This window comes from Podarcis vaucheri, assembly GCF_965113315.1.
Source record: "Podarcis vaucheri genome assembly, chromosome: W".
NCBI classification, from domain to species: domain Eukaryota; kingdom Metazoa; phylum Chordata; class Lepidosauria; order Squamata; family Lacertidae; genus Podarcis; species Podarcis vaucheri.
This window is the reverse complement of record NC_138757.1, coordinates 36117496-36261028: the sequence shown is the minus strand read 5'-3', so window position 1 is coordinate 36261028 and position 143533 is coordinate 36117496. Positions and strand designations below refer to the sequence as shown.

The window sequence follows — 143533 nt, the reverse complement described above, 5'->3', positions numbered from 1 at the left end:
AGAGATCATCAGGAGGTTTGGGCTGGGTGTTCATCAGTATGCGGATGATACCCAGCTCTACCTCTCTTTTAAATCAGAACCAGTGAAGGCGGTGAAGGTCCTGTGTGAGTGTCTGGAGGCGGTTGGAGGATGGATGGCGGCTAACAGATTGAGGTTGAATCCTGACAAGACAGAAGTACTGTTTTTGGGGGACAGGAGGCGGGCAGGTGTGGAGGATTCCCTGGTCCTGAATGGGGTAACTGTGCCCCTGAAGGACCAGGTGCACAGCCTGGGAGTCATTTTGGACTCACAGCTGTCCATGGAGGCACAGGTCAAATCTGTGTCCAGGGCAGCTGTTTACCAGCTCCATCTGGTATTCAGGATGAGACCCTCCCTGCCCACGGACCGTCTCGCCAGAGTGGTGCATGCTCTGGTTATCTCCCGCTTGGACTACTGCAATGCACTCTACGTGGGGCTACCTTTGAAGGTGACTCGGAAACTACAACTAATCCAGAATGCGGCAGCTAGACTGGTGACTGGGAGCGGCCGCCGAGACCATATAACACCGGTCTTGAAAGACCTGCATTGGCTCCCAGTACGTTTCCGAGCACAATTCAAAGTGTTGGTGCTGACCTTTAAAGCCCTAAACGGCCTCGGCCCAGTATACCTGAAGGAGCGTCTCCACCCCCATCATTCTGCCCGGACGCTGAGGTCCAGCGCCGAGGGCCTTCTGGCGGTTCCCTCATTGCGAGAAGCAAAGCTACAGGGAACCAGGCAGAGGGCCTTCTCGGTAGTGGTGCCCGCCCTGTGGAATGCCCTTCCAGCAGATGTCAAAGTGATAAACAACTACCTGACATTCAGAAGACATCTGAAGGCAGCCCTGTTCAGGGAAGTTTTTAACCTGTGATATTTTATTGTATTTTTGGTTTTTATGGAAGCCGCCCAGAGTGGCTGGGGAGGCCCAGCCAGATGGGCGGGGTATAAATAATAAATTATTATTATTATTATTATTATTATTATTATTATTATTATTATTATTATTATTATTGATTCCTGCGGGGCTCACACAATCCCTCCAAATCCTCCTCTCGAGCAGCGAGGACCACAAGATGGTAATATTTGGGTAAACCGCCTTCAAATGCGCCAAATCATCGAAAATGTTCCATCTCAAATCGATAGCTTTGCGGTATGCCAAGTCATTTTCCCCTAATTGAATTATCAAAGCGTCGGGAGGCCCTTCGGCAGCAGCCCTCGCAAACACCACCGGTTTGAATTCACTCCAGCGCATCCCTCTACGCGCAATCCAAGTCAGCTCAACGTTCGAAGGCAGGCTCAAATTATGCCCCATTCCAGAACTCACAGCATGGTTCTTGGCCCAGTAAACTATACTATGGCCCACCAACCAGATGCACACTTTCTTGGCTTCTGAAAGGAAAATAAACGGAAAAGCCAAGGTCAGGACTACCACCGGAAGTCATAGGTTCTTTCTAACATAAGTTCTGTATGCGTTAGATTTCCACCTCCCCAAGTCCTTAATCCTCTCCGTGGAGAGCCCTAAGTGCACTGCGGTGGTGGCGGCCCCGATGAGAAAGGAGTGGGCGAAAAATTCCTCCGCTGGAAATCCGCAAGCTGCAAGCGCAGCACGCAGCACGCGCGTGAACTGGTGTCTAGACAAGAGTGACCTGTCTGCATGTACAAGAAATGGGCCAGGGCCACTGGGTCTCAAATAAAGAAAGCGCCGTGTGTCTCTTACGGGACAGGGGCCACTACCCTGCACGGCCGATAACTGTAAGAGAGCGCCCTTACCGAGCTGGTCTGTCTTAGAACTCCGCACCTGGACAATCAGCTCGGACTCGGACAGGGACAGATCACTTAATAGTATGCCTCTCTGAGAATGAGCCGACCCGCGCTCGCAGACTAGCTCCCCAATGCGCAGGGCGCCAAAGAATGCTATGGAATAGGCGGCCGAGAAAAGCCGCGCTTCGTATTTTGACCAGCATATAGAGCGTAACTTCTTGTGAATCTGGGCCAAAGCGTCAAACGTTATGGGCCTCCTCCTGTCTACACTGGGAGGGTGCTGCCGACGCCAGCCCTCCAGAGTCTTACGGACGATAAAAGCTGAACATGGGTCTGTGGCAAAAAAGGCCTTACAAAAATATGAAATTCCCACGGACTGAATATTAAGAGTTTTAGGGGCCCTTCCCAATTCCCTCAGGTGAGCCAAATAGCGGAGCACCTCCCTCGTTGAGGGAATGGACAAAGGCCCCGTGCTGGGCCTGCTGCTGCGAAATTTTAAGAAGTCGGCCCAGGCCTTCTTGTATGATCTCATTGTGGAAGGGGCCACGGCACCGATTAAACCTTTCATCACTTCTTGCTCCCAATGCTCCAGAGATGCTCCGGGAAAGGCATCGATGATTGCTCGGCATCCGGCGCTAACAAGCGGAAGCGCTCCATCTGAAAGCGAGATAAAGCATCCGCGATGTCATTGTTAATGCCGGGTACGAATTTGGCCGAAAAGTATATGTTGTGCTCTAAACAAAGAAGGACAAAAGACCGCAGGAGATTCCCAACCCTGGTGGAACGCGCAGACTGCTTAGAGAGAACCGCTACTACCGCTTGATTATCCGTATTGAAGCAAACCCTGTGATTGCGGAACTGTTCTACCCAAAGATGTACTGCTACTACGATGGGGAAGAATTCCAAGAATGTGAGATCCCGTGTGATGGGCTGGCCCTGCCACTCTGTGGGCCACCTTTTGGCGCACCATTGACCCCAGAAATACACCCCAAAGCCCAGCGATCCAGCGGCGTCTGACTGTACTTGAAAGTCGGCCGTTAGGGACATGGAATCTTGCCATAATGATATGCCGTTGTACTTGTCGAGGAATTGCAACCACATGCCCATATCCACCTTAACTTCCTCGGATAGCCGGACTCTATGTTGGGGAGCCCTGAGTCCTGCGGACAATCTAGCTAAACGGCTGCAAAAGGGGCGACCTGGCGCCACCACTCTACAAGCAAAGTTTAGGTGACCTAGCAAGGACTGGATTTGTCTCAGAGTGATCTTCTTAAGGGGCAGAAGCTGCTGAATCAGCGCTTTAAGGGCGGACAGCTTCTCGACAGGCAGCCGAGACGTCTGCGCCACTGTATCCAATTCGATGCCTAAATAAACCAAGGAAGTGGTTGGACCCTCCGTTTTTTCGGCAGCGAGGGGAACCCCTAGTTCCTCTGACAGGGCTGTGAAGGCCCCCAGGAGGGCGGAGCAGCCCTGTATACTGTCAGACACCAGGATAAAGTCATCGAGGTAATGGGACACGCCCACGGACCTTGATCTGAAGCGGAGGGCCCATTCTAGAAAAGTACTAAATGACTCGAATGCTGCACAGGCTATGGAGCAGCCCATAGGCATCGCTTTGTCGACGAAATACTCCCCTTGAAATTTAAAGCCCAACCAGCGAAAGTCAGCTGGGTGGACTGGGAGGAGTCGAAATGCTGACTCGATATCACATTTTGCTAGCAGCGCACCCCTCCCAAATTGCCGAATCATCTTAACTGCTTGGTCAAAAGAGGTATACTTGACCGTGCAGAATTCCTGGGGAATAGCATCGTTGACAGAGCCCCCTTTCGGGTAAGATAGGTTATGGATCATACGAAATTCCCCCGGGGTCTTTTTAGGGACGATGCCCAGCGGGGACAAGTGAAGCCCTTTGAACGGAGGCGCGGAGAAGGGGCCAGCCACCCTACCAGATTTGATTTCTTTCTCTATCTTTTTCCTGGCTATATCAGGCCTTTCCCTAACAGATTTTTGATTTTCCGGTTCCCTGGGGGTAGGGGGAACTGTCACAGGGATTCTGAAGCCCTTAGAGAAACCCTCCCAGAGGTATTGCGCAGCTTTTCGGTCTGGATATAGGTCTAGCAGGGTCTTAAGGGGCTGAAGACGGATAGGGGTATAGGCCAACGGAAGCTCGTGATTACTGGCGGTTACTTGGTCCTTGATGAGAGGGACCGGGGGCACCTCTAGCGTTGCCGTGTAAGTACCCCCTGCCCCCCGAAAGGGCTGCTGTTTATTCTTAAAGCACGCGGTAGCGGGGTGGTTTCCCCAGCAGCGTTCGCATTCATGGGAATACTTACAATAGGGGCGTGAACAGACACCCCGATTGAACTCCCAGCACTGGCGGCGCCTTTTTGCTTCAGTCTTACCATTTTTAGCCGGGTCCTGATTTTTCTTTTCTATGTAGGGATTGACGTCCATGCCCCAGTAATTAGGATTGGTCAGGTCCCAACGGGTGGACGGCAGGAGAGAAGCATTCCTGCGAAAATTCTCATCGTACGTTAAGGCTGCGTTTTCTCCTGCGAGAGAGTACGCTGTTCTCACGTGCGCCAGGTAGGCCACTAAATCCATAGATCTCCGGGGATAAGCGGCGGAGACAACTCCCATAAAAACTTGATACCCGTCTAACCCCTAGGCGTTCTATACCTCCTTTTTCCGTAGGAGCGCCTCTTTTCGCCCTTTCCCGTTAACTTGGCCGGGGGGAGAAGGGTAAAGATATCTACGTAGTCCCCATTGAGGATCTTATTCCTCTTCCTCTGGGACAGATGGTTCCCCAATATGAAATCAGTTGGCTGATTGGTGGAGACTTTAACGTCTTCGACCAACGCCCCATCCCTCCATTCAAGCACTCCATTGAAAGTTTTGCGGTGGGAGTTGGCCCTCCTTTCATGTGCCCAGAGCGGGATCCCATGATTGCTCTCTCCAAGACCCCAGTACCCCGCCATTTGATCCTCAGAATCCGACTTGGTAGAGGACGTACCTGTGTCATCCTCTGTCTCTGACTGCTTGCTCCGCTTCCTCTTGTCCGAAGTATGTTTCTTCTTAGCTTTCCTCTTACCCCCTTGCGCCTCAACGGTTGGAGTGCTCACGCCGGCTACCGACTGAGCGTTTGAAGGGTCAGGCTGCTCCCCCTCCGAGCCGGAACACGCACTGTCCTCCGTTGAGCTGTGCTGAGGTTGTTGTTCCTGAAAGACACTAGGTATATCTATGGCCCGCGAGAGTGTGCTACTGCTGTTGTTTCCCTTGGTGGGCGCCTTCCCCTTACTAGGACCCTTCGCCGGGGCCTTTCCTTTTCCTGTACTATGGCTTGCCTTCCCAGCAGTGGCTGATTGGGCTCGAGTGATAGGGCGTCTTGTAACTGCAGGCCTGGGGTGCGAACTGCCCCCCAAGTCTGCCTCGGGATCCTGTTGTCCTTGGTTATATGGGGGAGTGTCAGGTATCATATCTTGTGATGGCTCGGGAGCAGAGGGCGCCGGCGCTCCTCTAGATTTGCATTTTTTGTAAAAGGTTTCAAAAGCCATAAAAAATTGGGCAAAAGCCTGTGGGTCGCATGGCATGGCCGGTAACTGTGTGCCCCCGGTGCTAGTGGCTGCCGGCTGGGTGCCCGAGGTGGACGGTTGCTGGTCACTCCCTGAAGCCATGCCCGAATTTAAGGGCCGGCCATTTTAAATTCGCTGAAAAGGACAGTTCAGTATGGGCTACTCTGACCGTGTATGTCCTCCTCAAAACCTTTCAATTCAAATTGTCTTTATTTATTTATTTATTTATTTATTTATTTACCCTAATTTTTTGTTTTGTTTTTTAAAATTTATTTATTTATTTATTTATTCTTTTATTAATTTATTTTTTATTTTATTTTTTAAAATTTATTTAATATTTTATTAATTTATTAATTTTTAGAATTTTTTTTTAAATTAAATTTATTTATTTATTAATTAATAACTTTTATTTATTTATCTACTGTTCAATCTGTTAACTATTTATTCGAAATATACCAATTATTTCTTAGCTGTCAGTATATTCAAATACCTAAAATCTAATAACCTCAAATGGTCACAATGCAACAACTGAAGGTGGTTTTTATTTTTTATTTTTTTAAGGGTGACTAAACGCCTCAAATAAATTCAAGCGCGACAAAATGGTGCAGTTATCTTTCGTGTCACAAGATGGTGGGGCCCCCCAGCAGCTCGATCGGCCCCGCAGCAGACACGCGAGCCCTGCAGGCCTAAGCAAGCAAATGCGGTGCCGCTGTTCACCGGCCGGAACTGTTGCCAAAAACGCCGTTAAAGAACCCCCCGCCAAGCGGATACTGAAGCTGGTAACTTAAAGATTAAAATTCACTTGCAACTTCTTCCCTTAAATAAAATGGCCGCCGCCTGCTTCAACACGCGGTGCCGGCAAAATGGCGGCGTGGGGGGGAAGATGGGTGCCGCCCTGCCCTTAGTCAAAATGGCGTCCCGGCCCTCACCCACGTGGTGCTGCGACCCTGACGCCCGGTAGCCTCTATGGTAACCAGCAAAGGGTAGCACGCGCTGCTGTTCAGAGTCTGTTACTCGCGCTCGAAACCGAAATAAAATCCCGTATAAGATCCCCAAATAAAATCCCCGAAGGCGAGGGTATGCGTAAGGTAAAACGGTGTAAAGTAAAACGGTAAAACGCTGCTCAGAAGGATTGGCGGGTTCCCAACACCACTGACAAAAGAAGGAGACAGTAGACTCGGCCGAGGAGCAGTACGAGGAGGTGATAGTAGAAGGAAGAAATTCAAAGTAAACGGAGCGGGGGGGGCGAATAAAAGGTAATCAGCGGAAAAGGTGCGGGAAGTATGCAAAGTGGCAAGCAGGAGGCAGCCGGTGCGAGGGCTAGCAAGCCGCGTGCGTGTTACCCTTTCCTTTTTTCTGCAGGCGCCGATTCAGAACCTCTGCTGATATGCTCGATGGCCGGAGCTTCCGCGGGGCTCCGCTGCCAGGAACGGTTCCAGGCGGCTCCTCGTACTTCCCAAGCACGGTGGCAGCAACGCGAAGAAAAGAAGAGAAAAAGACCACAAGGCTCCGAACGCAAAAAAAAGCACGGCGAAGCAATCCACTCAGCTGGTCAAAACCGCTCGTCAGCTGGGCAAGGGGAAAAGAGGGCGGTCCCCGGGCGTGCCTGGCCCTAAATAGCCAGGGCCACGCCTGCCCCGCCCACCCATTGGCAGGCTGGGTTGAAGGCACGCCCAGGGATTCCCCCAAGTCTCGCGGGGGCGAGGGAAGCCCCCGCGAGTGTGGGAGGGTCCTGCCCGCAACACCCTCTCCGCTGCAGGAGCGGAAAGGGCTTTCCTTACACTTCCAACATATATTTGAACTAGTTTTGTACATTTTCCCTAACTGCACTGGTGTTGTATACCATCTGTACATCATCTTCGTGTAGTTCTTCATGTACTGTTCCCAGGATAGGTAAAGATCTTTCAACAGTTTTCAAATCGAAAAACGGTGTTTCCTTTTGAGATCCTTTGTAACACCATCCAGTTCATTTAACCACAACCTACGACCCTTGAGGTTTTGACTGAAGCAAAAGGATTGATTCCATCCCTGTATCAAACAGCTGTGATTTGAGGATCGTCTGTTTCATAGCAGCTCCTGTGGCCCTTCCCTCTGCTGCATTTGGCATGAAGTTGCCGGTGATTTCCCCAGGAGTCAAAAGGCCTACCTACTCTGGGCTTATTCTTGGGAATTACTTTGCAACAAAGAAGGAAGCTTTTCGTCTTCTGTTTCTTTTCATTTTTATGTTTTCAAAATGCTTGATATCTGACACTGATTTCTGTATATTGTGTTTTCTTTGTTTTTCAAGCTTTCATAAAAAATAGCCTTTGAAACCAACTGGTACAGTGGTCAGAAGACTTGCCTTCGTGTCCACAGAATGGAGAAGAAAAGTTCGCCCAACGAATCCCTGGGTGCGACCCCAGAGACCTCCGGCTGCCACCTGGCTGAGTCTTCTCATTGCCAGCTCACTTCGATGCCCTCTGTTCCCAGAGATACCACTGGAAGAGCTGCTTCCCTTAGCCAGGAAGAGTCGGCGTCCCAGCAGCCTTCCCAGCAGGCCTCCCACATTTCCTCCTCCTTGGGCAGTGCTCCATTGCAGGTCCCCGAGCAGCTTTCCGAAGAAAGGCCCCATGGCACTGGCCAAAGTGCTTCCCTCCCATCTCTGGATGAGGTTTCTTCTTCCCAGTGCACCACCCAGGGAATGGGTCACCAGCTTGCAGCGACATTCTCTAGCCTGCAGTCTGGGAGTAGGAAAAGTGTGATCACCTTTGCGGGGACCCAGGCTGTTTCCTCTACCTCTAAGTCTCCAGAGGGGTCTGTCCCAGCTCCGAGCACAGCTGATCTGGCTAAAGGCGGCCAGGGGCAAGGCCAGGTAAGTCCAGATTGAGAGGTAGGGAAAGGGCTTTGAGGCTGTAATGCCCTCCTTGAGTCTCTCCAGCTGGTTTGGACAACTGCCCCCATCCCTGACCCCTGGCCATACCGCCTGGGCCTGGTGAGAGATGGAGCCCCAGAACACCTGGAGTGCACCAGGCTGGGGAAGGATGTCGTGGGGTGGAAGGCAACAGGAAGGCAGACAGCCCATCCCGGGGTCGGTCCTTTTCCTCCTTCTAGCTTAATAGCTCACCTGAGCCGCCATCCTTTAAACTGGGGAAGCAGCAGCGGCTCATCAGAACTCACAAGTTAGGAAGTCCTATGTTATAGTCCCCATCTTCTTGTTATGTCCTGTTGGTGGGGAGAATCGTGCCGTTTTCCTGTGGGCTGGCAGGTGGGCCCAGGGAAATGGCTTTGTTGGGGGAGCCTCCGAACTCGTCCTCTGCATGTTTGTTCCCTGTTGCCCCAAAGTGGGAACTGTCTTGCAATTCAGGCTTGTGGCACACAGGTAGAGAAGGGGAGCCGTTTGTCTCTTCAGATGCCTGGGAGAAGAGAGCAGTGGGTGGGGGCAGCCTCTGCTCCCCCTTCTAGAAAGGAGGCCTTTGCCAACATGGGTGCAATTCTGCTCCATGTGGGGGAAGTCTTTATCCATCACGGACTTGGGGGGATGCTGCTGCCAGCCAATATGGGCTTTGAGGGATTTTTTTTTACTGTAGGCCTGTTTATTCTGCTGCATTTCAATGTTTGCCTATTTTCGGACCTAGTTGTAAAGTACCTTGAGATTCCCACATAAGAGGTTGCAGGTAAATACTCTAAAAATAAGAACTCCCCCCCCATCATGTCACAAAGTCAATTGACACAGAGCCTAGAATAATGCCAACGAGCTCTTCTACCTGGAAGTGCAACATCAGCCCTTCAACACATCAGCATGATGTGCAGTTGTCACACGGCTACGTCTCATAAGCCATGAATGCAGGTCTGAATAGTGCCCCTTTGGAAACCCCCACCCTCCATGCAGAAAAAAAGCATCTGCCCTTGAAATCCTTTCAGTATAAAGTGTATGAATGACAGGCAGCTAAAAAACTGTCTCCTCGGCTATTTGGCTCATGTGTCTCATAGAAGAAACTCCGTGGACGGAAACAGCCTTGCCAGGAATGTGAGCCGACTTTAATCCAGCCTGCCCTGAAATATCTCAGAAGTGAAGCAGGAGAAAGAGGCCCAGTTTATGGCGGTGAGCTGACTTGGTTTTGAGTAGGAGGGTGTGCGCTGCAGGGGACTGGTCTGCTTATGTGAATAGGCTGGACTACAAAATCTCTGGCTGCTCTTATATTCTTTTCCTGCAAGGCTGCAGTTAGGTTAGTGAGTGGCAGGCTATTGCCTATCTTGTGTATCAGCAGCACTGTAGAGTCAGGCCAGATGGCAAATCCTGATAGTTGGGGTCGGGATGCATATGGAATGGGTTGGGGAAAGAGGGGTGGCCACTTCCAATCTACCAGGAAGCATTTTTCTGCTGGAAAAACAGCTTGCACCTGCAGAAGGAGGCAGCACTCCACAGAAACCCTCTCTGTCATACAAGCAGTCCTCTACAAGGAGATCCTTGGGCTGGGAGGGAGCTGGAAGTGACCATATTCCAGATGAGGGGGAGCATGAAGCCAGGCTCTGGGCTTTCGTTTCGTGTTGGAATGGAGATGTGAAATCACTTCTTTTGTATTCAGGTCAGGACAAGAGATCCACACCTGGGAGCTTGACGGCAACTGAAGGGATCCATGGTGATCCAGGGCAAGCTGCACTTGCTGCTCAGGTAAGGCCAGAAGGAGGCTTACCAGGCGTCCCCGGTTGCCAGGAACAGTTCCCGGATTCAGCAATCTGTCCCCGGCAGAAATTTGTCCCTGGAATGTCCCCAGATATAATTAATGTCCCCGGATTTACACTGGGGACTTCCTGCGCTGCAACATGGCTGACGCCATGGCAGCAAGCAGCATCGGAGGTCCCGACTACATCCGGGGACATTGATTAAATTCGGGGACATTTCAGCCAGCCAATCCACTGGCTGGGGGGGGGGGTGCCCCGACTTTGCTGCAGCCGCCGCCGCTGAGGAGAGGGAGAGCCCGACCCGAGAGAGAAGAGACCCAGAGGAAGGTATGTCTGCTTTAACGCCTCATTGCGTTCTTGGCCGTTCCTGTGGCGTACACCCCTCCCCCCTTTTCTCCAGCTGGACGGCTTGTCTTTGGGGCTGTGAGGCAAAGCACAGCAGTGGGGATCCCCTGTCCCCCCCCCACTTTGTGGGAGAGCTTGCTTGCAGATAGGGATAGCGCACGGTTGGAGAGCCTTTTATTTGTAATTGCTCTGGTTGCTTAGAAGGGTAGTTGGCGGATGAAGTGAATCAAGTCAACTTTAATCGTTTAACCTGCCAGAAAAAGGGCCAGTTTAAAACAGCGGCTGTCTAGTTCACAGAGTTCCTGAACAAGCCTGCATGGAAACACCGGTTTCTATCATAACTGAAATGTGCTTCATTTGCAACTAAGTAGAGCCTCTCTGCTAATGCAGAGGACAATCCACAGCTTCAGGCAAGGCCATTTATATAGCCAGAATCCAGAGCAGCCTTTTCTCCTACTCCTCTGAAGTACCACCACTGCAACACCAGCGCTTGGCCTTCTGGCACCTGCAGGCTAGGGAAAGAGCTCTTTAGCACCCTGGGGTGGAGCTCCTTCTCAGCAATAGCACTGTCTGCTCATTCCCAACTTCTTCAACCAGTGCCTCTGTGCCTTCTGTAAATGTCTGGAGTAAATGTCTAGCAGGAAGTGTCTGTCCTCTCCAGGATGTTGAAATACTGAAGAAGGCGCCCAATAGCCCGAAGACGGGGGGGGGGGGGCGGAAACAGTACTTAAGGATGATCAAGCATGAAGGTCCAGGAGCTTGAAGAAAAACTCCAGCTGTTGCCAGCAATACTCCAGGATCCTCAAGGAAGAGGTATTTTTGAGAATCCCGTCTTCACAAATTCCAGGGACATGGCCCTCCCAGTGTTAAGGTGGGGAGGTGGGGTTGGGAGTTTGCAGATAAGAGTCGAAAGTTAAAAATGTAAAGGCTAATGGAATTCTATTTAAAAATCAAAAGTCGCTGTGGTGGTTCAAGTTATAGTGTCAGACAAAAGACAAGATGGAAAAGAAAAGATAAGGGAGAGAGAAAAGAGATAGAGAGAAAAAGAAGAAAGAAAGAAAAATAAAACACAAAAAATCCTACTGAAAATAGTTTGTTTGTTCAGAAAAGAGAAGGAAAAGAAAAAAAACCAATGTAATAAGTAAATAGAAAAAGGGGGGAGTGGGGATGGAAAAGTAGATATATATATAGAATCCTTTAATGAGAAATGAGAAATTTTAAAAAAACTTTTTTTAAAAAAGAGAAAGTAGTAATAATGAAAATGAGTAAATGAGTAAGAAGTGAATAGAAATGGATGAATAATGAGTAATAATGTATTCATAAAAAGGGAGGGTTGTGTGTATAACTAAAGAAGAAGGAGGAGAGAGAGAGGGAGAGAGAGAGAGAGAGAGAGAGAGAGAGAGAGAGAGAGAGAGAGAGAAGGGAACAAGAAAAAGGGGCAGTTTGAATTCTCCCGTGGGACCCCCAGGGCTTGGTGTCGGGTCCCTAGATCAGGGCTGAGGCGGCGGTTCCAGGAAATGGGCTCCAATGGTTCAGGCCGCCTACCTGGGTTCATAGGGCTTTAAAATACGGATAAGAAATGGACTGAAAATAAACTCAATAACATAAAGCATGGTTTTTGCTGTGCCCCCCTGCACTGGCAGGGGAGGGTCCACGCCGCGTTCTTCTAGCCCCCAGCCGGTCCCCGGTGCGCGGTTGCTCTGCTCTTTTGCTCCAGCCGCTGGTGATATAGGCTTGGGGTCGGAGCTGGGCTGGGTGGGGGGTTCCCTCCGGGCTTCCCTTTCTCTCCCGATCCCCTCCTATCATTCTCCTCCCCCCCCCCGCATGTTACCTGTGGGGGCGCCTTACCAATACAGTTGTACCTTGGATCCCAAACGCCTTGTGACTCGAATGTTTTGGCTCCCGAACGCCACAAACCCGGAAGTGAGTGTTCCGGTTTGTGAATGTTCTTTGGAGCCCAAATGTCCGACGGGGCTTCCGCGGATTCGGATTGAGTGCAGGAAGCTCCTGCAGCCAATCGGAAGCCGCGCCTTGGTTTCTGAATGTTTTGGAAGTCAAATGGACTTCTGGAATGGATTCCGTTTGACTTCCGAGGTACCACTGTATATCTTCTCGGAGCAGGGGCAATCCCATTGCCGCCTTCAGTTCTGGTAAAGCTAAGAATTGCTTGTGCCGATCTTGATGCCTTCAAGGCCGAGGCTGTCATCTGATGTGACCCAGTACTCCTATCAGAGAAGCAAATCCTCAAATACAGTCATACCTCTTCTTCCGCTCAGTTCAGGTTACGTCTTTTCAGGTTGCGCCCTGCGGCGACCCGGAAGTAACGGAACGGGTTACTTCCAGGTTTCGCTGCTCGCGCATGTGCAGACACTCAGAATGACGTCATGCGCATGCGCAGAAACAGCAAATTGCGACCCGCACACGTGCAGACGCGGGTTGCGTTCTGCTCATGATGCGAATGGGGCTCCGGAACGGATCCCGTTTGCAACCAGAGGTACCACTGTAGTTTAAATGCCTGGCTTGTTCAATGGCTTGTCCATTTAGGAGCCATTTCTGCTTCCTGGGCTCTGCCCCCAATACTACGGCTTTTGTCTTGGAATAATTTGTATTCAAATCTTTGTTACGACACAGTCTCCCAAAGTTCTTTAGTAATCGCCTCATAATAATAATAATAATAAATTTTATTTATATCCCGCCCTCCCCAGCCGAAGCCGGGCTCAGGGCGGCTAACAACACTAAAATAGTGCAACATTATAAAAACATCATAAGAATTAATTAAAATCAGAATTGATGGCAACCATAAACTAAAGTATTGTAAGGATTGCCAAAGGAGGGAGTCAGGCTGTGCCCTAACCAAAGGCCTGGTGGAACAGCTCTGTCTTGCAGGCCCTGCGGAAAGATGTCAAGTCCTGCAGGGCCCTTGTCTCTTGTGACAGAGCGTTCCACCAGGTTGGAGCCGCAGCCGAAAAAGCCCTGGCTCTAGTTGAGGCCAGCCTAACCTCTCTGAGGCCTGGGACCTTCAAGATGTTTTTATTTGAGGACCGTAAGTTCCTCTGTGGGGCATACCAGGAGAGGCGGTCCCGTAGATACGAGGGTCCTAGGCCGTATAGGGCTTTGAAGGTTAAAACCAGCACCTTAAACCTGATCCTGTACTCCACCGGGAGCCAGTGCAGCTGGTATAGCACCGGATGAATGTGATCTCGCAGCGAGGACCCCGTAAGGAGTCTCGCTGCGGCATTCTGCACCCGCTGGAGTTTCTGGGTCAGTCTCAAGGGCAGCCCCACGTAGAGCGAGTTACAATAATCCAGGCTGGAGGTGACCGTCGCATGGATCACAGTGGCTAGGTCAGGGCGAGAGAGGTAAGGGGCCAACTGCTTAGCTTGGCGGAGATGAAAAAATGCTGCCTTTGTTATAGCTGTAATCTGCGCCTCCATAGAGAGGGAGGTATTGAAGATTACACCCAAACTCTTGACGGACGGTGCTGGCACTAATTGCACCCCCGCAAGAGATGGGAGTTGCCCCCTCAATCCCATATCGTCCGGTCCCAGCCAGAGGACCTCTGTCTTCGAAGGATTTAACTTCAACCGGCTCCCACGTAACCATCCAGCCACAGCTTCCAAGCATCTGATCAGTGTGTCTGGGGCCGAGTCAGGATGGCCATCCATCAACAGATAGAGTTGGGTGTCATCAGCATACTGATGGCAGCCCAGCCCAAAACTCCGGACAAGCTGGGCGAGGGGGTGCATAAAGATGTTAAAAAGCATCGGGGAGAGAATCGCACCCTGAGGCACTCCACACACCAAGGAGTGGCGGGATGACAGTTCCCCCCCAAGCGCCACCCTCTGTCCCCGACCAGAGAGAAACGAGCGCAGCCATTGAAGGACTGTGCCCTGGATCCCCACGTCGGCGAGGCGGTGGTCCAGAAGTTCGTGATCGACCATGTCGAAAGCTGCTGACAGATCTAGAAGAATCAGCAGCCCCGACCCGCCTCGATCCAGCTGTCTACGAAGATCATCTGTTAGGGCGACCACAGCCGTCTCGGTCCCATGACCAGCGCGGAAGCCGGACTGGAATGGATCCAGAGCCGATGTTTCATCCAGAAACCTACCAAGCTGTTCAGCAACCGCTCTCTCAATCACCTTACCCAGGAATGGAAGATTCGAAACTGGGCGGTAATTGGATAGATCTAAGGGATCTAATGATGTTTTCTTTAAGAGCGGACGCACCACTGCCTCCTTCAGTTCCCCTGGGAATGTCCCGGTGCCAAGGGACAAATTGATGATATCCCCCAGGGGGGCCCGCACCTCGTCTGGACATGCTCTAATCAGCCAAGACGGGCACGGGTCGAGAGGACAAGTGGTGGGCTTTCCAGCTCGGAGGAGTCTGTCCACATCGGCTGGGGATATCTGGTCAAAGTGGTCCAGTACTGGACCCGAGGACAGTCGAGGGGCCTCCAGTTCCTTTATTGTATCCAAATTGGCAGGGAGGTCATGGCGGAGCGACAGGACCTTCTCCGCAAAAAAGCTCGCAAATGCCTCACAGCTGTGTGTCAGATTGTTATTTAAATTTGGCTGTCCTTCAAGGGACGTTAAAGACCGAATTATACTAAATAATTGTGCCGGGCGAGAGCTAGCGGATGCAATGGAGGCCGAGAAGTAAGACTTCTTAGCGGCCTTCACTGCCATCTCGTAGGTTTTCATAAAAACCCTATAAGATGTTCTTGAGGCTCCGTCACGGGCACCCCGCCATACTCGCTCTAGCCGTCTGAGGTCCCGCTTCATTTTCCGGAGCTCCTCAGTAAACCAGGGAGCCCGGTTTCTGCGGGGTCGCAGAGGGCGCTTAGGTGCGATCTCATCGATGGCTGCCAGGAGCTGGGTATTCCAGCCCTCAACAAGCTCAGTCAATGAGTCGCCAGGGGGAGAAAGGTCCCGCAAGGCTTGGCGGAATCTATCAGGGTCCATCAGCCTCCGCGGGCGAGCCCAAATCGGCTCACCACCTAAGCAGGGTGGGGGTGGAACATCAATCCTGGCTTTCATAGCATAGTGATCAGACCATGGCACCTTCATCGAAGGAAACATGATCACATCTATACCAGCGCCAAAGATCAGATCCAGCGTGTGGCCTGCTTGATGTGTGGGGCCCGAAACAAACTGGGAGAGCCCTAGTGTCGCCATGGAAGACACCAGGTCCAGAGCCTGTGAGGAGGGAGTGGCATCAGCATGGATGTTGAAGTCCCCCAATACCAATAGGTTAGGGAACTCCAAGGCCCAGCCGGCCACCGCCTCCAGCAGGCCTGACAGGGTGGCTGCTGGTGCGCTAGGTGGCCGGTACACCAGCCAGACAGCCAAGCTCACCTCGGAGCCCCACACTAGGCCAACACATTCAATGCCGGAGATCGATGGCGGTGGTAGAGCCCTGAAAGAACAATCTTCCCGGATTAATAATGCCACCCCTCCCCCCCGGCCCACAGTCCGTGACTGGTGGAGGACGGAGAAACCCGGGGGCGCCATCTCTCGTAAGGTAACAGTTACCCCTTCGCGCACCCAGGTCTCCGTCACACAAGCCAGGTCGACCCCCTGCGAGATGATGAAATCTCGCAGGGTGGCGGTTTTGTTGCCTATAGACCTGGCATTGCACAACACCAGTGACGGAGGTGAGTAATCCTTTCTCACCCTACCCTTGCAGGGGGAGCGGTCCTCCCCAAGACTCACTGGCAATAAAACAATACAAACAAGAAACATTAAAAATTACAAAAACATCAAAATAAAAAATAATAATTCCCCAAGCCCAACCAAACATCAATCCCACCCCACCCCCCACATACAAAAAAATCCAGATTTTTTTTTTTTAAAAAAAAAAATATTGAAAACACTCTGTGCCTCTCCGGCAGTAACAACTGTCCTAGTGAGGCCTGTCAGGCCCCGCCCTGGGCAGGTGGTAAGTTGCAGGGAGGAGCAGGGCCCTCAGGCACTCACTCAGGGGAGTCCTCCTGGGCAGCAGGCCGCAAGCAGCACGCAGTCCTTGTGAGGCCCCAGGCCCCGCCCCAAGCCAGATGGTAAGTGGCAGGAAGGAGCAGGGCCCTCAAGCACTCACTCAGGGAGTCCTCCTGGGCAGCAGGCAGCAAGCAGCACACAGTCCTTGTGAGGCCCCAGGCCCCGCCCCAAGCCAGATGGTAAGTGGCAGGAAGGAGCAGGGCCCTCAAGCACTCACTCAGGGGAGTCCTCCTGGGCAGCAGGCAGCAAGCAGCACACAGTCCTTGTGAGGCCCCAGGCCCCGCCCCAAGCCAGATGGTAAGTGGCAAGAGCAGGGCCCTCAGGCACTCACTCAGGGGACTCCTCCTGGGCAGCAGGCAGCAAGCAGCAGGCAGTCCTTGTGAGGCCCCAGGCCCTGCCCCAAGCCAGATGGTAAGTGGCAAGAGCAGGGCCCTCAAGCACTCACTCAGGGAGTCCTCCTGGGCAGCAGAACGCAGCAGTCCTTGTGAGGCTTCAGGCCCCGCCCCGGGCCAGATGGTAAGCGGCAAGAGCAGGGCCCTCAAGCACTCACTCAGGGGAGTCCTCCTGGGCAGCAGGCAGCAAGCTGCACACAGTCCTTGTGAGGCCCCAGGCCCCGCCCCAAGCCAGATGGTAAGTGGCAAGAGCAGGGCCCTCAGGCACTCACTCAGGGGACTCCTCCTGGGCAGCACTTGCGTTTGTGCTAACAACACCGTATCGTTGGCATGTAGCAAAATGGATACATTCTGGGATAAAACTGAAACAGGGAAATATCTGGCCATTTGGGTTCCTTTATTACATCATTTACATAAATGTTAAACAGCAGAATTTTAGAAAGTATTTCAAAGTGTTTAAAATGATTTAGGAATTACAAGGTTAACTTTTTAAAAAATATATTAAATAAGTTTTAAAAGCCTGTATGTGTAACTGCTGATGATGTTCGGGGTGGCGGCAGCTGTGCTTCTAAGACTCCCTTAAAACTGATTTACAGTGCCGGCTCTTGGGGATTGAAAGGGCACATAAAAAGGCCTTGCCCCAAATTAAAGAAAAACCAACAAACAACCCCAGTCAAACAATGAGAAAAACCAGCCTGTGGAGCTCAGATGAACAAGTCCCACTTTGGTGCAACTTGACCGGAATGACATGCACAGATGCTTCCTTCTTTTTCTGAGTTAAAGCAGCTCTTTTGGCTGAGGTGTGGCATGGAGCTGAAACAGTATTTAAGGAAGCTCAAGTATTCCGTGTGAAGCTCCGGGAGCTGGAAGAGAAACTGCAGGCGTTGCCAGCAACACTCCAGGAGCCGCAAGCCAGAGGTATTTTTGAGAATCCTGTCTTCACATGGCCCTCCCTCCCAATGGGTTTCAAGTCCCATCATCCCTGATGAGCGCTGGCCATGTTGGCTGGGGCTTAGGGGAGTCCCACCACAGTCTGGAGCCCAGTTCAGTGCCCCTTTGTGGGCAGCTGGTAGCCATGCCAGGGTCGCCTTCGCTGCGTGGAAGGGGTGGCCTCCCCCCCACCCCCACCCCATGCGCAGGAGACCAGAGGCCAGTAGCAGACTGCGCATGTGCCTCTGAAGGGCACAAAGGTTTGCTGCCTCCTTGTGTGCCCATTTTCTTGCCAAAAAGAATAAAAATACAGCATATGGTTGCACATACCAGGCACCAATGTTAATGGTGGTTCTTTGGCTTTTCCTTCAGGTGAGGAACACGAGGAGGAGGAGGAGCAGCAGGAGGAGGAGGAGAAGGAAAAATAAAGAAAACGGGGGGGGGGGAGTACATATTTTCCTATATATTTCTATTATTAGTTCTATGTATTGCTTCTTTATTTAATAAAATTTATTTTAAAATGCCTGCAAAGTGGTTTACCAAAACCAAAAACCAAAAACCACCACAGCAGTAAAATCAAGAAAAATCAACAATCCTACTTTAAAACATACAAAAGCTAAAATATTAAGAGATGAAGATTACTTCAACTTCCTAAGCTTCTAGGTATGCTTGCCTCAAGAAGAATGCTTTTAGCAGGTGCCTGAAAAGCGTCTAGCAAAGGCACGTGCTTTGTTGCAAGAGGCGGGGAGTTCCAAAAGGCAGGTGCTGCCACAGTAAACCATGCAGTACAGATATTCTGCGGAACCTGTGGTAGCGCTTGAAACTGTTAGAATTCCAGCTCCATGATTGCAGTCATGGGATTGTTGTCTATGTTTTGACTCCACAGAGTGGGAAGTGACGGCGACAGGATGTTTGTGTTCCTGTGTTCCGTGAAGTGGGACTATTGTCCTTTGTTCTTTTTCTCTTTGCTGTCTGATGCTAGAGAGAGAGGGAGCCATGTTGCAGTGCTCCGTGTGTGTGTTTACATGTAAATAAAGTCGATTAGCCAAAATGCTGAGGTCTGTCACGCATGATCCACAAACTCTGCGGATCCCTAAGTGTGCCGGTGTCGCTTGGCATCGGTCGCTGTGATGTTCGGGCTGAAGCAAGCTTATGAAGCTCCCAAACGATCGACCAGGAGGGAGGGAACATGCCAGTTGGGCACGTGTCTCTGCCAGGGTCCTACTCGAGTGTAGGCTGAACTCCTGACAGAAACTACGGAAGGGGAGGTTTTAGTCATGGGGATTTCACCATGCTCTGAAAAGAAAAACATTGATTTCAACAGCAGGCCTGTACAGCAGCAATCTACTCGCCTGCGAGTCTCATCAGGATCAGTGGGACTTCTTCCCGAGCCGGCGGTGCATAAGATGGGCTGCACCCCTTGCACCCAACTTGTACTCTGCACAAGCCTGCACCAGAGAAGAGTGGAGCTGGAAGGGACCCCTGAGGGTCATCAAGCCAACCGCCTGGGGCAATGCAGGAATCTCAAGTAGACTATCCCTGACCGATGGCCCCCCGTCTTCTGTTTTTCCTCTCAGCCAGGACCCACAACAACGGAGACTGGAGGTGGGGGGAAAGATACATTTTGACGAGGGAAAGGCAATGGGGCCGATTTGTCAGGCGCACACAGGCACAGCTTGAAGACTTTACGCAGAGAGGAACCCCACACGGGAGACACAGATACACAAGCCCACAGAAGTCAATAACCCAAGAGTGGCTTCTAAGTGGGGGGTTGGCTGAGGACAGGGTGGGGCGGAAACATGTGGAGCTTTGCAGAGGGGAGGCAGAAAGCGTTTGTCAGAGGGAAACTCACTCTCCCTTTTTGGAAACCGGCCAAGATCCCTTCTGCATTTGCAGCGCTGCCCCCAAAGTGACCCTTTCAATCCACTTGATAGTCCAGCTGTAGGCGCTGGTCTTCCAGGCAGAATGAAAGGCGCACCCACCGATCCCGCTTCCTTCCTCTCCCCTTCCTGTCCCCCTCCGTTCTTTGCTCACCTGCCTCCTTCCCGTCCTCTCCCCTGCCTGCCTCCTCCAGCCGGGAGCGCCCACCCACGACCCCCAGCTTCCCAAGCCTACAGTGAATGTTCCTCCCCCCCCCCCGCAGGATGACACCCAGTGCGGACCGCCCCCACCCTGCTCCGCCACTGCTCTGGAAGAAGCTGCTCTGCTGAGAGCAGGACATCTCTGAAGACTCGGCTGGGGTTCTGTAATCTCTGGTGATACATCCCACTGGCTGAGGTGTGGTGAGCTGCAGACTGACTCCCACAAGTCACCAGCTGAGAGGTCCATGGTCCAGATGCCACCACACCCCTAGGTGCTGAAAAGTACCAACTTGAATGGCTCTGAAAGGAAATCAGACAAATTCAACGTTGAGATTTCTCTGCTGCCCATCGGACTGGGTTGCCCCAGCCATTCTGGGCGCTGCCAGCAAATTGAAACATCCAAAACAGTAAAACACCCCAAAATCTTTCCTGTACCGAAGCCAATTGGATTGACTGTTGAATCTTCTTCCAAGTACTTTGGAAAGGACAGGAGCTTTCCCTGCACTTGAGAGCAGTCAGCTAACGTAGGGGTACCGGCCAGGCCACAGGCCACTCCCAGCTCAATCCCCTCACCTCAGCATCGGCCGCCTGAGGCAGCTGCCTCACTCTGGCTCATCAGAGGTCCGGCCCTGCTTGGGAATATGAGTGGGAGAGGGCCATTGCACTCAGGTCCTGCTTATGGGCTTGTTGTGAGCCTCTGCTGGGCAACTATGGGGAACAAGGTGCTGGACTAGATCATCCATTGGTCTAATCCAGAAGGACTGTTCTGACATCCGGGCTGGACTGGAGGCAACTCCAACTTGCAAAAAGCCCCGGAACACCAAGAATTGCAGACTCCCACACTCACAAGCAAATGAGCTATTGCTTCGCTTCTTAAACCAAAAGAAAAAAACAAACCCCTTTTGCCAAGCTTGGCGACCACGTCCAGTAGCAAACAGACCAATGAAAGTTGCATTTTTGCGTGGGTAGGAAGGGTGTCATTTTCCTTTGGCTGATTTAGGTCCTCGGCTTTTAGACTCCAGAACTGGCACAAACAGGGATGGAACTCTGCTTCAGTTCAAAGGGAGGTATGATTGGCAGGCAAGGTGACACAGCCAGTTATGTGGAAGGGAGGAGGAGGAGGGTGGGGAGGTCACAAGGGAGGAAAGAGCTCTGCACCTCAGCTCGGAATTCTTTTGGAAGAGTGGAGGGGAACAGAGGAAACCTTTCTTCCCTTTCAGTCTTTTCTCTCCCCCTCCTCCCCCCCTTTTTTTAAGAATACGGAATTTCCGAGGGGGAAATTCGCTAGGGATCTCGCCTTCCCCAGAAACCCCTCCACATAGCTAGGGCGCGAGACAATGAGCTCGAGAAAGCCCTTTCCTTCCCCTGTCGCACCAAGCACCACATCTTTTTTTTATTAATGAAAGACCCTGCTTCCCTCTTTCTGGTATGAAAGCATTTCAATATGAACGGGGACTTGGGAATGAACTCTGTATTTACATACTGCTGTGTATAGACCAATCAAAAGCATCGGATTTGGACAGCTAGCCAATAGGGCTTAGCTGATAGCGGCCTCTAGTGGACAGAATCTTTCTTGTGCCACTGCCTGTTTCCGTTCTGCGGAGCAGCGGAGCTTCGCCAGCTTGACTGAGCTCCTGAGTGGCCGCCTGCTGAGAGAACAATGGACTCAGTCCATCAAAAGCCCATTAACTGGTTTCTATTGCCAAAAGTCCCCTTCATGGATCACTGCCTTGCCGTGGCGAAGGGGCTTGAAGAACTCAGAGAAGCTATGAACTACGCCGAGCAGGGCACCCAAGATGAACAGGTCATAGTGGAGAGTTTTGACCAAACGTGATCCACCTGGAGTAGGAATCGGCAAGCCACTCCAGTATCCCTGCCAAGAAAACTCCATGGACAAAGACAACAGGCATATAAAAGTTATGACACTGGAAGATGAGCCCCTCAGGTCGGAAGGTGTCCAACATGCTACTGGGGAAGAGCGGAGGACAAGTACAAGTAGATCCAGAGCTGATGAAGCGGCTGGGCCAAAGCCGAAAGGACGCTCAGTTGTGGATATGCATGGAAGCGAAAGGAAAGTCCAATGCTGTAAAGAAAAATATTGCATAGGAACCTGGAATGTAAGAACCATGAACCTGGGTAAGTTGGATGTGGTCAAAAATGAGATGGCAAGAATAAATATTGACATCCTGGGCATCAGTGAGCTAAAATGGACGGGAATGGGCGAATTCAGTTCGGATGACTACCATATCTACTACTGTGGGCAAGAAACCCGTAAGAGAAATGGAGTGGCCCTCATAGTCAACAAAAGAGTGGCGAAAGCTGTACTGGGATGCAGTCTCAAAAATGATAGAATGATCTCGATACGAATCCAAGGCAGACCTTTTAACATCACAGTAATCCAAGTTTATGCACCAACTTCAGAGTTTGTAGGGCAGCAGTTGAAGAAGGAGCAAAAAGGGTTTTCTTGTGTGTGTGTGTTTCTTTCTGGCTGATTAGCTGTTTTCCCTGTGTAAAGGTCAGAGGGGGCAGGGTTTCTGTTGAGGCAGGGGATTAGCTGTGGGAGGAGCTTATCAGAGTTTGTAGGGCAGCAGTTGAAGAAGGAGCAAAAAGGGTTTTCTTGTGTGTGTGTGTGTGTGTTTCTTTCTGGCTGATTAGCTGTTTTCCCTGTGTAAAGGTCAGAGGGGGCAGGGTTTCTGTTGAGGCAGGGGATTAGCTGTGGGAGGAGCTTATCAGAGTTTGTAGGGCAGCAGTTGAAGAAGGAGCAAAAAGGGTTTTCTTGTGTGTGTGTGTGTTTCTTTCTGGCTGATTAGCTGTTTTCCCTGTGTAAAGGTCAGAGGGGGCAGGGTTTCTGTTGAGGCAGGGGATTAGCTGTGGGAGGAGCTTATCAGAGTTTGTAGGGCAGCAGTTGAAGAAGGAGCAAAAAGGGTTTTCTTGTGTGTGTGTGTGTTTCTTTCTGGCTGATTAGCTGTTTTCCCTGTGTAAAGGTCAGAGGGGGCAGGGTTTCTGTTGAGGCAGGGGATTAGCTGTGGGAGGAGCTTATCAGAGTTTGTAGGGCAGCAGTTGAAGAAGGAGCAAAAAGGGTTTTCTTGTGTGTGTGTGTGTTTCTTTCTGGCTGATTAGCTGTTTTCCCTGTGTAAAGGTCAGAGGGGGCAGGGTTTCTGTTGAGGCAGGGGATTAGCTGTGGGAGGAGCTTATCAGAGTTTGTAGGGCAGCAGTTGAAGAAGGAGCAAAAAGGGTTTTCTTGTGTGTGTGTGTGTTTCTTTCTGGCTGATTAGCTGTTTTCCCTGTGTAAAGGTCAGAGGGGGCAGGGTTTCTGTTGAGGCAGGGGATTAGCTGTGGGAGGAGCTTATCAGAGTTTGTAGGGCAGCAGTTGAAGAAGGAGCAAAAAGGGTTTTCTTGTGTGTGTGTGTTTCTTTCTGGCTGATTAGCTGTTTTCCCTGTGTAAAGGTCAGAGGGGGCAGGGTTTCTGTTGAGGCAGGGGATTAGCTGTGGGAGGAGCTTATCAGAGTTTGTAGGGCAGCAGTTGAAGGAGCAAAAAGGGTTTTCTTGTGTGTGTGTGTTTCTATCTGGCTGATTAGCTGTTTTCCCTGTGTAAAGGTCAGAGGGGGCAGGGTTTCTGTTGAGGCAGGGGATTAGCTGTGGGAGGAGCTTATCAGAGTTTGTAGGGCAGCAGTTGAAGGAGCAAAAAGGGTTTTCTTGTGTATGTGTGTTTCTTTCTGGCTGATTAGCTGTTTTCCCTGTGTAAAGGTCAGAGGGGGCAGGGTTTCTGTTGAGGCAGGGGATTAGCTGTGGGAGGAGCTTATCAGAGTTTGTAGGGCAGCAGTTGAAGGAGCAAAAAGGGTTTTCTTGTGTGTGTGTGTTTCTTTCTGGCTGATTAGCTGTTTTCCCTGTGTAAAGGTCAGAGGGGGCAGGGTTTCTGTTGAGGCAGGGGATTAGCTGTGGGAGGAGCTTATCAGAGTTTGTAGGGCAGCAGTTGAAGAAGGAGCAAAAAGGGTTTTCTTGTGTGTGTGTGTTTCTTTCTGGCTGATTAGCTGTTTTCCCTGTGTAAAGGTCAGAGGGGGCAGGGTTTCTGTTGAGGCAGGGGATTAGCTGTGGGAGGAGCTTATCAGAGTTTGTAGGGCAGCGGCGCGCGCCGCTAGGCGCGCGCAGTTATACCCATCTTTTAGATTTAGGGGAGCTAATCTCAAACGTTTGTTGGGGGAGACCTAGGTTTTTTTTGTGTGGGGGAAGTTATTTGTCCTGTCTTCAAGCTTTTTATGATGGAGGACCTCTGTAGCCACCCCCAACAACACGATCTCATGATGGAAGGGGAGGGAACAGCTGCAGTCGCCTGCGATTCCTGCGCAATGTTTGCCATCTTGCCAAAGGTTGCAGGCAGCTTTACCTGCAGCAATTGCATGTTGATTGCCCTTTTAAAAGACAAAGTCCAGCAACTGGAGGAACGTGTAGCTATGCTCCAAAGAATTAGAGAGCTGGAGCTCTTCTTGGAAGCAACAGAGCACACCGTCCCCACCAAGGAGGAGACAGGGGACTCCCCTGAGAAGGAGGCTTGTTCACCAACACAGGAGCCAGATATATGGAGAAACGTGACTCAAAGAAGTAGGAGGCCCAGGGTTCACTCTGATTGTTTAGAAATACACAATCGCTTTGAGGTCCTCTCCCCTAGCATGGAAGACAAAGAGCAGACTCCATTTGAGGATCTCTCCCTCATTACAGTCGATCAGGTATATGAAGACGAGCAGCAAAGTCAGTCCTCAGGGAATGTGCAGGTGACCTTGGAACGGACAGCTCACGGAAGAACCCCGACCAAACCCAAGAGGAGGCGTGTAGTGGTGATAGGGGATTCCCTACTGAGGGGAACAGAAGCAGTGATCTGTGGGCCTGACAAGATGTCTCGGGAAGTGTGCTGTCTCCCCGGGGCTAAGATCCAAGATGTAACTGAACGACTGCAAGGGATCATAAAACCCACTGACGAATACCCCTTCCTCTTGGTTCATGTGGGAACCAATGACACTGCAAGCAATAGCCTCCAGAAGATCAAAAGAGACTACGAGGCTCTCGGCAGGAAATTGAAGCAACTAAATGCACAAATTGTCATCTCGTCTGTCCTCCCAGTTGAACGACGTGGCCCAGGGAGAGAGGGGAAAATAGTGGAAGTGAACAGCTGGCTTCGCAAATGGTGTAAACAGGAACGGTTTGGATTCTTAGATCACGGACGGCAGTTTCTTGAAGATGGACTTCTGGCAAGTGATGGGCTGCACCTCACAACGGTTGGGAGAAATGTTTTTGCCAAAAATCTCAGAAACCTCATCAGGAGGGCTTTAAACTGACTAATGTGGGGGAGGGAGACAGTGCTCCTGAAGGTAGGAGTCTATCAATTAATGAAGATGATCATCCAAATGTCATAGACCAAATGGAGCAAACAGCACGCGGACCTAGTGGTGGGAGGAAAAAATCCTTAAATAAGAGACACGGGGGAATGATTAATGGACTTCAATGTCTCTACACTAATGCGCAAAGCATGGGAAATAAACAAGATGAGCTTGAGCTCTTGGTACAGCAAACTAAATATGACATAATAGGCATCACTGAAACCTGGTGGGATAAGTCCCACGATTGGAATGTAATAATGGGGGGATACAATCTATTTCAGAGAAACAGACCAGACAAGAAAGGAGGAGGAGTGGCGTTATATGTCAGGGATGTGTATACCTGTGAAGAGATCCAAGATTTAGATCCTCAAAGCCAAAGTGAGAGCATTTGGGTCAAAATTAAGGGAGAGAAGAATAACAGAGACCTCATTGTGGGAGTTTACTATAGATCCCCAAGCCAAACGGAGGACATAGATGATGCCTTCCTGGAACAGATGGCCAAGCATGCAAAAGGAAGGGAGATAGTAGTAATGGGGGACTTCAATTACCCGGATATTTGTTGGACGTCAAACTCAGCCAAGAGCATAAGGTCAAACAGATTCCTCACTGGCCTTGCAGACAACTTCATTGTCCAGAAAGTGGGAGAAGCAACAAGAGGAACAGCCATTTTAGATCTGGTCCTAACCAATGTTGATGACCTGGTTAGTGGGGTAGATGTGGAAGGATCATTAGGCGCGAGTGATCATGCTCTTCTGAAGTTTACTATACAGCGGAAAGGAGCAGCCAAGCATACTAGGACTCAATTTCTTGACTTTAAGAAAGCCGACTTCATAAAACTTAGGGAAGTGCTGGGTGAGATCCCATGGACAGCAATACTAAAAGGAAAGGGAGTTCATGATGGCTGGGAGTTTCTTAAGAGGGAGATAGTAAAAGCACAACGTCAGGCAATACCAATGAGACGGAAACGTGGAAGGTGCCTAAAGAAGCCAGGGTGGCTATCTAAAGAACTTTTAACTGAATTAAGACTAAAAAAGGATGTGTACAAAAAATGGAAAAGGGGGGAAACCACCAAAGAGGAATTCAAACAAATAGCCAGCACGTGTAGACACAAAGTCAGAAAAGCTAAAGCACAGAATGAACTCAGGCTTGCTAGAGAGGTTAAAAGCAACAAAAAAGGCTTTTATGGGTATGTTCGTAGCAAAAGAAAGAACAAAGAAACAGTGGGGTCACTCAGAGGAGAAGATGGTGAAATGCAAACAGGGGACACAGAAAGGGCTGAACTCCTCAATGCCTTCTTTGCCTCAGTCTTCTCCGATAAAGAAAACAATGCCCGACCTGAAGAATTTGGAGCAAATGATTCAGCAAAGGAAACACAGCCCAGAATAACTAAGGAGATAGTACAAGAATATTTGGCTAGTTTAGATGTATTCAAGTCTCCAGGGCCAGATGAACTGCATCCAAGAGTATTAAAAGAACTGGCAGATGTGATCTCAGAACCACTGGCAGTCATCTTTGAGAATTCCTGGAGAACAGGCGAAGTCCCGGCAGACTGGAGGAGGGCAAATGTTGTCCCTATTTTCAAAAAGGGGAAAAGAGATGACCCAAATAATTACCGCCCAGTCAGTCTGACATCAATACCAAGGAAGATTCTGGAACAGATCATTAAGCAAACAGTCTGTGAGCACCTAGAAAGGAATGCTGTGATCACCAATAGTCAGCATGGATTTCTGAAAAATAAGTCATGTCAGACTAACCTGATCTCGTTTTTTGACAGAATTACAAGCCTGGTAGATGAAGGGAACGCAGTGGATGTAGCCTACCTTGATTTCAGCAAGGCATTTGACAAGGTGCCCCATGATATTCTTGTAAAGAAGCTGGTAAAATGCGGTCTTGACTATGCTACCACTCAGTGGATTTGTAACTGGCTGACTGCCCGAACCCAAAGGGTGCTCATCAATGGTTCCTCTTCATCCTGGAGAAGAGTGACTAGTGGGGTGCCACAGGGTTCTGTCTTGGGCCCGGTCTTATTCAACATCTTTATCAACGACTTGGATGATGGACTCAAGGGTATCCTGATCAAATTTGCAGATGACACCAAACTGGGAGGGGTGGCTAACACCCCAGAGGACAGGATCACACTTCAAAACGACCTTGACAGATTAGAGAACTGGGCAAAAATAAACAAGATGAATTTTAACAGGGAGAAATGTAAAGTATTGCACTTGGGCAAAAAAAATGAGAGGCACAAATACAAGATGGGTGACACCTGGCTTGAGAGCAGTACATGTGAAAAGGATCTAGGAGTCTTGGTTGACCACAAACTTGACATGAGCCAACAGTGTGACGCGGCAGCTAAAAAAGCCAATGCAATTCTGGGCTGCATCAATAGGAGTATAGCATCTAGATCAAGGGAAGTAATAGTGCCACTGTATTCTGCTCTGGTCAGACCACACCTGGAGTACTGTGTCCAGTTCTGGGCACCACAATTCAAGAAGGACACTGACAAACTGGAACGTGTCCAGAGGAGGGCAACCAAAATGGTCAAAGGCCTGGAAACGATGCCTTATGAGGAACAGCTAAGGGAGCTGGGCATGTTTAGCCTGGAGAAGAGGAGGTTAAGGGGTGATATGATAGCCATGTTCAAATATATAAAAGGATGTCACATAGAGGAGGGAGAAAGGTTGTTTTCTGCTGCTCCAGAGAAGCGGACACGGAGCAATGGATCCAAACTACAAGAAAGAAGATTCCACCTAAACATGAGGAAGAACTTCCTGACAGTAAGAGCTGTTCGACAGTGGAATTTGCTGCCAAGGAGTGTGGTGGAGTCTCCTACTTTGGAGGTCTTTAAGCAGAGGCTTGACAACCATATGTCAGGAGTGCTCTGATGGTGTTTCCTGCTTGGCAGGGGGTTGGACTCGATGGCCCTTGTGGTCTCTTCCAACTCTATGATTCTATGATTCTATGATTCTATACTGGTGCTGAAGAAACTGAAATTGACCAGTTCTATGAAGACTTACAAAACCTTATCGAAGTGACACCAAAGAAGGATGTTCTGCTCATTATAGGGGATTGGAATGCTAAAGTAGGGAATCAAGAGATAAAAGGAACAACTGGCAAGTTTGGCCTTGGAGATCAAAACGAAGCAGGGCAAAGGCTAATAGAGTTCTGTCAAGAGAACAAGCTGGTCATCACAAACACGCTTTTCCAACAACACAAGAGACGACTCTACACATGGACATCCCCAGATGGGCAACATCGAAATCAGATTGATTATATTCTCTGCAGCCAAAGATGGAGAAGCTCTATACAGTCAGCAAAAACAAGACCTGGAGCTGACTGTGGCTCAGATCATCAGCTCCTTATAGCAAAATTCAAGCTTAAACTGAAGAAAGTAGGAAAAACCACTGGACAGGTAAGATACAATCTAAACCAAATCCCTTATGAATACACAGTGGAAGTGAGGAACAGGTTTAAGGATTTAGATTTGCTGGACAGAGTGCCTGAAGAACTATGGATGGAGGCTCGCAACATTATACAGGAGGCAGCAACTAAAACCATCCCAATGAAAAAGAAATGCAAGAAAGCAAAGTGGCTGTCCAACGAGGCCTTACAAATAGCGGAGGAGAGAAGGCAAGCAAAATGCGAGGGAGATAGTGAAAGATACAGGAAATTGAATGCAGATTTCCAAAGAACAGCAAGGAGAGACAAGAGGGCCTTCTTAAACGAGCAATGCAAAGAAATAGAGGAAAACAACAGAATGGGAAGAACCAGAGATCTGTTCAAGAAAACTGGAGCTATGAAAGGAACATTTCATTCAAAGAGTACCATAATAAAGGACAAAAGTGGTAAAGATCTAACTGAAGCAGAAGACATCAAGAAGAGGTGGCAAGAATACACAGAGGAATTATACCAGAAAGATATGGATGTCTCGTACACCCCAGGTAGTGTGGTTGCTGACCTTGAGCCAGACATCCTGGAGAGTGAAGTCAAATGGGCCTTAGAAAGCACTGCAAATAACAAGGCCAGTGGAAGTGATGGTATTCCAGCTGAACTGTTTAAAATTTTAAAAGATGATTCTGTTAAGGTGCTACACTCAATATGCCAGCAAGTTTGGAAAACTCAGCAGTGGCCAGAGGATTGGAGAAGATCAGTCTACATCCCAATCCCAAAGAAAGGCAGTGCCAAAGAATGCTCCAACTACCTCACAATTTCACTCATTTCACATGCTAGCAAGGTTATGCTTAAAATTCTACAAGGAAGGCTCAAGCAGTATGTGGACCGAGAACTCCCAGAAGTGCAAGCTGGATTTAGAAGAGGCAGAGGAACCAGAGACCAAATTGCAAACATGCGCTGGATTATGGAGAAAGCTAGAGAGTTCCAGAAAGACATCTACTTCTGCTTCATTGACTATGCAAAAGCCTTTGACTGTGTTGACCACAGCAAACTATGGCAAGTTCTTAAAGAAATGGGAGTGCCTGATCACCTCATCTGTCTCCTGCGAAATCTCTATGTGGGACAAGAAGCTACAGTTAGAACTGGATATGGAACAACTGATTGGTTCCAAATTGGGAAAGGAGTACGGCAAGGCTGTATATTGTCTCCCTGCTTATTTAACTTATATGCGGAATTCATCATGCGAAAGGCTGGGCTGGATGAATCCCAAACCGGAATTAAGATTGCCGGAAGAAATATCAACAACCTCAGATATGCAGATGACACAACCTTGATGGCAGAAAGTGAAGAGGAATTAAAGAACCTTTTAATGAGGGTGAAAGAGGAGAGCGCAAAATATGGTCTGAAGCTCAACATCAAAAAAACGAAGATCATGGCCACTGGGCCCATCACCTCCTGGCAAATAGATGGGGAAGAAATGGAGGCAGTGAGAGATTTTACTTTCTTGGGCTCCATGATCAGTGCAGATGGTGACAGCAGTCACGAAATTAAAAGACGCCTGCTCCTTGGGAGAAAGGCGATGGCAAGCCTAGACAACATCTTAAAAAGCAGAGACATCACCTTGCCAACAAAGGTCCGTATAGTAAAAGCCATGGTTTTCCCAGTAGCGATGTATGGAAGTGAGAGCTGGACCATAAAGAAGGCTGATCGCCGAAGAATTGATGCTTTTGAATTATGGTGCTGGAGGAGACTCTTGAGAGTCCCATGGACTGCAAGAAGATCAAACCTCTCCATTCTGAAGGAAATCAGCCCTGAGTGCTCACTGGAAGGACAGATCGTGAAGCTGAGGCTCCAATACTTTGGCCACCTCATGAGAAGAGAGGACTCCCTGGAAAAGACCCTGATGTTGGGAAAGATGGAGGGCACAAGGAGAAGGGGACGACAGAGAATGAGATGGTTGGATGGTGTTCTTGAAGCTACTAGCATGAGTTTGATCAAACTGCGGGAGGCAGTGGAGGACAGAAGTGCCTGGCGTGCTCTGGTCCATGGGGTCACGAAGAGTCGGACACGACTAAACGACTAAACAACAACAACAACATTGCCAAAAGTGATCCTTTGTTGCCCCTCACTTCAGAAAATCCTCGAAACTCAACCCGCTGCATCAATTTCCTCCATTCCAACGCCATTCTTGCCCTTAAGGAAAGGACTCTTTCCCCCTCTATCTCCCGCCATAATGCCTCAAGCGTGAGGACACGTGTACACCCCGGCCCCCCCACCCCACCCAGGGAAGTGCTCAAAGGTGACAATTACTGAGCAGTTAAGTTGGCCAAAGAAACCAAGAGCCCATCCCCAGATTTGCCCCAGGGTATGGATGTGCAGGAGGGACGCGGGTGGCGCTGCGGTCTAAACCACAGAGCCTAGGGCTTGCCGATCAGAAGGTCGGCAGTTCGAATCCCCGCGACGGGCTGAGCTGCCGTTGCTTGGTCCCTGCTCCTGCCAACCTAGCAGTTCGAAAGCACGTCCAAGCATCTTTGGCTAAGCAGATGTTGTTTCTTCGATGCATGTGGTGAAAGAGAGAGAGATGGCTGCTCTGCCCTGTGCTTTTGTCGTTACCTGCACAGGTGAGGCCACACCCACCTTTAGTCACATGTAAAGGAAGTTTGTCCCAGCCCAGATTCCTATGCCCCACAAATAACCCAGAGATACATAGAATCATAGAATCATAGAGTTGGAAGAGACCACAAGGGCCATCGAGTCCAACCCCCTGCCAAGCAGGAAACACCATCAGAGCACTCCTGACATATGGCTGTCAAGCCTCTGCTTAAAGACCTCCAAAGTAGGAGACTCCACCACACTCCTTGGCAGCAAATTCCACTGTCGAACAGCTCTTACTGTCAGGAAGTTCTTCCTCATGTTTAGGTGGAATCTTCTTTCTTGTAGTTTGGATCCATTGCTCCGTGTCCGCTTCTCTGGAGCAGCAGAAAACAACCTTTCTCCCTCCTCTATGTGACATGCTTTTATATATTTGAACATGGCTATCATATCACCCCTTAACCTCCTCTTCTCCAGGCTAAACATGCCCAGCTCCCTTAGCCGTTCCTCATAAGGCATCGTTTCCAGGCCTTTGACCATTTTGGTTGCCCTCCTCTGGACACGTTCCAGTTTGTCAGTGTCCTTCTTGAATTGTGGTGCCCAGAACTGGACACAGTACTCCAGGTGAGGTCTGACCAGAGCAGAATACAGTGGCACTATTACTTCCCTTGATCTAGATGCTATACTCCTATTGATGCAGCCCAGAATTGCATTGGCTTTTTTAGCTGCCGCGTCACACTGTTGGCTCATGTCAAGTTTGTGGTCAACCAAGACTCCTAGATCCTTTTCACATGTACTGCTCTCAAGCCAGGTGTCACCCATCTTGTATTTGTGCCTCTCATTTTTTTTGCCCAAGTGCAATACTTTACATTTCTCCCTGTTAAAATTCATCTTGTTTGTTTTTGCCCAGTTCTCTAATCTGCCAAGGTCGTTTTGAAGTGTGATCCTGTCCTCTGGGGTGTTAGCCACCCCTCCCAGTTTGGTGTCATCTGCAAATTTGATCAGGATACCCTTGAGTCCATCATCCAAGTCGTTGATAAAGATGTTGAATAAGACCGGGCCCAAGACAGAACCCTGTGGCACCCCACTAGTCACTCTTCTCCAGGATGAAGAGGAACCATTGATGAGCACCCTTTGGGTTCGGGCAGTCAGCCAGTTACAAATCCACTGAGTGGTAGCATAGTCAAGACCACATTTTACCAGCTTCTTTACAAGAATATCATGGGGCACCTTGTCAAATGCCTTGCTGAAATCAAGGTAGGCTACATCCACTGCGTTCCCTTCATCTACCAGGCTTGTAATTCTGTCAAAAAAATTCATTTTGAGCAAGAGTTCTTTCAGGGCTCTACCATCGCCATCGATCCCCGGCATTGAATGTGTTGGCCTAGTGTGGGGCTCCGAGGATAGCTTGGCTGTCTGGCTGGTGTACCGGCCACCTAGCGCACCAGCAGCCACCCTGTCAGGCCTGCTGGAGGCGGTGGCCGGCTGGGCCTTGGAGTTCCCCAACCTATTGGTACTGGGGGACTTCAACATCCATGCTGATGCCACTCCCTCCTCACAGGCTCTGGACCTGGTGTCTTCCATGGCGACACTAGGGCTCTCCCAGTTTGTTTCGGGCCCCACACATCAAGCAGGCCACACGCTGGATTTGATCTTTGGCGCCGGTATAGATGTGATCATGTCTCCCTCGATGAAGGTGCCATGGTCTGATCACTACGCATTGAAAGCCAGGATTGATTTTCCACCCCCACCCTGCTTAGGTGGCGAGCCAATTTGGGCTCGCCCGCGGAGGCTGATGGACCCTGATAGATTCCGTCAGGCCTTGCGGGCCCTTGCTCCCCCTGGCGACTCATTGACTGAGCTTGTTGAGGGCTGGAATATCCAGCTCCTGGCAGCCATCGATGAGATCGCACCTAGGCGCCCTCTGCGACCCCGCAGAAACCGGGCTCCCTGGTTTACCGAGGAGCTTTGGAAAATGAAGCGGGACCTCAGACGGCTAGAGCGAGTATGGCGGGGTGCCCGTGACGGAGCTTCAAGAACATCTTATAGGGTTTTTATGAAAACCTACGAGATGACAGTGAAGGCCGCTAAGAAGTTCTACTTCCCGGCCTCCATTGCCTCCGCTAGCTCTCGCCCGGCGCAATTATTTAGTATAATTAGGTCTTTAACGTCCCTCGAAGGACAGCCAAATTTAAATAACAATTCAACACACAGCTGCGAGGCATTTGCGAGCTTTTTTGCGGAAAAGGTCCTGTTGCTCCGCCATGACCTCCCTGCCAATTTGGATACAATGAAGGAACTGGAGGCCCCTCGACTGTCCTCGGGTCCAGTATTGGACCACTTTGACCGGATATCCCCAGCCGATGTGGACAGACTCCTCCAAGCTGGAAAGCCCACCACCTGTCCTCTCGACCCGTGCCCGTCCTGGCTGATTAGAGCGTGTCCAGACGAGGTGCGCCCCCCCCCGGGTGATATCATCAATTTGTCCCTTGGCACTGGGATATTCCCAGGGGAACTGAAGGAGGCAGTGGTGCGTCCGCTCTTAAAGAAAACATCATTAGATCCTTTAGATCTATCCAATTACCGCCCGGTTTCGAATCTTCCATTCCTGGGTAAGGTGATTGAGAGAGTGGTTGCTGAACAGCTTGGTAGGTTTCTGGATGAAACATCTGCTCTCGATCCATTCCAGTCCGGCTTCCGCGCTGGTCATGGGACCGAGACGGCTCTGGTCGCCCTAACAGATGATCTTCGTAGACAGCTGGATCGAGGCGGGTCGGGGCTGCTGATTCTTCTAGATCTGTCAGCAGCCTTCGACATGGTCGATCACGAACTCCTGGACCACCGCCTTGCCGACGTGGGGATCCAGGGCACAGTACTTCAATGGCTGCGCTCGTTTCTCTCCGGTCGGGGACAGAGGGTGGCGCTTGGGGGGGAATTGTCATCGCGCCACTCCTTGGTGTGTGGAGTGCCTCAGGGTGTGATTCTCTCCCCGATGCTTTTTAACATCTTTATGCGCCCCCTCGCCCAGCTTGTCCGGAGTTTTGGGATGGGTTGCCATCAGTATGCCGATGACACCCAACTCTATCTGTTGATGGATGGCCATCCTGACTCGGCCCCAGATACACTGACCAGATGTCTGGAAGCTGTGGCTGGATGGTTACGTGGGAGCCGGTTGAAGTTAAATCCTTCGAAGACAGAGGTCCTCTGGCTGGGACGGAGCGATATGGGATTGAGGGGGCAACTCCCGTCTCTTGCGGGGGTGCAATTAGTGCCAGCATCATCCGTGAAGAGTTTGGGTGTAATCTTCGATACCTCCCTCTCTATGGAGGCGCAGATTACAGCTATAACAAAGGCAGCATTTTTTCATCTCCGCCAAGCTAAGCAGTTGGCTCCTTATCTCTCTCGCCCTAACCTAGCCACTGTGATCCATGCGACAGTCACCTCCAGACTGGATTATTGTAACTCGCTCTATGTGGGGCTGCCCTTGAGACTGACCCAGAAACTCCAGTGGGTGCAGAATGCCGCGGCGAGACTCCTTACGGGGTCTTCGCTGCGAGATCATATCCATCCGGTGCTGTACCAGCTGCACTGGCTCCCAGTGGAGTACAGGGTCAGGTTTAAGGTGCTGGTTTTAACCTTTAAAGCCCTATACGGCCTAGGACCCTCGTACCTACGGGACCGCCTCTCCTGGTATGTCCCACAGAGAAATTTACGGTCTGCAAATAAAAACACCCTAAAGATCCCAGGCCTCAGAGAGGTTAGGCTGGCCTCAACTAGAGCCAGGGCTTTCTCGGCCGCGGCTCCAATCTGGTGGAACGCTCTGTCACAAGAGACTAGGGCCCTGCAGGACCTGACATCCTTCCGCAGGGCCTGCAAGACAGAGCTGTTCCACCAGGCCTTTTGTCAGGGCGCAGCCTGACCCCCTCCTCTGGCAATCTGCACAAAATTTTGCTTGATGGTTGCCATTAATTTGATTTTAATTTGATTTAATTAATTTTATAATGAATGTTTTAGAATGTTGAACTATTTTGATTGTTGTTAGCCGCCCTGAGCCCAGCTTCGGCTGGGGAGGGCGGGATATAAATAAAATTTATTATTATTTTTTTTAATTATTCTACTCATGTTAAAACACGCTGATTCCTGGACCATCCGTGGGCTGGATTGAGAAGGCGATTGGGTCTGTACGCAATGTGGGAAGTTTTAAAAGTCAATGTCACCCCATGTTCGGGGTTCTTACTCCTGTGGGAACCTGTTGCGCAACAAAAAAAGATCTTGGTCTCCTGACCGCTGTTTTGCTCCAATTTGTGGCTGGGATCTCCTTCATTTCTGACCGCAAGTACCCGCGGGCTCTGCCCGACAAGCTGGGCTGTTGAGTAGCCTCACACCCCGGAATTTTCCTCATCAATGCCAACTCACCCATAGAGGCAGAAGAGGAAGCCAGCCCTCCAGGACTTGCTCCTCTGCTGTAAACATAGTTAAAGTTGAGCTGCAGCTAGTAAGACCAAGCACTGGGTGCCTCTCACAGAATCAAACACTAAAATTGGGTTGAGTGCTTCTCTCCAGAATCTCTTTCCAGGATTATGGCTTCACATGCCTCCTTCTAATAGCAAATTCATCTGGGGAGACCCGATCGACAGCGGCCAAACACATGGGAAGCACATTTGGTGGTGGGGAATAAGAGGGTGCTGCTCCACAAACCTTAAAAAGCACCCTCTCCAATGGCATGGCACTTGGATGACCCTGTGGTTCTACCCCTGGGGCTGAGGGTGATGAAACAATTCCTGAGACAGCTAAAGTGCTGCTGGTGAAAACCCCACTTCAAATGGGACCAAACACGGGTTAGAGCTCAACGTCGAGCCTACCAAGTGGCGATAGCGACGGTGAGGAGGACCATTGTTGCTGGATCTGTTGGTGAAACCAGTACCAGGAGACTCTTTCAGGTGGCTCATAGTCTAACAGAACCACCTTTGCCATCAGGGTCTGATACAGAGTCCAAGATCTCCTGTAATGACTCCTGTCATGAGTTTTTCTGCAGATAAAGAGAGGTAGACTCCGCCAAGGTAGGAGGGTGCCAGAGCTCTGCCTAGTCAGAGACATAGGATGGCTTGCCAGTTCCCGGGGCCACGTGGAGGAGGGGGTAGGAGGGAGGGAAGCAGACGGAGTATGCATGCGCATCCGACTGCCTAATGGCGTCCACATCACCCAGGGGATCACAGCCCCAGAGATAAGAAAAGAAGAGCCATCCCATTGTCTGGAGAGGTCACTTACCTGAGCGCATGGACAAGCCGTTGTCATCGGACCCCAGTGATGGAAGCGTGCAGCTGTATTGAGGCAGCACCAGGTGCTGAAATTGTGCACCTCTAACAATTTTGTGCCTGGGGGAAACTGCCCCTGTGCCCCCGCAGCCCACTATGCCACTGGGTCTAGTCAAGTAAAGTGAAGTTGATCCTCCACTGTGGGTTACTTTTGTTCAAAGCAAGATTCCTCTGGAGGGAGAGGATGTTGCAAAGTAAGTCAGAGGCAAAGCAGCCCAAAGCCAGGTTCTGTGGTTGCACACATGATTTGCAGTGAGCCAAGGGCTGAATTGCTGCTGTTGTTTCATAGCCCAGAACAGCAGGTGTAGGCGAAAGGTCTAAAGTTGGACAACCAGGTCTTGGTCAAGGCATCCGCTGACCAGCAGGCCATAGAGAAGAGGAACGTCAGCATTTCAACTCTGAGCCAAAAGTTTGGCTTTTGCTATTTTTGGACACCCTTGGTCATGAGCCAAGTGTGATTCTCGAACTCTGAATGCTGACTTTGCCAAATCCATACAGGCCCTTTTCATCTCTCATGCTCAGGAAGTAGCAGCCACAGCTCAGGAGAGGATTTTTCATTTGCTCCTTTTCCATGGGGTGGGGAAAACTCAACACTTTTAATCTTGTCTTATTGTTATGCCAATTGGGTGGTCCAAAACAAGGAGACTTATATCTGTACCCTCTCTTTAGCACAGATGGCCTGCAGGAGAATTTCCTGTCCTTAAAAGTAAAACTGAACTTTTTTGGCAGTGCAACTGCAGGGAAGGCATTGTTTGCCACGTTTGCAGCTTGGGGGGGGGCAGGAATGTTCAGCAGAGGGCAACCAAAATTATCAAGGGGCTGGAGCAACTCCCAGATGAGAAGCTAAAACATTTGGGGCTTTCTAGTTTAGGGGGGAAATGAGTAAGGGAGGACACGGTCAGGGGTACACGCATAGTGTAGAGAAAGTGGAATGCTCACAAGGCTGAGGGACTAGGCAAGACCAAGGCTATTTCAAAACCAGTTTTTAGGTGCATGTAGCTTTATGTCCTGAGGGACGCGGGTGGCGCTGTGGGCTAAAGCCTCAGCGCCTAGGGCTTGCCGATCGAAAGGTCGGCGGTTCGAATCCCCGCGGCGGGGTGCGCTCCCGCTGCTTGGTCCCAGCGCCTGCCCACCTAGCAGTTCGAAAGCACCCCCGGGGGCAAGTAGATAAATAGGTACCGCTTACCAGCGGGAAGGTAAACGGCGTTCCGTGTGCGGCTCTGGCTCGCCAGAGCAGCGTTGTCACGCTGGCCACGTGACCCGGAAGTGTCCTCGGACAGCGCTGGCCCCCGGCCAATAGATGTGAGATGGGCGCACAAACCCCAGAGTCTGTCAAGACTGGCCCGTTCGGGCAGGGGTACCTTTACCTTTACCTAGCTTTATGTCCTATAGCTTTTAGCCCAATATTGATTGATGGGGAATGTGTGGGGATGTTCTGGGGTGCAGGAGAGGATATATTGTGAGATTATATCCTAATCCAACTTGTGCTAACAAGTTCCCAAAATATCAGCAGAGTTTATAGCATTCCCCCTTTTAAGTTCGCAACAGTAACGTCTGCACAGGTTCGCTAGAACCTCTATAATAATTACTCTGGCAATTTCCCCCTTTTGATCCCTCTTAAAATACAAGACACGACACAGTCTTTATAAAAGTATAAAAGAGTTTACTCACGTTCTGTTCACAATATGATCCCAGAAGGCAGACACGCTTAAAAAGGTAACATACATTCAGAATCTATCTTATAGGAAGATAGTCCTTTCCTCCTCTCTTGGCTGAGAGCCAAGAGGGCATCCTGCTTCTTCGAAAGATGAAGATGAGAGAGGCAAGAGAGAGAGATGGCTGCCTGCCCTGTGCTTTTATCATTTACCTGCACAGGTGAGGCCACACCCACCTCTGGTCACATGCGGAGGAAGTCCATCCCAGGAAGTTTACCTGCTTGCTGGACAGACATCCCTCCCCATGTTCTAACATGTACACTCTAGGAATGTTGTCATTGACTGCTCCTTTGTTTTACATCCCACAGAATGGAGGCTTATTTGGGGATGGTTTGTGGTGCACAGCCCTGTCTTGCCTTGTCCTCGTGTGTGTGAGTGTGTGTTTTCCCAAGGGCTTTTTGCTTGTTTACCGGGATCCTTCAGAAGGAAGAGACAAAAGAGGAGTAGTGACATTTTCCTGCAGGTACCATCTTATCGGGGGTCCCTTCTCTGCTATCTTTTCATTGCCTACTTCCTCTTCCTCTTTCAAGAAGCCTTCTACGGAGAGATTTTTCTTAGTCTGCTTCTGTGTAGGAACTGTTTTTGGATGTTTTGGTTGTTTAACTGTTGTGTGTTTGCTGCCCTGGACTCCTTTGGGAGGAAGGGTGGGATATAAGGATGCCGAGTAGTGCCTCCTGCCCATACCTGAAGGTTTTGTGGAGGCGCCATAGCCTCAGTGTGTCAGCACCTGCATTGCATGCAGAAGGTCCCAGGTGCAGTCCCTAGCACCTGCAGTTAGAAGCTCAATGTAGGTAGGAGCCTCTCTCTGCCCAAGACCTTGGAGAGCTTCTGCCACTCAGGCTGGAAGTGGGCAATACTGGGCTAAATGGATCAAGAAGGTTTAGGATCAGGGACTTCCTTCTCTTAAATGAGCTACCTTCCCAGGTGGATGAGCCCCACTGTTCGTCACTTCCCTCTACAGCACGGGCAGAAACCACCTTCTTGACTGTTGGACCCCCTAGTGGTCTCATCTGCTCAATTGTCCGGAGCCTGGCTGTCAGGGCTGATTCAGCTGCAGTTCAGCATCAAAACTCAGAGATGAGCAGTAAGGTGGACTCTTTCTTCAGAGAGACAAAAACCGAGAGAGAAACTCCACAGGCAGGACTAGCCCCAGTTGCCAGAACGGAGGATCTTAGCCTCCTCCTAAGGTAGGGCTATCAGACATCAACAGCTTCTGGGTCTTCCTTTAAGAAGCTCAACAATTTGGGGGTCTTCCTAAAAATAGCTCCACAGCTTTCGGGGTGTCTTGGTTTCTACTTTTAGAATATGAGAAATTGGTAAGATAAAAAGGAATGTGTTATTTTGAAGGAACTCGCTTTTATTCTGACATCAACCCAAATCAAACAATAAAGAGTACTTTCCGACCACACAACAGGACACCATGTGAAAAGTGGGGCCTTAAAAATACCTCTCCCATTTCCTTCCTTTTCCTGTCTTGTTCCTGCCCAATGGGCGCCGGTCGCAGCGCCCCCCAGGTGCACGGCATGTTCAGGCAGGCAGGCAGGCAGGCAGCTATCGGATGTCGATCCCGCCCTTTCCTCCCTCCACCCCCCTCAAAGACAGCCGTGCAGGCAGCTATCTGATGGAGGGGGGGGGAATCCTGTTCTGCATAGCTATCAATTCGGGTGTGATAGTCTTATGTTTGCATACTTATGGGAAAATAAAACTAATTTATTTTAGAGCTTGTATTTGTGTGTATTCATGGTATTATTTGTAGACCCAGTAGATGGCAGTGTGGTGTGGAGAGTGTTTTTGGCAGCTCCTGAAAGGATAGAGGGTGGAAGTCTGACCGTTCAAAGGCACTATAAGCAATATATATATCTCCACATTTTCCTAGCTACGTTTTCCCATAAAAGTATACACTCGAATATATTTGAATCAAATACATTTGGAACAAGTGATTGTTACATTTATGGAACATTCTCTAGGTGATGAGATTGGGGGGAAATACAAAAACCCATTCGGATACATTTGGATACATTTAGAAAAGTACAGCATTTTGAGGGAAAATACATTTGAGTTGAAAACTACATTCAGATCCATTCTTAAAGTCAATGAGAAAGATACAGCAAAAAAGATACAAGTCGATACAGTGAAAAAGGATCAATTCCCCAAGGCACCGTTGACCTTCTTGTAGGGTGTGAAGGCAGAATACGATCTATTTGATATTGGTAGGGTCCTTCTCCTTTATTCCCCTCTCTGACCCTGACTCTCTTACGACACAGGGACCATCCCAGAGTGTGGGCACAACTTCTGCCGGTCCGGCCTGATCCAGTGCAGCGGGGCAAAAAGGAGGCTGGCTTCCTGTCCTCAAGGCCAAGTTGGAGTCCAGAGAAGGAGCCTTGTCCGCAATCGGCAATCGGCTACCTTTGTCGAAGTAGCCAAGACTCTCAGTCTTCCAGAGGGAAAGGAGGAGTCTGTGAGAAGCACCAGGAGCCCCTGAAACTCTTTTGCAAGGAGGATGAAGCCTCCATCTGTGTGGTTTGGGGCAGATCCAAGAAGCACCAACACCACGAGGTAAGAGCTGTTCGACAGTGGAATTTGCTGCCAAGGAGTGTGGTGGAGTCTCCTTCTTTGGAGGTCTTTAAGCAGAGGCTTGACAACCATATGTCAGGAGTGCTCTGATGGTGTTTCCTGCTTGGCAGGGGGTTGGACTCGATGGCCCTTGTGGTCTCTTCCAACTCTATGATTCTATGATTCTATGATTCTATGATTCTATGATTCCTCTGGAAGAGGCTGTCGAGGAATACAAGGTACCTTGAGGGGGAGAAATAGCTGTGTATTCTTCTTGGCAGGTGATCTTTTTAATTCTCAGATCCAAAGTAGGCATGGTATTAATTGGTGGTTGTTTATTACGTTAGAAGAAGCCAAGGGGAATCCTGAGGGCTGCTGGGATGGTTGGGAGGAGGGAGTCGAAGTCTTTCTCTCTGCCAGGGGGGGCCAAGGGATCCTCCCTTGAAATACAGCAGCTTCATGGGACCATGGCAGGGAGAGAAAGGGTTAACCTCATCCACATCCCCCAGCAAGGTTGCTTTGTACATATTTAGAACACTACAAATGTGAATTGCACATGTCTCCTTGGGCTAGCAGGATGCCTCCTCAATACCCTGCCAAGCAGAGAGCAGCAAGGGGTCAGCTGCAAGGGGGTGGGGACTGGGGGCCAGTGTTCTAAGGAAAAATCAGCTCCTTTTCCCTTCTGGGGTACCTCAGAGCCCATATAGAGTCCTTTGGTAGCTTCTCTATCGGTAGGAGAAAATAACAGAGGCCAACCAGAGAACATTGAGAAGCAAAGCAGCTAGTAAGCCAGATCTTTATTAACTGGTGCTCACCCCCCCACCCCCACGCAGAAGGGAGGAGGAGACCCCGAACCAAGTCCTTATATAGACATTTGAAATTGCCCACCCTGGAGCCCAAGACCACCCCTCCATACATCATACATACATCACAGAAGGGGCGGCCTACAACAGACTCCTGTCTGCCAGGAAACCTCTTGATGGGTTTACCTGGCTGTTCATGGGTTTACCTGCATATTCTTTTGTGATGAGAACTACTTACGGTATTTATGTATGTGTTTATATCTTAGACCTTCTAATTCTCCTAGCACCAGGAATTGACCAGATGGTGCAGGATGCCCCCCCCCAAGTATCTGTTGCAAGCAGATTTAGGAGTGGGGGGTGGAAGCACCTACTGGTGGGGAGCACACTTCTTCTGGGGATGCTTCCTCCTCCTCCTCCTCCTCCTCCCACTTCTCCCTGGGGCCTCAAGATGAGAAGTCAGGCTGGAAGTCTCCTCGGAGAAGACAAAGGAGCAAGCATGGCTGCCTTTCCTCTTCTCCAGACCAGTTGGTTGGACGAGAAACCTTTCCCATCCCAGTTCTGCAGTGGTTTTCAAGCAGTGTGCTGTGGCAGCTGGGGTGCCTTGAATGATGGTCAGGGGTGCCGCGGGAGACACTGGCCTCTGTCCCTCTTTCCTTCCCTCCCTCCTCGGATGCCATCTCTGCCTCCCCAAGGCTTGTCCAGCTGTTCTCCCCCAGAGAATGGTGCCTCTGGGGCTGGCCAGGGGGTGTGGGCTGCCAGGAGCTGAGGCGGCCTCAGAGGAAGCAAGCCAACTGGCGAGGGGCCCTTGCTGTTGGGAATGGACAGGCAAGTCCCAGGCCCCTGGGGGGCAGCGGGGGCAGCTCAGAGACCAAGAGGAGGGCTCCTAAGGAGAGGAGGCTGAGAGAGCACTCCTCAAGGGAGGCTGTTCGAGAAAGGGGGAGGGGAGGCAAGCTGGGCAAGCAAGGGGGGACCTAACTGGTCTCCTGAGCCCCACAGGGGTGCCACAGAAAGAAGGGAGTTGGTCCAGGGAGCCGTGGACCCCAAAAGGTTGAAAACCTCTGTACTTTTCTTTCCTCCAGTCAATTACTTTGCTATTATAGCAAGGCCACTGGACCCAAGAAGCCAGTAGAATATTCTCCTCTCTTTGTTGCCACCTGGAGATTCGGAGGAGAGAGAGAGGGGAAATTCTGGCCTATCAAGCAGACCTGGACAAGGAAAGCAAAGACCTCCTTGGAAGTGTCCCTATTGTTACTAGTGAGGGAACAAGCACTTCAAGAAGCAAGTCCGGACTGAGGAGGGATGGGGAAATCTGCCCATTTCAACTTCTCTCTCCTTTTCCCATATCGGTTTGCTATTTATTTATTATTCTGAAAATGAATCAAATGCTAGGGTGGCTACCTTCTCGTATAATTAGTTGGATACGTGCTTTACCCTCATGAATACATTTTTTGTGAACACTACCTGACTGGGTCAACCTTGAGAAATTCAGATGTGTGAATTTCAAAAGATTGCTGTTTTGGTCTCCATATTTTCCCAAGAATTGCGAATTAGGTAAGTTCGCCTTTGAATGCAGCTAAATGGAGTTTATTTCCCATTGTTGTTTATTATGTGAAAAGCAGTCAAGGAGAAGCTTGAGGACTTGTGAGCTGAGAGGGTGGAAGCAGTTCAATTCAAATCCAGTTCTCTTGCTGATGTTTTGAAGGCTGACCATCTTCCTCACTCCGACCTCCTCAGAGCCGGAGAGGCTGAAGACTGTGGAGAAGTTGAGACAACTGCGCCAGTTCCTGGAAGAAGAAGAAGAAAAGCGTCTGCTGAATCATGTGGAAGAGGTGGGGAAGGAGATTGCAGGGAGAAGGGATGAGCAGCTGGTCAGACTCTGCAGGAAACTCTCCTCTCTTGAGAGGATCATCCAGGTGATGGAGGAAAAGGGTCAGCAGCCAGCGAGTGAACTGCTGCAGGTAAGACGGCTCCAGGAAAAGGCTGCCTCCCATCCTTTCTGTGGCCCTTTCATGTACGCAAGGAGTGTAGGGGCTCAGTTGACGGAGCCTCGAGTCAGCTTTGTAATGGACAGGAACACCCCAGAGACCTGGGATGCTGAACTCACCTGAAGGCCGACTAGAGATTCTTCAGTCTTCTTGAGGGAAGGGGAGGGGATTTTCTTTTTTTATATATAAGATATTTATTAAAGTTTCACAAATTATATAATCAAACACAACAATACAAACAAACACAAACAAGAAAAAACAAGTATAATTTCAAATCCTTATTTTCTTAAAACTTACTTCACCGACCTCCTCATACCTCCCCTTTCTGCATTCCAATTTCAAATATTTAGTTCAGCAAATCCTCACCCTTAATTTTGTCTAATTGTTAACCTTTCTTTTCTTTTAACTTAATCTTTACAGCTGTAATCCACTTACTTACTAAAGCCGCATCATTTTAACACTCATTAATTTTACAATGTTTCTTAAGATAGTTCTTAAATTTCTTCCAATCTTCTTCCGCCGTCTCTTTTCCCTGGTCTCGGATTCTGCCAGTCATTTCTGCCAATCCCATATAGTCTATCACCTTCATCTGCCATTCTTCCAAGGTGGGTAGATCTTGTGTCTTCCAATACTTTGTGATAAGTATTCTTGCTGCTGTTGTAGCATACATAAATAATGTTCTGTCTTTCTTTGGCACCAATTGGCCGACAAAGCCCAGGAGAAAGGCCTCTGGTTTCTTAAGGAAGGTATATTTAAATACCTTTTTCATTTCATTATATATCATTTCCCAGAAAGCCTTAATCTTTGGGCATGTCCACCAAAGGTGAAAAAAGTACCTTCAGTTTCTTTACATTTCCAAAATTAATTATCAGACAAGTGGTAAATTTTTGCAAGCTTGACTGGAGTCATGTACCACCTATAAATCATTTTCATAATATTTTCCTTTAAGGCATTACATGCCGTTAATTTCATACCGGTGGTCCACAACTGTTCCCAGTCAGCAAACATAATGTTATGACCAATATCTTGTGCCCACTTTATCATGGCTGATTTCACTGTTTCATCTTGTGTATTCCATTTCAACAGCAAGTTATACATTCTTGACAAGTTCTTAGTATTGGGTTCTAACAGTTCTGTTTCTAATTTTGATTTTTCCACCTGGAAGCCAATTTTCCTGTCCAACTTGTAAACCTCCATTATTTGATAATAATGAAGCCAATCTCGCACTTTAGCTTTTAATTTCTCAAAACTCTGCAATTTCAGTTTATCCCCTTCCTGTTCCAAAATTTCCCAATATTTCGGCCATTTGGCCTCCATATTGAGTTTTTTCACCGCCTTTGCCTCCATAGGGGAGGGGATTTTCTGCTGCTTGCTGATGATTTGCCTCCGAATGCCTTCCTGCTGGGCAATGCTGTCTTCCTGCCCTGCCCTGGGCTTCGCCAAGGATGCAGTCAGGCCTCCTTCTGACATGAGCCAGTCTCTTGACCAGGCTTCTCTTCCCGTTCCCTCCACAACGTCTGGGTGGATCCCCTTCCCCATAGATCCTGATCGGCCCAAAATGGTGCTCGGTCACAGTGATCAAAGAGCAAGACAGAGGGACTCATCCAGACTGCGCCACCTTCTCCACTCACAATCCCATATGGCCAGACTTACAAGTGCTTCTGAATGCCCTCTTTAAGGAGGCTGAGAAGGCTGACATACTGGCAAAGGCAGGAGAAGCCCTATTACGGGATGATTACCAGATGTCCCCGTCTCCCGGGGACAGTCCCCGGATTTACAAATCTGTCCCCAACAAAATCCGTCCCCGGAATGTCCCCGGATTTCATATAAGGCCCCCAGATTTATATTTTAAGTGTTGTAGATTTATTAGTAGGGAAGGAATGTTGCGTGATTGGTTCAACAGCACAAGACACATCATATGGGGACTTCCGGCGAGGCAAAATGGCGGGTGCCAGGGCAATGAGCAGCTCCTGAAGCCAGCCAGAGCCAAGTGCACTACCAGGCTGGCTCCGGGCTACTGAGACTGCCGCTACCGCTGCCACTGCCGAGGGGGAACCAGGGATGCCCGGCGCGTCAACTGGGGGAACCGCTGACACACACACCCAGGACCCAAATCAAGGCGGGAGCGAGAGCGCCCGGCCACGTGGCCGACTGCCCAGCAGCGTGCCAGGGCCAGTAAAAACCCCGGAGCCAACACAGGGAGAAGGAGAAGGAAGAGAGAGAAAGAGGAAGGAGAAAAAAGAGGGGAGCCCCGACCTTGCGGCCGCTGAGGAAGAGAGGTAGGAGAGCACCAGGAGGGCAAGGACACGAGGCCGAGCCCAGGCCCGACCCGAGCCTACTCCAGGGCAGATAGCACTCCAAGAGATCAGGCGGGGGCCCAGAGGAAGGCCACGCGACAGAGGAGACCCAGAAGACAAGATATTACTTCTTATTTTTTAAAAAAGTTATTTTTAAAAAATAACATTTGTTTCTCTTTTGAAAAAGTGTCCACGGATTATTTGAAAAAAATCTGGTAACCTTACCTTAAATCCTAACCTTCTAATTCCAAGTCTCTTCTTTCTCAATATCCCCCTGTAATGGTCCTAGGGGTTGCTCGTGCGTAAATCGGCGCCACACCTGGCTGTGTTGCCTGAGTGAACCCTTTCTGTCTGGACAGCCACTCACCCGTGGCTGTCTCAATCACTGGCAGAATCCGTCAGTGGGCGTTTCTTGAACTTCTTCCAGCAAAGAAGCTCTTTGACGCCTAGTCTCCGCCTACTTTCCCTGCGTGGAAGCCTTCTGCGCAGGGAGGGTGTGGGCATCGGAGGACCCGTGTTCTCCCCGCTGGTCCCATGCGAGGAGTCTTGGAGCCACCTCGCCGATTCCCCCATCTGCCCCCCTTCTCCACTGGTACTACGCTGATTTCCTTCCCCAAAAGATGTGCTGCTTCTCTCCCTCCCGGGACGCTCTCCGGAATCCCTCTGGAGCCCTCCCTCTCCCCCTGGCTCTGATGGCAGTTCCCTGACATCCACCTCCTCCCCAGGACCCCCTCCACCCCCGGTGCGATTTTCTGATACAACCTCGTCTCTTTCCTCGGCCGACGATGCGGGGAATCCCCTGAAGGAGCTGTCACCATCCTCTGAGGATTCAAAACCAGCCTCCCACCCACTCCGATCTCTCCCCGCAGGGTGGACCTCCCAGTCTGATTCTTCTCCCTCTGACACCTCTCCTCCCTCCTCTTCGGAGGCAGGAAAACCCACAAAGTCCCCTTCGTCGTCTGTGGTTCCAAACTCTTCCTCCCAGAATCTCGCTAGTGGTTTTGGCTTATCCAGGAACAAACCGTCAAATTCTTCCACCAGATACCCGTCATTGATTGACTCAGCGGGGACCCACGTGTTTTCTGACCTGGGTTCTCCCTCCCAAGCTACCAAGTACTCCACCAGGCGACCTCATAACCTTGAATTGAGGATTTCCATGGCTTGGTTGCGGTGTTCCCTCTCCTCTACCCGCGGGTGGGTGGTGACTCCTCCCTCCTGCCCCGGAAACTCTCGCCCCTCCCTATACGGTGTGAGTAGGGACCTATGGAACGGTTGCGGTGTTCCCTCTCCTCTACCCGCGGGTGGGTGGTGCCTCTCCCTCCCGCCCCGGAAACTCTCGCCCCTCCCTATACGGTGTGAGTAGGGACCTAAGGAACACCGGATGTATCTTCATGCTGTCCGGCAACTTGAGTTTGAACGCCACTGGGTTCACCTGCTGTGTTACCTCAAAAGGCCCCAGCCGCCTTGGCTGCAACTTCTTGCACCCTCCCTTTAGGGGCAACCCTTGGGTTGACAACCACACCCGGTCTCCTACCCGTATGGCCTCCCCCTCCTGACGGTGCTTGTCCGCCTGTCTCTTGTAAACTTCCTTGGCCCACTCCAAGTTCATCTTGAGTTGTTGGTGTAAGGCCTCCATTTCTTATATAAACTGCTCGGCCGCGGGTACACTCCATGCTTCCCCCCCCTCCCCGGGAAGGCCCTGGGGTGACACCCATAATTGGCCATGAACGGGCTCATTCCCGTGGACACGTGTTCAGCGTTATTGTATGCAAATTCAGCCAAAGCTAATTTCTCTACCCAATCGTTCTGTCTCTCGCTGACGTAGCAGCGTAGGTATTGCTGGAGTATACTGTTCGCTCTCTCTGCTTGTCCCTTGATTTCTGGGTGTCTCGCCGTCGAGAAGCTCACCTCGACCTGTATCAGGCTCATGAGCTTCCTCCAGAACCGGGAAGTAAATTGTTTCCCACGATCCGAGATTACCCTCGAGGGAGTCCCATGCAGTCTGAAAATGTGATCCACAAACAACCTGGCTGTCTCCTCTGCTGTCACCGCGTGTGAGCAGGCTATGAAATGGCACATTTTTGTCAGTAGATCGACTACTACCATGACTGCTGTCTTCCCCCTTGACTTGGGCAAATCTGTCATAAAATCAATAGACACCACCTCCCAGGGCCTTCCCGGTGTAGGTAAGGGTTCCAGTAACCCTGTGGGGGCAGCCCTCTCTCCCTTTGCCCTCTGGCATCGGTCGCAGCCCCATACATATTCCCGTACATCTTCCCTCACCTTTGGCCACCAGAACTGCCTGGTAGCGAGCAGCATGGTCTTGTGCTGTCCAAAGTGCCCCGCTGTTGGGTTGTCATGGAGCTGTTTAAGTACCTTCCCCCTCAAGGTCTCCCCCGGTACGTACAGTGCCCCCTTATAGTACAGTACCCCTTCCTTTTCCTCAAACCCTCCATGGTCTTCCCTTCCGTCCCGGAGTTCTCTGATTTTTGCTTGAGCGAACGTGTCGTCTCTTGTAAGCCCTGCCAGTTCTCGTTTCCCAACCAACGTTCCCCCACACACCCACCGGTCCTCGGGAAACACGTGTCGGGTCTTTGGTGCTCCCTCTCCCTCCAGGTATTCCGGTTTCCGGGAGAGAGCATCTGCTCTTACGTTTTCCTCTCCCGGCACGTATCTGATCTCAAAGGAAAACCTGGTGAACTCCTGGGCCCATCGAATCTGTCTCTGGTTGAGCACTCACGCGGTCCGCCAGTATTCCAAGTTCTTGTGATCAGTACAAACCTGGATCTTGTGCCGCGCCCCTATCAACAGATGTCTCCATTGCCGAAACGCCGCGTAGATCGCAAGCAGTTTGCGGTCGTACACTGTGTAGTTTTGCTCTGACTTGCTCAGCTTCCTTGAGAAAAAGGCACACGGCCTCCAGTCCTGCTTGGCCCCGGGCTGCAAAAGGACCGCTCCAACAGCTCAGTCGGATGCGTCCGTCTCCAGTCTCATGGGCTTCTCCAGATCGACGTGCAGGAGCTGCTCTTCCGAAGCAAACGCCTTCTTCAGCCTTTCAAAGGATTGCTGGGCACTTTCTGTCCACGCAAACTTCTTTTTGCTACTGAGACAATCTGTTATGGGTGCTGTCAAGTGAGCGAAGTTCTTTATGAACTTCCTGTAGAAGTTGCTGAACCCTAAGAACCTCTGCACATCTTTCCGGGTTTTGGGGGCTTTCCATTCCAGCACTGCCTTCACCTTGCCTGGGTCCATAGCTAGGCCCTTGTCTGACAACTTGTACCCCAGAAACTCGACCTCCCTGGCGTGAAATTGGCATTTTTCCAGCTTGACCCACAACTGGTGCTTCTGCAGTCTCTGTAGCACTTCCCTGACGTCTCTGACGTGTTGCTTCTCATTGTCCGAATAGATTAAGACGTCATCCAAAAAGGCTACGCAATTCTTGTACAGCAGGGGCCCTAACACGTGGTGCATGAATGCTTGAAAACAGCCGAAGCCCGATTGTAATCCAAATGGCATGACTAAGTACTCGAAGGCCCCCAGGGGGGTGAACATGGTAGTTCTCCATTCGTCCCCCTCCCTTATCCTAATTAAATTGTATGCCCCCCTGAGGTCCAGCTTGGTAAAAATCTTCCCCTGCCTCACCCGGGTTAAAATGTCGTCAATCCTTGTCATTGGGAAGGTCACGGGTTCTGACACCAGGTTCAAGACCCTATAATCTACGACCAACCTGGGCTGATTAGTCTCCTTTTTGTCCACAAAGAACACCGGACTGCCCCCCACCGCCTTTGATTCCCTTATGAACCCCCTCTTCAGGTTCTTGTCAATAAACTGCCGCAACTCCTGCATCTCCCGGTCGGACATGGCATACAGCTTGCCCACCGGCAACTGAGCCCCTGGGAGCAGGTTGATTTGGCAGTCAAAGGGCCTGTGGGGAGGTAGTCTATCTGCCTCCCTCTCGCTGAAGACCTCCTTCAGGTCAGCATATTGCGGTGGCATCTCCCCTTTTTGTTCCACGGCCAGCCCAGCCACCCTGGCCACCGTCATTCTTGGGTTCTCCCCTCCCAGACAGTGTCCTAAGCAGTAAGCTGACCCAAAGGTGACTGACCGCTGATGCCATGACACTACTGGATCATGCAGTGCCAGCCAGCTCATACCCAGTATTATTGGGGGTCCTGCCAGTGTGGCCACGTGGAAGGCAATGGTCTCCGTGTGCCTGGAAACCCTCATTCGCATTGGCGGGGTCTGGTGTGTCACTTCCCCTCCCAGAAGTTCCCTGCCATCGATGGTTGTCACCTGCAAGGGAAAATCCAGAGGCAACAGGTGGAGTTGGTGCTCCAGAGCGAAGTCCCTGCTGAAGAAATTACACGAGCTGCCCGAATCCAGTAGTCCCTTAACTTTGACAGGGTGCCCATTCGGGAGTTCTAGCACCACTTCTATGGCTATAGCTGCCTTGGGGGGGGGGTCAGGCTGGGGGACTTCTATTGGTTGCTGGCCTGGCTGCTGCCCCTGCTGGCTGGCAGCCAGGCGTTGTCATTTCCCTGCGCCTGCCCTTCCTCCCCCCCCCCTCGTCGTGGTCTGCAGCCCCTACCATCCCTTGCCAGGCTTTTCGTTGAGGGCAGACCTTAGCAAAATGTCCCGGTTGATTACAGAGGAAACACTTCTTGGTAGTTTTCCACTCCTTTCCCTCCCTTTTACGACCTTCACCATCAATTTCCATTGGCTCTGCCGCCTGGGGAGGCTCCCTCGGTATCTCAGGAATGCGGTAGTCATGGAAATGTTCCCCTCTCATTTCCCACTTCTCCTGAGCCCGCGCTTCTTGGCGTACGCCTTGTTGGATAAAAGCAGCAATGCAAAAGCCAGCTCCAGATGGCTGGAATGCAAAACAGGATGTTGTGGTTTGCAACTGTACTGTTGGCAAAAAGGAGGAGTCTATTCTCTGTACTGAGCACCGGATGTTAGCTCAGAGTGTCATGTGACCTGTACTGGAAGTGCAGGGGTGGAGCTGTGACTCTTCTGTTGGAGTCTGAAGGGTGCAGTCACGTTTTCTATGTACTGCTGAATGACAGGAATAAAACATGTAAATAGGACTCCTGTCTGTCTCATTTCCCCTCCCTGGGGGGAAAGCAAGGAGAGAGAAGCAGAGGGTGTGTTCTCTTCACATCTAATGAGGAGAATCGCCGATTTACGACCTTGCCTGCCGGGAGTAGCAGACGGAAGGTAAACAAGTATCCAGCTCAATTGCCCGGGGGAGGCCAGTTTACCTCTGACTGTGAGCTGAGATACTGACACGCCTATCGCGAGCACAGCCTTTGTGAGCTCGTCCATCGACCGTGGCCGGGGCGCTCGGGACAACTCGTCTTTCACTTCAGGGGACAGACCCGCCTCGAACAACATTTGTATCAGTTCAGAGTCCAGATCCCACCCGAGCCGGTGTACTAACATCACAAAACGCGACCAGTAGCTTCTTACGGACTGGCTTCCCTGTTTGCACCCCATCAGTTCCCGCCGTGTCACGCTTTGCTCTGTTGGAAATCAAGCCTTTTTCAGGAGAAACTGGCCACTCTCTTTTTTTTTTTTTTTTTAAAAAAGATATTTATTAAAGTTTCCAATTTTTTACAAACAAAAGAAAAAAACAAACATAAAAATATTAAAAACACTTAATTTTCACAACTTATTTTCTTGTGACTTATTTCCCCGACCTCCTCATACCTCCCCTTCTTGTATACCCAGTTTGAATTGTTTATACAGCAAATCCTTATCTCAACATCTTAAATTATTGTAGTTTTAAATTCTTGCTTACAAAAAGAAAGTCGTTTTATCATAGTTACAGCTTGAAACCACTTAATTTCAATCCAGCATCATTCAACATTCCTTAATTTTACAATATTTTTGTAAATAGTCCTTAAATTTTTTCCAATCTTCTTCTTCCGACTCTTCTCCCTGGTCCCGGATTCTGCCAGTCATTTCTGCAAGTCCCATACAGTCAATCAGCTTCATCTGCCATTCTTCCAAAGTGGGTAGGTCTTGTGTCTTCCAATACTTTGCGATAAGTATTCTTGCTGCTGTTGTGGCGTACATAAAAAAAGTTCTATCCTTCTTTAGCACCAATTGGCCGACCATGCCCAGGAGAAAGGCCTCTGGTTTCTTGAGGAAGGTATATTTAAATACCTTTTTCAGTTCATTTTATATCATCTCCCAGAAAGCCTTAATCCTTGGGCACGTCCACCAAAGGTGAAAGAATGTACCTTCAGTTTCTTTACATTTCCAACATTTATTATCGGGCAAATGAAAGATTTTTGCAAGCTTGACTGGGGTCATGTTGCAGTGATTTTTAGGAAGTCATTAGTTTGCACCAGGCGTCCTATTGGGAAGACCCAGTTTTCTGAGTGCATGTTCTGGAAGTTGGGCAATAGGGGCAGTACAGGATTCCTTTTGGTGTACCGACCTCCCCGCTGCACCAAGGATTCCCTGCCCAAGCTGCTTCAGGTCGTGGCGGATGTTCTCCTGGAGACACCTAGCCTGGTCGTCCTAGGGGATTTTAACATCCATGCCGACACGACCTTACAAGGGGCCGCTCGGGACTTCGTGGAAAGCATGGCCTCCATGGGGCTGTCCCTGAATAAGTCTGGCCCAACTCATAGCCACGGACATGCCTTGGACCTGGTGTTTACCTCTATGGATGTTGGTGATCTGACACTAAGTAAAAGCGAAACTTTCAGCTGATTCCCTGGTGGCCCGCTGGAATGTGGAGTTAACCAGGGCTATTGACTGTTTGGCTCCGAAGCGCCCTCTCCGATTGCATGGAGCCCGGACAGCCCCGTGGTTTCCCACGGATCTGAGGGCAATGAAACAATCATTGAGACGGCTAGAGCGCCGGTGGCGGATAACTCGTTCCGAATCTGACCGGACACAGGTTAGAGCTCAACGTCGAGCCTACCAAGTGGCGATAGCGACGGCGAAGAAGAATTTCTTCACCGCCTCTATTGCATCTGCAGAAAACAGCAGCAGGAGACTTTTTCAGGTGGTTCACAATTTAGCGGAACCACCTACAACATCGGGGCCCAGTACGGGCCACATGTTCTCCTGCAATGATTTTGCAAAGTTTTTTGCAGATAAAATCGCCCAGATTCGGGAAGAAGTAGACTCCACCGTGGGAGCAGGGCCGGGGCGGGAGAGTGCTAGAGCTCTGTCTAGTCAAGTTGAGTGGGATCAATTTCAATCTGTTACCTCCGAGGATGTGGACAGGCTGCTTGGACGAGTGAAACCAACCACCCGTCTCCTGGATCCTTGCCCATCCTGGCTTATAAAAGCTAGCCGGGAAGGACTGGGCGATGGGCTTCGTGGGGTGGTGAATGCTTCCCTCCGTGAAGGGAGCCTTCCCAGACCCGCTGAAAGAGGCGGTTATTAAACCGCTTCTTAAAAAACCATCTTTAGATGCGGCCACGATGGCCAACTATCGCCCAGTCTCAAATCTTCCATTCCTGGGCAAGGTGATTGAGCGAGCGGTTGCCGAACAACTCCAGGCACGCCTGGAAGAAGCGGACCATTTGGATCCCTTCCAGTCGGGATTCAGGCCTCATCATGGGACTGAAACTGCCTTGGTCGCACTGGTTGATGATCTCCGGCGGGCTAGGGACAAAGGTGAGAGCTGTTTCCTAGTTCTGCTGGATCTCTCAGCGGCGTTTGATACCATCGACCATAGCATCCTTCTGGACCATCTTGAGGGGCTGGGAGCTGGGGGCACTGTTATACAGTGGTTCCGCTCCTTCCTCCTGGGCCGTGTTCAGAAAGTGGTGGTGGGGGATGAGTGTTCAGACCCCTGGGCTTTCACTTGTGGGGTGCCTCAGGGTTCTGTCCTCTCCCCCATGCTTTTCAACATCTACATGCGGCCGCTGGGAGAGATCATCAGGAGGTTTGGGCTGGGTGTTCATCAGTATGCGGATGACACCCAGCTCTACCTCTCTTTTAAATCAGAACCAGTGAAGGCGGTGAAGGTCCTGTGTGAGTGTCTGGAGGCGGTTGGAGGATGGATGGCGGCTAACAGATTGAGGTTGAATCCTGACAAGACAGAAGTACTGTTTTTGGGGGACAGGAGGCGGGCAGGTGTGGAGGATTCCCTGGTCCTGAATGGGGTAACTGTGCCCCTGAAGGACCAGGTGCGCAGCCTGGGAGTCATTTTGGACTCACAGCTGTCCATGGAGGCACAGGTCAAATCTGTGTCCAGGGCAGCTGTTTACCAGCTCCATCTGGTACGTAGGCTGAGACCCTATCTGCCTGCGGACTGTCTCGCCAGAGTGGTGCATGCTCTGGTTATCTCCCGCTTGGACTACTGCAATGCACTCTACGTGGGGCTACCTTTGAAGGTGACTCGGAAACTACAACTAATCCAGAATGCGGCAGCTAGACTGGTGACTGGGAGCGGCCGCCGAGACCATATAACACCGGTCTTGAAAGACCTGCATTGGCTCCCAGTACGTTTCCGAGCACAATTCAAAGTGTTGGTGCTGACCTTTAAAGCCCTAAACGGCCTCGGTCCAGTATACCTGAAGGAGCGTCTCCACCCCCATCAGTCTGCCCGGACGCTGAGGTCCAGCGCTGAGGGCCTTCTGGCGGTTCCCTCATTGCGAGAAGCAAAGCTACAGGGAAGCAGGCAGAGGGCCTTCTCGGTAGTGGCGCCCGCCCTGTGGAACGCCCTTCCAGCAGATGTCAAAGCGATAAACAACTACCTGACATTCAGGAGACATCTTAAGGCAGCCCTGTTCAGGGAAGTTTTTAACGTGTGATATTTTACTGTATTTTTGGTTGTTATGGAAGCCGCCCAGAGTGGCTGGGGAGGCCCAGCCAGATGGGCGGGGTATAAATAATAAATTATTATTATTATTATTATTATTATTATTATTATTATTATTATTATTATTATTATTATTATTATTATTATGTACCACCTATATATCATTTTCATAATATTTTCTCTCAAGGCATTACATGCCGTAAATTTCATTCCGGTGGTCCACAACTGTTCCCAGTCAGCAAACATAATATTATAACCAACATCTTGTGCCCATTTAATCATGACCGATTTAACCGTTTCATCCTGAGTTTTCCATTTCAACAGCAAGTTATACATTTTTGACAAAATCTTAGCTTTAGGTTCTAACAGTTCTGTTTCCAATTTAGATTTTTCCACCTGGAATCCAATTCTTTTATCCTGGTTGTAAGCCTCCATTATCTGGTAATAATGGAGCCAATCTCTCACTTTGTTTTTTAGTTTCTCAAAACTCTGCAGTTTCAATTTATCTCCTTCTTGTTCCACGATTTCCCAATATTTTGGCCATTTGACCTCCATATTGAGCTTTTTCTGGGCTTTTGCTTCCATCGGTGACAGCCACCTTGGGGTTTTATTTTCCAATAAATCCTTATATCTTATCCAGACATTAAACAATGCTCTTCTAACAATATGTGGTTTAAATGCTTTATGAGCTTTAACCTTGTCGTACCATAAATATGCATGCCACCCAAAAACGTTATTAAAACCTTCTAAATCCAAAATATCTGTGTTCTCAAGAAGCAGCCATTCTTTCAGCCAGCAAAATGCCACTGATTCATAATAGAGTTTAAGGTCTGGCAGGGCAAATCCACCTCTGTCCTTTCATAGAATCATAGAATCATAGAATCATAGAGTTGGAAGAGACCACAAGGGCCAACGAGTCCAACCCTCTGCCAAGCAGGAAACACCATCAGAGCACTCCTGACATATGGTTGTCAAGCCTCTGCTTAAAGACCTCCAAAGTAGGAGACTCCACCACACTCCTTGGCAGCAAATTCCACTGTCGAACAGCTCTTACTGTCAGGAAGTTCTTCCTAATGTTTAGGTGGAATCTTCTTTCTTGTAGTTTGGATCCATTGCTCCGTGTCCGCTTCTCTGGAGCAGCAGAAAACAACCTTTCTCCCTCCTCTATGTGACATCCTTTTATATATTTGAACATGGCTATCATATCACCCCTTAACCTCCTCTTCTCCAGGCTAAACATGCCCAGCTCCCTTAGCCGTTCCTCATAAGGCATCGTTTCCAGGCCTTTGACCATTTTGGTTGCCCTCCTCTGGACACGTTCCAGTTTGTCAGTGTCCTTCTTGAATTGTGGTGCCCAGAACTGGACACAGTACTCCAGGTGTGGTCTGACCAGAGCAGAATACAGTGGCACTATTACTTCCCTTGATCTAGATGCTATACTCCTATTGATGCAGCCCAGAATTGCATTGGCTTTTTTAGCTGCCGCATCACACTGTTGGCTCATGTCAAGTTTGTGGTCAACCAAGACTCCTAGATCCTTTTCACATGTACTGCTCTCAAGCCAGGTGTCCCCCATCTTGTATTTGTGCCTCTCATTTTTTTTTTGCCCAAGTGCAATACTTTACATTTCTCCCTGTTAAAATTCATCTTGTTTGTTTTTGCCCAGTTCTCTAATCTGTCAAGGTCGTTTTGAAGTGTGATCCTGTCCTCTGGGGTGTTAGCCACCCCTCCCAGTTTGGTGTTGTCAGAGCTGCTTCCAGATCCTAGCTCACAGAGGATCACGCTAGCCAGCGGTCATTTAGTAAAAGTCTTTATTGAGTTACAGTTTCCATTCTCAAGCTGCTGCGTGCAACTCTACGTCTTATGGGTTAGACCGGCGAAGCTCCGTCTGAGTCTCCGCCCCTTGTACACCAACTTAATATCCTAGCCTTACTCCACCTTTTCCGCCTGACTGTTCTTCTCTGGGTCCCTCTGCCCCCCGGGGTCTCTTCCTTCCTGGATTCTTCTGACGCCGACCCCCCGGACCCTCCTGTCTCCTTGCGCCGGGCTTTAGGACCTGGCTCCCTTTCCGGGCTGCTTACTGCGCCACCTTCCTGTGCATTTGAACTTGGCGCGCGCGCCCAACCTTCCACTTTCCGTCTGACCGTTTCTTCGCTCCCTGATGGAGGTGTGGCCACTCCTGACTCGTGCCCTCCCTCCTGTTGTGAGCTGCCAGCGCTTGATACCTGACGCCCTTCCTCTCCCCTGCTCTCTGTTGGTGACGCTGGTCCCGATTTCCAACTGCTCCCCTCTGAGCCCCCTCTGGCCCTTTCCTCCTGGGGTGTCCCCCTAGGCTCCCCCCTTGCCCTGGCCACTGGTGCTCCTTTCTGTGAATCTTCTGATTCACTGGAAAGACTCGGAGATCTCGGGTCGTCGTCATCACTCATCCTTTCTTCAGCCTCCTCCCCCTCGCTCTCTGTTTCCTCCCTTGCCCTTGCCTCTGCTCCTGAACCCCTGACATCCATCCCCCCCTCGAAGCCCCCTCTTCCCCCCTCCCCTCCTTCCGGTGCGGGAGCTGGGTGCTGCCGTGTCAGGGGGACGAATGTCGGATACAGTTCGCTTCCCGTGGCGGGCCTCCATCTGAAGTCTTCCGGTTCTTCCTCCCTGCTCTCGTCGACGACGGTCACCTCCGCTTCCATCTCTGTGCCGCCGTGCTCGAAACCCGGGTCGTCCCCGAATACGTCCATGTCCGTCTCTCCCTCGCTTCCTTCTGGGGACGTTGCTCGTCCTGGACCCTCCAGCCACTTTCTGCGCCACTGCTCCTCTGGTCTATCGTCCCACCAATACGAGGGTTCTGAGGCAGATCCCGAGGGTGACCCCTCCGGGGAACGTGCGTCTCGTGTCGGTTCCTCGTCCGAGTCGAACCCCCGGAACGTGCTGGCTGAAAGCGTGGGCGTGAAAAGCCAGTCGTCGAAAAAATCTGCTGGCATGGGCCTATGTGGGAAGAGGGCATGAAACTCTTCTTTGAGCAGAGGTTCGTCTAAAGCGTAGCCCGGCACCCAGCTGTTGGCACTGGCCGGGGTGCCCTCCTTGGCGAGAAGGTATTCTACCCCCTCTTCCCCCCATCTGGAGTCCAAAATCTCCGTGACTTCGTTGATGTGCTCCTCCTGTGCCACTCCCCCTTGCTCGGTTCTCTCTCGGAGCGGACTCGGTGCCGTTCCTGGTTCCTGAAACCTGTGAGGTGCCTTGTAGGGAGTGAGCACCGATCTGTGGAACACCGGATGCATCCTGGAGCCCTCCGGAAGCGCCAGCCTGAAAGCCACCGGGTTGACCTGCTCTTCGACTTGGTAGGGCCCCAGTTGTTTATGCCCTAGTTTCTTCTTCGCCAACGACCTGGCCGGCACTGCGTGGGCTGCTAACCAGACCCAGTCTCCCACATGGATCTCTTCGCCAACCCTCCTGTGTTTGTCCGCTTGTACCTTGTATGCGTGCTTAGCCAGCTCCAGGTGCCGCCGAAGCTGATCGTGGACTTCCTGCAATTCCGACGCGAACGCATCTGCTGTCTGCGGCTCCTCCTCCCCCATTCTTTCCAGTCCCGGGAAGGTTCTGGGGTGCCTCCCATTGTTGGCGAAGAACGGCGTGACCCCCGTGGACACGTGCTTCGTGTTGTTGTAGGCGAACTCGGCGAGAGGCAGGTAATCCACCCACGTCGCAGGCTGTTGATTCGCATAACATCTCAGGTACTGCTGCATGATGGCATTGACCCGCTCCGCTTGCCCGTTGGTCTGCGGGTGTCTAGCCGAAGCCAGGTTGATCTTGACGTTCAGGAAGCTCATCAGCTTCTGCCAGAAGTTCGAGATGAACTGCCGCCCCCGGTCGGACAGTATAGACCGCGGCAGACCGTGAACCCTGAACACGTGATCTATGAACAGTTTGGCAGTTTGTTCCGCCGTGGCCACCTTCGCACACGGGATGAAATGTGCCATCTTGGAGAACAAGTCCACCACCACTAGCACTGCCGTCTTGCCCCTCGAGCTGGGCAGATCCGTGACAAAGTCCAGGGCCACTTTCTCCCACGGTTCGAACGGGGTTTGCAGCGGTTCCAGCAGTCCCGCCGGCGGTCTGTGTACTGGTTTGGCCCTCTGGCAGGTGTCGCACCTCGCCACGTAGTCCGCGACCTCCCCTCTCATTCTGGGCCACCAGAAGTCCCTGGCAACTAATTCTATCGTCTTCTCCTTGCCAAAGTGCCCGGCAGTGGCCAACACGGCACGAACCTTGGCGCTGTCCATGGCGAGCCCCTTGTCTGACAACCTGTAGCCCAGGAAATCCACCTCCGTCACGTCGAACTGGCACTTTTCCAGCTTGGCGTAAAGCCTATGCTGCTGTAGTCTGCTCAGCACTTCCTTGACGTGTCTGTCGTGATCCTGCTGCGATTCAGAAAATATCAGGATGTCATCCAAGAAGCAGACGCACGTCTTGTAGAGGAGCCCCGCCAGCACGTGATGCATGAAAGCTTGAAAACAGTGAGAGCCATTTTGCAATCCAAAAGGCATAACCCTGTATTCGTAGGTGCCCAGGGGCGTGAACATGGCTGTCTTCCACTCATCACCCTCCCGCATGCGAATGAGGTTGTACGCCCCACGCAGGTCCAACTTGGTGAACACGCGGCCCTTGCGTACCGTCGCGAGGAGGTCGTCGATCCTGGGCATGGGGAAGTCCGATGGCTTGGTCACACTGTTCAAGATCTGGTAGTCCACTACAAGTCTTTTTTGGGGCGTGTCCTTCTTCTTAACAAAGAATACAGGACTGCCTCCCACCGCCTTGGACTCCCGGATGAAGCCGCGCTCCAAATTATGATGTATGAACTCCTTGAGTTCCTGTAGTTCGTCCTCAGACATGGAATACAGCTTCCCTTTGGGCAGCGCCGCCCCTGGCAGTAAGTCAATCTTGCAGTCATATGATCTGTGGGGGGGTAGCTTATCCGCTTCCTTCTCGCAGAAGACCTCCAAAAATCCCGCGTATTTGTGGGGGATTGCTTGCAGCGTCCCCAGCTGCAGCTGCGCCTCCTCCTCCTCTCCCTCCTGCCGGGGCAGGATGCAGTGTTCAGCGCAGTATGAGGAGCCAAAGACTAGCTGCCACTGGTACCAAGCCAACGTCGGACTGTGTCTGTCCAGCCAACTCATGCCCAAGACAATAGGCGTGTCCGACAGTCTGGTGACATTAAAACTGATGATTTCCCTGTGATTTCCAAGTCGCATCACCATTGGTGGCGTTTGCTTCACCACCTGCCCCCCTAGCAGCTCCCTGCCATCCACTGTGACGACCTGCAGGGGCAGCGTGGCAGGCAGCAGCTGTATAGCGTGTTTATCGACAAAGTCCTGCCCTATAAAGTCCGCATTGCTTCCTGAGTCAATGGTGATTGGCACGTCCATTGGGTAGCTGGAGCGATGCGGTGAGCCTCACCACTGGTTTCGGTGGGAGGGGGTCTGTGGGCTGCAAAATCTCTGGGGACTGCTTCACTGACACGTCTGGCTGGGCCCCAGTGCCTCTCTCTCCAGCCAGACTCCGTCGTTTCCCTGCTGTGGTTCCCCTTGCTGAGTTGCTGCAGTTACCATTGCTGAGGCTGCAGTGTGCTTGTGGAGCCTCTGGGGACACTCTTTCGCCAGGTGCTGCGGACTTTCGCAGATGTAACACTTCCTGTTCCCTCTAGGAGGCTTCGCTTTGACTGCTCCCGGTGCTGTGGCTCTGGTTGCTGACTGAGCCCTGGCGCCGCCAACCTCCATCGGTTCCGCTCCCCCTCCTGGCGGAGGCGTGGATTGCGCACGCACAGCTTCCCTGGGAACGAAGGAGAACCCTCTCGCTGATTCGCGCCCTCCACGTCCTTCGTCCCTGCTCCATGGACGTTCCTCCAGCCGCACTCCCACCGCCAGCGCCCTCTGAACGACCTCCTGCGTGGTCCGGGGTCTCTCCCCCCTTGCAATTTCGTCTTTAACCGCACTGTTCAAGCCTTCCCAAAACAGATCTCTGACTGGAGCTGAATCTCTGTCCCATTCCAAGGCACTGACTAATGCAAAAAAGCGGGCATGGTACTGTCTTACGCTGACCCTCGCTTGATTCAGCCCATGCACCTCCTTCCGGGCAAGATCCACGTCTATGCTAGATAAAAAGCAGCCATCCATCGCTTTAATAAAGGCATCCGCGGTTTGGAGCACTGGATCCTTATCCCTCCACAAATTGCGCAGCCATGCTTTAGCATCTCCATGCAAATGGGACATGATAAATCCCACCTTCTCTTGCTCATCTCTAAAGTCTTTGTTCAGCAGTTGCAGTGCACACTGTACATCTGCTTTAAAGTTGGGGTACATTTGTAAATTCCCATCAAAGTGAGAGACTAGACCGCCTGTTCTTCTCCCCAATCCAGTCCCCTCCGGTTTGGGTGTCAGTTGCCCTTGCTTCGTAAGCACTTCCAACCTGACCTGGAGATCCCTGTAGGCGGCAGCTGCGTCCTCCTCTCTCTTCCTGGATGCAAGTATCTCGGCATTCAGACGTGTCACTGCTTCTCTGAGTTCTCCTATCTGCTGTTCGACCGTCATATTGTCTGCCGTTCGTGAGCTGAGTCGCAGGCACCCTCCTTCTCTCCTCTCCGCGAGGCCTTAGATGCCCACAATTGGAGACGGAGCTTACTGTCAGAGCTGCTTCCAGATCCTAGCTCACAGAGGATCACGCTAGCCAGCGGTCATTTAGTAAAAGTCTTTATTGAGTTACAGTTTCCATTCTCAAGCTGCTGTGTGCAACTCTACGTCTTATGGGTTAGACCGGCGAAGCTCCGTCTGAGTCTCCGCCCCTTGTACACCAACTTAATATCCTAGCCTTACTCCACCTTTCCCGCCTGACTGTTCTTCTCTGGGTCCCTCTGCCCCCCGGGGTCTCTTCCTTCCTGGATTCTTCTGACGCCGACCCCCCGGACCCTCCTGTCTCCTTGCACCGGGCTTTAGGACCTGGCTCCCTTTCCGGGCTGCTTACTGCGCCACCTTCCTGTGCATTTGAACTTGGCGCGCGCGCCCAACCTTCCACTTTCCGTCTGACCGTTTCTTCGCTCCCCGATGGAGGTGTGGCCACTCCTGACTCGTGCCCTCCCTCCTGTTGTGAGCTGCCAGCGCTTGATACCTGACGCCCTTCCTCTCCCCTGCTCTCTGTTGGTGACGCTGGTCCCGATTTCCAACTGCTCCCCTCTGAGCCCCCTCTGGCCCTTTCCTCCTGGGGTGTCCCCCTAGGCTCCCCCCTTGCCCTGGCCACTGGTGCTCCTTTCTGTGAATCTTCTGATTCACTGGAAAGACTCGGAGATCTCGGGTCGTCGTCATCACTCATCCTTTCTTCTGCCTCCTCCCCCTCGCTCTCTGTTTCCTCCCTTGCCCTTGCCTCTGCTCCTGAACCCCTGACAGGTGTCATCTGCAAATTTGATCAGGATGCCCTTGAGTCCATCATCCAAGTCGTTGATAAAGATGTTGAATAAGACCGGGCCCAAGACAGAACCCTGTGGCACCCCACTAGTCACTCTTCTCCAGGATGAAGAGGAACAATTGATGAGCACCCTTTGGGTTTGGTCAGTCAGCCAGTTACAAATCCACTGAGTGGTAGCATAGTCAAGACCGCATTTTACCAGCTTCTTTACAAGAATATCATGGGGCACCTTGTCAAATGCCTTGCTGAAATCAAAGTAGGCTACATCCACTGCGTTCCCTTCATCTACCAGGCTTGTAATTCTGTCAAAAAACGAGATCAGGTTAGTCTGACATGACTTATTTTTCAGAAATCCATGCTGACTATTGGTGATCACAGCATTCCTTTCTAGGTGCTCACAGACTGTTTGCTTAATGATCTGCTCCAGAATCTTCCCTGCTATTGATGTCAGACTGACTGGGCGGTAATTATTTGGGTCCTCTCTTTTCCCCTTTTTGAAAATAGGGACATCATTTGCCCTCCTCCAGTCTGCCGGGACTTCGCCTGTTCTCCAGGAATTCTCAAAGATGACTGCCAGTGGTTCTGAGATCACATCTGCCAGTTCTTTTAATACTCCTGGATGCAGTTCATCTGGCCCTGGAGACTTGAATACATCTAAACTAGCCAAATATTCTGGTACTATCTCCTTAGTTATTCTGGGCTGTGTTTCCTTTGTTGAATCATTTGCTCCAAATTCTTCAGGTCGGGCATTGTTTTCTTTATCGGAGAAGACTGAGGTAAAGAAGGCATTGAGGAGTTCAGCCCTTTCTGTGTCCCCTGTTTGCATTTCACCATCTTCTCCTCTGAGTGACCCTAATGTTTCTTTGTTCTTCCTTTTGCTACGAACATACCCATAAAAGCCTTTTTTGTTGCTTTTAACCTCTCTAGCAAGCCTGAGTTCATTCTGTGCTTTAGCTTTTCTGACTTTGTGTCTACACGTGCTGGCTATTTGTTTGAATTCCTCTTTGGTGGTTTCCCCCCTTTTCCATTTTTTGTACACATCCTTTTTTAATCTTAATTCAGTTAAAAGTTCTTTAGATAGCCACCCTGGCTTCTTTAGGCACCTTCCATGTTTCCGTCTCATTGGTATTGCCTGACGTTGTGCTTTTACTATCTCCCTCTTAAGAAACTCCCAGCCATCATGAACTCCCTTTCCTTTTAGTATTGCTGTCCATGGGATCTCACCCAGCACTTCCCTAAGTTTTATGAAGTCGGCTTTCTTAAAGTCAAGAAATTGAGTCCTAGTGTGCTTGGCTGCTCCTTTCCGCTGTATAGTAAACTTCAGAAGAGCATGATCACTCACACCTAATGATCCATCCACATCTACCCCACTAACCAGGTCATCAACATTGGTTAGGACCAGATCTAAAATGGCTGTTCCTCTTGTTGCTTCTCCCACTTTCTGGACAATGAAGTTGTCTGCAAGGCCAGTGAGGAATCTGTTTGACCTTATGCTCTTGGCTGAGTTTGACGTCCAACAAATATCCGGGTAATTGAAGTCCCCCATTACTACTATCTCCCTTCCTTTTGCATGCTTGGCCATCTGTTCCAGGAAGGCATCATCTATGTCCTCTGTTTGGCTTGGGGATCTATAGTAAACTCCCACAATGAGGTCTCTGTTATTCTTCTCTCCCTTAATTTTGACCCAAATGCTCTCACTTTGGCTTTGAGGTTCTAAATCTTGGATCTCTTCACAGGTATACACATCCCTGACATATAACGCCACTCCTCCTCCTTTCTTGTCTGGTCTGTTTCTCTGAAATAGATTGTATCCCCCCATTATTACATTCCAATCGTGGGACTTATCCCACCAGGTTTCAGTGATGCCTATTATGTCATATTTAGTTTGCTGTACCAAGAGCTCAAGCTCATCTTGTTTATTTCCCATGCTTTGCGCATTAGTGTACAGACATTGAAGTCCATTAATCATTCCCCCGTGTCTCTTATTTAAGGATTTTTTCCTCCCACCACTAGGTCCGCGTGCTGTTTGCTCCATTTGGTCTATGGCATTTGGATGATCATCTTCATTAATTGATAGACTCCTACCTTCAGGAGCACTGTCTCCCTCCCCCACATTAGTCAGTTTAAAGCCCTCCTGATGAGGTTTCTGAGATTTTTGGCAAAAACATTTCTCCCAACCGTTGTGAGGTGCAGCCCATCACTTGCCAGAAGTCCATCTTCAAGAAACTGCCGTCCGTGATCTAAGAATCCAAACCGTTCCTGTTTACACCATTTGCGAAGCCAGCTGTTCACTTCCACTATTTTCCCCTCTCTCCCTGGGCCACGTCGTTCAACTGGGAGGACAGACGAGATGACAATTTGTGCATTTAGTTGCTTCAATTTCCTGCCGAGAGCCTCGTAGTCTCTTTTGATCTTCTGGAGGCTATTGCTTGCAGTGTCATTGGTTCCCACATGAACCAAGAGGAAGGGGTATTTGTCAGTGGGTTTTATGATTCCTTGCAGTCGTTCAGTTACATCTTGGATCTTAGCCCCGGGGAGACAGCACACTTCCCGAGACATCTTGTCAGGCCCACAGATCACTGCTTCTGTTCCCCTCAGTAGGGAATCCCCTATCACCACTACACGCCTCCTCTTGGGTTTGGTCGGGGTTCTTCCGTGAGCTGTCCGTTCCAAGGTCACCTGCACATTCCCTGAGGACTGACTTTGCTGCTCGTCTTCATATACCTGATCGACTGTAATGAGGGAGAGATCCTCAAATGGAGTCTGCCCTTCGTCTTTCATGCTAGGGGAGAGGACCTCAAAGCGATTGTGTATTTCTAAACAATCAGAGTGAACCCTGGGCCTCCTACTTCTTTGAGTCACGTTTCTCCATATATCTGGCTCCTGTGTTGCTGAACTAGCCTCCTTCTCAGGGGAGTCCCCTGTCTCCTCCTTGGTGGGGACGGTGTGCTCTGTTGCTTCCAAGAAGAGCTCCAGCTCTCTAATTCTTTGGAGCGTAGCTACACGTTCCTCCAGTTGCTGGACTTTGTCTTTTAAAAGGGCAATCAACATGCAATTGCTGCAGGTAAAGCTGCCTGCAACCTTTGGCAAGATGGCAAACATTGCGCAGGAATCGCAGGCGACTGCAGCTGTTCCCTCCCCTTCCATCTTGAGATCGTGTCGTTGGAGGTGGCTACAGAGGTCCTCCATCATAAAAAGCTTGAAGACAGGACAAATAACTTCCCCCACAAAAAAACCCTAGGTCTCCCCCAGCAAACGTTTGAGACTAGCTCCCCTAAATCTAAAAGATGGGTATAACTGCGCGCGCCTAGCGGCGCGCGCCACTTCCCTGCAAACTCTGATAAGCTCCTCCCACAGCTAATCCCCTGCCTCAACAGAAACCCTGCCCCCTCTGACCTTTACACAGGGAAAACAGCTAATCAGCCACAAAGAAACACACACACACAAGAAAAACCCTTTTTGCTCCTTCTTCAACTGCTGCCCTGCAGACTCTGATAAGCTCCTCCCACAGCTAATCCCCTGCCTCAACAGAAACCCTGCCCCCTCTGACCTTTACACAGGGAAAACAGCTAATCAGCCACAAAGAAACACACACACACAAGAAAAACCCTTTTTGCTCCTTCTTCAACTGCTGCGCTGCAGACTTTGCATCAGTTAATATTTTAAATTTTATTCTGGGCTTCTTGCCCTGCCAGACAAATCTAGAAATGTCTCTCTGCCACTTCTTGAAACAGTCTATTTTGTCCAAAATTTGCAATGATTGAAACAAAAATAACATTCTTAGCAATACATTCATCTTTATAACAGCAATTCGGCCTAACAAGGAAAGCTTCAAATTTGATCAAATTTCTAAATCTTTTTTAACTTCCGTCCAACATTTTTCATAGTTATCCTTAAACAAATTTCCATTTTTAGCTGTCATGTTAATCCCCAAGTATTTCACTTTCTTAACCACAGTCAAACCTGTTTCATTCTGAAACTTCTCTCTTTCTATCGATGTTAAATTTTTCTCCAAAACCTTAGTTTTTAGTTTGTTCAAGAAACTGGCCACTCTCCAGGCACCCGGCTTGATCTCCGGTTGACCTCCCTGTCTGCATTCCCCGGCAGGATACAGGCTGAGGTCGCGATAGGCGATCCTTCTCAGCGTGAGAAGAATACACCCCCTCTTTCCTGCCCCCCCCCCCGGGCAGGGGAAAGAGATAGATAGAAATGTATTTACATGCCTTTATTTCTGTCTTTGCAGCGTTACAAAAATCATGACTGCTCTCTTCAAACTCCAACAGCCGAGAGAGACTGACTCCTCCGGTGCTTCGCACTGTGAATAGACTGTCCCTCTGTTTCCCACGGAACAGTCCCAACATTCCCATTATGTTTTGCTTTCAAGCTACCAGCTCGCGGCCGCATTGCTTCTATATCGTAACATGGTCCATATGAATCAATGTGAGCTGCGAGCAACGCGTGATCCAGAGAAGAAAACAAACAGTTGTTATACATATAACACTCCCCTGTTGTTTCAGTTCCACCCTTGGAACTACCCGCCACTGGTTTCCCCAGTGTACCTCTCTGGTTGTCTGACTTCCAAGGAATGAGTGCATCCGCATTACCTTGGCTAGGGAATGTAGTGTTACACTTAGCAACTCCCTGTTGTGTCTTTGTCTCTGACTTAGACACAGCTTCAACCTGTCTTGCGTTGTCAACAATAGTAACACATGCTACAGCTGAGTTAGCAAACTCTTTTGAATACCTCTTGGGTGGTACACCCTTTGTAACTCTCTCAGACCTGCGTATGAGGTGCTGATCCTCTCTGCTCACTGGTTCAGTCTCACGACTCTTTTGAGAACCAGTTCCAATAGTAAACAGTGGTTCATCCTTCACCTGTGAAGGTCTTTCCATTGTGTGAGATTTCCTCTCAATGACTGTGTCAACTGAGCTCTTTGAGCTATCACTGTCACTCTGAGTACCACTGTAATCAGTAAAATCATCATCATCTGAATTGTCCTCAGTGGGAAATGTGTGAACAATTACGCTCTCCTGTTCAGGAGCACTCTCTAGAAATTTCGTGAGAATCACCTGACCAGATTCAGACAGAATCACTCTGTAGAGACCCTTTTCATAACCCACAAAAATGCCTCTAGCATTTTTTACTCTACCTGGAGCATCAGATTTCACATGAGACCCAAAAACCTTAAAATGGGCAACAGAAGGCTTTCTATGGAACAGCTTCTCAAAAGGAGAACTTCCTAAACCTTTTGAAACCTTTCTCAACCAAGAGTAACAATAACACATTAATGACTCCGCCCAATACTCATGTAGCAAATGTGAACTCAGCAATTGTGCCTTCATGCCATTTTGCAATTCTTTGTTCACTTGCACACAGACACTTCTGTTCCATGCTTCTGCAGAAACAGCAGTCTTGTGCCTTATCCCTTTCTTATCCAGGAACTCCTGAAAATCCTATAAAAGAAAAACTGGCTTTTCATCTGTGAAAAGACAATCAATGTTAGCATTATGAACATTCTTAACCTTGTCACAAAACTCTTTAAACCTGTCTAAGGCTTCTTGTGGTTTCTGCAATATACCGTATTTTTTGCACCATAACACTCACTTTTTTCCTCCTAGAAAGTAAGGGGAAATGTCTGTGCGTGTTATGGAGTGAATGCCTGCGGGTGGCAGGGGGGATCTGCTGCAGTCATGAGCAGAGGATCCATGGTTCCCCTTCCTTCCCTCCTCCGTGGTTACAAAGCATGGATCCACATGGATCCTCAGGATTTTTGCATTGGGCTACTCCAAACTCACTGTCAGATCACATGTCTGTGGCCACAGCATGAACCACAAAAATCATATATCCACTATTTCGTTTAGAATATTTTTTCCCTTGTTTTCCTCCTCTAAAAACTACGTGCGTGTTTTGGTCTGGTGCGTGTTATAGAGCGAAAAATACGGGTATATACCCACACATAATGAAAGAAATAATCCACACACACAAGATAATATCTTGCATTGCCTCTAGATGGTGCTAGAGGACCAATCACATCAGCATACACTCGCTGAAAAGCTTTGGTTATTTGCGTTGTCTTCTGGACGTTTTTCGACACACCTGCGAGAGAAATCATGTTAGAATCAGATGCATTACAATTCATGCAAATCACTTTGATCAAAAGTCAACAAATACAGTCCATCTTTCTCTCTGGCAGAAAGATACAGCTCTCCATCTTTGAAGATTTTGCAGCTTTCTCTATCATAGGACAAACCAGGAGGACTCCCTGAGTGAGTGCTTGAGGGCCCTGCTCTTGCCACTTACCATCTGGCTTGGGGCGGGGCCTGGGGCCTCATAAGGACTGCGTGCGGCTTGCTGCCTGCTGCCCAGGAAGACTCCCTGAGTGAGTGCTTGAGGGCCCTGCTCTTGCCACTTACCATCTGGCCTGGGGCGGGGCCTGGGGCCTCATAAGGACTGTGTGCTGCTTGCTGCCTGCTGCCCAGGAGGACTCCCTGAGTGAGTGCTTGAGGGCCCTGCTCTTGCCACTTACCATCTGGCTTGGGGCGGGGCCTGGGGCCTCATAAGGACTGCGTGCTGCTTGCTGCCTGCTGCCCAGGAAGACTCCCTGAGTGAGTGCTTGAGGGCCCTGCTCTTGCCACTTACCATCTGGCTTGGGGCGGGGCCTGGGGCCTCATAAGGACTGCGTGCTGCTTGCTGCCTGCTGCCCAGGAAGACTCCCTGAGTGAGTGCTTGAGGGCCCTGCTCTTGCCACTTACCATCTGGCCTGGGGCGGGGTCTGGGGCCTCATAAGGACTGTGTGCTGCTTGCTGCCTGCTGCCCAGGAGGACTCCCTGAGTGAGTGCTTGAGGGCCCTGCTCTTGCCACTTACCATCTGGCCTGGGGCGGGGCCTGGGGCCTCACAAGGACTGTGTGCTGCTTGCTGCCTGCTGCCCAGGAGGACTCCCTGAGTGAGTGCTTGAGGGCCCTGCTCTTGCCACTTACCATCTGGCCTGGGGCGGGGCCTGGGGCCTCATAAGGACTGCGTGCTGCTTGCTGCCTGCTGCCCAGGAAGACTCCCTGAGTGAGTGCTTGAGGGCCCTGCTCTTGCCACTTACCATCTGGCTTGGGGCGGGGCCTGGGGCCTCATAAGGACTGTGTGCTGCTTGCGGCCTGCTGCCCAGGAGGACTCCCCTGAGTGAGTGCTTGAGGGCCCTGCTCCTTCCTGCCACTTACCATCTGGCTTGGGGCGGGGCCTGGGGCCTCATAAGGACTGCGTGCTGCTTGCGGCCTGCTGCCCAGGAGGACTCCCCTGAGTGAGTGCCTGAGGGCCCTGCTCCTCCCTGCCACTTACCACCTGGCCCAGGGCGGGGCCTGACAGGCCTCACTAGGACAGTTGTTACTGCCGGAGAGGCACAGAGTGTTTTTAAAATGTTTTTTTAAAAAAAAAAAAAATCTGGATTTTTTTGTATGTGGGGGTGGGATTGATGTTTGGTTGGGCTTGGGGAATTATTATTTTTTATTTTGATGTTTTTGTAATTTTTAATGTTTCTTGTTTGTATTGTTTTATTGCCAGTGAGTCTTGGGGAGGACCGCTCCCCCTGCAAGCCCATTCTCCACCTTGGGCCTGGGGGCGGCCCCCATACTCACCACCGCCACAACTCTAAGGACACTGCTGCTGTGGCAGCAAATGTTTAAGCGTGTTATATATTTTAAAATGTTTTAAAGGTGTTTTTACTTTTTATTTTGCTGTACCACCAGAAACGGTGGTTTTTTATTCATGTATTTTTATTTTGTTTTGTTTTATTTTGGGTTGGGGTGGGATGGTTTGTTGAGTGGGGTGGGGATTGGTTTTGTTCCGGTGTATTTTTTGTTTGCTTTTATATTCTGTAAATGGAGGCGAGTATGAGGCTTGGGATTCCTACTGTGGAGGGGCGAGGGAGGTATGGCGGTGGGGGCAGATGGCATAGGCGAAGGGGATCGAGATACGGATATGCTCGTACCCCTTCCAATCTGCGCCCCATCCCGAGAGACGAGGGTAGGGTGAGAAAGGATTACTCACCTCCGTCACTGGTGTTGTGCAATGCCAGGTCTATAGGCAACAAAACCGCCACCCTGCGAGATTTCATCATCTCGCAGGGGGTCGACCTGGCTTGTGTGACGGAGACCTGGGTGCGCGAAGGGGTAACTGTTACCTTACGAGAGATGGCGCCCCCGGGTTTCTCCGTCCTCCACCAGTCACGGACTGTGGGCCGGGGGGGAGGGGTGGCATTATTAATCCGGGAAGATTGTTCTTTCAGGGCTCTACCACCGCCATCGATCCCCGGCATTGAATGTGTTGGCCTAGTGTGGGGCTCCGAGGTGAGCTTGGCTGTCTGGCTGGTGTACCGGCCACCTAGCGCACCAGCAGCCACCCTGTCAGGCCTGCTGGAGGCGGTGGCCGGCTGGGCCTTGGAGTTCCCTAACCTATTGGTATTGGGGGACTTCAACATCCATGCTGATGCCACTCCCTCCTCACAGGCTCTGGACCTGGTGTCTACCATGGCGACACTAGGGCTCTCCCAGTTTGTTTCGGGCCCCACACATCAAGCAGGCCACACGCTGGATCTGATCTTTGGCGCTGGTATAGATGTGATCATGTTTCCTTCGATGAAGGTGCCATGGTCTGATCACTATGCTATGAAAGCCAGGATTGATGTTCCACCCCCACCCTGCTTAGGTGGTGAGCCGATTTGGGCTCGCCCGCGGAGGCTGATGGACCCTGATAGATTCCGCCAAGCCTTGCGGGACCTTTCTCCCCCTGGCGACTCATTGACTGAGCTTGTTGAGGGCTGGAATACCCAGCTCCTGGCAGCCATCAATGAGATTGCACCTAAGCGCCCTCTGCGACCCCGCAGAAACCGGGCTCCCTGGTTTACTGAGGAGCTCCGGAAAATGAAGCGGGACCTCAGACGGCTAGAGCGAGTATGGCGGGGTGCCCGTGACGGAGCCTCAAGAACATCTTATAGGGTTTTTATGAAAACCTACGAGATGGCAGTGAAGGCCGCTAAGAAGTCTTACTTCTCGGCCTCCATTGCATCCGCTAGCTCTCGCCCGGCGCAATTATTTAGTATAATTCGGTCTTTAACGTCCCTCGAAGGACAGCCAAATTTAAATAACAATTCGACACACAGCTGTGAGGCATTTGCGAGCTTTTTTGCGGAGAAGGTCCTGTCGCTCCGCCATGACCTCCCTGCCAATTTGGATACAATAAAGGAACTGGAGGCCCCTCGACTGTCCTCGGGTCCAGTACTGGACCACTTTGACCGGATATCCCCAGCCGATGTGGACAGACTCCTCCGAGCTGGAAAGCCCACCACTTGTCCTCTCGACCCGTGCCCGTCTTGGCTGATTAGAGCATGTCCAGACGAGGTGCGGGCCCCCCTGGGGGATATCATCAATTTGTCCCTTGGCACCGGGACATTCCCAGGGGAACTGAAGGAGGCAGTGGTGCGTCCGCTCTTAAAGAAAACATCATTAGATCCCTTAGATCTATCCAATTACCGCCCAGTTTCGAATCTTCCATTCCTGGGTAAGGTGATTGAGAGAGCGGTTGCTGAACAGCTTGGTAGGTTTCTGGATGAAACATCGGCTCTGGATCCATTCCAGTCCGGCTTCCGCGCTGGTCATGGGACCGAGACGGCTCTGGTCGCCCTAAGAGATGATCTTCGTAGACAGCTGGATCGAGGCGGGTCGGGGCTGCTGATTCTTCTAGATCTGTCAGCAGCTTTCAACATGGTCGATCACGAACTTCTGGACCACCGCCTCGCCGACGTGGGGATCCAGGGCACAGTCCTTCAATGGCTGCGCTCGTTTCTCTCTGGTCGGGGACAGAGGGTGGCGCTTGGGGGGGAACTGTCATCCCGCCACTCCTTGGTGTGTGGAGTGCCTCAGGGTGCGATTCTCTCCCCGATGCTTTTTAACATCTTTATGCGCCCCCTCGCCCAGCTTGTCCGGAGTTTTGGGCTGGGCTGCCATCAGTATGCTGATGACACCCAACTCTATCTGTTGATGGATGGCCATCCTGACTCGGCCCCAGACACACTGATCAGATGCTTGGAAGCTGTGGCTGGATGGTTACGTGGGAGCCGGTTGAAGTTAAATCCTTCGAAGACAGAGGTCCTCTGGCTGGGACGGGACGATATGGGATTGAGGGGGCAACTCCCATCTCTTGCGGGGGTGCAATTAGTGCCAGCACCGTCCGTCAAGAGTTTGGGTGTAATCTTCGATACCTCCCTCTCTATGGAGGCGCAGATTACAGCTATAACAAAGGCGGCATTTTTTCATCTCCGCCAAGCTAAGCAGTTGGCCCCTTACCTCTCTCGCCCTGACCTAGCCACTGTGATCCATGCGACGGTCACCTCCAGACTGGATTATTGTAACTCGCTCTACGTGGGGCTGCCCTTGAGACTGACCCAGAAACTCCAGCGGGTGCAGAATGCCGCAGCGAGACTCCTTACGGGGTCCTCGCTGCGAGATCACATTCATCCGGTGCTATACCAGCTGCACTGGCTCCCGGTGGAGTACAGGATCAGGTTTAAGGTGCTGGTTTTAACCTTCAAAGCCCTATACGGCCTAGGACCCTCGTATCTACGGGACCGCCTCTCCTGGTATGCCCCACAGAGGAACTTACGCTCCTCAAATAAAAACATCTTGAAGGTCCCAGGCCTCAGAGAGGTTAGGCTGGCCTCAACTAGAGCCAGGGCTTTTTCGGCTGCGGCTCCAACCTGGTGGAACGCTCTGTCACAAGAGACTAGGGCCCTGCAGGACTTGACATCTTTCCGCAGGGCCTGCAAGACAGAGCTGTTCCACCAGGCCTTTGGTTAGGGCACAGCCTGACTCCCTCCTTTGGCAATCCTTACAATACTTTAGTTTATGGTTGCCATCAATTCTGATTTTAATTAATTCTTATGATGTTTTTATAATGTTGCACTATTTTAGTGTTGTTAGCCGCCCTGAGCCCGGCTTCGGCTGGGGAGGGCGGGATATAAATAAAATTTATTATTATTATTATTATTATTATTATTAAAGTCAGTCCTTTCTTTGTGATCTGCGAAACACTCAGCAGATTGAACTTTAAATCAGTAACCAAATACACATTGTTAATAGTCAAGTTTAGACTCTCAAGATACACAGTTCCAAACCCGGTCGCTTCCAGCTCCTGACCGTTGGCTTGTTTCACAGTGAAGCTTTGCTTCTTAAACGTTGAAAACAGTCCTTTGCACGACGTCATGTGTTGCGTCGCTCCAGTGTCCAAAATAAAAGCGTTTTCCACTTCTGGTGTGGCTTTTAGTGACATCAAAGCCATAACTGGTTCCACTTGGGACTTGGGACGACTTTTGCCTGATGCTTCAGGCTTTGCAGAGCTCCCCTTAGCTCCTTTCTGTTGACGTGGCTTCTTACAATTCCGCTGAAGATGCCCAGTCTGTCCACAATTGAAACAACAGACAACGATCAAAGCAACAGCCTGTTCTTCACTAGCAATAGCAGTGGGGGTGTCAGAACTCCGAGCTTCTCTCCCCCTGTCTTTGACATCTATTGCAGCAAGGCGATCTCTCTCATTGAGAACCACGGCGCAGATTCTCTCTGTCGTGAGATCTGCAGCAGGTAGAGAACCAAGCTGACTTGCAACCGTTTTATAAGTCCGATTAAGGCTGTTAATAATCATGAAGCAGAATATCTCTTTCTGTAGAGGGAAATTGCGTTCCGCCATCTGCTGGCGTAAGAATTTCATCTCTGTCAGATGCGCTTGTATATCTCCATCAGGCGCTAGCCTTAGATTGGTCAGCTTTTCAAAATGCAGCAACGCTGAAGAACCAGCATCTCTTTGATGTATTCTACGCAGCGTTTGCCAAATCTCACGCGCGTATTCCAAATTCTGAATATGCACGAGTTGAACATCTGAGATACACAGAATTATGGCCGTCCTGGCTCTCACATTCTGTGAATTCCAACCTGGCGTTGGTGCAGCAGGGATGGGGTTTTCAATCACCCCAAAAATCCTCTGATTCTGAAGCAGGGCTTTCATCTTTACAGACCATGAGGAATAATTGTCATTAGTCAGTGGAGGTGGGTAAGGTAAGCCTTCCCCCTTCTTGGCATCCATTTTGAATCCAAGCCTCAGCTCTCACTCTCAAGCCTGTAAAATCCAAGAGTCTATTGGCTGTTTACTGCCTCACACTTGGCAGCTAAACGCAAGCTGTTTTGAAAGTCCCTCCAAGAGCAGTGAGATAGACAAAACAAACGCTGTTTTCCCAGCCTCTCACAGTCCCAGCCCCTCTTCCGTTGTTGGTCAGTAACTTTCCACTGTACTGACATTTCATTGCTTAGCAACTGGACATTCCAGGCTTATCCACCCCCACCCTGCTTAGGTGGCGAGCCGATTTGGGCTCGCCCGCAGAGGCTGATGGACCCGGATAGATTCCGTCAAGCCTTGCGGGACCTTACTCCCCCTGGCGACTCATTGACTGAGCTTGTTGAGGGCTGGAATACCCAGCTCCTGGCAGCCATCGATGAGATCGCACCTAAGCGCCCTCTGCGACCCCGCAGAAACCGGGCTCCCTGGTTTACCGAGGAGCTTCGGAAAATGAAGCGGGACCTCAGACGGCTAGAGCGAGGATGGCGGGGTGCCCGTGACGGAGCCTCAAGAACATCTTATAGGGTTTTTATGAAAACCTATGAGATGGCAGTGAAGGCCGCTAAGAAGTCTTACTTCTCGGCCTCCATTGCATCCGCTAGCTCTCGCCCGGCGCAATTATTTAGTATAATTCGGTCTTTAACGTCCCTTGAAGGACAGCCAAATTTAAATAACAATCTGACACACAGCTGTGAGGCATTTGCGAGCTTTTTTGCGGAGAAGGTCCTGTTGCTCCGCCATGACCTCCCTGCCAATTTGGATACAATAAAGGAACTGGAGGCCCCTCGACTGTCCTCGGGTCCAGTATTGGACCACTTTGACCGGATATCTCCAGCCGATGTGGACAGATTCCTCCAAGCTGGAAAGCCCACCACCTGTCCTCTTGACCCGTGCCCGTCATGGCTGATTAGAGCGTGTCCAGACGAGGTGTGGGGCCCCCTGGGGGATATCATCAATTTGTCCCTTGGCACCGGGATATTCCCAGGGGAACTGAAGGAGGCGGTGGTGCGTCCGCTCTTAAAGAAAACAACATTAGATCCCTTAAGATCTTTCCAATTACCGCCCAGTTTCGAATCTTCCATTCCTGGGTAAGGTGATTGAGAGAGTGGTTGCTGAACAGCTTGGTAGGTTTCTGGATGAAACATCTGCTCTGGATCCATTCCAGTCCGGCTTCCGCGCTGGTCATGGGACCGAGACGGCTCTGGTCGCCCTAACAGATGATCTCCGCAGGCAGCTGGATCGAGGCGGGTCGGGGCTGCTGATTCTTCTAGATCTGTCAGCAGCCTTTGACATGGTCGATCACGAACTTCTGGACCACCGCCTTGCCGACGTGGGGATCCAGGGCACAGTCCTTCAATGGCTGCGCTCGTTTCTCTCTGGTCGGGGACAGAGGGTGGCGCTTGGGGGGGAATTGTCATCACGCCACTCCTTGGTGTGTGGAGTGCCTCAAGGTGCAATTCTCTCCCCAATGCTTTTTAACATCTTTATGCGCCCCCTCGCCCAGCTTGTCCGGAGTTTTGGGCTGGGTTGCCATCAGTATGCTGATGACACCCAACTCTATCTGTTGATGGATGGCCATCCTGACTCGGCCCCAGACACACTGACCAGATGTCTGGAAGCTGTGGCTGGATGGTTACGTGGGAGCCGGTTGAAGTTAAATCCTTCGAAGACAGAGGTCCTCTGGCTGGGGCGGGACGATATGGGATCGAGGGGGCAACTCCCATCTCTTGCGGGGGTGCAATTAGTGCCAGCACCGGCCGTTAAGAGTTTGGGTGTAATCTTCGATACCTCCCTCTCTATGGAGGCGCAGATTACAGCTATAACAAAGGCGGCATTTTTTCATCTCCGCCAAGCTAAGCAGTTGGCCCCTTATCTCTCTCGTCCTGACCTAGCCACTGTGATCCATGCGACGGTCACCTCCAGACTGGATTATTGTAACTCGCTCTACGTGGGGCTGCCCTTGAGACTGACCCAGAAACTCCAGCGGGTGCAGAATGCCGCGGCGAGACTCCTTATGGGGTCTTCGCTGCGAGAGCACATTCATCCGGTATTATACCAGCTGCACTGGCTCCCGGTGGAGTACAGGATCAGGTTTAAGGTGCTGGTTTTAACCTTTAAAGCCCTATACGGCCTAGGACCCTCGTACCTACGGGACCGCCTCTCCTGGTATGCCCCACAGAGAAACCTACGGTCTGCAAATAATAACATCCTCAAGGTCCCAGGCCTCAGAGAGGTTAGGCTGGCCTCAACTAGAGCCAGGGCCTTCTCGGCTGCGGCTCCAAACTGGTGGAATGCTCTGTCACAAGAGACTAGGGCCCTGCGGGACCTGACATCTTTCCGCAGGGCCTGCAAGACAGAGTTGTTCCGCCAGGCCTTTGGTCAGGGCGCAGCCTGACTCCCTCCTCTGGCAACCTGCACAGAAATTTGCTTAATTGGTTGCCATCAATTTGATTTAATTAATTTTTATAATGAAATATTTTTAGATTGTGTGATTATTTGACTGATTATTTGATTGTTGTTAGCCGCCCTGAGCCCGGCTTCGGCTGGGGAGGGCGGGATATAAATAAAATTTATTATTATTATTATTATTATTATCAAGACTCAGGTATGCGAAATATGTGGCTCTCTCACAGTGCTGGTTTCATCCAAAAGCAGACACTCAGTGAACCGAAGAATGCTTCAATTCGCATTCACTCTCACAGCCATAAAATCAGCATACCTTAGGGGTTCCGTTGCTCAGCAAAAACACCTCCTCCGGTGCTCAGCCGTCCTTGTAGCTTCCATCTGCCCGCTACCATATCTTCTTTATCTCCTTGCAGAGGATGAAGTACGATCCATCAACCTCTCTTGTTGCTTTCATGGATCAAAACCATCGGCTCCTTGCTACGAGATGTTGGGAATCAAGCCTTTATCAGGAGAAACTGGCCACTCTCCAGGCACCCGGCTTGATCTCCGGTTGACCTCCCTGTCTGCATTCCCCGGCAGGATACAGGCTGAGGTCGCGATAGGCGATCCTTCTCAGCGTGAGAAGAATACACCCCCTCTTTCCTGCCCCCCCCCCGGGCAGGGGAAAGAGATAGATAGAAATGTATTTACATGCCTTTATTTCTGTCTTTGCAGCGTTACAAAAATCATGACTGCTCTCTTCAAACTCCAACAGCCGAGAGAGACTGACTCCTCCGGTGCTTCGCACTGTGAATAGACTGTCCCTCTGTTTCCCACGGAACAGTCCCAACATTCCCATTATGTTTTGCTTTCAAGGTACCAGCTCGCGGCCACATTGCTTCTATATCGTAACATGGTCCACCTCGCTGGAGAACATCGCGTCCATTCGCTGAAGGAATGCCTTAAGGTCCTTCAAGGCATCATTTTGTGTCACCATTAGGGGCCTGATCCATCCTCTCGCCCCATCCTACAGATGCCCCACAATGTAAGCAACCCTCTCCCCGTCATCAGCAAAGTCATTTTTCTGCAGCTCCAAAGCGTACTGCACTTCCGTTCGGAAAGCATTGTAGTCTTGGGGCTTTCCACCAAATTTGTGTACCAGCCCCGGTACCTTCCTTGCGATGGGGGTGGCTCTGACCTGCGCATCCTGAGCCCGTCTTTCCTCCAGCTGCGCTGTCAGGATAGCCACGTGCGTCTCCAAGTCTCAGTTCCTCTCGACCAGACTCCGCACCGCAGCTGGTTGCTCCGTCTCTCCGGCTGTTCCTGTTTGGCTCATCGTGCTGCCTCTCCGGGGCTGTGCACAAGCAACGTCAGGGACTGACGGATTGCTGTAATGGTTCTAGGGGTTGCTCGTGCGTAAATCGGCGCCACATCTGGCTGGGTTGCCTGGGTGAACCCTTTCTATCTGGACAGCCACTCGCCCGTGGCTGTCTCAATCGCTGGCAGAATCCGTCAGTGGGCGTTTCTTGAACTTCTTCCAGCAAAGAAGCTCTTTGACGCCTAGTCTCCGCCTACTTTACCTGCGCGGAGGCCTTCTGCGCAGGGAGGGTGTGGGCATCGGAGGACCCGTGCTCTCCCCGCTGGTCCCCGGCGAGGAGTCTTGGAGCCACCTCGCCGATTCCCCCATCTGCCCCCCTTCTCCAATGGTGCTACGCTGATTTCCTTCCCCAGAAGATGTGCTGCTTCTCTCCCTCCCGGGACGCTCTCCGGAATCCCTCTGGAGCCCTCCCTCTCCCTCAGTCTCTGATGGCAGTTCCCTGACACCCCCATTCCATTAACCGCACCAAGCAACAAGCTGTAAAATGCAAGTTTATTTTTTTTTATAATAATTTTTATTACATTTTTTCCAATTACAGATAAAGCAAAAAAGAATTAAAGAAAAGATAAGAAAAGAAAAAGAAAAAACCAAACCATTTCAACAATTTCAATTTTCTATCGAACTTCCCCACACCTCCCGCACAGTGCATTCTTAACAATAAATTTATCAACAAATTATAACCTTGTTTCGTGTGTTTCTTTTGTTCTTTCAATTACAATTTAAGTTTAAATCCCTTATTTTCCATTTACTCTAAAAACCAAACGTATTGTCATTTTTAACCGTTTAAACTTTGATTCTTTCAATAATGTTATCCAATTTCATATATAATCCATTCACGTTGCTGGGGCTAACCTTCCAAGTCATGCGACATCTTAAAGTTCATATAATTTATAAAACTTTTGCAAATAGTCCTTAAATTTTTTCCAATCCTCCTCCATTGCTTCTTCTCCCAAGTCTCGGATCCTGGCAGTCATCTCAGCCAACTCCATGTAGTTCATCAATTGCGTGTGCCAGTCTTCCAGTGTGGGTAAATCTTGAGTCTTCCAATACTTAGCGATAAGGATTCTTGCTGCTGTGGTAGCATACATAAAAAACGTTCTATCCTTCTTTAACACCTTTTGGCCGACAATGCCCAAAAGGAAGGCCTCCGGTTTCTTAGGGAAGGTGTACTTAAACACCTTTTTTAACTCATTATAAATCATTTCCCAGAAGGCCTTCACTCTTGGACAAGTCCACCAAAGATGAAAGAATGTCCCCTCAGCTTCTTTGCATTTCCAACATTTATTATCAGACAAATGGTAAATCTTAGCAAGCTTGACTGGGGTCATGTACCACCTGTATACCATTTTCATAATGTTTTCTTTCAAGGCATTACATGCCGTAAACTTCATACCGGTGGTCCATAACCTTTCCCAGTCCTCAGACATGATATTATAGCCAATGTCTTGAGCCCATTTTATCATAGCTGATTTAACTGTAAAATGCAAGTTTAAAACGCAAGCTTTCCTTTGCATCTCACAGAACTTTAAATTTAATTCGTGGGTTTTTTCACCTGTCTGCCAAACTTAGGTCGTTTTGCCATCCTTTAAATGCGAAATCAGTAGTCAAGCCATACTTTTTGGTAAAATGTTCGTCTGGATCCCGGAAGTCCTACCTGAGAAGAACAATGGGAGTGTCCGCTAGCGCCAGCCACTTCTCCTTCTGCAAGCAGCGCCACCCAAATTCCCACCTGGGATGAGCCGTTTGGTGCACTAAACTGAGCTGCTGGAGAAAGACTGGGGCGGGCGGCAAGTGGGAGGGGGAAGTCGTGCGCTTCTGTCCCGTGAGAAAGGTGCTGGGCTCTGTCTCTCCAGTTGCGCTTCCTCGGTTCAGAGGTGGACTATAGCAGCTGGGCTGGGCTGCCACAAAGCCCATCCAGGCCACAGGCTGCTAGCATGACTCACCCCGGCTTTATCATCTGAGGGGAAAGGGTGCGCGGTCTTAAATGCTGGCCTTGGCAACTTGGCTGAGCTTCCTTGGGCCAGTCCTTGGGCCAGTTCTTGGGTCAGCTTAGCCTCCCTCACAGAGGGTTGTTCTGAAGATACACTCAGGAAAACACCCGAGGCATGAAGAAGAAGAACGAGGAGAGTGGGGTCTGGAAAGGGGGGTGGGGAGCGCTCCCACCCCAGCCGCTCCAGGATGGGAAGTGCGTCCCGGGGGAAGCGGGATTCAGGCGGAGGAGGACGTCGGGTTGGGTGGGGGTTGCCAGGAGCAGCACAGTGTCCCTTGAACCCCCGGCTTCCACTCTCCAGGCAGGCGCCCAACGTGGCCAGCTGGCACTCCAGCCTTGGCATGCAGATCCCGGGTTCAGCCCCAGATCTCTGGAGCGGAAAGGCTCTTGGGCGTGAATATGAAAGGCAGCACCTGTCAGAATAGGTCATACTGAGCCAGTACAGATGAACATGACTATGGGTTCGCTTCCTCGGCATCCCAGAACTGTGAAGGTTGCCTCAACTGTTGAGCAGCACAGCTAAGGAAGAAGGAGTGGAGTGTCTCCGGGGGGAGCATAGCTCCCATTCCCTTCCAAACACACAGACAGGACAGTGTGGTGGCACCCAGGGAATAGTTGCAGCAGCCGGATGGCTGGCTGAAACACACACCATTGCACTCTTTTTGAATGGGATTCAATCTGAATCAGCCAGTTAGTGAACTTGGTGCTCCTGTGCGACAAAGCCACTACAAAATTGCTCTTCCCCACACACTTCCAGGTCCCTCCAGCGGGGCTTTTTGAGTGTGATGGGTTTTTCTCACTCCAGAGCAGTTTGTGTTTAAGCTGAAAGTCACCAGGAAAGCAAGGGAGGCTAAAAATTTTGCATTTGTTGATATAAGGTTTTAAGAACTCTAATAATGACTATGTGGAAATGACTGGGAAAAGGGAAAAAAAGGAAAATCAAGGTTTTTGACTCTTGGTTTCCTGGAAGAAGATCAAAAGACTCCCCTGGATTAGAAGAGACATCTCATTAACAACTGGAGAAATGCCAAAGAACTTTGGATATCTGCTTGGGAACTTTCTGATGCAGTATTAATTTAACAAGGAGCCAGGAGTGAAACCGAAAGTAGACTGACCAGCTATCTGAATCCAATTATATTGCTATGGGGTGGGGGGAACCTCTAACATTTTACTTTTCGATACTTGTACTTCCAGGGTGAATTGAATGGGTGGAGGGGGGGTGGAGGAGAGGCAGAAAGAAGAGCTAACTTGTCCGTGGCTAGGGGGCGCAATCTGGACGGTTCTGCCGGGGCGCAAGATCACCTAACTACTGCTCTGCGCCTCTGGACCAGGGGTGGATGGTGCTCATTGGGACTGGGAGGGTGGAAGGCAAGGAGGCCAACAGTAGGTGGCACCAGAGCCAAGGAGTGGCAGAGCAAATGCGTTCTGTATCTGAGATGGAGTGGGAAGGGGCTGGCAGCCATCCGCTGTCTGCCCTCATGGAGCGGCCAGAATCCACTGGGCAAATGCTCATCTTGCCAGAGTCTGGGTCTTCTGCTGTTGCTCTCTCAGAAACCGTGCCCAGGTGGGATGTTTCGTTTTTCGTAGCTTGTTCCTTTTCTTTGTTCGGGTTCCTACGTCACACCAGCAGTTTAAATGGCAACACTCCTTTGCAAGATTGGCCGCCTTTTTAATTGTTTGTTATGGAAAATCAATAAAATGATAAGTTTCCCCTGCCAAAGGGTTGCATGACATCTGGCTGAAGACTTTTTGTGCTAAAAGTTGAAGCTATGCTGGGTGTGTGTGTGTGTGTGTGTGTGTGTGTGTCCGTCTGTCCATGTGGCCGCTGCGTATTCAACTTTCCACCCCCTCCAAAGAATCCTAAGAACCTTAGTTTTCCTTTCACAGTGCTACGATTCCCAGCACCCTTAACAAACCATTGTTCCCAGGACTTTTTGGGTGTGGGTGGGAGGAGATGTGCTTTACATGTGCGGTGTGCAGGCATCTCCCAGCACATGTGTGTGGGCATTCAAGACTAACTCTTATGCTTTTCTTCCTTAGACCAGCTTGAAGTTGAAAAAGAGGTTCTCTGCGTTGAGGAACACAAGCAATTTCACAGCGAAGCAGAACACGGGCCAAATGGTCACTCTGTCATTGCATCTGGTGAAGTCAGACTGGCTTTGCAAAGGAGCTTGCCCCTGAAGCCAGTTGGTTGCCTGCCTCTGGCTGGCTGGCGGCTTGGCACCAGCAAAACACAAAGAGACAGCCCCATGCAACCTCACACCCAAAGATTTCTGCCCATGCTTCAGACATGCAGCCCTAAGAGCAGCTCTGACTCCCACTCTAGGCCCCTCTGCCCCAGTCTTCCTCCTGATGTAGGCTACAGGATCTGGGAAGTCTGATCCAGCTTTGAGGTGTGGTTCCATATGGCCGTTAGTACTGTTGTGCTTTTGCCAGAGAGCCACGTGGTAAGGAAGATCTCCAAGCACGCTTCCTAGGGGGTCCTCTTTAATCCCCAAATGTGCCCACAAAGGCATGAGCCAGCACCCTCATGCCACAGCTGCCTCTGGAGTGACCCTCCCTCCGGTAAGAGGCATGCCTCACAGCTGAGTGCCTGGTTGTTTGTGTAGGGCGGAGGCTGGGAATCTTGTGGGCTCCCAGATATTGCCAGATCCAATGGCCTTCTGGTCTAGTGAATTTGAGGTTCTTGGTTTCTCTCCCTCTGCCCCCTTTTGCCTGGAAAAGCACTTTGGCAGATTCCTTTGGAGGATTTGGGTGTGACAAGCTGTAGCACCACACTGAATAAAACAACTCTGAGAAGCTGAAACACCAGGCTGTTTTCTTTTCTAATAAAAATATTCACTGTGCAGTTCACAGGCACAAAACACAATGTTGATATTGTCCAGGAAATGGGTTTTCAGTTGGAGGGCATGGGTTGCGTGAGAGCATGTTGTGCGGGATAACCAGTCTCATATAAGCAACATGCTTCAGTCTAATTAGTGCATGAAGGGGTTAACACCATAGAGTAAGCTGTCCTGCCATCTTAGCCATGTCTCTTCCCCTTACCTTGGGAGTGAGTTCTGATCTATTCTGGTATTCACTTCTTCAGTGTTTAATGTACCGTAGGTTTTTCCTGATTTTATGGTTTTATCTTTCTGTAAACGGCCTTGATGTTTCTTACCATCTGGTAGTGTATAAGTTTTATGAAATAAATAAATAATGTAGAATGAATGAATGAATGAATAAATAAATAAATAAATAAATAAATAGGAAGCTGTAAAACCACAACCTCCGAAATGAAAGCTACTGTGCCTCCAGACGGATGTTTTTGCCTGGAGGGGGGCCGTATTCTGCAATGTGCTATCGATGCAATAATAGTGCAGCTTTCTAATGGACTGTCCACGCAAACATCATTCTGCTTTCTCAGTTGCTCTGCAATGCTTCGCCAGGGTTACCACATCATGGCCACCTGGGGGTGCGCTCCTGTGTTGTAGCTCAGCAAAAGCAGGGCAAAATTCCTCTAGTAAGGCTCACAGTGAGGGCTGCTGAGAGTTGGGAGAGATCTCGGAGGCCAAAGAGTTTGCTTTTCTGCTCAGTACAGGGGATCTTGCCAGCTCTTCACCCCTGATTGGCCGAAGATGCCCATCTCTCATCCATGCAGCTCCACAGCGTGCCTGGATGATGACTCAGATGGAGCTGGACACACCATTCCTGAAGGATGCAATAATATTGCAATTGTGGTGGACCAACTACATGCCAACAGGATGTCAGACTGAATGGGCCTTGGCCTGAACCAGCAAGGCTCTTCAAATGCGCTTATATTCCCCTGACTTTGGGGATGCCTTGCAGGAGTCTCACCCGTCTCATGGCTATTCTTCTAGTGTGGACCAGGTCTACAAGCTCTCCCCCGAAAGCAGGTGCACCATCCAGAACATGCTGGCGCTGTACCTGAAGAAGAAAGCGAACACAGACCAGGAGGCAGGGACTTCTAGGGGAAGCGAGGCCTTCATGCGGGAAGCCTTGACTCCTCACGTGCTCCCCGGGATCAGCTTCGACCCCACCACCCAGTCTTCTGCTGGTGTCACTCTTCCCCCTGGCCCAGAACAGGAGGCTCCTTCCCAACACGCAGAATGCCTTGCACGTGATCGATGGGCCTGTGCTCACTGTGACATAGGTAGGGCCAGATTTATGTATAGGCTAAGTAGGCTGAAGCCTAGGGCCTCTAGATCTAGGGGGCCTCGCCAGCCTGCCCGCTCCCCAGCGCCGCAGACAGTCTTCCCTCTCCCCAAATTGCAAACCCAAGACTTCATGCAGGGCATTTCTCCCCCATTTCAATGACATTTTGCTTCAAAAGGAAAGGTGGACTTGGAGAAGGCAAGCAAAATGCGAGGGAGATAGTGAAAGATACAGGAAATTGAATGCAGATTTCCAAAAAATAGCAAGGAGAGACAAGAGGGCCTTCTTAAACGAGCAATGCAAAGAAATAGAGGAAAACAACAGAATGGGAAGAACCAGAGATCTGTTCAAGAAAACTGGAGCTATGAAAGGAACATTTCATTCAAAGAGTACCATAATAAAGGACAAAGGTGGAAAGGACCTAACAGAAGCAGAAGACGTCAAGAAGAAGTGGCAAGAATACACAGAGGAATTATACCAGAAAGATATGGATGTCTCATACACCCCAGGTAGTGTGGTTGCTGACCTTGAGCCTGACACCCTGGAGAGCAAAGTCAAATGGGCCTTAGAAAGCAATGCTAATAACAAGGCCAGTGGAAGTGATGATGTTCCAGCTGAACTATTAAATTTTGTTAAAGATGATGCTGTTAAGGTGCTCCACGCAATATGCCAGAAAGTTTGGAAAACTCAGCAGTGGCCAGAGGATTGGAGAAGACCAGTCTACCTCCTTTAGAGGAAAAGGCCTTGAGGGGAGGACCTGTTGCCTCCACAATCCTTTGTAAACATGCATAAGCTGAGAGGCAATTGTCCGACAAATGTGGTGCTGTGCGGAGGCAGGAACATTTTCCTGCAGTTAAGTATTTTCTAAGTTCCTTTCCCGAAACGTCCTCAAACGGTTCTGAAGCCTCTCTAACCTCAGAAGTCTTTTCCTCTCTCTGGAATTCTGGGATTCGAGGATAACTTCATGGAGAAGGAAAGAAACCTGCAGAATCAGCAAATGAGTGCCCGCCGGGAGCCTCCACCCCCACCGCTGCCACCAAGCAGGCTGTAAGTTGCCTTAGAGGTGTACTGTGCCCTCCCGCCTCCTTGCTTTTAAGGACTACTTGAGTTCTGTTCTCATCTCCCTTAGGCGTATCCGTGACAAGGAGAGCATGAGCAAGAAGCAACCCCAATGACCCACACTATGCGCAAGCTCTTTGTGCCTTCCACACATACGCAGTCCGGACAGAGAGAGGGACTCATCATGTTCAGTTTCTGTTAATTGATTCTCATGGGAACTTACAGATTCTGGCTTCACACAATTAACTCAAGGCAGTGTCAATTTACTCTTGGCAGAAAGCCAAGGTCTGCTTGACCTAGAAACTACTTACTCTGATTGGTTAACGACCAGCACTCAACTCTGTTATCTAGAAATGCTAGCACAGTTTGGTTTTAGGTGTGTTAGAAGCAGGAGTAGAAGTGCTGTGTATGGTTATGAGAGAGAGAGAGAGAGAGAGAGAGAGAGAGAGAGAGAGAGAGAGAGAGAGAAAGGATTTATTTTGCTTTGTTTTGTATGCAGAAACTCTGCTGGTTTTATTTTTCCTTTTAATAAATCCTGTAAATAGTTATTCTGAGTCTAGCTGACTAGTCATTACCACCTCGACTAGCTTCTTCGCTGTGCAGGAAAACTCTGCTACGTTTGGGCTAAAGCCATTAGAGCTATGCCTGACACTTCAAAGTTCCATGAGGTTATGGGCATTGTGCTGCCAGCCTGAGTTGTGGTGGTGTCAGCATCAACGGTGTTGGTTCCAGTAGTCCCAGAAGTTGTTGTTCCTGTCGGTGCAGCAGATGGACACTGGCTGGTTCCTGACTGTTGTGAGCTGGTGACGCAGTGGACACAAGGACAACAGCTGCAGCGTGTGAGTGCTGGGTGCTGTGGTTCCTGTTTTCTCTCTCAGTGGTCGTGAGTAGCTGGTTCCGGGTTCCAGGGACATCGCTCTCAAGATGGCCTCACAACCAGTTCAGATGGCTTTTGAGCGTCTGAATGACTCCAATTACTTGCTGTGGTCGGAACGCATGCAGGCAGTGCTGCAGAGGGATCGTCTCTGGCAAGTGGTGAGTAAGTTTCCTGCGAAGCCTGATGATGAAGACCTCGATAAAGACCAAAGAGCAAGGGCCACAATTGTCTTGGGGCTGGAAGATTCCCAGTTGCCGTATGTGAGGGGAATCAAGACAGCTAGAGGTGTGTGGCAAGCACTTAAAGAACTCCATGTGTGTGAGACAGCGGTTTCCAAGCTGTTCATTCGCAAGGCATTGTACAAGGCAATGTTACAGCCTGGGGTTACAATGCAGGAACACCTACACAGTTTACAGTTAAAGTTTGCTGCGCTACAGGAAAGAGACTGTGCGTTACACCAGCAGGAGAAGGTGTCTATTATTTTGAGTTCTCTCCCGGAAAGCTGGGATAATTTAGTTTTGTCTCTAGAAGGCATACAGGAGCGTGATTTATCAGTCAGCTACGTTACTGGGCGTTTGATTGAAGAATGGCAGAAGAGGCAAGAAAGGTCGTTGGCTGCAGAGACTTCTACTGGCGGGCGGTTTGGAAGGAGTTCTCATGCCGTGCCAGAGGTGAAGCAAAAGCAGCGTACTGGTGAGGAGTCAGCGTTTGCTGTTAGGCGTTGTTTCCGATGTGGGTCTTCAGCGCATCTAAAACGACAATGTCCGGAGTTGGTCAAGTCTCAGTTGCCGGTGCAGGAGCAGAGACGAGATCAGCAGCAGCAGCAGCGTAAAAAGAAATTCTTCAAACAAAAACAGTCGGCTCAGCTGGTGACCGCCGAGGTCAAGATTGCTGATGAGAAACAAGCTGTCTGGGTGGTCGATTCGGGAGCATCTCGGCACATCGTAAATTCAGATGAATTGTTTGTTTCCAAGAACTCAGCACAGCGCAGCCAGGTGGCTCTAGCAGACGGAAGTACTTCCGAAGTGATTTCGGGGGGTGCAGTGTTTGTTCCTTGTCTTCGTGAATGCCTGCAAAATGTACTTTGTGTGCCTTCATTAAGGAGCAATCTGATGTCTGTAGATTGTTTGCTAAAAGCTGGGTTTAAAGTGTATTTTGAAGGAGACAGTTGCATTATTAAGAAGACTGGTGAGATTTTAGGCACTGCTAAGTCAGAGGGAGGCTTGTTTTGGCTTAAAGCAGGATCTCAAGTTGCAGCAGTAGTCAGTAAATCTCAGCCTGCAGTGAATAACAAAGCTATACATGACAACTGTGTGCACTTATTGCACAGGAAAATGGGGCATGCTTGCTGGAAAAGTGTACTAAAAATATCTGAATTGGCTGATGGGGGTAATTTAAAGAGTTGTAACAAGTACCTTGATTGTAATGTTTGTAAAAAGGTTAAAACCCACAGAGTCTCTTACCCCAGAAGTGACAGAGTTAGTGAGTCACCGCTACAGCTGGTTCACATGGACGTAATTGGTCCATTTGCTGTAAGCAGGGGTGGAGCGCGCTTTTCATTAACAATTGTGGATGACGCCACACGTTACTCTTGGGTTTTTCCCATGAAGAATAAGGGTGACGTGTTCACTAAGTTTAAAGGCTGGGTGGCATCTGTGGAAAGATTTCTGTCCATTAAACTCAAAAGGATCCAGACGGACAGAGGTGGCGAATTTATGTCAAATGCCTTTAGAGATTGGTTACAAAAGCGTGGCATTGGGCATAGAAAAACGAACGTTTTTTCCCCAGAGGAGAATGGCGTTGCAGAGCGGAAAAACAGATCTTTACAAGATATGATGTTTGCCATGCTTGATGATGCTGATTTGCCCATGTCTTATTGGGGGGAGAGCATGCTCACCGCGTGTTATCTCCAAAATAGGCTTTTTCATCAAACAATAGGTACAACCCCGTACTTTAAATTGTTTCAGAAAAAAACTAAAATTGACCATTTGCATGTGTTTGGATTAAAAGCCTGGGTATTAATTCCAAAACAAATGAGGAAGAAGGGAGATCCTAAGACCAAACAAACAGTTAGTGTTTGTGGGTTACCAGGAGCTGGGAAAAGGTTTCCGTTTTGCTGAAGGGACAAATGGCATTGTGATCTCCAGGAATGCCAGTTTTTGTGAACATAGTGGCTGGGAGAGACTACATGCCAATACTGAGGTTTGGTTTGAACCTTCCCAGGAGCTTCATGACTCTGAAGGTAAACATAGAGAATCAGAGTCTGAGGGGGAGGAAAGTTCAGATAAGAGCTCTCAAGAAAGTGGAGTTAGCCAGAGACCAGTTGCTAAGCAACAAAAGAGAGGTCGTAGTTCTGAGGAGGAAAGTGGGTCAGAAGAAAAATTTTCTCCCAGAAGATCTAAAAGACAAAACAAAGGAGTGCCTCCGGTGCGTTTTTCTCCAGATACTGCAAATGTGTTTAGTGTAATTGCAGAACCCAAGAGTTTTCAGGAGGTGTTAAAGTTACCAAAAGAGGAGGCAGAGCTCTGGAAACAGGCAATGGAGGAAGAGATGTCCTCTCTGAATGAGCACAAGGTCTTTACACCAGTAGCAGCGCCTGAGGGGGCAAAGATTGTAGGCTGCAGGTGGGTGTACAAACTTAAACCTCTGGTGACAGGAAAGTACAAATACAAAGCTCGTTTAGTGGCTCAAGGATACTCTCAGAGGCCTGGAAAAGATTATGACGAAACTTTTTCCCCTACTGCTAAAGGGGGACAGTGTAAGGCTGATTTTAACGCTTGGAGCAAAGAGAAAACTCCTGTTAAACCATTTTGATATCCAGACTGCATATTTACATGCATCAATATCAGAAGACCTGTATCTAGCCGAACCGCCTGGTTATGAGACAGGTTCCAATAGAGTGTTGAAATTAAACAAAGCTCTATATGGTCTCAAACAGGCTGCAAGATCTTGGAACAAATGTTTCCATGAGGCCTTAGTGTCATTTGGTTTCAAGCAGAGTACAGCTGACAATTGTGTTTATGTACGTGGTACAGGCAGTGATCAAGAGTTTTGTCTGATTTATGTAGATGATGTATTGTATGCCTGTAAAACAGATAAACAAACTAAAAGGTTTGCCAAGCAATTGTCCAGTAAGTTTAAAATGAAAGATTTAGGCCCGGTTAGGACATATCTAGGGTTGGAAGTGTGCTGGGCCCAAGATGGCAGCTGCCTAATTAGTCAGAAGAACAAAGTTAAACAACTACTGACTACATATAGGATGCAGGATTGCAAAGGGGCAGCGGTGCCTATGGATCCAGGTTTCATAAAAACACTTCATATAGATGAGAGTCCTGAATTTGAACATCCTGATGTATATCACTCTGTAATTGGAAGTTTATTGTATCTTGCACAGTGGTCCAGACCTGATATTAGCTACGCAGTAGGCATATTAAGTAGATTGGTCTCAAAACCCAAACTAAATGCCTGGAAAGGGGTAAAACAAGTTCTGAGATACCTCAAACAGACAATTGGCTATATGTTACAATTAAATTCTTCCGAGGATGAAATGTTGAGTTGCTACTGTGATAGTGACTGGGGAAATTTGCCAGATAGAAAATCTGTCACAGGACTAGTCATAATGGTCGGTGGAGCTTTAATCAGCTGGCGGTCACGCAAGCAAGACGTTGTAAGTGTGTCATCAACGGAATCTGAGTACGCCGCATTGAGTGAATTGTGCAACGAGGTGATTTATTTCAAGCATTTGTTAGCAGATTTAAATGTAAATTGTGGAGAACCAGTACAAGTTTACATTGATAATCAAGCTTGTATAACCTTAAGTAAAACAGAGGGTTTCAAATCATGTTCCAAACATATCTCTGTAAAATACCAAAATGTACGTTGCTGTGTACAAGACAATATAATCACATGTACTTATGTATCAAGTGAAGAAAATGTAGCAGATGTATTAACTAAACCATTGGCAAAGATAAAGAACAAGCAAATGTGCAAGGGTTTAGGTTTGCTGGAAAAATAATCTCCTACATAGGTGTTATTTGATGTTAATTGTACAGCAGAATCTGTGAGGGGGTGTTCAGTTTCTGTTAATTGATTCTCGTGGGAACTTACAGATTCTGGCTTCACACAATTAACTCAAGGCAGTGTCAATTTACTCTTGGCAGAAAGCCAAGGTCTGCTTGACCTAGAAACTACTTACTCTGATTGGTTAACGACCAGCACTCAACTCTGTTATCTAGAAATGCTAGCACAGTTTGGTGTTAGGTGTGTTAGAAGCAGGAGTAGAAGTGCTGTGTATGGTTATGAGAGAGAGAGAGAGAGGATTTATTTTGCTTTGTTTTGTATGCAGAAACTCTGCTGGTTTTATTTTTCCTTTTAATAAATCCTGTAAATAGTTATTCTGAGTCTAGCTGACTAGTCATTTCCACCTCGACTAGCTTCTTCGCTGTGCAGGAAAACTCTGCTACGTTTGGGCTAAAGCCATTAGAGCTATGCCTGACACTTCAAAGTTCCATGACATCAAGCACGTCCTCACCAAGAGAGAGAAGGCATATGTCAACACCCAGAATTTCAGGTCAGATCATGCAAAAGTGCAAAGACCAGTGGAACCTGTATCAGAGTTGGGGCTGGAGAAAGCGACATCTACATGACAGCTTTATTGTTGGGTGCCAGGCAAAGTCTGTCCTGTTCACTCAGGCCACATGGGTGGGTAATGGAAAGTATTAGTTGTGGTGGGCAATTTTCCTTGGTGCCACATACTGAACCGTGGCTTCATATTATGAGCAGAACGGCAGCCTCTCCTCCAGGTTTGCACACCTCTCCCCCACCCCAAGCCTATTGGGAAGCTTCCACTTGGATTTTAAATTAACCACAGTTTGGTGTGTCCAGATCCTATGGTGGTTCATTTTACCAGCTTTGTAAACCCACGATTGGAAGTTGGCTTGTTTCAATGAGCCATGGTTCAAATGAAGCGGTTTGTGCAGCTTCAGACATTGTGACAAGATGCAGTTAATCCAAAACTGAAGCAAAACCTTTGGAACTCCTCCTAAAAGCTGTGCTGGAGGACAGGGAGGCGTGACCCCCCCCCAACACTTGGTGTGGGTCATACTTATAATGCTAAGCTTACTACTTCAAACAAAGTTTTTGCTTTGGTTATTTCCTCGTACTGTTAGTAGTAAGGTAAAGGTAAAGGGACCCCTGACCATTAGGTCCAGTCGTGGTTGACTATGGGCTTGCGGTGCTCATCTCACTTTATTGGCCGAGGGAGCCGGCGTGCAGCTTGCGGGTCATGTGGCCAGATTGACGTGCTTTCGCTTCTGGCGAACCAGAGCAGCGCATGGAAACGCCATTTACCTTCCCGCCGGAGCGGCACTTATTGATCTACTTGCACTTGGACGTGCTTTCGAACTGCTAGGTTGGCAGGAGCAGGGACCGAGCAACGGGAGCTCACCCCGTCGTGAGGATTTGAACCGCCGACCTTCTGATCTGCAAGTCCTAGGCTCTGTGGTTTAACCCACAGCGCCACCCGTGTCCCACTGTTAGTAGTACCCAGTGGCCATTTGTTTTTCATGTCTGCTTTTATGATATGTTTATCAGTATGTGGTTAGCAGCTTCAGATGCTACTGTTTTACAGAGGCTGTTTAGCTTGCTCTTTTTACCCCTTTACTAGACAGGCTGTATTTCTGTGCTGTTTTCAGAGTGGGGAATGCCCATTCCTTCATGGCCAGCATGGAAACACAGAAGGCTAGCCATTTAGGAGGTTTGCAAAGAGGACAAGGGTGTTACGGGGTAATCTTCTAGCAAACAAGCTTGGCACAGCAGATCTGAGAGGTGGTTTTCTGCTCCCGGAAAGCCAGCCTGGAAACCAGGTTGCCAGGTGAAGGAAGAATGGAGAGATCAACCAACTCACTTGCCTTCAAAGAATTTCTGGTTGCCTGTGGCTACTGGGATAGTGCTTAGATATCAGGCTGGCTGACACATCTTAAAAAATACAAGGGAAAAGCTTTTTTTCTTTCATTAGCAAAGCTCCTTTGGGGCCCCGAATAGCTAAGCTGAGGAAGAAGTGGCTGGTCTTACTTGTTTGTTCTTGGTCCTGATCTTGCCTGCCCTTGTAATCCTACCTGCCACACACTCCTGTTGTCTTTCCATATTTAAGCAGCACGTCTGTTCCGATTGGAGTCCTATTCCTGCAGTTCCACATCCTTCTCTTTGGCACTTGGGCATTCGGTTCCAGGAGCTGGACCTGAGCACAGAGGCTTTCTTCTACTTGGACTCGACAAAGGAGCAAGAGTGGCTGACAGCTGTGGAAAAGGCTTTGCGTTCCAAATCCAAGTACAAAAAAGTAAGTCCAACCCCACCCATTTCTTCAGCAGCCAGACAGCTGTCAGGAGCTGGAGTGAGGAGGAGGAGGAGGTCAGCAAGAAAAAACACCTGGTGTCAGTGGTGTTTTATTCAAAAGAAGCCAACATTCTTTATTCAAAGAAACCCAAACCGTGCAGGCCTCGTGATCACAGAAACCTTTCCCAACAGGTCTTGCCCCAGTGAGGTAGTTGTGAAGGCTGAAGGTTGCTACCCTCCCACCACTCTCTGAAGTCTCCTCCTCCCCCTGGTCCTTCCCAAGCAACCTGAGACTCTGACACCTTGTCTGTCTTTGCTCCCTCCTCTTAATTTCTCTGTGTTCTGGGAGACCAGCAGGGAGGGGAGCTGATCGCAGCAGGATGGGGAGACCCCCTGGCTTCTTCAGCAGCCTGCCTGATCTCTGCCTCTTGACCCCCGCCTCCAGCCTCCACTTCTGCCTCGGATTCTGGGCTGCTGTTTGCCACAGAATCTTCCTGCCCTCCTGCCTCTTCAGTTTCCAACACCTCCTCTTGCTCACAGTCTGCTCCCTCTTCTCCCTCGGACGACCCCCCACCAGTTCCCTGGCTCTGAGCCTTCTTCCCTTGGGGGATCCCCAGTTGGTGCCACCTGCCACTCCTATCTGCATCCAGCCGGCCCAGGACAGCAAGCAATGAACAGAGCTGGTAGACATCCCAGTACCTTGCATCTTCTAGGTGCAGCTGGTCCGTCTAGTCGGAATGATGTTGCTCATCTTTGTCCGGAAGGACCAGCTCAGCCGCATCAAGGAAGTGATGAAGGAAACAGTGGGCACAGGCATCATGGGGAAGATGGGGAGTAGACCCTGAGAGCGGAATTCCCTAGGTCTATCTTTCTGTCTGTCTATCTGTTTTTCTAATCTCTGCCAACCAGTTTCCCCCTCTTTCCTGCTTGCTCACTAACAGGCATCTTTTCTCCGCCCCTGCAGGGTAACAAGGGGTGTGTGGCCATGAGGTTTGTCTGCAACAATACCAGCTTCTGCATGGTCAATTCCCACCTTGCTGCCCACGTGGAAGACTTTGAGCGCCGAAACCAGGATTACAAGGATGTAACTTGTTGGTCTCTGCTATCTGGAGAAGCAAATTGAGTCATGTTTCTGTAACTTTCCTGCCTGTGTGTAGCTCAGGGTAGGCAGCATTTGTTGTTGTTTAGTCGTTTAGTCGTGTCCGCCTCTTCATGACCCTCTGGACCAGAGCACGCCAGGCACTCCTGTCTTCCACTGCCTCCCACAGTTTGGTCAAACTCATGCTGGTAGCTTCGAGAACACTGTCCCACCATCTCGTCCTCTGTCGTCCCCTTCTCCTTGTGCCCTCCATCTTTCCCAACATCAGAGTCTTTTCCAGGGAGTCTTCTCTTCTCATGAGGTGGCCATTGGAGCCTCAGCTTCACGGTCTGTCTTTCCAGTGAGCACTCAGGGCTGATTTCCTTCAGAATGGATAGGTTTGATCTTCTTGCAGTCCTTGGGACTCTCAAGAGAAGCAAAAAGAAATGGATATTGATTGATTTTTAAAAATGAATGGAGTACGTAAAATCTCTCAGGAAAAACAGTGAATGTTGAACTATAAGATAACGGATCAGGAGGTGGAAGGGGCTATCCAAAACATGCAATTAGGCAAATCTCCAGGACCAGATGGTTTGACTTCAAGATATTACAGATCTTTGAAAGAATGGTTAATACAACCATTAAAGGAAGTCTGCAATGAAATATTGGAAGGAAGACGGGCACCAGAGTCGTGGAAGGAAGCTTACATTACACTTATACCGAAAACAGAGACTGAAAAGACACAGCTCAAGAACTACCGCCCTATATCGCTGCTTAATGTGGATTACAAAATCTTCACAGATATTTTGGCTAAAAGATTAAAAAAGGTGTTAGCAGAAGAAATTCACACAGATCAAGCAGGCTTTCTCCCGGGCAGACATCTGTCTGACAATATGAGGAATATAATTAATATTCTAGAAAAACTACAAGTGAATATTAATACTAAAGCAGTCTTGATATTTGTGGATGCAGAGAAAGCCTTCGACAATATTTCTTGGAGTTTTATGAAGAAGAATCTACAGGGGATGGGGGTAGGAGAAGGTTTTGAAAATGCTATAGGTGCAATTTATTCAGAACAAAAGGCAAAATTAATTGTGAATAATGTGATCACAGAAGAGTTTAAGATTGAAAAAGGGACACGACAAGGTTGCCCAATTTCTCCATTGCTTTTTATATCGGTCCTAGAGGTTTTGCTAAATATGATTAGAAAGGACCAAGAGGTTAAAGGTATACAGGTGGGAGCTAAACAGTATAAACTGAAAGCATTTGCTGATGATTTAGTATTGACTCTACAGGAGCCAGAAGCTAGTACTAAAAGGGTATTGGAACTGATTCAAGAATTTGGACAGTGTCAGGGGTTCAGAGGCAGAGGCACATGGGAGGCAGGAGAGGGAGGACCATTGGGCAGAGTCCGAGGACAGCAAGGAGGAGGAGGACTGTGACCCAAGGGACTCCATGAGCTTTTCCAGCGAATCAGGGGATTCCCAGGAGGGGGCGCCTGTAGCCAGGGGGAGAGGAGCCCCAGGGGGGACTCATCAGGGGGAAAGAGCCAACAGGGAATCCCGAAGCAGCAGCTGGAGATCAAAGCCGGCTTCCCCTCCAGAACGTAGCGATGGGGGGGGGGGAGTTCCAGTGTGTCAGGAGAAGCAGCTCCGTTGGCTGGAAGGGAGGAGAGGTCAGAACAAGCCACTCTCCCGGAAGGGGAGAGGAGCAGTGAGAGGAGTGACGTTACCATCAGGAGAAGGGTTGGAAACTGGTCGCGCGCGCCAAGTTCAAATGTGCAAGCGCGCGGGGAAACGGAGAGCCCGGGGGAGGAGCCAGGTCCCAAAGCCCGCAGGAGGGAGGGAGAGCCGTCGGGAGATTCAGCGTCAGAAGAATCTAGGAGGGGCGGAACTCCAGCGGGCAGAAAGACCCTGCGGAAAAGGAAAGACAGGAGGAGGTGGAGCAAAGCCAGCATCTTAAGCTGGTGTGGGGGGGGCACCGACTCAGAAGGGACTTCTACGGTCTAAGCTAACAGACGTACGGCTGCGCGCCGCTACTGTGGAACAACTAATGGACTTCAATAAAGACCTTTGTATATAAAGAGAAACTGGCGTTGGTCCTTTGTGAGCTGGGACCTGAGGCAGCCGTGACAGTAAGTCCCTTCTCAAAGTACGCAATTTTTTTTTTTGCAAAGCTCACGAAGTTTGGCAGCCATGAGTATGGCACCACGTGCACCACGTGCTAGCGGGACTCCTCTACAAGAAGTGCGTATGCTTCCTCGACGACATCCTGATCTTCTCGGAATCGCAGGAGACTCACGAGAGTGACGTAAAGGAGGTCCTGCAGAGGCTACGGGAGCACAGACTCTACGCCAAGCTGGAGAAGTGCCAATTCGACGTGACGGAGGTGGATTTCCTGGGCTACAGGCTGTCCGACAAGGGACTAGCCATGGACAGCGCCAAGGTCCGCGCGGTGTTGGACTGGAAGAGCCCACGCAATCGGAAGGAGGTCCAGAGGTTCGTCGGCTTCGCCAACTTTTACCGCAAGTTCATCAGGGGTTTCGCGAAAGAGACGGCAGCTATCACGGACATTCTCAGTTCCAAGAAGAAGAAGTTCACCTGGACGGACCAGGCGGAGCAGTCCTTCCGGCGACTCAAGCGCCTCTTCGCGTTTGAAGAACAGCTGCTACACGTGAATCCCGGCAGGCCCATGCGGGTTGAGACTGACGCGTCTGACAGAGCGGTGGGGGCCGTCCTCTTGCAGGAAGATCCGCAGGGGAACTGGAGGCCCTGCACTTTCTACTCCCGGAAGCTCAGCAAGTCGGAGCAGAACTACACAATCTGGGACAGGGAGTTGTTGGCCATCCACGCGGCTTTCAAGGCGTGGAGGCACTTCCTCATCGGAGCCAAGCACACCGTGCAGGTCCGCACGGACCACAAGAACCTGGAGTATTGGCACACAGCGAAGCTCCAGAGCCAGAGGCACATACGCTGGGCGGAGTTCTTTGCGGATTTCGACTTCAGGATTGAGTACATCCCGGGAGACAACAATGTCATAGCAGATGCGCTCTCCAGGAAGCCGCAATATCTCGAGGAAGCGGCACCAGTGGCGGCAAGGCACATTTTCGCACCGCAGGCATGGGCCTGCGCTTCAGCTGCCGTGAACCTGGACGCGGTGCGTCGCGCGCTGCAGACTGATCCGTTCGCACAATCCAAGATGGAAGAACTGCGGAGGGGCACAGTGCAGGACAACGTTTTCCAGATACGCGACGGCCTGCTGACCCACAAAGGTGCTCTCTATGTGCCGGGGGACAATCTCCGCGCGAAGGTTCTACAGCAGTTGCACGACGCACCCAGCGCGGGTCACTTCGGCAAGGAGAAGACGGCGGACTTAGTAGCCAGGGATTTTTGGTGGCCCCAGATGCGAGGAGAGGTCGCGGATTACGTCACCAGGTGTGACACTTGCCAGAGATCCAAGCCAGTGCACAAGAAGCCAGCGGGACTGCTGGAACCGCTGGAGACGCCACTACAGCCGTGGGAGAGAGTGGCGCTGGACTTTGTTACTGATCTACCCAGTTCGCGAGGCAAGACGGCGGTACTTGTGGTTGTGGACCTGTTCACCAAGATGGCACATTTCATTCCTTGCGCGAAGGTGGCTACAGCGGAACAGACCGCCAAGCTGTTCATAGACCACGTGTTCAGGGTGCATGGCTTACCACGGTCCATCCTGTCCGACCGGGGCCGCCAATTCATTTCCAGTTTCTGGCAGAAGCTCCTGGGTATCCTGAACGTCAAGATCAACTTAGCGTCGGCAAGGCATCCGCAGACCAACGGCCAAGCGGAGAGGGTCAACGCCATCATGCAGCAGTACCTGCGCTGTTACGCCAATCAGAAGCCTGTGACTTGGGTGGACTACCTACCGATGGCCGAGTTTGCCTACAACAACACGAAGCACGTGTCAACGGGGGTGACACCGTTCTTCGCCAACAATGGGCGGCATCCCAGAACCTTCCCGGGGTTAACGATGACGGCGGAGGGGGAGCCCCAGGCAGCTGAGCACTTCTCAGCAGAATTGCAGGAAGTCCACAAGGAGCTCCGACGGCACTTGGAGCTAGCTAAACACGCATACAAAGTGCAGGCAGACAGGCACAGGAGGGCAGGGGAGGACATCCAGGTGGGGGACTGGGTATGGTTGGCGGCCCAGGCGGTGCCAGCCAAGTCGTTAGCTAAGAAGAAGCTAGGACACAAACAACTAGGGCCATACCAGGTTGAGGCCAAGATCAATCCTGTAGCTTTTCGGTTGGCCCTCCCAGAAGGTTCCAGAATGCACCCGGTCTTCCATAGGTCGGTGCTCACACCCTACAGGGCCCCGCACAGGTTTCAGGAGCCAGGGGCAGCACTAGACCCACGCAGAAAGTCACCAGAGGGGGGGAAGTCACCGAGGGCCACGACACTCAACGAGGTCATGGAGATTCTGGACTCGAGATGGGGGGAGGAGGGAGTAGAATACCTCCTCGCCAGGGAAGGCACCCCGGCCAGCGCCAACAGTTGGGTGCCGGATTATGCTCTGGAGGAACCGCTTCTCAAAGACGAGTTCCATGCACTCTTCCCACACAGACCCATGCCAGCGGATTATTTCGATGACTGGCTTTTTACGCCCACACTTTCCGCCAGCACGTTCCAGGGCTTCTCCGCAGCAGAGGAGACGACGCCAGAATCGAGCCCTCCAAGGGGATCGTGCTCGGGGGTGGACACGGACCGCTCTTACTGGTGGGACGATCAGCCAGAAGTGGGGTGGAGCAGGAGGTGGCTAAGGGGGCCTTGGCAGACAGCATCGCCCGAGGTAACTGGGGGAGAGGCGGGCTTGGACGGGTTGGGGGAGGAGGACGGGTTCGAACACGCATACAATGAACTGGAAGCTGAGGAGATCGACGTCGACGAGCTTGTTACGGACTAGCCGGATCCAGATGAACTGTGGCGCACCGGGGGGAACGAACTGTTTCCAGCATCTACCCCCGCAACGATGGAGCACCCGGAACCTGCACCCCAGCAGCGGGAGGGGGGAAGGGGGGGCTTCGAGGGGGGGATGGATGTCAGGGGTTCAGGGGCAGAGGCACATGGGAGGCAGGAGAGGGAGGACCATTGGGCAGAGTCCGAGGACAGCGAGGAGGAGGAGGACTGTGGCCCAAGGGACTCCATGAGCTTTTCCAGCGAATCAGGGGATTCCCAGGAGGGGGCGCCTGTAGCCAGGGGGAGAGGAGCCCCAGGGGGGACTCATCAGGGGGAAAGAGCCAACAGGGAATCCCGAAGCAGCAGCTGGAGATCAGGCCCGGCTTCCCCTCCAGAGCGTAGCGAAGGGGGGGGGGAGTTCCAGTGTGTCAGGAGAAGCAGCTCCGTTGGCTGGAAGGGAGGAGAGGTCAGAACAAGCCACTCTCCCGGAAGGGGAGAGGAGCAGTGAGAGGAGTGACGTTACCATCAGGAGAAGGGTTGGAAACTGGGCGCGCGCGCCAAGTTCAAATGTGCAAGCGCGCAGGGAAACGGAGAGCCCGGGGGAGGAGCCAGGTCCCAAAGCCCGCAGGAGGGAGGGAGAGCCGTCGGGAGATTCAGCGTCAGAGGAATCCAGGAGGGGCGGAACTCCAGCGGGCAGAAAGACCCTGCGGAAAAGGAAAGACAGGAGGAGGTGGAGCAAAGCCAGTATCTTAAGCTGGTGTAGGGGGGGCACCGACTCAGAAGGGACTTCTACGGTCTAAGCTAACAGACGTACGGCTGCGCGCCGCTACTGTGGAACAACTAATGGACTTCAATAAAGACCTTTGTATATAAAGAGAAACTGGCGTTGGTCCTTTGTGAGCTGGGACCTGAGGCAGCCGTGACAGACAGGTTGCAGGTTTCAAGTTGAATAAGATGAAAACCAAGGTTTTAGAGAAAAATTTAACTATGAATGAGAGAGAGAAGTTTCAGAAGGAGACAGGACTAACATTGGTTAAAAAAGTGAAATACTTAGGGGTTAACATGACTGCTAAAAATGTGAACTTATTCAAGGATAATTATGAAAAATGTTGGACTGAAGTGAAAAAGGATTTAGAAGTATGGACAAATTTGAAGTTATCATTGTTAGGCCGAATTGCTGTGATAAAAATGAATGTGCTGCCAAGGATGTTATTTTTGTTCCAAACATTGCAAATTTTGGATAAGATGGATTGTTTCAAGAAGTGGCAGAAGGATTTTTCTAGATTTGTTTGTCAGGGCAAGAAGCCTCGAATAAAATTTAAGATATTAACGGATGCTAAAGAAAGAGGGGGATTTGCCCTGCCAGACCTTAAACTTTATTATGAATCAGCTGCTTTTTGTTGGTTGAGAGAATGGCTGCTTCTTGAAAATACGGAAGTTTTGGATTTAGAAGGTTTTAACAATGTATTTGGTTGGCATGCATACTTGTGGTATGATAAGGTAAAAGCACATAAAGCATTTAAAAATCACATTGTTAGAAAAGCATTGCTTAATGTTTGGAGAAGATATAAAGATTTGTTAGGGGGGAAAAAACCCCAAGATGGTTGTCACCAATGGAAGCGAAGGCACAGAAAAAACTCCATATGGAGGCCAAATGGCCGAAATATTGGGAAATTCTGGAGCAAGAGGGAGATAGATTAAAACTGCAGAGTTTTGAAAAATTTAAAAATAGAGTGCGAGACTGGCTTCATTATTATCAAATAATGGAGGCATTTAATTTGGACAAAAAATTAGGCTTCTAGGTAGAAAAATCAAAATTGGAAACAGAACTGTTAGATCCTAAAGTCAAGAATCTGTCAAGAATGTATAACTTGCTGTTGAAATGGAACACTCAGGATGAAACGGTGAAATCAGCTATGATTAAATGGGCACAAGATGTTGGACATAACATATTGATGGCTGACTGGGAACAGTTATGGATGACAGGTATGAAGTTTACGGCATGTAATGCCTTAAGAGAAAATTTAATGGAAATGATTTATAGGTGGTACATGACACCAGTTAAGCTTGGAAAAATCTACCATTTGCCCGATAATAAATGTTGGAAATGTAATGAGACTGAAGGTACATTTTTTCACCTTTGGTGGACATGCCCAATGATTAAGGCATTCTGGGAGATGATTTATAATGAAATGAAAAAGGTATTTACCTTCCTTAAGAAACCGGAGGCCTTTCTCCTGGGCATGGTCGGCCAATTGGTGCTAAAGAAGGACAGAACTTTTTTTATGTATGCAACAACAGCAGCAAGAATACTCATCGCAAAATATTGGAAGACACAAGATTTACCCATCAGGGAAGAATGGCAGATGAAGGTGATGGACTGTATGGGACTTGCAGAAATGACTGGCAGAATCCGGGACCAGGGAGAAGAGTCGGCAGAAGAAATAACTGGAGTAAATTTATTGAATACTTAAAGAAGAATTGTAAAGAGGTCAAGACACTAGCAGGATTGACATAATACCTCCAATGTATAATGGTACTAACTTGAGAATGATGTGTGTGATGGAAAGAGGATAAATATACCAGTTGTGGGGAGGGAGGGGGGTCGCGACTCGGCAGAGTCAAAGGAAATGTATGGTGCTATTACAATTTGTTGGAAAAGAATATGTAAGGAAAACAATAAAAATTCACTTGCAGATGAAGGTGATGGACTTTATGGAACTGGCGGAAATGACTGGCAGAATCTGAGACCAGGGAGAAGAGTCGGTGGAAGAAGACTGGAAAACGTTTAAAGACTATTTACAGAAATACTGTAAAATTAACGAATGTTAGAAAAATGTTGGATATGATGTTATATGGCTTTAGTAGAAATGTTATAAGGAATTAAGTATAAATAAATTAATAGAGCATTAAAGGGAAAAATAAGGTTAGAATGTGTTAAGACAATTATAGGATAGACAACAGAGGAAGATGGAAAGGAATTGCTGAAACAATTAATAGAAGTGGAATACAAAAAGGGAGGTGCGAGGAGGTCGTGGAAATTACTGAAAGAAAGATAAGATATTGAAATTGGATTGTGTTTTAAATGGTTTTTGTTTTGTTTTGTTAGATGTATGTTAGTGTTTTGCAGTGTTTTTTTTGTGTGTATTGTATTGTCGTATGTTTTTTCTTTTTTGGTTTTTTGTAGTGTTGTGTTTAATTTGTTGGAAAATTAATAAATATTATTGTCAGGGGTTCAGGAGCAGAGACGCAGAGAAGGGAGGAGACAGAGAGCGAGGGGGAGGAATACGAAGGAAGGATGAGTGGGGATGACGACCCGAGATCACCGAGCCTGTCCAGTGAGTCCGAGGATTCCCAGAAGGGAGCGCCAGCGGTCAGAGCAAGGGGGGAAAGCAGGGGGACACCCCAGGAAGAAGGGTCCAGAGAGGGATCAGAGAGCAGCAGTTGGAGATCGGGACCCACGTGCCCAGCCGGGAGCAGCGGGGAGAAAGGGGACCAGACATCGGGTTCCGGAGGCTTTCAGCAGGAGGGAGGGCATGAGTCAGGAGTAGTCACGCCCACCTCCGGGAGCGACGAAACGATCAAGAGGAAGGTAGAGAGTTGGGCGCGCGCGCCAAGTTCAAATGCAGCGGAAGCTGGCGCAGTAAGCAGCCCGGAGAGTGAGCCAGGTCCCAAAGCCCGCCGCAAGGAGGCGGAAGGGTCAGGGGGGTCCGCGTCAGAAGAGAGTAGGAAAGAAGAGACCACGGGGGGCAGAAGGACCCAGAGACGGAAGGAAAGGCGCAGGAGGTGGAGCAAGGCTAGGGTATTAAGCTGGTGTGCTAGAGGCGGAGACTCAGACGGGTCTTCGCCGGTCTGACATAGAAGACGTGGGGCTGCACATTGCAGTTTGGAAATGGAGCCTGTAACCCAATAAAGACTCTTTTAACGTGAACGCTGGCTAACGTGGTCCTATGTGAGCTGGGACTGGGTAGCAGCCCTGACAGTAAGACCCGTCTCTACATAGCTTCGGACACCTGAAACCTCGCAGCGGAGGCAGAAGCAGCGAGAGGAGGAAATTGGTGTTTGGGAGCAAGCTCACAAAGGTTGGCAGAGATGACGGAAGCAGAAAAAATTTCAGCGCTGCAACAGGCAGTGACCCAATTGAACGCAGAGGTACTGGCATCCAAGAAAAGGGAGCAGGATGCTGCGGCCGCCTACAGAGATCTCCACGCCAGGTTTGAAGCGTTGGTTAAGCAAGGGCAACCGGGACCCAGACCGGAGGGGGTTGGGTTGGCACGGAGAGCAGGAGGGCTTGTGGCTCACTTCGATGGGAATTTGCAACAGTACCCCAATTTTCGAGCAGACGTAATGTGCGCACTGCAACTGCTGGCAAAAGACTTTAGAGATGAGGAAGAGAAAGTGGGGTTTATACTATCCCATTTGCATGGGGATGCTAAAGCGTGGCTGCGCAATTTGTGGAGGGATAAAGATCCGGCGCTTCAGAGTGCAGATGCCTTTATCAAAGCGATGGATGCGTGTTTTTTATCTACCATTGACGTGGATCTTGCTCGACGGGAGATACATGGACTGAGACAAGGGAGGGCGAGCGTACGGCAGTATCACGCCCGCTTTTTTGCGCTGGTCAGTGCCTTGGAATGGGACCGGGATTCACCTCCAGTCAGAGACCTGTTCTGGGAGGGTCTGAGCAGTGCTGTTAAAGACGAAATTGCGAGGGGGGAGAGGCCCCGGAGCACGCAAGAGGTGGTCCAAAGGGCGCTGACTGTGGGGGTGAGGCTGGAAGAACGTCCATGGTGCAGAGACGAAGGACGTGGAGGGCGCGAAGCAGCGAGAAGTTTCTCTTTCGTTCCCAGGGAAGCAGCGCGTGCGCAATCCACACCTCCGCCAGGAGGGGGAGTGGAACCTATGGAGGTGGGAGGCGCCAGGGCTCAGTCAGCTACCAGAGCCCCAGCACCGGGAGCAGTCAAGACTAAGCCTCCTAGAGGGAACCGGAAGTGTTACATCTGCGACAGCCCTCAACACTTGGCGAGAGAGTGTCCCCAGAGGAACTCCAAGCACACTGCAGCCTCTGCAATGGTGATAGCAGCCACGCAGCACAGCGAACCCCAGCAGGGAAACGACGATGTCTGGCTGGAGGCAGAGGCACTGGGGCCCAGCCAGACGAATCAGTGAAGCAGTCCCCAGCGATCTTGCAACCCACAGACCCCCTCCCACCCAAACCAGTAGTGCAGCTCACCGCATCTCTCCAGCTACCCAATGGCATCACTATAGACGTGCCACTTTCTGTGGATTCTGGAAGCAATGCAGACTTTATAGCGCAGGATTTTGTGGAGCAGCACGCTATACAGCTACTGCCTGCCACTCTGCCCCTGCAAGTCGTCACAGTGGATGGCAGAGAGTTGCTGGGGGGGCAGGTGGTGAAGCAGACGCCGTCAATGGTGATGCGACTTGGTAACCACAGGGAAGTCATCAGTTTTAATGTCACCCGACTGTCGGACACGCCCATTGTGTTGGGCATGAGTTGGCTGGACAGGCACAGTCCGACACTGGCTTGGTACCAGCGACAGCTGATCTTCGGCTCTTCTTATTGTGCCGAGCACTGCATCCTGCCCAGACAGGAGGGAGAGGGTGGCCCTGGACTTTGTCACGGATCTACCCAGCTCGAGAGGCAAGACAGCTGTACTAGTGGTGGTGGACTTGTTCACCAAGATGGCACATTTCATACCGTGTGCGAAGGTGGCCACGGCGGAACAAACAGCCAAACTGTTCATAGATCACGTGTTCAAAGTGCATGGTCTGCCGCGGTCTATACTGTCCGACCGCGGACGCCAGTTCATCTCGAATTTCTGGCAGAAGCTGATGGGCTTCCTGAACGTCAAGATCAACCTGACATCAGCGAGACACCCGCAGACCAACGGGCAAGCGGAGAGGGTCAATGCCATCATGCAGCAGTACCTGAGATGCTATGCCAATCAACAGCCTGCGACGTGGGTGGATTACCTGCCGCTCGCCGAGTTCGCCTACAACAACACGAAGCACGTGTCCACAGGGGTGACGCCGTTCTTCGCCAACAATGGGAGGAATCCCAGAACCTTCCCGGGACTGGAGAGAGTGGGGGAAGGGGAACCGCAGACGGCGGACGCTTTCGCGTCTGAGTTGCAGGAGGTCCACGATCAACTCCGACGGCAGCTGGAGCTAGCGAAGCACGCATACAAGGTGCAAGCTGACAAGCACAGGTGGGTTGGCGAAGAGATCCGAGTGGGAGACTGGGTCTGGTTGGCAGCCCACGCAGTGCCGACCAGATCGTTAGCCAAGAAGAAGTTGGGGCACAAGCAACTCGGTCCATACCAAGTCGAAGCACAGATCAACCCAGTAGCTTTCCGGCTGGTGCTGCCGGAGGGTTCCAGGATGCATCCGGTGTTCCACAGGTCGGTGCTCACTCCCTACAAGGCACCTCACAGATTCCAGGAACCAGGAACAGCACCGAGTCCGTCTCAGGAGCGGACGGAGGCGGGGAGATTGCCACAGCAGGACCCCATCAACGAAGTCACGGAGATTTTGGACTCCAGATGGGGGGAAGAGGGAGTAGAATACCTCCTAGCCAGAGAGGGCACCCGGGCCAGTGCTAATAGCTGGGTGCCAGACTACGCTTTGGAGGAACCCCTGCTCAAGGACGAGTTTCATGCCCTTTTCCCACACAGACCCATGCCAGCAGGCTTCTTCGACGACTGGTTGTTCACGCCCACACTTTCCTCCAGCACGTTCCATGGATTCGACTCGGACGGGGAGCCCGCACCGGGCACCCGTTCCCCAGAGGGGTCACCGGAGGGTTCGGCGTCAGACACCTCGTATTGGTGGGACGATCGCCCAGAGGAGCAGTGGCGCAGGAGGTGGTTGGAGATGCCAGGTCGAGCGACCGACGCAGAGACTGACATGGACGTGTTCGGGGAGGATCTTGGGTTCGAGCACGGCGGCACTGAAATGGAGGCGGAACAGATCAACGTTGACGAACGCGAGGAGGAAGACTCGGAGGTCTTCAGTTGGCGGCCAGCGACGGGGAGCGAACTGTATCCGGCATTCACTCCCGTGCTGATGGAGCACCCAGCACCCACACCTGAAAGCGGGGAGGGGGAAGGGGGGGCTTCGAGGGGGGGATGGATGTCAGGGGTTCAGGAGCAGAGACGCAGAGAAGGGAGGAGACAGAGAGCGAGGGGGAGGAATACGAAGGAAGGATGAGTGGTGATGACGACCCGAGATCACCGAGCCTGTCCAGTGAGTCCGAGGATTCCCAGAAGGGAGCGCCAGTGGTCAGAGCAAGGGGGGAAAGCAGGGGGACACCCCAGGAAGAAGGGTCCAGAGAGGGATCAGAGAGCAGCAGTTGGAGATCGGGACCCACGTGCCCAGCCGGGAGCAGCGGGGAGAAAGGAGACCAGACATCGGGTTCCGGAGGCTTTCAGCAGGAGGGAGGGCATGAGTCAGGAGTAGTCACGCCCACCTCCGGGAGCGATGAAACGATCAAGAGGAAGGTAGAGAGTTGGGCGCGCGCGCCAAGTTCAAATGCAGCGGAAGCTGGCGCAGTAAGCAGCCCGGAGAGTGAGCCAGGTCCCAAAGCCCGCCGCAAGGAGGCGGAAGGGTCAGGGGGGTCCGCGTCAGAAGAGAGTAGGAAAGAAGAGACCACGGGGGGCAGAAGGACCCAGAGACGGAAGGAAAGGCGCAGGAGGTGGAGCAAGGCTAGGGTATTAAGCTGGTGTGCTAGAGGCGGAGACTCAGACGGGTCTTCGCCGGTCTGACATAGAAGACGTGGGGCTGCACATTGCAGTTTGGAAATGGAGCCTGTAACCCAATAAAGACTCTTTTAACGTGAACGCTGGCTAACGTGGTCCTATGTGAGCTGGGACTGGGTAGCAGCCCTGACAATTATTATAAAAATAAAAAATAAAAGAATTGGCCTTGCTGACTGGGGCTCATGAGAGTTCTGTAGGTGTCTTTTGATCGGCTTGGGACGGGTCTCTGTCGGACAGAGGCAAATCACTAAATAATCCACCGCACTCCTCCATTTTAAGTGAAGAGGGTCGCAGCTATACTGGACTTACAAAAAGATTTGGACCGCAGACTCAAAGAGAAAGCAAGGAGAAACCCCGACGGTAGGCTTCTACACTAACTCTTAGCAGTTTCTTGAGGGGGCCAAGACCAATATTAAAGGAACAAAGAAAACAAGGGGGGTTTAATCTCCCCCCTCCCCCCCGTCATCGGGAGGAAGAAGTAGCCGGAAATTACGCTTCGGGAACTTGGGAGCCTTACACAATCCGTACGTGGTTTGAAACAACCTTATGGACTGATAGAAGAAGAGAAGAAAACACACGGGGGATAACAAATAAACTATTACCTTTTGCCCTTTGGAATATTTGTCTGAAGACTCTCGGACTTCCCTGCTGCCTCCTGTGTGCTGGAGGACGTGGGGAGAGGAGGGATAGAAGTGACGGACGTGCTGGGAGTGAAGATACTGTTGGTTTCTGCTCTCTTCACTGTGCAGCGAAGTGCTTGTCACAAGACAATGTTTACATTCCACAATCAGAGTACTGTTGGGTTTTCCCACGGGAATGGGAGACTGGATGTGACGTACACTGGTTTCCTGTTTTTCACTAGTTCTCTCGGTGTTCTTTGTTCCGAGGAGAAGGACGGTTGCTTCTCTGCTCCCGCAGAGGCAAGATGCATGTTTGTAATCTCTCAACATTGAACTGAAAATAAAGCAACGTTAAGCATGTGGCACGTACTGCTCATCATTCCGCTGTGTAAAGGACTCTGCAATTACAACATTTTTGGTTCCGGGCCCAGAAAGACGCAATCAAACTGAAGGATGGACTCCAGAAGCCGAGTCAGAATGCCGGCAGAGGGACAGAGAAACGGATCGGCGTTATCTGCTCTGCGCGTCGAGTTTGATTGATGAGAGGTATGTGCTCATGCTCCGGGCAGCCTGCCAACTTTATGGCTGGACTTTGAACTTTTGAAGCCGTTTTGCCGTGATACAGGCAAAGCCTCTAAGGCACAAGCTCATAGGCTTGGGAGGCTTGAAAACCGAAAGTACTTTTACAAGTGCTTTTGGAAGCAGCTGTACACAGACGCAGCTTGTTTAAAGCAGCAATGATGGCTAATGCAAAGCTGGCTGATGCTTTTGGGATTCCTAAGCTCAATAAGAAAAACTATGCGGACTGGGTACTCTATGCAGAGGCTATTCTGCGGAAAGAAGGTCTGTTTAATGTTATTACAGACAACCCCCCAGCTCCAATTACAGACGAATGGAAAACTAAAGATTCCAAAGCGATGGGAACTCTTACGTTGATAGCATCCCCAGAAGAGCTCTGTCTGTTGCGTGATAAGACCACAGCCAGAGAAATTTGGGACACTTTAAGAGAGGCTCACTTGAGGACAGAAGCTGGTTCCTCAATGTACTATTTTGCCAAGCTGCATGGTATGGCTCTTGCTGAAGGTGGAGATGTGCATACACATCTGATGGAAATGCAGAATCTGAGACACGAGCTGCAACAGAGAGGACTCACCTTTCCAGAGGCTGTGTATTCCTTCATGATACTACATTCTTTGGGTCCAAGTTGGGAGTCCGTTGCCACTCAGATTGCTGTTCAGCCAACTGCTCAGCTCACAGTAGCCTATGTTACTGCCGTGATTCAGAATGAAGCAGATCGCCGAGGTGCTAGCTGCATGGGTAAGGGGGAGTCTTCACAGACGTCATCCCAGAGTGCAGTGGAACCACCAGAGGGCGCCAAAGCTTTGAAGGCAGTGAAATGCTACTCGTGTGGACGTCTAGGCCATATGAAGAGGGAATGCAGATCTCCCAGGGCCAAGACAGAGCAGCGCAGCAGAAGTTCATCGCGTGGAAAAGGCCAAAGCAAAGGAAAAGGTCCGGTCTCCAGGACAACGCAGCACAAGGCAATGGTCTCACGCTTCACTCCAAACGTTGCAAAGGTCCAGAAGACGTCTAGATCTTTCTTCGCGTTGTTGATTCAGCAGCTACCCACCACATGTGCAACGATAAGCGACTGTTCGTGTCTTTTACACCGCAGGAAGGTGCGATTCACCAGGCGGATGACCACACGATCCCCAGTCAAGGCTATGGAACTGTTGTTCTTCACAGTTTGGACTTATCGATACAAGATGTGCTTTACGTACCAGATGCCACACACAATCTACTCAGTGTTATGCAGCTGAATGAACGGAACATTGACGTTTCCTTCAAGAACAAGAAATGCACCATCACAAAGAAAGACGATTATGTATTGCATGCTGAATGTGTTGATCGTTTGTTTGTTTTGTATTATGATGATGTGGTGCAGAATGAGACTTGTTGCATTGCAGGTTCTAACAAAAGTTTGCATGCAGGATGTATTCACGATTTTCACAGGAAATTTGGTCATTTGCATTTTGAGGCAGTATCTAAAATGCCTGCCTTGGTTGAAGGTATGACTATTAAACCCTGCAGGTACCACATGAAGTGCAAGGCATGCGCAGCACACAAGGTGAAAATGGCTGCGAAAGGTAAGGTGTCTAGTAGGCAAGCTACAGAACCATACCAGGTTGTTCATGCTGATTTAGTTGGTCCACTATCACCCTCTTTGGGTGGAAATAGGTACTTCATGGTTCTCATTGATGCATTTTCCAGGTATATTTATGTGTATAATCTCAAGCAGAAATCAGAGGCTTTTCCAAGGTTTAAGGAATTCTGTGCTTGGTTGGAAAATGTGCATGGTAAGAAGATAAAGACTCTTTTCACTAATCGTGGGGGAGAATTCACTTCTCAGCAGTTTGGAGCTTTTCTGACTGAGAAAGGAATTCAACACGATTTGTCCAGTCCTCGCTCGCCATGGCAGAATGGACTTTGCGAAAGGGCAAATCAGACATTGCTTCAAGGCTTAAAAACCTTGCTGCATGATGCCAATCTACCAGAGAGTTATTGGGCTGAATCTCTCTCATGTTTTGTTTACAGTTACAATCGCAGGTTATCTTCAGCGATTGGTTGTACCCCCTATGAGAAGATGTTTGGCAAGAAACCGTACATCAAACACATGAGAATTTTTGGTTCTGACATGTGGGTTCACACACCACAAGGCTCCAAGTTAGGCAAATGTGGATTGCATGGTATCTTTCTAGGTTATCAGAAAGGTTCTTACAGAATAATGATGACTGACTCCAAGACAATTAAGCTCACAAGAAGTGTTGAGTACAATGCCAAGTGGGGGGAGAATGTGGGAATTTTCCGATGTTATCCTGATGACAGTGATGAGACTGAGGATAAGCAACAGCAAAAGCAACAACCCACACCCACAGATGAAGGTTCTGAGTCTGAAACTGAATCGGATGATTCAGAGGATTTCAAGAGTGCGAAAGCCTCTATGCGACCCTCTGAAAGTTCTGATCAAGAATTGGAAGAACCATTGTTCACAATAGGCCACTTTTCTCCTAAGAAGGAAGAGGAAAGTGTTGAGGACTTAAGGCTGATTCGCAGGTCACAAAGAGCCACAAAAGGCAGACCTCCAAAGAGATTTGCTGATGAATATGCTAAGACAGCAGTAGCAGCTGTTAAAAACTCCAAGAAGGTATTTGAACCTTCAAGTTTCCAAGAAATCCAGGATTTGGATTCAAAGGAAGCTGAGCCATGGTTAAATGCTATGAAGGCTGAGCTTGATTCCTTAGAAAGGAACAAAACATGGGAGCTAGTTCCAGTAGTTCCAGGAATGAAACTGCTTGGAAGCAAATGGGTCTTCAAAGCGAAGACAGATCAAAATGGCAAGATAGTCAGACACAAAGCCAGATTGGTAGCCAGAGGTTTTGCACAGGTACCAGGTGAAGACTATCACGAGACCTACTCACCCACTGTGAGGTATGAGAGCATTAGGCTTATGCTCAAGCTAGCTGCAGAGGAGAATCTACACGTTAGTCACCACGATGTGAATACAGCATTTTTGTACGGATCTCTAGGTGAATCACTTTATATGCTTCCACCTGATGGCGTACAGGTAAAACAGGGATTTGTTTGTGCTCTAAAGAAGTCCCTTTATGGTCTCAAACAAAGTGCACGGTGTTGGCACACAAAACTCACTGAAGCATTGTTTTCTCTAGGTTTTCAGCAAGGGAAAGCTGATCCATGTGTATTTGTCAAAGAGGAGGGGCAAAAGAAGCTGTATTGTTTGTTTTATGTTGATGATATTTTATTCTTTTGGAAAGATGTCACAATGTACAATAACGCCCTAGCTCAACTGAAAGAGCACTTTGACATGAAAGATCTTGGTGAGGTAAACAACTACCTATCTCTGGAAATAGAGAGAGATCAAAGTGGTAACATTCTAGTACACCAGTCACGGAAAATTGCTGATGTGTTAAACAAACTGAACCTGATGGATGCTAACCCTGTAGACACACCGATGACAACAGGTTATCAGGTAGAAGACACTGAAGAAGCATTTTCTGACACTACACTGTACAGAAGTGTGCTAGGCAAGCTAAACTTCATTGCCAGATGTTCAAGACCTGACATTGCTGTTAGCTGTAATTTGCTAAGCAGACAAGTTAGCAATCCTACTGTTAAGGATTGGAAAGCTCTGAAACGCATAGCACGCTATTTGAAAGGCACTATGCATTACAGACTGAGATTTAACAAGCAGAAGTCTGGTGGTCTTGATATTTTTGCAGATGCAAGTTTTGGAAGTGACACTACAGACAGGAAAAGTACGTCTGGAGTTTGCTACATGTACAATCAGGGTCTATTTGATTGGTCATGCAAGAAGCAAACAACAATTAGCTTAAGTACTTGTGAAGCTGAACTGAATGCACTGTCTTATTCACTTAAGGATTGTGAATGGTTGTTACAATTGTGCAAAGACATGAAAATTCCTGTCAAATGTCCAATCCAGGTTTACCAGGACAACAAAGCATGTTTGGCTTTGCTGAATTCAGAAGGTTGTAAGCAAAGCACGAAGCACTTGCAATTGAAGTTGCAACATGCTAGGGAACATATTCAGAAGGGACTCATAACGGTGTCCTATATGCCAGGTAATGAAATTCCTGCTGATGTATTGTCCAAGATTGTATCAAGGGATCAACACTGTACCTATGTACAGAAATTGGGTTTGTACTGATATTGTACGAACACGCTGCCCAGTGATGTTCACAGAAAGGGGGAGGATGTTGGTTTCTGCTCTCTTCACTGTGCAGCGAAGTGCTTGTCACAAGACAATGTTTACATTCCACAGTCAGAGTACTGTTGGGTTTCCCACGGGAATGGGAGACTGGATGTGACGTACACTGGTTTCCTGTTTTTCACTAGTTCTCTCGGTGTTCTTTGTTCCGAGGAGAAGGACGGTTGCTTCTCTGCTCCGGCAGAGGCAAGATGCATGTTTGTAATCTCTCAACATTGAACTGAAAATAAAGCAACGTTAAGCATGTGGCACGTACTGCTCATCATTCCGCTGTGTAAAGGACTCTGCAATTACAACAGATACAGCGTGTGGATTAGGGACTGCCACCGTGAGGGGAGCTAAAAAATTACATTCTAAAAGCAAAGAAGGCAGGAAAGTGCTCCCCCTGGTGGCTGGCTGAAACATCGTGTGGACTGACTTTGTGTGATATATATATATAAGATCTAAATTTTTGTATAATATATATTTAAGATGTCCAGGAAAAATGGGAAAAAGTGAATAGGGACCCCAGCAGAGAGACGCCCATCTAGGCAAGAAAATGGAAAAGAAAACAAGGAATATGAGAGCTTACTGGGGGAAATAAGAAAAGAGTTTAAGCAGAATGAGCAATATATAGAGAGAAAATTATTGGAGGTCCAGGAAGCCTTAGACAAAAAACTGGAAATGGTGGTGGGAGAGTTGACAGGGAAGGTAAAAGACTTGGAAGTAAGAACTAAGGTGGTAGAGGATTCAAACAAACGCAATCAGAAAGATCTAAAGGAAGTAAAAAGACAGACAGAACAAATTAGAGGAGAAATTACAGAAATGAATAGGGCACAGGAGGAGATGTTGGATAATCTATCTACTTTGGAGATGCGTCAAAAAGAGTGAAATTTGAAATTCAGGGGTCTCCTGGAGACGCCAAATGAGAATATAAGAGATAAAATAATAAGAGAACTGGCTGGGTGGATGGAACTAAGAGAAGAAGATATTGGCCCAATGATAATGAATGTCTTTAGAATAAAGGTTAGATCAGCGAAGGCAAGGGCAAAAAAGCTTCCTGGAGACGGTCTAGTCATGTTTAACTCATTGGATATAAGAAATGAAATACTGAGACTGAATTACAACAAAAATCTATGCATAGATGGAGTGAAAATCTTGATTTTTAGGGAGATCCCTGCCAGTTTTCTGAAACGAAGGGGAATTTATAAAGAAATGGTGAGTCTACTGAAAAGGAATGGAATTCAGCATAGATGGGAATTCCCAGAAGGAATCTCCTTTTACTTTAAAGATAAAAGATTCAAACTAACTAGCCCCCAAGAGCTAGAAAAATTCTTCAGAAGATATGACAAAGAGCTAGGGAGGACAGGGAAAATAAAACCAAGACAGGATCAGAAAGAGGACGGAAAGGAAAAGGAGAAAGAAGAACAACGTCAGGAAGAAGAGGAGGAACAAGAAGAAGAGAGAGAGGAATCAGAAGAAGAAGACAACAACAAAGAACAGTAAATTTAGCGCAACTGAGTGGGTACTCGTAGATAAAAGAAATAATGAATCTGAAAGTATTTTCCTGGAATGTTAATGGGATGAACAATTTAAACAAGAGACGAAAAGTTAACCATGTTTTGATTAAACGAAACCTAGATATCATATGCCTGCAAGAAACGCATGTAGCAAAAAAGCATAAAAGAATTTTAAGCAATAAAAAACTGGGCCAAGAGTTTATCGCGTCAGATTCAAACAAAAAGAGAGGTGTGGTAATATATGTAAAAGAGAAGCATGGCCCAAAATTAATTTTTAAGGAGGATGAGGGAAGAATATTGATTGTACAAATTGGGTTTCAAGGGGGAAAATGGCTGATTGTGGGGATCTATGCTCCAAACGATAAGAAAGCTGAATTTTATACAAAGTTGAATGAAATAATGTTAGAGTATTTAAATCAGAAATTGATATTACTGGGAGACTTTAATGGAGTAGTGGTACCGGACTTAGATAAATTAACAAAGAGGCGAAATACATATGAAGGCAAACTCCCGAAGGCCTTCTTTGATATGGCCAATACATTGGGAGTAATTGACATCTGGAGATTAAGGAACCCAACAGTAAGACAATTTTCATTCCACTCTGAACCAAACCAAAGCTTCAGCAGAATAGATCAGATCTGGGTCTCTAAGATTCTAACACCAAGAGTAACTAGAATTGAAATCCTCCCAAGAACCCTGTCAGATCATAATCCGCTATATATGGAATTAAAGGAAAGGACCCTTCTACACATAGATGGAGAATGAATGAGAGCTTATTTAATGACCAGAGGGTAGTGGAAACTGCGAAAGAGACAATAACAGACTATTTTAAATGGAATCTAAACAAAGAAACACCAATTGAAACAGTCTGGGACGCGAGCAAAGCGGTGATAAGGGGTTTCCTGATTCAAAAAAAAACAGCTTCCAGAAAAGAGGGAGAGAGAAGAAGAAAGAGGAAATCCTGTCCCAGCTCATCGAGAACGAAAAACAGCTAATAACAAAACCTAAAGATGAAATAATAAAACGAAATATAAAAATGTTGCAGTCTCAGTTCTCCATGGTGGTGGGACAGGAGATCGAATGGAAAATAAAAACCATGAGACAAAAAAAATTTGAGTCGGCCAACAAAGTTGGGAGATTCTTGGCTTGGCAAATAAAAGCAAGACAAAAACAGAACACAATTTGTAAAATAAAAGATGGGGATAAAATGATTGAGGACCCAAAAGAAATTAGAAAAGTATTTCAGAGATTCTATAGAGATCTTTATAGGAAAGATAAAGAAGACAATAAGAGAATAGAAAAGTATATCCATGACCATAAACTACATCAAATCTCAGAAGAAGAAAAAAGAATGCTTAACCAGGAGATAACAGAACAAGAGGTCACGAAGGCAATAAAAAGAATGAAAATAGGGAAGGCCCCAGGACCGGACGGTATCTCAGCAAAGTATTATAAAACATTATCGCAATGCCTGACACCTGTTCTAAGTGAAGTAATGAATAAAGTCTTAAGAGAAGGAAGGATGCCAAACACCTGGAAAGAAGCTTATATTACACTGATCCCGAAGAAAGAGGGGGATATATTAGATGTAAAAAATTTCAGACCAATTTCGTTATTGAATAACGATTATAAGCTATTTGCGGATATACTAGCGAATAGACTAAAAATGGTGTTAAATAAGGTGATACACAAGGACCAAACAGGCTTTCTGCCGGGGAGGCAACTAAGGGACAACGTAAGAAACCTGATAAATATAATTGAATATCTTGAAGTTAGAAATGAGAAACAGGCAGTATTATTGTTCATAGACGCGGAAAAAGCGTTTGATAATGTTTCTTGGCATTTCATGAAAGAAAACTTAAAAGTACTAGGAATTGGTGAAAATTTTTTGAGAGGTATTGGCATGATTTATTCGGACCAAAAAGCAAAGTTAATAATTAACAACAACATATCAGATAACTTTGAGATAACTAAAGGTACTAGGCAGGGATGCCCTTTGTCTCCTTTGCTATTTATTACAGTCCTAGAGATCTTGAATAAGAAGCTAAGAGAATCATCAGAAGTCAGAGGCATTAAGGTGGGACGAAAAGAATTTAAGTTAAGAGCCTTCGCAGATGATCTAGTCTTAACGTTGGAAGAACCAAGACAAAGTGTGAAAGAGGTAATAAAAAGATTGGAAGAGTTTGGGAAGGTATCAGGGTTTAAACTTAACAAAAACAAGACGAAAATGCTAGCAAAAAAATTGAAGAAAGAAGAGATGGAAGAATTACAAGTAGACTCAGGAATCGCGATAGCTAAAAAAATAAAATATTTAGGAATTTGGATGACAACAAAAAATATAAACCTATACAAGGACAATTATGAGGTGGTATGGAAAGAAATTAAGAAAGACATGGATATATGGAGTAGATTAAAATTGTCATTATTAGGCAGAATCTCTGTGATAAAAATGAATATATTACCTAGACTGTTATTTTTATTTCAAGCAATACCAGTGGTAAAAGGGATAAGACAATTTAAGGATTGGCAAAAAAACTTAGCGAAGTTTGTTTGGCAGGGGAAAAGGCCAAGGATAAAAATGAAGATACTAGTAGATAAGAAAGAGAGAGGAGGTTTTAATTTACCAGACCTGACTTTATATTATGAAGCTTCGTGCTTGGTATGGTTAAAAGACTGGCTGACCTTAGAAAACACCGACCTATTAGATTTAGAGGGCCATGATAATAGATATGGTTGGCATTCGTACCTATGGTACAACAAAGTAAAGGTACATAAAGGTTTTCTAAACCATGTGATTAGGAAATCTTTATATGAAGTATGGGATCGGAATAAAAACCTCCTGGAAAGAAAGACACCGTGGTGGATATCACCAATTGAGGTGCTGACAACAAAAAAAGCAAACATGGAAGGGGAAAGAATAACATATGAGGATATTACTAGGAAAACAGCCCAAGGGATAAAGCTCAAACCATACGACCAAATTGAAAAGAGGTTAACAGGGTGGGTGCAATACCATCAGATCAGTGATTTATTAAAGGAAGACAAAAAGAGAAATGGGTTCGAAGATAAAAAATCGAAATTCCAATTCGAGTTAATAGACTGTAAAGATAAAACTTTATCAAGAATGTATAGCTTATTGCTAGAATGGTATACAAAAGATGAAGAAGTAAAGGAATCAATGATTAAATGGGCAATTGATATTGGGCATAACATTGAACTGGATGCGTGGAAAAGATTATGGAAGGAGGGTTTGAGATTCACAGGATGCATGGCTTTGAAGGAAAACTTGCTAAACATGATGTATAGATGGCATTTGATGCCAGTAAAATTAGCTAAAATGTATAGGAAAAAAGAAAGAAAGTGTTGGAAATGTAAAAAGGCAGATGGGGACTATTTTCATATGTGGTGGACCTGCGATAAGGTAAAAAAAAATTGGGAAGCAATTTATAATGAACTCAAAAAAATATTTAGATATACTTTCCCCAAAAGACCAGAAGCGTGTCTATTAGGCTTAATAGGAACAGAAATTAAAATAGAAGATCAAAATTTGTTCATGTATGCTACAGCTGCCGCGAGGACCCTTCTGGCCCAAAGATGGAAAGTACAAGATATACCAACTATACAGGAGTGGCAGGCGAAGTTGACAGAATATGCAGAACTTGCCAAACTGTCAGGGAGGATCCGGGACCAGGAAGATCAAAGATACCAAAATAACTGGAGTAAATTTATTGAATATTTAAAGAAGAATTGTAAAGAGGTCAAGACACTAGCAGGACTGACATAATACCTCCAGTGTATAATAGTACTAATTTGAGAATGATGTGTGTGATGGAAAGAGGATAAATATACCAGTTGTGGGGAGGGAGGGGGGTCGCGACTCGGCAGAGTCAAAGGAAATGTATGGTGCTATTACAATTTGTTGGAAAAGAATATGTAAGGAAAACAATAAAAATTCACTTGGCAATGAGAGTTCCACTTCAGCAACACCAGGAGGGTGCAGTGTCGGCGATCCCTGCTGCTGCAGCTGCACCACTAAGGTTTCTTCTAGAGCAGCCAGTAGAGAGCAACATAAACCGAGTAGCAGAGATGTATTAGATTAGATTATAGCAAATGTAGGCAACTTCTCCAGTGATCGGGGTGGGAGTTGCAGTTTGTTAAGGGCAGTAACGCAAAAGCAGAGCGGCCATTTTGCATGGAGAAGGTTCCAGGCTCAGTCACCAGTGTGTGCAGATCGGGCTGGGCATGATCTCTGCCTGAAAGCTGCTGCCAGTCCATGTAGTCAGTCCTGAGCTTGATGGGTCAATGGTCTGCCTCAATATAAGGTAGCTTCCTATGTTCCTGTGTACTACAGCAGGGTTTGGAGGGCCACAAGCGCCCTGCCCATGAATTCAAGAACCAGGGAAAATTCTAAAAGTCTTTGCTGGAAGGACATTAAATCAGGGGCCAGGTGAACCTCTTTGGGAGATTATTCTGAAAGGTCGGGTGCCATGACTGAAAAGGCCCTGCCATACTTGAAAGAGCAGGAGTTCCCTGGGAAAGGGATTCTAGTCAGTGGAGAGGCAGTGCAAACATAAGTGGGCCTTCTTCTGGTACCCTTTTCCCAAACCTTGAAACACTTGAAAGGCCAAATGGGATGCTCTGAATTGGGCCTGGAAGCAGTTCAAGAGCCAGTCTAGTTCACAGAGCACTAGCCTAATATGATCATACTGCCCAATCCTAGTTATCAGTCTTACTACATATTGCAGGAAGTGGCAGCAGGCTGCCCCCCGCCCCCCCGCCCCCCCGCCCCCCGCCCCCGTGAGCTAGCCTGTAGCTGTGGTTGCTTTGCTTTTTTCCAGCACTGTCATCTGATCACTAAAAATGAGCTTCAGAGACTTCTGACCTACGACCAGGTGAGAGACATCTTTGTGTTATATGTGGTGGTTTAGGATATTGCCCTGTTTATTTCCTTTGTCTGGGATACCACAGCCTAGGCTAGAGAAACCACTTTCAGGAAGTTAGGAGCAAAGTGTAGCTAGAACATAGGATGACTGCGACTTCTACAAATGCTTTTTAAGGTTGCAGGTTTGTGCAACCTGAATTAGAAGCAAGTCCCAATTAAGTTGGAGGGTTGCCTTGGAATAAGTAGGACTGCTCTGCAATTTCCCAGTTAGAGGGCTTTCCTAGCTCAGCACACGCTCCAGATGTTGTTGGACTCCCATCAGCCCCAGCATAGCTGCTGTCCAGCAATATCTTTCTTTTTTTTTAGATTTCTCTTTATTAATTTTCATACACACATATACACACATATGTACAGAAAATAAATTCTTCACGGGAAAAAAACCAATAATAAGAACAACATAACTTAATTATAAGAAGCAGAAAAAACCACGAAACAAAACAAAGACAAACATGTAAATTATTGACTTCCCTCCATCTCAGTTTTGGGTTATGTAATACATTTTTCCCCGCAGTTTTTCTTTAAAACTTTTGTATGTCAAAGGGTTATATTAAGCCTACTGTGATCTTTGGATTTTTTAAATCTACTTCAATATAGGTTATGAATTTATTCCATTCTTTAATAAACTTTGTTTCTTTCTGGTCTCTATTTTTTTGTGTTAATTTTGCCAATTCTGAATATTCAAATAATTTACTTTGCCAATCTCTTACCGTTGGGATATTGATTGATTTCCAATTTTGGGCGATTAAAATTCTAGCAGCTGTTGTTGCGTACTGGAATAAGGTCTAGTCCTCTTTCTTAATTTCATTGCCAATCATTCCCAGAAGAAAATTATCAGGTTTTTTAACAAAAGTATATTTAAACATTTTTTTTAGTTCATTATAAATGAGCTCCCAGAAGTTCTTGATTTTTTCACAAGTCCACCACATGTGGTAAAAACTACCTTCCTTGTTTTTACACCTCCAGCACATTTTATCTCCATTCTTATAGATTTTTCCTAATTTTACAGGGGTGATGTACCATCTGTATATCATTTTTTCCATGTTTTCTCTTAAGGCAACACAAGCAGTGAACTTCATATCTTTATTCCAGAGCTTAATCCAACTATCGTATTCCAAATTATATCCCAGATCTATCACCCATTTCACCATAACTTCTTTTATTTCCTCGTCCTTAGTATCCCATTCTAACAGTTGATTATACATTTTTGATAAGAGTTTTGAATTTCCTTCCAGTATTTCTATCTGGAATCTTGATTTTTTTTCGTTTATCCCAATCTTTTTATCTTCTGTCCACAGTGCATTAATGTGATGGAATTGTAACCAACTCGTTAATTTATTTCCTAGTTCTTCATACGTTTTGATCTGCCAACCTTTTTCTGTTCTCACCAATAAATCTTCATATGTCCATCTCTTACCTTCTATGTTTGTTTTTTTAATTGTTAAGATATCTATTGGTGATAACCACCAGGGAGTTTTCCTTTCAAGAAAATTTTTATTTCTTTCCCAAACCTCTAGCAGAGGTCCTCTAATGATGTGACTGGAGAATTATTTATGTACTTTTGCTTTATTATGCCACAAATATGCGTGCCAACCGAATCTGGTGTTAAAGCCTTCTAAATCTAATAGGTCTGTGTTTTTTATTACAATCCATTCTTTAATCCAACAGAGGCATGAGGCCTCGTAATACAATTTCGAATTCGGTACCGCAAAACCTCCTCTTTCTCTTCTATCTGTAAGCAATTTAAATTTAATTCTAGGCCTTTTTCCCTGCCAAATGAATTTAGATAAAATTTTCTGCCAATCTTTAAATACTTTGTTTCCTCTTATCACCGGAATATTTTGAAATAGAAATAACAACTTTGGAAGTATATTCATCTTAATTGCGGCCATTCTTCCTGACCATGATAATTTTATTCTGTTCCATATATCTAAATCTTTTTTAATTTCTTTCCAGGTTGTTTCATAATTGTCCGTCATTAAATTTATGTTCTTCATAGTTAGCCAAATTCCCAGGTATTTTCCTTTTTTTACCGCTTTAATTCCAATTTTAGCCTCCAGCTGGTTTTTCATAACTTCTTCCATGTTCTTCGTCATCATTTTAGTTTTTGATTTGTTTAACTTAAAACCCGATAACTTTCCAAATTCTTCTAACAATTCTGTCACCTTATGGACACTTTTTTGTGGATCTTCTAATGATACCATCAGATCATCAGCGTATGCTTTCAATTTGTATTCTTTTTTTGCAATTTTAATTCCACGTATTTCTGGAGTTGTTCTTATCTTATTTGCTATAATTTCTAGTATCATTATAAATAAAAGAGGTGATAGAGGGCACCCCTGTCTCGTACCCTTTGAAATTTCAAAATAATCAGTTAAATCATTATTAATAATCAATTTTGCTTTCTGGCTTGAGTAAATAGCTTTTACCCCTTCCAGGAAGGCGCCCTCTATCCCTACTGTTTCTAGACATCTTACAAGGAATTGCCAAGATACATTATCGAAGGCCTTTTCGGCGTCAATAAAAATTAGTGCCACAGGTATTTCATTCTTGGCCTCTAGATATTCAATGATGTTGATTATATGTCTTATGTTGTCTTTTAATTGTCTATTGGGTAAGAATCCGACTTGATCTGTATGGATAAGGTTTCTTAAACATTTCTTAAGACAGTTGGCCATTACTTCTGCAAATAATTTATAATCATTATTTAATAATGATATTGGTCTGTAGTTTTTCATATCTAATTTAGCTGTGTCTGGCTTAGATATTAATGTAATATAGGCTTCCTTCCAAGAGTCTGGTGTCTTTCCGCCGCTTAAGATGTTATTCGCTACTTCGCACAGCACCGGGGCTAAATATTCCTCTAGAACTTTGTAGTATTTAGCTGAAAGGCCATCAGGCCCTGGAGCCTTTCCTAATTTCATTCTTTTTATTGCATCCTGGATTTCTTCAATTTTTATAGGATTATTTAATCGTGTTATTTCTTCTTCTGTTAATCCTTTTAGTCTATTTTCTTCTAAATATTTCTTTATTTCTGTGCAGTCTTCTTTTTCTCTTTTGTATAATTTTCCATAAAATTTGATGAAATTTTCCTTTATTTTCTTAGGTTCTTCCACAATTTGCTCTTCTATTCTTAATTTGTTGATCATATTTTGTTTTTTGTTTTTTCGTAATTGCCACGCTAGTAATTTTCCGGTTTTATTTGCTGATTCAAAGAATTTTTGCTTCCATATCTTGATTCTCCATTCTACTTCTTGGCCTACTAAATTTGAGTATTGTGTTTGTAATATTCTATAAGTTTGTTTAACCTGCTCCTCAGTTGGGTTTATTGCTAGTTTTCTTTCGCAATCTCTTAATTGATTGAGTATTTCTTTTTTTTCTTTTTTTTTTTGCTCTCTTAACTTTTTCCTATGGTTGTTCTGATTAATTAAAAATCCTCTTAACACTGCCTTACTGGCATCCCAAACTATCTCTATATTAGTCTCTTTATTTAAATTCATCTCAAAATATTCTTTCAACGTTCTTTTGGCCTTCTCAATTATTTCCTCATTTTCAAATAGATAATCGTTCATTCTCCATCTGTATGTTCCTTGTAATCTGCTTTTTATCTCCAACGTTACTGAGCTATGATCTGAAAGAGTTCTGGGTTGGATTTCACATTTAAGTGCTCTTAATGTTAATTCTCTTGAGACCCATATTTGATCCAGCCTGGCCCAACTTTGGTGTGGTTCTGACAGGTGTGTATATTGTTTCGTTGTTGGATTTTTATGTCTCCAGATGTCTATCAGAGCTAGATTTTCCACCAGATTATTAAATGTTCTTGGTAATTTCCCCTGCTTAAGTTTTCTTCTTTTCACGCTTCTATCTAATTCAGGTGTTGGCACGGCATTCAAATCTCCAAGTAAAATCATCTTATGATCCTCCAATTCTGTTAACATTTGTTCCAATTTTTTAAAGAATTCAGCTTTATTCATATTTGGTGCATAGACATTTATAACGTTAATCTTTTCTCCCTGATGGTTGATTTGTACTCCTAAGATCCTTTCTTCATCGTCCTTACATATTAATATTGGGTCCCATTTCTCCTTCACGTATATCACAACTCCTCTTTTTTTATTAGTGTCTGAATTAACAAACTCTACCCCCAACCTTTTATTTGCTAGTATATGTTTGTGTTTTTTTGCCACGTGTGTTTCCTGAAAACAGATCACATCATAATTTTTATTCTTTAACACCTTTTGAATTTTGTTCCTTTTAGATTTTTCGTTCAAACCATTAACATTCCAGGACACAACCTTTAACGACATTATATTGTTTGACTTTAATTTATATTCTAGTCTACCTCTTCTCCATTAACTCTTCTTCTTCCTCCCCCTCTTCTTCTCCACCTACTGCTCCTTCCTCTTCCACTTCCTCTTCTTGTGTTAATTTTCTGTCTCTCCCCTGAGGGGCGCACAATCTTTTTTTTTTTGTTATTCTTATTTTTCTAAGTCTTAACCACTCTCCTTTAATTTACCTTATTACACCCGTGCGATTTTGTTTTTCTTATTTTATATTCTTACAATTTATTTTATATCACTTTCTATTGTATTTCCTATTTTTTTCAGACAGAGTGTTACCTTTGAAGTCAATTAATTCAACTGTATCCTAAAGTACAACCATAATATCTCCAAGTACCACCAATGTCTGCTAGAAAATATGTACTATTATAATATACAGTTACAGATCCAGTTGAATAATAAAATGTCCAGAAATCAAAGAAAATAGCTTCACTTATAATCCCAGTATATCTCAACCTTGGCAATCCTAAAGTCTTGTTTATACACCTTAGTACCTTCCTTAGGCTCTTGTTTTTCTTCAAATGATTCCCCCCTCCTAGGGTATTATTAATAGTATATGACAATATAGTTTGTGTTTTCCCAAACCATCCCTTAAAACCTTAACACCCTCTGAAAGTTTGGTAAATTTCTCCAAGACTCAAATAATTATTACTTATATATGAATTATTCCTGTTAAAGTGGTTTTCTAAAGTCCACGTAGATTCTGATGGGAGAGCAGTAGTTCCTTCTTCTTCTTTTTTAAAAATTAATTAATTAATTAATATTCAGTTCCGATTTCTTTTAATTTCTTTAATCTTCCACCACTTGCCGGTTTAATCCATCACGTGTAAAGGATATTCTATAACTTAGTCCATGTCCTAATCCAAGGTCTAGTAAGGCTAATAATTCAGGCTTTAATCCATGATCTAAATCAGACCTGTAAACCAATTAGATCCCCATGTCACAAAATCACTGGTCCGGTCTCTATCACGAAATCACTGTTTCAGTCTCTGTCCCTGAAGAAAAGGAGATCACTGGTCCAGTCTCTGTCACCAAATCACTGGTCCGGATTCTGTCCCCATTTCCTGTTTATATTTTCAAGTCCATAAAAAATGTAAATGTCCAATTCAAAATGTTGTAAATATCCAATTATAGTCTACTGGGGTGTAAAACCCCCTGTTTTAAACACTTAAAGTTATTTTCCAAATTTTCCCAGGGTTTATCGGGTGATATTTTCCGCATTCCAATTATTTCTGGTTTTTTCTAGCTCCAACGCTTGAATGTAAATCTTTCCCAGAGAGAAAAAAAACAACAAAAAAGAAAACGGGAAAGAGGGGGTTAACTTAAGTCCAGTTTTTCAGCAGTAAGGATCGAAAGAGAACCCAAGATCATTGCAGTCAAATATAACCTTTTTTCTTAGACAGTTCTTATTTAAAAGAGAGGAGACGTTTCTGCCAATCTTCCCTTATTTTTGTCTTTACTGTAACTTTGTTATTTTTAACGCAGCTTCCAAGCTTTCCCTGTTTTCTTTTAAATTAAACTTCTACTAGTCTTTCAATCAGCTCTGTGGTTATTACTTTTCTAATTATCACTATAAAAAAATTCCTTCCAGTAGCACCTTAAAGACCAACTAAGTTAGTTCTTGGTATGAGCTTTCGTGTGCATGCACACTTCTTCAGATACAAGTGTGCATGCACACGAAAGCTCATACCAAGAACTAACTTAGTTGGTCTTTAAGGTGCTACTGGAAGGAATTTTTTTATTTTGACTATGGCAGACCAACACGGCTACCTATCTACTAATTATCACTCTCACTGAGAGGGAACAACAAAGTCTCTGGATAGTCCTTAATCTGTTGCTTTGTTTTACAAATTCAAAAGTCTATTTGCCTCGACAAAAGCTGCCGTGGGCTTTTGTTATGTACTCACGCAGTCAGGCTAGAGGCTGCATTCCTTCCTTTACCCCTGCGACTTTGTATCCTACTGCCATTTTAACTCCTCCACCGGGATGGATTCCTTAATTTAATCCTTCAACATCCAGCATTCACTTAGTGTGTTCTTTCAAAATTTTAATTTTAAAATACTTCTCTCACACTAAGGATCCGTTCTTAAATTTTTGAAGATTCGCCGCTTTCTCTAGCGAGAGCCAGAGACATCGCAACACAGGGTCGGTAGCTTCCTCTTGCGCTTGCAATCCCGTCGTCTTCGAGCTCTTCAAGAAAAAAACCCCGAAAGAACAGCCGGACCGCATCCACGCTGCCGGTTAGCCATCCCTCAAGGGTATCCCCCTTGAGTTTTTTGGGGGGTGAAGTGCCTTTGCAACTCCCCCAAGCCCCTGTATTGTTCGGTAAACCCCGACGAGGCTTTCCGCGCTCCCTTTCTGTCCCGCGGTGGAAACTGGAAGCCCTTGCTGTACAGCAATATCTAAAGGTCTAAGGTTTCCTGCTCTAGGTTTTGCATCAATCTAGAAAATCTGCGTTGCGTGGCAAGTTCCCTCCCCCAATGAAAAGAAGACACAGGACACGTTAGTTAAGGTTAATGGGCGTATATGGCCACAACTTTATTGATTACAGAATTGAAGGTATTGGCCTTAGGCATTGGCTCCTCTGACTACCCGGCATGGAACCGGGAAGGGTTGAACACAATCCGTGGGGGTGTCCTGCTGAAGTACGCCAGCTAGGACCCCCACGGGCGTCACCGCTCGTGGGCGTGCCGGCGGCCCTCACCTTACTAGGTCTCGGACAAGGCAAACGCCCCCGGAGTCCTCTACCGGACTACCCTTTTCTCGGGGGAAGGTGATGGCGTGTCCTTCCCCCCCATCCATTTGCATAACAATAGACCCCTGCCAATGCCTAACCGCCAAAACCGCGAAAGTTGTGACGATTTGCTACGAGGTAGGCGAAAAAACCAAAAGGCTGAAAAGTCGCCAACTTGGAAAAATTCCTACCAGGCCCCTTGCGGCGACCAACCGAAGTCCATAGCAAGGTCAAGACTGCCTAACCTAAGGGTGGGTGGGCTGGGAAAACTTCTCTGCTGCCGAGGAGTGAAGAGGGAGATCCCGGGGCATGCCTGGCCTTCAATAGCCCAGGCCACGCCTCCCCGGCCCGCCGATTGGCGGGCAGGGGGAAGGCAGAGAGGCACGCCCCCGGGGATTCCCTGGCTCTCGCGGGGCTAAACTCCAGCCCCGCGCTTGTGGGAGGGGCCAGCCCGCAACACCCTCTCCTCCCGAGGCTCGGAAATGGCATTGCGTGGCAAGTTCCCTCCCCCAATGAAATGAAGACACAGGACACGTTACTTAAGGTTAATGGGCGTATATGGCCACAACTTTATTGATTACAGAATTGAAGGTATTGGCCTTAGGCATTGGCTCCTCTGACTACCCGGCATGGAACCGGGAAGGGTTGAACACAATCCGTGGGGGTGTCCTGCTGAAGTACGCCAGCTAGGACCCCCACGGGTGTCACCGCTCGTGGGCGTGCCGGCGGCCCTCACCTTACTAGGTCTCGGACAAGGCAAACGCCCCCGGAGTCCTCTACCGGACTACCCTTTTCTCGGGGGAAGGTGATGGCGTGTCCTTCCCCCCCATCCATTTGCATAACAATAGACCCCTGCCAATGCCTAACCGCCACTCGAGCAAAGCTCGCCGCCAATACCTTCAGGCCTGTAACCAACCCCTAATCCCTGCTATGATATCCCCCAACCATATATCGTTCCCGGCATCGGACAAATGCACGCCATCCCGCCTGTAGAGGGCCTCGTTGCTGAACTGTATGTTTGGGTGTCGGATGATGCCCCCGCCCAAGGCCACCACTCTACGTTCCACTGCCCGCTCTAAAGCTTTCCTTGCTTTATTCACACCAACTGGGCTCGCCCAGTCCCTCCAAGTCCTCCTCTCAAGCAACGAGGACCACAGTATTTTGATGTTTGGGTACACTGTCACCAGCTCGGACAGGTCATCAAAAATGTTCCATCTGAGATCTATCGCCTTGCGATATGCGAGGTCGTTCTCTCCCAACTGAATCACCAATGCATCAGGAGGCCCCTCAGAGGCAGCTCTGGCCATCACTGCTGGCTTAAACTCACTCCAGTGCATCCCTCTCCGCGCTAGCCACGCCAGCTCCACCTTCGCAGGCAGCTTCAGATTTTGCCCTAGCCCTGTACTCATGGCCCGAATCCTGGCCCAATGTACTATACTGTGGCCCACCAACCAGATGTGCACCTTTTTAATTCCTGGAAAGCAAGCAGACAGGGAAAAAGAGTTCAGCGGTATACTTCTTAGTCATACGTTATTTCTGACATAAGCTTTATAAGCATTGGATCTCCACCTCCCCATTTCCTTAATCCTCTTGGTGGAGAGCCCCAGGTGCACTGCGGTGGTGGCCGCCCCAATGCGGAAAGAGTGTGCTGCAAACTCAGCCGCTGGTAGCCCACATGCCGCCAAAGCCATACGCATCACCCTGGTGAATTGCTGCCTGGCCAAACGCGACCCGTCTGCATGGATCAGCAGGGGACCCGGGTCCTTGGGCCTTAGATATAGAAAGCGTCTCGTGTCCCTTACCGGACAGGGACCCTTGTCCTGGGCTGCTGGAAGGCGGAGAAGAGTCCCTTTACCCTGCTGGTCTGTCTTTGAACTCCGCACCCTAACTATTAGGTCCGACTGTGACAGGGTCAGGTCGCTTAATAGGATGCCCCTCTGTGCATGGTTAACCCCCCCTTCGCAGACGACCTCCCCAATACGTAGCGCGCCAAAAAATGATATGGAGAACGCAGCCGAGAATAGGCGCGCTTCATACTTAGACCAGCACACTGAGCGTAATGCTTTGTGGATCTGTGACAAGATGTCATACGTTATAGGCCGCCTCCCGTCTGCACTAGGGGGGTGCTGTCTGCGCCATCCTTCCAGTGTCTTGCGTACGATAAAAGCCGCGCACGGGTCGGTCGCAAAAAAGGCTTTACAGAAGTAAGAAATCCCTGCCGACTGGATATTAAGGGTCTTAGGCGCCCTGCCTAACTCTTTGAGGTGAGCCAAGTAGTGGAGGACCTCCCTCGTTGAAGGTGTAGCGAAGGGCCTAGCGCCCGGTGCTTTACTACGGAATTTTAGGAAATCGGCCCAAGCCCTCTTGTACGAACGCATCGTGGACGGAGCCACAGCACCAAATACTCCCTTCATTACTTCTCTCTCCCAAGATTCCAGAGATGCTCCGGGAAAGGCATCGATGATTGCTCCGCATCCGGCGCTAATGAGCGAAAGCGCTCCATCTGAAAACGAGACAGAGCATCCGCGATGTCATTATTAACGCCAGGTACGAATTTGGCCGAAAAGTATATGTTCCGTTCCAGACACAGAAGTACAAAGGATCGTAGAAGGTTTCCTACTCTGGTGGAGCGCGCGGATTGCCTAGCCAGGACCGCAACCACTGCTTGATTGTCTGTATTGAAACAAACCCTATGATTGCTAAACTGCTCCGCCCAAAGATGTACCGCTACTACTATCGGGAAAAATTCCAAGAATGTAAGGTCGCGGGTAATGGGCTGACCCCGCCATTCTGAGGGCCACTCTCTGGCACACCCAGGCCACGCCTCCCCGGCCCGCCGATTGGCGGGCAGGGGGAAGGCAGAGAGGCACGCCCCCGGGGATTCCCTGGCTCTCGCGGGGCTAAACTCCAGCCCCGCGCTTGTGGGAGGGGCCAGCCCGCAACACCCTCTCCTCCCGAGGCTCGGAAATGGCATTGCTCACATGTTCTTATCAGCAGATACTTCCATTAAGTCCAATTAAATTGCTGGTGCTTTTTGTTTTACATTTTTCTCTCCAAGGTTTATGTGTTCATCATGTTGATGACCTTTCTCCCACTTGGCATAAGGATCATTGGTATTTTGTGTTGAAACAGAGGCCTGATTGCTGCACCTTATGGTGGATTTAAACTCTGTGAGCGTAGTCATGCCTTAGCCCTTTGAGAAGGATGCTGCAAGGAAGGCAAGGGGGGGGGGCAGCCTCAGACTTCCAACATATGCAAAACCATCATAAAACATTAAAAACTTCCCTAAAGGCTGTATAGTTACTTATCTCCTTGACATCTGACGGGAGGGTGTCCCACAGGGCAGGTGCCACTACTCAGAAGGCCCTCTGCCTGGTTCCCTGTGACTTCGCTTCTCACAGTGAGGAAACCGCCAGAAGGCCCTCGGTGCTGGACCCTGATGCCTGGGCTGAACAATGGGGATGGAGACACTCTTTCAGGGCTGAGGCCATTTAGGGCTTTAAAGGTTGGCACCAACACTCAGAATTGTGCTCAGAAACGTCCCGGGAGCCAACGTAGGATGCAAGAGGATGGTTTTGCAGTTGCTCCTAGTGTCAGGGTGTATTCTGGTGGTTGTTAACAGTTTGTATGGATTATTGGTACATATAACAATGCATATTGTAGGTATGGCTAACCTGTGGTCTGCCAGATGTTACTGAGCTGCAGTTCCTGTTGGCTCCAGCCATCATGGCCAGTAATCAGGGATGATGGGAATTGTAGTTCTTCAGCATTGTGAGGGCCACGTGTCTGCTACTCCTGAGTTAGAGGGTTTTCCTGTCGTGTGATGCAGCAAAGTAATTTAAGATGACATGGGGCAAAAATGCACAAGCATCCTGTACCTTTAATAAGTGTGTATAAGATAGGATTTCAGCAGTTTGCACTTGGCTAACCTACTAGTAGGGACGCGGGTGGCGCTGTGGGTTAAACCACAGAGCCTAGGGCTTGACGATCAGAAGGTCGGCGGTTCGAATCCCCGTGACGGGGTGAGCTTCCCTTGCTCGGTCCCTGCTCCTGCCAACCTAGCAGTTCGAAAGCACGTCCAAGTGCAAGTAGATCAATAGGTACCGCTCTGGTGGGAAGGTAAACGGTGTTTCCGTGTGCTGCTCTGGTTCGCCAGAAGCAGCTTAGTCATGCTGGCCACATGACCCGGAAGCTGTATGCCGGCTCCCTTGGCCAATAAAGTGAGATGAACGCCACAACCCTAGAGTCGGTCACAACTGGACCTAATGGTCAGGGGTCACTTTGTTGTTGTTGTTGTTTAGTCGTTTAGTCGTGTCCGCCTCTTCGTGACCCCATGGACCAGAGCATGCCAGGCACTCCTGTCTTCCACTGCCTCCCGCAGTTTGGTCAGACTCATGTTTGTAGCTTCGAGAACACTGTCCAACCAGGGGTCCCTTTACCTTTACCTTTACCTTTAACCTACTAGTACTTCACCTTGGTCTTCCAGCACAACAGTGGCTGTTAATAGACTCCATTGTCAGGCAACAGGGGGTCTTTTGCTTCTCTGCTGATTAGCGATTTCTTTTTGGCTTTAGCTAAACATTCAGTGTACCCAAAAGACAGCTTTTGCTGATTTCACAGAGGGAGAGATCAAGTTCATCCCGACGTACAAATTTGACTCTAAAACAGATCGCTGGGACTCCAGGTAAGCGCCTGCTTGATAGTTGAGCCTTTGTAAGTAAGTCCTCTCAATCATTCTTCTGCAAGGCTTGTTTGTTTTTCCTAGTCTGCGGAGATGCTAGTAGTGTCCTGCCTTTCCATCCTCCTGAGCAGGCTAGTAAAAAATATATTTTAAACATGGCTTTGTGCTAAGCAAGCTGTTGGAGGAGGGCTAGAGTTGAGGGCTGGACGGACTTCCTTTCCTCTGCAGCCAGAATGGACACCAAGCCACGGAGGAAGAGAGAGATCCAGCTCTCCTTCGCCTGCTCACTTTGCTTGCATGGAATTCCGGGTTGCCAAAGGCTGCTAGGCGAGTTGTGAAATGCAAGGCTGTGATATGTTGTCTTCCTCAAGCCATCCCTGCTCTGGAAATGTTTTGGCTCCTTTCCCCCACATTTGTCCTGATAACCAGCATCCTCTGTTTCGTGGTGTGTATAAGCGGTGTTGCAGTTCCTTGAAAGGTGCAGCAGGCTGAATGAGAATCCTCTTTGTGTCAAGGAAGTCTGGGAATGAGACTTGGTGCTCTCTCAAGATGAGTCTGCCAGGGCATAAGAGCATGAGAGCAGCCCTGCTGGATCAGGCCATTGGTCCATCTGGCCCAGCATCCTGTTCTCACATTGGCCAATGAGATGCCTCTCGGGGAGCCCACAATCAGGACCTGAGTGCAACAGCACGCTCCCCTCCTCCAAGCCATACTGCTTCTCTTGGTGGAGTATGTTCTGTGGCCATTATGGCTAGTAGGCAATGAGCCTCACCATCCAGGATTTGGCATATTCTTGTGGTTCTTGACAACTGTCAGAAGCCACCTAGGCCTGCTAGTTTCATTGCTCTTGCTGTGGTAATGGGGAAATCAAAAGGACAGGCGGAACATGTAGTGACGAAGCCGGAAAACGGCAGGCTCCTTTGGGCAGCATTTCAGGTGCCAGAAAGGGTCTTTTGGGTCACTGAAAAAATAGTGTCTGAACAAGAATAACGGGGCCCCTTGCTTTGGGGAAGGATCATCATTTGGTGGTGTGCCATATGCTTTGTATGCAGAGTCTCAAGTTGAAAGGCACCTCCACCTGAAAAAGGATTGGGCCACAGAGAGCTGCTGCCAGCCAGAGGAGACTTAATTAATGAATTGTGGGGTTGGAAGGGATCACGAGGGTCATCTAGTCCAATCCCCTGCAATGTAGGAATCCAAACTGGGGGAGGTCAGAAATTCATTCTGACCTGGTAGAAGGCAGCTTTTGATTTCCTGACAACTCTCTCCATGAAGCAAAATGCCTGCACACCTGCAAGGTCCGCCCCTTCAGAAGTTGGACTCCCAAGCCCCATCATCTCCAGCTGTTGACCGTGGTCAAGATCACAGGCCGTGTGTGGAGCCAAAGTTTGACTGTGTGAGCCTTGTGTGTTGCCTCAGCCAGTCCAACAGTCCTGGTGTCTCTCCTGTCTCCTTGCAGTGGGAAGTGCCGTGTGCCAGCATGGTGTGAGCCAATCCTCTGGAGAGGAGGCAGCGTGAATCAGCTCAGCTACCGAAGCCACATGGAATTGAAAAGGAGCGACCACAAGCCCGTCGGCTCCCTCTTCCTCACAGGGGTAACACCTGCCCTGGCCAGGGCTATCGTCTATTCAGGGTTTTTAGTTGCCTGCTATGTGGCACCTCCTCGAATCTGGGCAGGCCCTGACCAACAACCAGGCCCCTTTCCACAGAGCTCCTCCTTGGCCAATGACTTCCGGTGCAAGGAGTGGGCAGGTTTTGGCTCTCTTAAATCCCTAGGCTTCCATTCTCCACTGTTCTGAGTACACGCTGCTCCTGCAGGCATGGCAGACCACATGGGCTGAACTGTATACCTTAACCGTTGGCTCCATTCATGCAATGGAGCTGCTGTGGTACTTGGCTTGGAGCATTTGGCTTCAGCCCATTGGCTCTGGAAGTCACAGCCGCTGCCATCCTGGGGAAGCTCTCAGAGTTACAGTACTTGCCTCTTTCAGGGCTGGGAACAGGGGGGTGCGTCAGGCCTTTCTGCTCTTAACTCATGCCCCCCCTTTTAGTCCATAGCCCCAACAAATGTGCTCTGTTCCCCCCCCCCCCCCGATAGGTGAAGGTTATGGCTGACCGACGGTACCGGAAAGTGTTTGAGGATATTGTTCAGTTGATGGACAGGATGGAGAACAAATTCCTTCCCTCCCTGGAGGGAGGTAAAGACGAATAGGATCCTCTCCAACCCCTTAAAGAGGGTTTGCTGCAAAAAGACCAGGGGGGAAAGAAGCCCTTGGCCCTTCTAGCTCAGTCTTGATTTCCGGGGGATCTCTCCCAGCCCTACCTGGAGATGCTGGGGATAGAACCTGGGACCTTTGCAGGCAAGGCAGATGCCCTTCCACTGAGCGGCAGCCTCTTCCTCTTCCTCGCAGGCAAAGACTCCAGGGGTAGCCAGCGCGGTGCCCTCCAGATGCTGGACTACAACTCCCATCATCCCCAGCCAACATGGCCAGGGGCAAGTGCAGCAATATCTGGAGAGCCCCACGTGGACCTGTTGCATGTGCAGTCCCCTAAACGAGAGCCCGGGGCCAAGGATAAACTTCCCCCTGGAGCTCGTTTCCTTGCCTCTGCTGAAGGCAAGCACTCTCTTTCCTCCCCCCCCCTTTTGCTCTGCAGTTTCTGTTTGAGAATGTAAAGTTCCGGCAGCTGCAGAAGGAGAAGTTCCAGATCACAAACAACGGGCAGCTCACCCTCCACGATGGCCCAGAAAACGACCACGTTGCATCAGGTCCAGACACTCTTAGGACACCTCTATTTTGAAGGCAGGGTTATCTCGCCCGGTCGCGCCTTTTGCGCACGCCTAGCCCGTCTCACGGCTGGCGGTGTTGCCCCCCCCCACCACATCAGGGTCACTCATACCATAAGGGAGGACCTCAAAATATGGCTGACCTTCCTGAAAAGTTACTATGGGGTATCCTTTTGGCGAGATTGGCTGCTGCTTAAGGAGCAGCTACAGGTGCACTCTGACGCCTCTGGTCGCTCTGGCTTCGGTGTCTACCTCACTGGCGTGCGCAGCCTTGGCCGACATCTTGGCACACGGAGGTCATTAGATGCGATTTAACTTTTCTTGAGTTCTTCCCAATCCTAGTGGCTCTCCGGGTTTGGGGGACCTCCTCAAGGACACCAGGGTGTGCTTCTGGTCGGACAACCAGGCGGTGGTAAGAATCATTGCGAAGCAATCTGCAAAAGCCAACAGGGTAATTCGCGTGCTCCGTCTCTTCGTGCTGGAATGTCTGAAAGGTAACATCTCCTTTTCCGCGCGGTTCATCCCGGGCCTCAATAACGACATTGCAGATGCCCTGTCTCGCTTTCAGATGGAGCGTTTTGGCGACCTAGCACCCAAGGCCGATCAACTCCCAGAAGCCTTTCCGGAGGACCTCTGGGAACTCGGTCGAGAGAAGTGACAGCAGGGGTACTGAGCCCCCTTGCACCATCAACATTGCAATCCTACACCAGAGCATGGTCCCAATTTGAGGGGTTCAGAGATAAGTTTGGTTTACGACGCAGACGTGCAGCTAAGGAGTATGATGTTCTAATAGTTCACCTAAAGCGTAGAGGCATGGCCCCTTAAGACAATCAGCCTGCACAAGGCTGCTTTCTCATACTTCAGCAACTGTTTTTGGCTCCCAGACCCCTGTAACACTTCCCACGTAAGGAAGCTTTGCAGGGTGGCGTCGCTCTCACCCGCCCATTCCAGATAAGAGGAGGACAGTAACCATTGAGATCCTCCGGCTGATATCGGATGTGCTCCCCAGTATCTGCTGGTCCAACTATGAGGTTAGGCTATTCAGGGCGGCCTTCTCCCTGGCCTTCTTTGGTGCGCTCCGTATCGGAGAGTGCGTTGGGGGCACACTGTCATCTCATCGCAGGGGCTTGTCTGTGGCTGATATCAACCCTGACAGGCGCATGCTACAAGTCAAAATCCGAGCCTCCAAAACCGATCAACTAGGTAGGGGTACCACGCTAAGCCTAGCCCCCTCCCCACACACTGGACCATGCCCGGTCACGGACACACGCAAATTCCTGAAGGTACGTCCTCCAGGACCAGGCCCTCCCATTCATGCATCAGGCCGCCCCATGACCCGTTGCCAATTTGTCTCAATATTGCGTAAGGGCATTCATGCTTGTGTAGGTGACCCGGCACAATTTTCTGGGCATTCCTTTCGTATCGGTGCAGCAACCACGGCAGCTGCAAGCGGCCTCCCGGCAGAACACATAAAAGCAATGGGGCGGTGGCGTTCAGCTGCCTTCAAAGGCTACATTAGATACAACCAGCAGACACTGACAGATACCATATAATCCTTTCTTTCAGGCTCAACCCCCAAGCATGTGTGGATCTTCGGCCACAGCATAGTGCATTGGAAGGCCATCCATACCACCACTGGTCCAGGCGGAGAACATCTGGGTCTGCAGTCAAAGATCTCCATTGCCTGGTTCGGACAACGGGGAAGGCGTTGGGATCCCCTGCTCCCTCGGTTGCGTCACGAACTTGCGTTCCGAAGCCACCACTGGTCCAGGCGGAGAACATCTGGGTCTGCAGCCAAAGATCTCCATTGCCTGGTTCGGACAACGGGGAAGGCGTTGGGATCCCCTGCTCCCTCGGTTGCGTCACGAACTTGCGTTCCGAAGCCACCACTGGTCCAGGCGGAGAACATCTGGGTCTGCAGCCAAAGATCTCCATTGCCTGGTTCGGACAACGGGGAAGGCGTTGGGATCCCCTGCTCCCTCGGTTGCGTCACGAACTTGCGTTCCGAAGCCACCTGGTCCAGGCGGAGAACATCTGGGTCTGCAGCCAAAGATCTCCATTGCCTGGTTCGGACAACGGGGAAGGCGTTGGGATCCCCTGCTCCCTCGGTTGCGTCACGAACTTGCGTTCCGCAGTGGGATGCCCTGCTCCCTCGGTTGCGTCACGAACTTGCGTTCCGCCACCCACCAAGCGCGGTTGTGCTCCACCTCTGCGAAAATGACTTGGTCGTGCGTAAAAGCATAATTTTGATCAAAACAGCGATCGCAGACCTGGAAAGCGCACACGCCACTCACCCCAATATCACGATTTTCTGGTCCGAACCTCTGCCACGCTTGCATTGGCGTGGCAACATCAAACCCACTAGACTTAATTACACTGTGGAAAAAATCAATAGGGCAGTGCGCTCTGCAACCACTCGCATGGGAGGTCGGGTCGTGAAACACCCCAACATTAAAGTTTACATGCAGGAGCTATTTCAGCCCGATGGCGTGCACCTATTGGACCTTGGTAACGAGCGTTGGCTGAGCGACATCAGGCATGGCCTGATTGATTGGTGGAGGATGGAAAAGGCGTCTTTCAGATGTTGGTAGTCTTGGCGGCGAGACCGCAATTGCGGTCTCGGGTGGCGGTATCAGGCCTTGGGCGGAATCCTTTTGTCCATCTTCCTCTTGCGGCGACGATACCAGGGTTCCCCGTTAAAGGGGTTTTCTGAAGGGAAGCTTTGGCCGTACACCGAAAGGTCGTCATTGCTCCCTCCTGCGGCGGCGGCGTTACGGGGGCGGCCATCTCTGCTTGAACATATGTTCTCCAGAGCCGGCCCATCCCCCACACACACACTGGATAACCCTGATGCTCCCTAGGTCCCCGGCTGGGGACCGGGGAGGGAGAACGCCCAATGCCTGAGCCAAGGTCTACCCACATTTGAAATTTAATAAAGTTGTGGCCAATTTAATCCCATAGCACGTTGTCTTGAGTCGTTATTCACATGACGGGGGGACCGTGCAGGATCTGGGGACTCCGCCTGTCCACGCAATGACCGCTCCCCGCTTAAAATGGGGGGCGCCCTTTGCGTGGACGCGTGCAGCCCCTAGATCTGGAGCGGCTCCAACAGCATAGGCTTGGCTTTGCCTTCCCTCAGGTGGGATACCTGGAGGTCTCCACCTACCTCAGTCAGTTGTCCAATCCCACCTGGGGGAAGCGTTGCCAAGGAGACCAGGCCAGGTAGGGGAGGGATTACCTGCCCACACAATAGAGGGAGGATCTTACCTAGGAATCCTCACTTGGCTCCAGAGCTTCTCCCACCCTACCCACCCTCAGTTAAGGTCTTATTTTGCAGGTTAACTTTTCTTCACAGGTTTTGCAGGTTAACTTTTCTTCACAGGTATGCGGGCGCTGCTACGTTAAGGTCGCTGTTAAAGGGCCTGAAAGGAATTTCCCTGCATTGGCAGGTTTCGCCTTTCCCGTAGCAAAACGTCACAACTTTGGCGGTATCAGGCCTTGGGCGGAATCCTTTTGTCCATCTTCCTCTTGCGGCGGCGATACCAGGGTTCCCCGTTAAAGGGGTTTTCTGAAGGGAGGCTTTGGCCGTACACCGAAAGGTCGTCATTGCTCCCTCCTGCGGCGGCGGCGTTACGGGGGCGGCCATCTCTGCTTGAACATATGTTCTCCAGAGCCGGCCCATCCCCCCCACACACACTGGATAACCCTGATGCTCCCTAGGTCCCCGGCTGGGGACCGGGGAGGGAGAACGCCCAATGCCTGAGCCAAGGTCTACCCACATTTGAAATTTAATAAAGTTGTGGCCAATTTAATCCCATAGCACGTTGTCTTGAGTCGTTATTCACATGACGGGGGGACCGTGCAGGATCTGGGGACTCCGCCTGTCCACGCAAAGGGACCCCAAGGCTCATCTAGGGAAGGCCTTCCTTTTCTCCTCCTCTTCCCAACCCTCCTCCCTCAAACCTTGGGAGTTTGGTAGAGCAGGGGAGGCTTAACATTTGTGGGCTGCATTGCCCCATGCTCAAGCCTCCAAGGGCCACGCGTCAAAGCAGCTGAGCCCAAAGTGTAAAAGTGTGTGTGACCAGCTTTAAACAAAGACACACACACAAATGAATTGAAGCCAAACAATGCTGGAGGGTCCCAAAACACCTTTTGGCATCGCAGGGAACCAGTGAGAGCATTCCGTCCAAAAATTACTTTTTTAAAACAATGCGTATTTTAATGTTGTGGAGGCACAAAAATATCTTGGGGATCATATAGAACTAGCCAAACTTTTAAAAACTCAATGAAATGTAAACTAACTAAAAAAGAAAGTTACATTGGGGGCGCAAAAATCCTTTCCCTTTTTATATTCTTTTGTTAGGATCACTTTCTCTCACCCCCCAGTATCCTGTCACCATCTTCTGTGCAGCTGCTGCTTTGGAGGACTAGAGAGGAAAGTGGGCTGGGGGTGGGAACTGAGTCGCTTCTTCCCCTAATTCTTGAAGTTAAGGTTTCCCCCATACACCTGTGAGAACAGGATGCTGTACTAGATGGGCCATTGGCCTGATCCAGCAGGCTCCTATTGTGTCCTTCTGTTCAATTCCTCACTGTCTTCTCTTTTAATTTACAGACAAGCCAACTTGGCTGTGCCAAAGAGTGTATCTACCTGACCTCCTCCCGTTTTAGGTGAGACGGGGGACATTTCCCTGGATGTGTGCGTCCGCAAGGAAGAGAAGATTGAGGCTAGCTTTGTCCTTCACCTTGACCGTGGCAAGGACTATTTCCTCACCATCAGTGGGAGCTACCTACCAAGCTGCTTCGGGACCTCCTTGGAAGCCTTGTGCTGGATGTCTACCCTTCCCACTCTGCTTGCCTGCTTGAAAAACAGCTGCTCTTCCACTCAGAAATGTGGGGGCTGGGGGTCCTCCGCTGCATTCAGCTTCAGCTTCTGTAGCTGTGCATCCGCTTCCTGTGTGCTGTTCATGCCCTTTGTTTGCCTTGACTGAGTCATCCCAGGTTCTGGTCCTCCCACCTGCCCTTTCGCAGGGCCACTGAACCGTGTGCATTTCCCTGCCATCTGCCCAGATACTGTTCAGCCAACGGGCTGTTTCTTTCTCTTCTCAGGGCCTGTGCCATTAACACCCTTGGTTGTCTTTTGCTCTTGCCTTCCTCCTCTGATCTCAGGGAGAAGACAGCTTCCTAGAAAAGGTCACAGTTGGTTTGCTATCCTCTAGATGTTCTTGTAGCGGGCTCAAATCAGGTTTACACGGGGGTTGCATTCCGAGGTACCGTGCGTTTAAATGAAATTGTGTATGTTGGGGACAGCATTGGAAAAGCCTGCAAGCACCCTCTAAACTTCCGGAAGCCCTTTTGAAAGGCCTTTTGAAAACCAGCAGCCTCCCTGCAAAACTCCTTGCTCCAACTCTCCGCAGGCCTGAGAGGTCGGTGCCAAAGCTCCTGGGAGGGAGTCGAGATGCTGTTTCCATGCCACTTTGCCGCTTTTGTGCTCTTGGGGGGGGGGGCATTTTTGCCCCTTCAAGTGCCCCTTCCAGCTTTGCGGCAGTGTGCATGTGCCTCGAAGGCACGTAAATGGAGTTGCCCTTGTCACCGATCAGCAGCTGCTCCATGCAGTGGCAGCTGGTCCCTTAGGGCAAACCAGGCACTACCCCACCAACCTGACTTTCCTCTCAGGCAACCCGCACCTGCCTGCCTTCTGACTCAAATCCAGTCCAGGTGGTGGCTCTAGCTCTCTGCTTTGGTCTCTTCCCTAGTCTCAACGTGGCCCTTGTAGAACTCGGCAGAGGAGAACGGAGACGAAACCAGAATTTGCCAGCACTGCTTGTCACTGATTTCGCGCTGCTTGACTCTGGGTCCGCTTGCGATTGGCAGCACGGGAGGCAGAAAGCCCAGTCTCATGATGCAGGCGCCAGCCCCCTCTGGCCCCAAGAGCCAGTTTTCTCCTTGTCTCTGTGCGCAGCCACTGCTGCACAGGCTATGCCACTCTGGCTTACTCTTACCACCTGAGCACTGGCATTTGGGAAGCGGTAGTGGCTGCTTTGGGGTGGCTCAGGGAAATGTCACTCCTCTCGAAATCAGATCTACTTGGGTGTATTATCCTAGCCACAAGGAGACAGTGGTGACTGTCAATTTGGACAGCTGTAGACATTTAGAACCATGGAGGATATGTTTATCAGTGGCTATCATGGAACTTTGAAGTGTCAGGCATAGCCCTAATGGCTTTAGCCCAAACGTAGCAGAGTTTTCCTGCACAGCGAAGAAGCTAGTTGAGGTGGAAATGACTAGTCAGCTAGACTCAGAATAACTATTTACAGGATTTATTAAAAGGGGAAAAAAACCAGCAGAGTTTCTGCATACAAAGCAAAGCAAATAAATCCTTTCTTTCTCTCTCTCTCTCTTAACCATACACAGCACTTCTACGCCTTCAACACACCTAACCCCAAACTGTGCTAGCATTTCTAGATAACAGAGTTGAGTGCTGGTCGTTAACCAATCAGTGTAAATAGTTTCTAGGTCAAGCAGACCTTGGCTTTCTGTCAAGAGTAAATTGACACTGCCTTGAGTTAATTGTGTGAAGCCAGAATCTGTAAGTTTTCATGAGAATCAATTAACAGAAACTGAACAATTTCTTGCCACTAGTATCACAAACCACATGCTTTTGATTGCCAGTTTCTGGGGAACATGATGGACAGAGTGCTCTAGTCCCCGTGTCCCTATGGACTCCCAAGGGCATGTGGTTGGCCATTGTGGGAACAAAATGCTGATCTAACCCAGCAAGGCTCCTGTGTTCTTTAGCAGGCACCAGCTACTCTTGCACTAAGACTCTGATACAGCATGTGTCATTCCCCACACCAATACTCTCTCTCTCTCTCTCTCTCTCTCTCTCGACAGGGGCGGGGAGTATTAGCGGGGGGGGGAGGGGGGATGAACTGGATCCTAATCAACAGCTGCCCTGGGGATGAGGGGATCAAATTCTCCATCCTTGCCAACTCCATTTAGTGATGGGCTGCTTGCCACTGCTGTGCTGCTAAAGCTCTCTTGCTCCCCCCTCTTTCTCTTGAATGTGGTCGCTTGAGATAGAACTAACCACCCTGAACATTTCTGGAGAGGAAGATGGGAAGGAGGCAGGAGGCATGGTTCACCAGCTGCTGTGTGCTGCATTGCCCAGACAAAGTCGTAGGCTGGGGCTCCAGCTGTTGTTCAGTTTCTACCACTGCCTCTGCAACGTGCTCTAGACAAGGGGCGGTGAACATGTGACCCCATCATCTCATCATGCTGGCTGGGGCTGCAGCCCATCAACCTATGAAGGCCCATCCATGTTCTGTTGCTGTTTTTCTTACTTATTTCCTGCCCTTCACCCTAAGGTCCCAGGGCAGGTTCCAACAATCTAAATAAAATGTTAGAAGAAGAGAAGTTTGGATTTGATATCCCGCTTTATCACTACCCGAAGGAGTCTCAAAGCGGCTAACATTCTCATTTACCTTCCTCCCCAACAAACACTCTGTGAGGCGAGTGGGACTGAGAGACTTCAGAGAAGTGTGACTGGCCCAAGGTCACCCTGTGGGATGTAAACACAGGAGCAGTCAATGACAACATTCCTAGAGTGTACATGTTAGAACATGGGGAGGGATGTCAGTCCAGCAAGCAGGTAAGCTTCCTGGGGACTGACTTCCTCCGCATGTGACCAGAGGTGGGTGTGGCCTCACCTGTGCAGGTAATGACAAAAGCACAGGGCAGGCAGCCACTCTCTCTCTCTGCCATCTTCCTTCAATGAGGAAACATCTAAGGATGCTCTCTTGGCTCCCAGCCAAGAGAGGAGGAAAGGACTATCTTGCTACAAGATAGATTCTGAATGTATGTAACCTTTTTTAAGCTGTCTGCCTTCTGGGATCATATTGTGAACAGAACGTGAGTAAACTCTTTTATACTTTTATAAAGACTGTGCCGTGTCTTGTATTTTAAGAGGGAACAAAAGGGGAAATTACCAGAGTAATTATTATAGAGGTTCTAGCGAACCTGAGCACACGTTACCGTTGCGAACTTAAAGGGGAATGTCTATAAACTCTGTTGGTACTAAAGGGTTAAGAGGTAACAAGTCGCTCTAATCACTGAGCAGCTGGAAGTCATTAAGCATCCAGGAATGTGAGTTAGTTTGTATAAATAGTCAGTTCACCTGTGTGTTCTCTCTCCCCCCCCCCCTTGACCTGACTCACAGACTCAGTTTGTGGCCATGGGCGTGTTTGCTAGTATGAGTTAAGTTTAGAGTAAAGTTTTCTTTATGCCGAAGATAAAAGCATGTGTGCTTTATCGCCAGGGTTTTTCTTTTGTAAATAAAGTTTTTTTCCCGAGTTCCAAAGTGCTTGCTCCAGGATTCTTCATTGAAAGGTACTGACTCTCCTGCCTTCTTCAACCGCTGCACGAAATTCTCTGCTGAGATAAGATTTATGGCGTTGGAAGCGCACTGGACGTTTACTTAACATTAAACTAATTAAAGTTTAATGGACAGGTTATGGCTGTTTGTACATCAAGAAGGAGATAAGGAGTGCAGTTCAGAGTGATTTATGAAAGGACTGGAGCGAAGACAGAAAGCCGACAACGAAAGCCTTCAAAGCAGCTTGAGTCCTGCAACGTGCCTAGAAAAAGTTTTAAACAGGCACTGCGCAGTTTGTACTCGCTGGCAAACATCTTATTCCTCAAGGAGCCACCTCAGCAGCTCGGAGACGGTCTACAGGTGTGTGAGTATCGTTCCTAAGCCCCAGGGAGGATGGCAGAGTCCCAGGAAAGTTTTACTGTCCCCTTTACGCGACTCAATGGGAAAAATTGGCAAGATTGGAAGGCTAGAGTAAGGGTTTGGTTGCAAGCAAAAGAGTTGTGGAGTTGTACTGAAGCACCGCCTTTACAGGCAGCTGCAGACGCGTCTGCAGAAGACAAAGCAGCAGCAGCAGCTTCACAGAAACGTGACAGGAAAGCCCAAGGTCTATTAGTTTTGGCAGTGGGACCAGAGCAAATGCCTTATGTTTCTGAGTTAAAGAACACGCATGAGGTCTGGACGGTTCTGCAGCAGCTAAATTCCAGAAACACTGCGGGGGCCAAGATCCATGCTACAAGATGTTTGTTTGATTTACGTCTCCAACCAGGAGCGTGTGTGAAAGAACATATTGCCAAAATGGTGTCTGCCTTTAATCAACTAAGACAGCTGGGCATTCCTTTCTCTATGGAGCAGCAGTCATACATTTTGTTGTCTTCTCTTGATAAAAGCTATGAGACTCTAGCTTTAACTTTGGAAGCTATGCCTTCGTCTGAATTAACCCTTGAATACATTTCTTCTCGACTTGCTGATGAACAGGATAAAAGGCAAAGAGAAAGAGGTTTGTCTTCAAAGAGGAGTTATGCTGTGCCTAAGAGTGGGGATGCTGAGTTTGAGAACACAGTAAATGCTTTTGCAGCTAGACGCTGTTTTCGCTGTGGTTCCTCTTCCCATTTAATCAGGAATTGTACACGTGAACCTGGTCAAGACAGCACCAAGGCCGTTGCCCCTAGTTACCAGACAAGGAGTTCCAGGGGACGTCGAAGAAGAGGAGGAGGTCGTGGCTACTCCCACAGCACACAGCACATGGCTTCAGCAACGGCGTTGATGCAAGGGCGTGGCCAAGGCAGCAATCTAGGCTGGTTGATCGACAGTGGTGCATCTCACCACCTGGTGGCGCCATCTAGTGTCCGTTTGCAGAATTGCAGGCATTTGCAAACCCTTAAAGTTGTGACAATGGCAGATTCAACTAAACGTTCCTTAGAGACCGTAGGCACAGTGTTCTTGAATTGTTTGCATACAGAAATTGATGCCTATGTGCTAAAGGGAATGAAGGGGTGTATTTTGTCTGTGTCAGAACTTGATAGAGATGGGTTTAAAACTGTGCTTGAAAATGGGGTTTGCACTATTTCAAAGAATAACGTATCTCTTTTGCAGGTGGAATGCAGAAATGGGTTATATTATTTTGAGACAAGTCCAGATGAAGTTGAACAGGTTCATGCTGGTTGTGTGAACTCGCCTACCCATAATTCTTGTGTTCATTTATGGCACCGCCATTTGGGACATATTAATTTTCAGTATGTTAAAAGGCAACCTGAATTATCAGAAGGGTGCAAAATGAACAAATGTACTAAGTATTTGAATTGTACTGCATGTAAAAGGGCGAAGGTTCATAGATGCAGCTATCCCAGTTCAGATAGGAAATCTGACAAAGTATTCCAACTTGTGCATATGGACCTATGTGGCCCAATGCCTGTTGCTAGCATGGGAGGTTCGAGGTATGCACTGTGTCTCTCGGATGACAAAACAAAAGTCACATGGTTTTTTCCTCTCAAAACAAAAGCAGATACTGCAGAAACAGTTAAAAATTGGGTTCATGCAGTAGAACTTGAATTCGGTACTAGAGTACTTGCTTTTCAGACAGACAGAGGGTTAGAATTTACCGGGTCTGTGTTGCAGAATTTCTTTAAGAAAAAGGGAATTAAGCATCGTCTGTCTACACCTTATTCCCCCCAAGAAGGAGGCGTGGCCGAACGCAAAAACAGGGTTCTGCAAGAGTTGGCAAACTCTATGTTGTTTGATTCCAAACTCCTTCAAAGTTACTGGGTGGAAGCCTGGCTGACGGCTACTCATGTTCTGAACCAGGTATATAATTCGGTAATTGATACTACGCCATATTTTGCTTTATACGGGAAGAAGCCCAAAGTTAATTACTTTCGGGTGTTTGGATCTCAAGCCTATGTACTTATCCCAAAAGCGTTAAGGAAAAAGGGAAGTCCAAGGGCTAGGAAACTCATCTTTTGTGGGTACGAACCACACGCCAAATCTTGGAGGTTTGTGAACCCAGATGGGGATACTACAAGAGTGGTCATCAGTAGGAGCGCTGAATTTTGTGAGCAATCCGGATGGACTCACTTACATGCTAACCCTGACATTTTGAGAGATGATTTAGGCATTTATGCTGAGAATGAAAGTCCAGAG

The 143533-nt window shown here is 49.0% G+C and overlaps 1 protein-coding gene across 1 annotated transcript; it reads left to right on the top strand.

Annotated features, from left to right (window-relative positions):
- Positions 1 to 83698: 83698 nt before the first annotated feature.
- LOC309523277 (inositol polyphosphate 5-phosphatase OCRL-like) lies at positions 83699 to 133183 on the top strand (the record flags this gene model as incomplete). Its single annotated transcript, XM_082207062.1, has 10 exons — positions 83699 to 84062; positions 92189 to 92337; positions 93047 to 93167; positions 93275 to 93417; positions 117885 to 117938; positions 129634 to 129743; positions 131200 to 131335; positions 131839 to 131949; positions 132396 to 132507; positions 133020 to 133183. 10 exons carry the CDS (start codon positions 83699 to 83701, stop codon positions 133181 to 133183), a joined length of 1464 nt encoding a protein of 487 aa, XP_082063188.1.
- Positions 133184 to 143533: the final 10350 nt, after the last annotated feature.